The 116,346-nt window shown below is 38.2% G+C and overlaps 1 protein-coding gene across 1 annotated transcript; it reads right to left on the bottom strand.

Moving 5' to 3' along the window:
- Window positions 1-51,880: 51,880 nt before the first annotated feature.
- TRAT1 (T cell receptor associated transmembrane adaptor 1) lies at window positions 51,881-109,529 on the bottom strand. Its single transcript, XM_066241643.1, has 6 exons — window positions 109,340-109,529; window positions 89,111-89,221; window positions 71,140-71,176; window positions 65,599-65,660; window positions 63,449-63,537; window positions 51,881-56,149 (listed from the first exon to the last, which is right to left on the bottom strand). The coding sequence occupies exons 1-6, from the start codon at window positions 109,344-109,346 to the stop codon at window positions 55,892-55,894; spliced, it is 564 nt and encodes a 187-aa protein (XP_066097740.1). The 5' UTR covers window positions 109,347-109,529; the 3' UTR covers window positions 51,881-55,891.
- Window positions 109,530-116,346: the final 6,817 nt, after the last annotated feature.

Below are 116,346 nucleotides of genomic sequence, written 5' to 3'. Positions count from 1 at the left end.
TCCGAGTTTCCTAGAATCAAAGATTTCTAGCTCACCAGTCTCATTCACCTCTGTTCCCCATCTCCCAGCCTACGGTCCTGGCCTCTTCCACGTGGCCTTTCTCTGCTCTCTGCTCTCTGCTGTCTCCTCTAATGTTAATCTCAGGAACCAAGAGAGCAAGCTCCCGTTCTGCCCCTATTTTATAGTGTAGAAATCAAAACCTTTAATCCAATATACAAAACAGGGAAGTCTCTAATACAAAGTCACTTATCTGGGGCATAATGGGATTCACCACCCCACATCAAAAAGGGTGGGAAAGGCTTAATCCCAAAACCAAGTCCCAGGCTACAAGGATTCTGCCTGCCCACAGCCCACCCCCAACACACATTAATATCACCTGGGCGACGGTCTCCTCGTGGGCAGTGCCATCTTTAACAAAGTGAGCATAATATATTTTATCTGCCCAACAGTCTCCTACTGTTGTAAGGTATCAAAAGCTGAAAACTGATATTGATATTCTGGGAGGAAAGGTCAGGCTTTCTTCTCAGGCTTTCCTGTCCTGTCCCTTCTTTAGGGAGGGGAGGGAGAAGAATGTAGAAGTTTCTGGCTTGTAAGAACAATGGGTCATTCAGTTTCAAATCTAAAATAAAGGTTAACCTAGAAACTTCTTCTCTTTCAATAGGACGCAAAATTTACATACCACCTTGCATTGATTGTAGTTCCTCCCCCTTCCTGGAACCTTGAGGATAAAACACTTCTAGTGAGGGAAGAGAAACCCTGAAAGATTTGTAAACATCTTTGATTGTGTTACCTTAAAAGTTTTAATGTCTTTGTGTATCCCGTTGCCAGCGAGTAGCATGATGTCACGCTCTCCCCTGCCCATGTGTGATCAAGGGTATATAAACAGCCCCTAAACTATTTTTGGCACTGCACGATTTGGGTTTGCAGATGCCCTGTGTCAGCCATATGTGGCTGGCATATTAAAATTTCCTCCTCTAATAAAACTCTTCAAAATTCATCTGGACTGGGTGTCTCTACATGAACTCGATGAAATGAGGTACAGTGCCTTTCAAAATCTGGGGCGCGGTACTTTATCACATCAACACTACTAGCGGATGAGCCAGCAGGCCAGGAAGACTGCTTCCCTGTCATTCAGAGCTCCCAAAGCCCTGACACATTCTCTGGTTTCACAACCGGGGAAATTTCCAGTTCTTCCTGGAATCACAGGCCTCCACCAGCCTCAGCGGAATTCCCAAAGCCCCTCAGCTCCAGTTCCACATCTGCATTCCTTCTTCTCTTGCAAAACCTAGGCTGGGGAGGATACCCCTTCTCCAGCAAACATTAGCAATGCAGTGGCCCCTTCCAAGCAATTTGCAATCTGCTGCCCTGAGGACAAGCACTGCAGCCTTTCACAGACTACAGACATGAAACTGCCCAGGCCAATGCAAAATATAAGCCAGCAAACCTAAGAACACATTTTACAAACTTATTTGCCCAGCAACACCCTTGTTAGCTTCTTAGGAAAACTGGTTGTTGAGTACAAAGAATGTAAAAATACTAGTTGTCGTAAGAAAACAGATCATAAAATAATATCTACTCCCTAGCTTCACTAAGAGTGGTGCTAAAAAGGAGTTGAGTTTGAAATTTAGGTAAAAAGTAATTTAGAGTAATTCATGGTTAGGTAAAGTAGAAAATAAAAAGGCTGGAAAAGAAAACCACATTCTTTTCCTTAAGTCTTCAGCTTTTAAGGTCATATCTCCCTGAATTCAAGCTTCTTCTCTGTGCTTTCCTTTGCAAATTAGCATCATGAACTCAGTCCAAGGAAACGGTCCTTGTCTATATATGAAGTCATGTAACTTTAATGAACTGGATATTTAAGTGTAAGGCCAGGAGCCGCCATTGTGGTTATTCACATGCAGGTTCCCATTGGATTCAGACAGACGGTAAAGAAATGGTGGAGTTGGAGGATGGTGGGCCATTCTGTTTATTGGTGTCTCACTAAGACAGGCAAACCACAAGAGAAGACAAGGAAAGAGCAGAAAACCTCCTTTTCCCATGAAGGGCAAGGGATTAGGGAGGCCCCTGCAATGGTGATAGCAGGAACCAAGAGAGAGCAAGCTCCCGGTCTGCCCCACTTTATAGTGCAGAAATCAAAACCTTTAATCCAATATACAAAATAGGGAAGTCTCTAATACAAAGTCACTTATCTAAGGCATGATGAAATTGCACCACCCCACATCAAGAGAGGTGGGAAAGGCTTAGTCCTAAAACCAAGCCCCAGGCTACAAGGATCCTGCCTGCCCACACCCTGCCCCCAACACACATAAGTATCACCTGGGTGATGGCCTTCCATGTGGGCAGCACCATCTTTAACAAAGTGAGCATAATATATTTCATCTGCCCAACAATCCACCCCTATGCTCACTTTACTACCCACAATCTACATCACCTGCATCCTTGTGCAAGGAAATTAAGCACATTACACAAATCACAGCAACATGGCAAATCATACAATTTCAACAATTACAAAGGTACAAATCACCAGTCTCTGAGCACTTTGCCAAAAGCGTAAAATGTCCTTGGCCTTCTTTCTAGCCATGGGAAAAGCTTCCCGGGACAGGGCAAGGGCCTCCAGCAAAGCCGCCCCCCACCCCTATCAGGGCATTTCACATTGTCCAAAATCCATAAGTCCGTCCCACAAAGGAGCCAGTGCCCACTCTGGTTGTAGTTCAGGAATCAGTCCATGCACATGGGGCCTCAGCCTCCCCCCTCATCCCTGCCATACTGGCAGGTCTTACACTGTCCCAACGAGGAGCACGTGGCAATGGCAGTCAGCATTTCCATCTCCGCTCTGAAGAGCATGATGGCTTCCACCCCTATGTCCCAAAATCTCAGACCTACCAGGGACATAGCAAGTACTCCTTGCTGCTGGGCTCTCATCTTCTGGAGACTGCATTTGCAACTCCAGCCTGATTCTCCTCATTCTCTGAAGAGGAACTGAAAACACCAGCTCCCGCTGCCAGGCTTGAGCCCCGGGCTGCCGCTGCCTTCTGCTCCGCAGACCTTGCACTCAGGCCCCAGCCTCCTGCCGCTGCTGGCTCTCCACAACGTCCAGGCCAAGCTGCAACTCACGAACCTGTGATTCCTCCTCGAGCAGCCGCTGTATTTCCAAGCGAATCTCATGAACCTGGCTGGCCTCCTTCTCTCGTGCTTGCTCCAGCTCCAGGGCCAGCATCTCTTTCTCCCACATTTGCTCCAACTCCTTCCACTGCTCAGTTTTCAGGTCCCGGGAAGCTCTTGGTTTCCTCACATATGGTTGTAAAAGTCAGCCAGTCTACGGCCCCCCAAAGGACAGCCATTTGGAACCATAACAGCAGCCAGTTCTCTACTCCACTGCTCAAAGGTGGTGGTGGCCCATGCTGATCTGTATCAAAATCTGCCCACTATGCCAGTTGTAAGGCCAGGAGCCACCATCATAGCCATGCACATGCAGGTTCCCATTGCATTTGGGCAGATGGTAAAGAAATGGCGGAGTCAGAGGATGGTGGGCCATTCTGTTTATTGGTGTCTCATCAAGACAGGCAAGCCACAAGAGAAGACAAGGGAAGAGCATAAAACCAGTTTTTCCCATTAAGGGAGGCCCCTGCAATGGTGATAGCAGGAACCGAGAGAGAGCAAGCTCCCGGTCTGCCCTACTTTATAGTATCGAAATCAAAACCTTTTAATCCAATATACAAACAAGGAAGCCTCTGATACAAAGTCACTTATCTGAGGCATAATGGGATTCATCATGAGAGTGCACCACCCCACATCATGCAACAGTCAAGGGTGTGGGGAAAAGCGTAGTCCTAAAAGTAAGACTCAGGCTATAACGACCCAGCCTGCTTATAGCCTGTCCCCCACACACAATGCAAACTATAAGCGAGCAAACATATACATCAGTTTACAAACTTATTTGACCAACATTCCATCCCTTTTGCTTGCTTCACAATCTGAACCACAGGTATCTTCCATGATGGTCACTGTGCGAGGAGTGGGATACATTGCATAAACAGAAACAGTACCAACTACAGCAGCAGGATTAACAGATCAAAAACTATGGGTGAAATGAGAGAGCTGAGAGCAGAACCAAGAAAGACAAATCTTTTCCCTCTGGCAGAATACAGGCCAGAGTTTTGTCGGCAGACAGCACCATATCTGGTACCAGAGGCCGCCCTGAGCAGGCATACCAAACCTTATTGGCCAATACACCAGCGTCTGCCAGTTCTATGTGTAGCAAAATAGGAGAACTCATTATTGGCCATAATGAAATTACAAAGGTGCCCTTCAGAATGCTGTCCCCCTGAACACTCAAGGGATAATACACTTCTACCTTAGGTGGCCAGGTGCTGGTTGCCCAAGGAGTTAACTGGAGGTCCACTTCTAGCACTTTTCCCTATGGTGCCAACAAGGGTGCCCAGTTCAGATGGGGGGCCTGTACAGTCCAGGGCCAAGTCCATTGAAGCCAATGGCCTTTAAGAAGGGCTGTTGGAGCAGGTAAGAGCACGTTGCCCTGCTGTCTGAAACCTGGCTTGAGTAAAATGTCCTTGGCTCATATCTGCAACTGAATAGGGGCAGCTGTCCGATGCAGGAGGGCCTCTACTGGAGCTGGGCTCCCCCGTCGAGGTCGCTCATTCAAAATCTGAAGTACTGTCCATAAGCGGCGTGTCCATCTAGTAAGAGAGCCGGTGCCCCCCTCCTGTCGCAGTCCCTGCTTTAAGAGTCCATTATAACGCTCAGTGATACCAGCAGCCTGGGGTTAGTAGGGGACATGATACTTCCAGTCCACCTCCAGCTCTTGAGCCCATTGCCTCACCATTGAACCAGTGAAGTGGGTACCATTGTTGCTTTCAAGGACCAGCGGTCGCCCGTATGCAGCACTCAGGCGGTCCAGAGCCTGTATGACTGCCCTCTGGTCAGGGTTACGAGCAGGGTAAGCAGCAAGCAGCCCGGTGGCAGTATCTACACAAGTGACTGCATACTGGTACCCTTCTGACTTTGGTAAGGGGCCAATGATGTCTATCTGCCATCGTGTCAGTGGAACATGACCCCTCTGGATCTGTCCAGGTGACACCAGTGGTCTCCGAGGGTGCTCCTTGGAACATACTGCACATTGCTCACAGGCTGCAAGTACCTCTGCATAGGACACAGGCAAGTTCCAAGCCTTAACCGTAGCCCACATAGTTTTCTGTCCCGCATGGAGCAGGCGCCGGTGGAGCCACTGCGCCACATCACCTGCAGGTGCAGTCTCCAACCATCACACCTTTGCCAACGTATCTGCCTCATCATTGCCAGGATGGGCTAGAGCAGTGGTCGGCAAACTCATCAGTCAACAGAGCCAAATATCAACAGTACAACGATTGAATATTTTTTTGAGAGCCAAATTTTTTAATCTTAAACTATATAGGTAGGTACACTCCTTATCGAGGTAGCGCCCGCATGTGTTACAGTGGTACTTTCAGATCCGAGCAGACCAACCAATACATTTTTAAAGATACGAACTGTGACTTGTTCTGTATTTCTGCTCGATATCCGAGTGAAATTCCAAGATACTAGTTGTGATTCAGGAAACTGCTACTAGTTGGCGCATTGGCGCATGGGTCCCGTATCAGCAGCACAACACCAGCATCTCATTCTTTCTCACATGTTACCCATAGAATCAAGTCGAATCTTGTGTGCTGTACTCATTCTTGCATCATTTTTGCATTTTTTACTAACATTTTTTTGTGTGCTATCATGGGGCTGAAGAAAGTGAGTGTAAAGGACAGTGGTGAGAAGAAGAAGAGAATGATGTCGATAGAAGTAAAGCAAGAAATAATAGAAAAAAATGAGCATTGTGTACAAGTGATTGAACTGGCAAGGCTGTACAGCTGCAATACATCTATAATTTGTACAATCCTTAAATGAAAGGATGCCATCAAATGTGCAAATCCAGTGAAAAGAATTACAAGTCTGTCCCAATTAAGGACAAATATCCATGAAGAAATGGAGAAGCTTCTGCTGGTGTGGGTGAAAGAGAAAGAGCTGGCAGGAGATACAGTGATGGAGACTGTAATATGCCAAAAAGGCACGTATTATTTATGGCGACTTAAAGAAGAAAGAACCATCAAGCTCAAAAGAGGCAGCAGAAGATACGTTTAAGGCAAGTCACAGCTGGTTTGAAAATTTCAAGAAGAGATCTGGTATCCACTCGGTGGTGAGGCATGGTGAAGCTGCAAGTGCTGACGTTAAGGCAGCTGAGGAGTACATCACACGTTTTGCTGTGCTTATTGCAAAGGAAGGCTACATCCCCCAACAAGTGTTCAACTGTGACGAAACAGGATTGTTTTGGGAAAAAATGCCCCAGAGGACTTTTATCACCGAAGAGGAGAAGAAGCTGCCAGGCCATAAACCCATGAAGGACCATCTGACCCTTGCATTGTGTGCAAATGCTAGTGGTGACTGTAAAGTAAAGCCACTGCTAGTGTATCATTCCGAAAATCCTCGAGCCTTTAAGACTCACAAGATTCTTTTTTTTTTTTTTTACAGGGACAGACAGGAACGAGAGAGATGAGAAACATTAATTATCAGTTTTTCGTTTTGACACCTTAGTTGTTCATTGATTGCCTTCTCATATGTGCCTTGACCGCGAGCCTTCAGCAGACTGAGTAACCCCTTGCTCGAGGCAGCAATCTTGGGTCCAAGCTGGCGAGCTTTTGCTCAAACCAGATGAGCCCATGCTCAAGCTGGCAACCTTGGGGTCTCAAACCTGGGTCCTCCACATCCCAATCTGATGTTCTATCCACTGCACCACCACCTGGTCAGGCAAGACTCACAAGATTCTTAAAGAAAAACTGCAGGTTATGTGGCACGCCAATGCTAGGGCATGGGTAAATGAATGGGTAAATCTTGTCTTTGGTCCTTCAGTGAAGAAATATATTCAAGAAAATAAACTCCCGATGAAAGCATTACTAATCCTTGATAATGCTCTAGCCCACCCACCTGGTCTTGAAGATGACATTCTCAGTGAGTTCAAATTTGTTCAAGTCCTCTACCTCCCACCCAACACGACTTCAATCTTGCAACCTATGGATCAGCAGGTCATTTCCAACTTTAAAAAGCTTTACACAAAGCACTTGTTTTGCCACTGCTTTGAGGTGACTGAGAATACAATTCTAACCCTTCGAGAGTTTTGGAAAGATCACTACAACATCATGATATGTTTACACATTATTGACTTGGCATGGCAAGAGGTTACAAGAACCTTGAACTCGGCATGGAAAAAGTTATGGCCTGATGTTGTTGCAGACAGGGACTTCAAAGGATTCAAACCAGAGACCGAGACCGAGGTAGAAGCGTTGGAGGAGATTGTGTCCCTCAGAAAGTCGATGGGTCTGGAGGTAGATGAGAGTGACGTAAACAAGTTCGTCAACGAACATGAGGAGGAACTCTCAACTGAGGAGTTGAAGGAGCTACAGATGATGCAACATACAGAGCTTCTGCAAGAGATTAGTAGTGAGGAGGAGGTAGAGTCAGAGGAAGTGATTTCTACAAGTGAAATTAAAGACATGCTGGCAATGTGGGAGAAGCTTTCAAGTTTCACTGAAAAGAAACACCCAGAAAAAGTTTCAACTGGTCATGCTTCAGCACTTTTTAATGACACTTGTTTGTCACATTTCTGTAACATTTTAAAAGGCAGGCAAAAGCAAACCTCTTTGGATAGATTTTTATTCAAAAGTCCTGCAAGTGAAAGTGCTGAAAGTGCAGCCAAAAAGGCAAAAACAGGTGATGATTAAATGAAAAACAGTGTTAAGCTGATTTTAAGTTTAAAGTTAAGAAAGAGCATTTTTTTTTACCAATAAGTTTTTGTGGTTTCATTTTAAGTAAAGAAAGTGCAGTTTTAGTTTTGTTTAAGGTAAAGAAAATGCAGTTTTAGTTTACATTTAGTGTTAAGAAAGTGCAGTTTTAGTTTACGTGTCTACAGTGCCTGCATCCCTTCCTCCCTCCCTCCTCCTCTGCCATTCACCTCCATTAGCCGCACTCGTCTGTCTCCAACATAAGAATACAGTACTAAATAACACTTTTTCTTTTTTTTTTATATATTTTGTTATGCAAATAACACACATGGTAAGTATACATGTGTGTTTCTTAATTAAAAACATGTCTTTTTTCATAATTTAGGATGGTTTGGGGATGTTTCACAGGGCTGGAACGGATTAAATCTATTTCAGTTATTTTAAACAGGAGAAATTTGTTTGATATACAGGTTGACAGACAAGCTCGGTTGCAGAATGAATTAAACTCGTATCTCAGGGTACCACTATATTGGCTTCACTCAAACAATTTGGCCCCCATAACTGTCAATGGCCACTGGGGTCTCAGTGGGGAGGAGGGAACATTCTGCACCTGTATCCACCAAGGCCAACACCTGTTGTACATTGGAAGGGGACTAGTGGATAGCCAGTTCCATGTGTGACCTCCAGTCCCTACCCATCCCTGTTACAGTGGTACCTTGAGATATGAACATACCAACATACAAATTTTTTAAGATATGAGCTGCAACTCAGTCCATATTTTTGTTTGAGATCTGAGCAAAATTCCGAGATACGAGTCATGATTCGGAAGCTGCCGCTAGTTGGGGCATCGTCGCATGGGTCCAGTATTGGCAGTTTGACATACGAGTTGACTGACTTATGAGCTCGGTTACAGAATAAATTAAACCCGTATCTCAAGGTACCACTGTAGCCGGGTCCCTCAACCCTTTTCCTATTCAAACTGGTACAATGGGTCTTGGGAGTTCTCCTCTCCCTCGGCCGTCTCTATCATGTAATCTTTTAACTGAGCTGCCCACGCACCAAACGTTTTATTGGTAGCTGTTTGGGCCTTTTGTCTCAGTGGCTGGAACTTTTGTTCTGGTTTAAGCTGTCACGAAAACTCCAAAAGAATTTTATTAGACTGGCCATCCAATTTCCCCTTATCTGCTCCAGCCACAATCAAATCTACCTACATCTGTGTTCGGGTAACCTTTATAGTCCCATTTCCCTTGTTAGTTGAGGGGGGGCAGCATAGGCAGCAGCCCTCACTGCTTTATGATCCCGAGCGGCTTCCAGCTCTCCCAAATCTGCTACCATCTGTGTAACCGCACTGATGGGCTGCCCCACATAGGGGCCCAAGATAGCCAGAAGTGACCCAAAAAGGGCTGACGGGGTGCTAGCAAGGATAAAGTCCCTCATTTTTGCCATAAACACTTCCTTGTCTGGCCCACAGGACCACAGGTTGAAAGCAGCATTCTTCATACCTAGTTCCCAAAGGACCTTTACTAACTCACTGTAGCACCGCCATTGACTCACTGTCCCCAGCAATTCTCCAGCATACTGCCAGACCAAATGAATGGTGGCCATCACCCATTTTAATAGGTTATGATCTCCTGGGATGCCATGGCAGTTCTGAAGACGCTGCCTCAAGAAAAAGTACGTGGTGCCTGACCTGTGGTGGCGCAGTGGATAAAGCTTTGACCTGGAAATGCTGAGGTCGCCAGTTCGAAACCCTGGGCTTGCCTGGTCAAGGCACATATGGGAGTTGATGCTTCCTGCTCCTCCCCCCTTCTCTCTCTCTGTCTCTCCTCTCTCTCCCTCTCTGTCTCTCTCTCCTCTCTAAAAATAAATAAATAAAATTTAAAAAAAAAAGAAAAAAAGAAAAAGTACGTGGTAATGGCAGCCAATTTCTCCATCTCTGTTCCAGAGAGCATGATGCCATCCACCCCTATGTTCCATAATCGTAGTAACCAGGCTACCAGGGATTCAGTAGGTTTCTGCCTAAATTGTGCCCCTAATTCCACCAGCTCTGCCTGGGTATAGGGCTGGACCACAGAGTGTTCCATTACCTGGACAGGAGGCTGTGGCTGCTCCTGAGGACTCTTCGCTGCTGGGTTTTTACCTTCTTGACGACCACTAGTCGGGCTCTAAGTGTGCGTATGGCAGCTTCAGCCTGAGCCTTCTCATCCTCAGAAGAGGAGCTGGAAGCACCTATTCCCGCTGACTCAAAGCCAATCCACCGGCACGAATGCTGCTGCTCTTTTGGCGACCGTTTAGGCTTCTGTGGCCTCTGGCCTCTGGCCTCTGGCCAGAAGCTGAGACCTGAGCTCTTGAATCTGCAGTTTTTTTCTCCAACAACGGCCGGTGTAAATGTTCAGCTTCTGGGGCATACTGCAACTTGCGAACCCGTCATTTCTTCTCCAGTGCTCGCTCTAATTCCAGCCTTTTCTGCTGTTTGATTTGCAATTCATTTTGGAGCTTTTGACCTCGGGCAGTTTCTCGTACAGAACTCCTGCTTTCCCCTTGAGTAAAAAGCACCTAGCCCATAGTCCCTAAAAGGACAGCCATGGGGAGCCAGAATAGCAACCAGTCCTCTACCATGCACCTCAAGGGTGGCGGCTCCATACCGATCTGATCTGAATCCTGCTGACTACACCAATTGTCTGGCCAGGGGCGCCATTGTGGCCATTCACATGCTGGTTCGCATTGAAATCAGGCAGATGGTAAAGAAATGGTGGAGTCGGAGGATGGAAGGCCATTATGTTTATTGGTGTCTCACCAAGACGAGCCAGCCACAAGAAAAGCCAAAGGAAAAGCCTGCTTTTCCCATGGCAGGCCATGGATCTGGGAGGCCTCTGCAATGCTGATGGCAGGAATCGAGAAAGAGAGCCTCTGGTCTGCTTCATTTTATAGTGTAGAAAATTAAAGCTTTTAAGCCAATACACAAATAGGGAAATCTCTGATACAAAGCCACTTATCTGAGGCATAAATGGGATTACTCATAAGAATGCATCACTCCCTATCATGCAACAGTCAAGGGTGTGTGGAAAAGCTTAGTTTTGAGAAGTTCTTAGTATTAGAAAGGAGGAAAAGGCTTTGTCTTAAAACTAAACCTTAGGCTATAATGACTTTGCCAGCTTACAGACTGTCTCTCACACCCAAAGCGAGCAAACATATACAGATTTACCATATACATATTTACAAATGTATTTGACCAACAGCATTTTTTGTGTGTGTTTAACAAGAATGCCATGTGTTCCCCCTTAATGGTTTTACAGTAATTTTTTGAGTAAGGGATTCCATAACAAGTAAAGTCTAATGTGTGAAGAGCCTCAAACACTTTAATTAATTTCTGAGACTGTCATTATCATTTACCAAAGGGCAGTGACCTGACCAGAATTATGATCATTTAATTAGAACCTAGATCAGAGGTCCCCAAACTTTTTACACAGGGGGCCAGTTCACTGTCCCTCAGACCATTGGAGGGCCAGACTATAAAAAAATCCATGAACAAATCCCTATGCACACTGCTCATATCTTATTTTAAAGTAAAAAAACAAAACTGGAACAAATACAATATTTAAAATAAAAAAACAAGTAAATTTAAATCAAGAAACTGACCAGTATTTCAATGGGAACTATGGGCCTACTTTTGGCTAATGAGATGGTCAATGTGCTCCTCTCACTGACCACCAATGAAAGAGGTGCCCCTTCCGGAAGTGCTGCGAAGGCCAGATGAATGGCCTCAGGGGGCTGCATGAGGCCCGCGGGCCGTAGTTTGGGGACCCCTGACCTAGATGTTCCAATATATTTTTCTTTTTGTCCCCCTAGAGTTATTTGATGCTTTGATGGAAAAACACTATTTTATTTCATTTTTTCATTATCTATCTATCTATACATCTATCTACTTATTTTGAGAGAGGCAGGAAGAGAGAGAGACAGGAACATTGAGCTGCTCCTGTATGTGCCCTGATGGAGGAATCGAACCGGCAACCTCCGTGCTCTGGGACAACACACCAACCAACTGAGCTATCTAGCCAAGGCTTGGAAAACACTGTTTTAAAAAGAAATATGAAAGGAAAGATATTAAAGGGTGTAATAATTTTTTAAAAAGATTCTATTTGTTGATTTTACGACGGAGGGGGGCAAGAAGTATCAATTCATAGTTGTTTCACTTGAGTTGTTACTGGTTGCTTCTCATATGTGCCTCGACCAATCAAGCCCAAGGTTTCAAACCAGAGACTTCACAATTCCAGGTTGACACTTTAACCACTGCACCACCACACATCAGGCAGGTCTAGTGGTTTTTACCTTATAAGAATGACCTTCTCCCCTTGAAAAAGACTAAAACCATTATTACTTAAACCTTTCTACAGAGTTAAGGATGTACTATGCCAATGGTGTGACTCTTTGGTTCCAAATATCAAGAAAGAAAATAAAAATGAGGAAAGAGACAAATGGTAGCTGGTTCACAAAGAGAACAAGTTCTAATATGGTCTTTTTTCTTTTTCCTCGGTAAGTAGCAGGTGATCAGCTGCTTCTTCAATTAAGCCTTGGTTCTTTCTGGCCCAGACAAACAACGTTCCACCCAGCGAAGTGTTTACTGAGAGAACTGCTGTAAAGCAGAACCCTAGGCTGTGAGGACAGGAGAATGGATTGGATGGGGCAAACTTTTCCTTCATATTTCTTTCCAAAATGTATTGGCATACATATGATGGAGAAAAAAAATGAGAAATATGATTTGTTTTAAATTAAATATATGGTTGAAAGCTAATGAAGAGGGCTAAAGGAAGAGTTAGTGTATTAAAGAAACGATGTGAGTGCTAGAGTGAGCCTGCATGTTTAATTCCCACTACCTTGCTCCTGTTTATATTAGGATAACCTTTAAAAAATGAAAATGAAATACAGAAAAGTCCTGACATTTAAAAAGAACCTAAGGTCTTGCTGAAGAAATCCAAGTCATTAAAACTGTGTGGACAGAGAACGGCTTTTTTTAATGCTCAGAATTTGTTTCTGGGGACAGCTGTAGGTATGCAAAATTAGACGTTCAGATTAAACCCAGGGAATACAAAGTTTTTTCAGATGGCTGACAACACTGAGGTAAATATTTAGGGAGGCAGAATTACTTGGTGAAAAGAACACTGAACTAAGACCCAGAGCTGAATTCTTGTGAGCTTTGATAAGCCACCTTATTATCCCTTTGAGTCTTGGTTCTCAAGGAAGTGGGGAAATCTCTGAGGTTTCTTCCAGTTCAAGTTACTCTGTGATGCCATGAGACCTTCACAATGGAGGGAATGACACCTCTGTCTCTCAAAAAAGTTGCTTAGAAACAAAATTTTAGAAAAATTATGACACCAATTGCAAGAAGTCCAGATTATTTTAGACTCTGTGGCCGATGGGTTTCAGGTTGCTACCTATGAGCTCTATGTCTTCCACTGCTACTGTTTTCCCCGACCTCTCATTCTGAGTTGCTCTGCATCATGTATAGAAAGGTAGGTCAGTGACAGGCTGCCTATGAGATCTTAATGCCTGGCCAGGCGTAGCAACCACAGCTGTTTATGTGGATCCTTCCCAGTGGTTGCCTTGATGAAGGCCGGAATCCATCCACCCTTTATCGGCCAGCACTGACCTTTTAAGTTTCTTGGAACCATGGAGTCCTGCATACTTTATTTGTAAGATACAGCAAAAAGGTAAGGGATCTTCTTGCATGCAGATTAATTTAAATTCTGCCTCCAAAACTCACTATTACTCTTGGTAAGTCATTTTTCCTTAATCAGTCTGAATTTCCACACCCGTGAAAGAGTTTAAAAATACCTCATAGAGTAAAACAGAATGGAGATTCTTCAAAAAATAAAAAATAGAACTACCATATGACCCAGAAATTCTACTTCTGGGTATTTATCTGAGGAAATCTAAAACATTACCTTGAAGAGTTATATGCATCCCTATGTTAACTGCACCATGGTTTATAATAGCCAAAATATAGAACCAACCCAAGTGTCCATCAATATATGATTGGATAGAAAAAGATTTGGTACATATATACAATGGAACATTATTCGGACATAAAAAGAGTGAAATCTTGACATTTGTGACAATATGGATAGGTCTAAAAGGTATTATGCTAAGTGAAATAAGTCAGTCAGAGAAAGACAAATACCATATGATTTCACTTAAATGTGAAATCTAAAAAAAAAAAAAATGAACAAACAAAACAGAAAGAAACTCACAGATACAGAGAACAAATTGTAGTCTCCTGATTGGAAAGGGTTTGGGGGGGATGGGTGAAAAAGGTGAAGGAATTAAGAAGTACAAATTGGTAGTTACAAAATAGTCATGGCGTTGTAAAGTACAGCATAGAGCAGGGGTCCCCAAACTACGGCCCGAGGGCCACATGGGGCCCCCTGAGGCCATTTATCTGGCCCCCGCCGCACTTCTGGAAGGGGCACCTCTTTCATAGGTGGTCAGTGGAGGAGCATAGTTCCCATTGAAATACTGGTCAGTTTGTTGATTTAAATTTACTTGTTTGTTATTTTAAATATTGTATTTCTTCCCGTTTTATTTTTTTTACTTTAAAATAAGATATGTGCAGTGTGCATAGAGCTTTGTTCATAGTTTTTTTTTTGTAGTCCGTCCCTCCAACGGTCTGAGGGACAGTGAACTGACCCCCTGTGTAAAAAGTTTGGGGACCCCTGGCATAGAGGATAGTCAATAATACTGTAATAACTATGTGTGGTGTCAGCTGAATACTAGACTTCTCAGGATAATCACTTCCTAAGATATTTGTACACCTGAAACTAATACAATATTTTACGTTAACTTTAATTGAAAAATTAAGTAAAATAATACAACCTGGCGTTGTTATGAAGACAACAAGAGATAACCTATGCCCACACCTAGCACAGTGCCTGGCATATTATTTTCTTAGTACACGTTCGTTCCTTAAACATTTAGAATTTTTAGGACCTCAGATGTATGGAGCTAAAGTTACTTCTTAAGCAATAATACCCATTCTGGCTTAGAGGAAGGCTATATCTTTGTCCCAGACATTTTAATTTCTTGGTTCTCAAGCCACATTTAATTGGGCCTTCTAATGAGGTCTGAGGATACAATCATCTATAAACTATTATCCCTGATTGGGCAAAACTTTTAAATGCCAGCAGGAAATGAGCCCTGAAACTGTCTTTTATACAGACCTTTAAGATTTTTTTCATGCTCTTAAAATGACAATGAGTCCTCATTGATTTTCAGGCAAAAAATTTATAATTAGACTGCTCTCGTGGTCTCTGCTCCAGCATGTATGTTCACTCCTTATCACAAATTTTATATTTTAATAACATTTTACACTTTTTTTACATTTTACACTTTTAATAAAGACATTATGAAATATAATATTAAAAACTAACAGCAATCCATTAAGATAGATATTATGACCATCATTTAACATACATTATTTAGATCAATATATGTTAGAATATTAAGTAAAAATATATCCAGAACTTGATCCCTTTCTTTATCAAGTTCCAACCTCCCACACTACCAGCCTTTTCTTGATTGTCATTATCTGTCACCGGGATTATTATAGCAACATCCTAACTAATTTCACTGCTTCTAGCCTTGTCCTCCACAATCCGTTCTCAATAGAGCAACCAAAGTGATTGATCTAAAGGACAAGGCAGATCATATCATTCCAGACTCTCATGTGGCTTCCATATACTCTCTCTCAAGATAAAAGCAAAGTTCTCAGAGTGGCCTTCAGGCCTTTACATATGTGGGCCTCATCTCTCTTCTTGTCCCTGTCACCTGGTCTGCTGCTACTCTCCTCCTATTCACATCACTGTAGTCACTTTTTCTAAAACATACCAGGTGCAGCCCTCCTCCAAGACTTCCTCCTTGTTCTTCTCTCCACCTGGATGCTTCTCCCCAGAGATCACGGCTTTTTCTCCATCTTCTTCAAGATTTTACTTAATTGTCACCTAAGCAAGGTCTTCCCTGACCACCTATTTAAAATTGCAAATGTCCCTTCCCATCACCTCACACTCTCTACATCCCTTGTCTACTTAAGTTTATTCCATAATGCTAGCTATCTTCTAAACTACTAGGTCATTGCTTATTTTCTTTATTCTTTACTTCTCCCCTATTTTTTTTTTTTTTTTTGTATTTTTCTGAAGCTGGAAACGGGGAGAGACAGTCAGACAGACTCCCGCATGCGCCCAACCGGGATCCACCCGGCACGCCCACCAGGGGCGATGCTCTGCCCACCAGGGGGCGATGCTCTGCCCCTCCGAGGGTCACTCTGCCAAGACCAGAGCCACTCTAGTGCCTGGGGCAGAGGCCAAGGAGCCATCCCCAGCGCCCGGGCCATCTTTGCTCCAATGGAGCCTTGGCTGCGGGAGGGGAAGAGAGAGACAGAGAGGAAGGGGGGGGGGTGGAGAAGCAAATGGGTGCTTCTCCTATGTGCCCTGGCCGGGAATCGAACCCGGGTCCCCCACACGCCAGGCCGACCGGCCAGGACTACTTCTCCCCTATTAAAACACAAATTACACAAGTATTGGATCTCTGATACTACAACAGAGCCAGGTGCATAGTAAGCATTCAATAAATATTTGTTAAATAAATAAGGAATTACAAAACTTGCCAGTGATTATACATCTTAATAGCAACAGAGCTAACAGAGCTCTCTTTATTCTCTTTGCAGAATCTTTCTTCTATTCCATGTACCCTTTATTTTATCTCAAAAGTCATAACAGGGAAATTATTTTTTATTATTCTTTGAATTAGTTTCCATGAGAGTTTGTATACTCAACTGATGCTGCCATTTTAAAAATGCATTAGAAATTGGCTTTTAAGCCATTTCTTGATCACACAAGAAAATCATAATGTTATTATATTATCATTGCAGCTGGCTTGTGCTTTTGTTTTTTTGGTTTATCTGTTTTCTTACCAAAATGCTATTTGTTCATCTGTACTCTGGTTAGCTGACTTGACTCTGCATGGCTTCTGGCTCTTTTCAGAATTAAAATATATTCTTAAAGAGTAGAATGATATGCTACTGTTGAGAGCAAAGTTGTTCTCAAAATATGATTTTTAAAAACTTAAAAAAACTAATTCTTAAAAATCAAAACTATTGTATCAAGAATTAAAAGAAAAAATAATAAGTTGAATTCATTTGTAAAGTGTGACAACGAAAGAACACATCAAATATGTAAAAAGTGGCCCTGGCCTTTTAGCTCAGTCGGTTATGAGCGTCATCCAAAAATGATGCAGATTCGATCCTTGCTCAGGGAACACACGAGAAGCAATCAATGAGTGCAAAGTTGAGTGGAACAGCGAATGGGTGTACCCTTTACCTTCCCCTATCTCCAGCACCTTCTGCAGGTTCTCCGGCCTCTCCAGCTTCCTCCTCCCAATAGGTCACTCTCTCCCGCCTTGCAATACCCCTTCCAGTGTGCAAGCCCATCACAGAAATAAAGATAAGAAATTTTTTTTACACTTTTTTGTCAGTTTTTTCTGTTAGTACAGTACAATGCACTATAAAATATATTTATGTACTTTTTCTTAGTTGTATTTTTATGTTCTACATTATAATTTTACAACTGTGTTAGGATGAATGACTTAGGTTAGGGTATATTTTGACTTACACCAAAATTTGGGTTACGTCACTGACGTAAGGACAAAACTGTGTGATAACCCGAGGACCCCCTGTGCAAGATTGGGAAGAGGTACACGCAGTGGTGGGATTCAAATAACTTAACAGTCAGTTCTCCACCCTAATGACTGTTTTAAGTATAAAAATACGATATCCTGAAAAATAGTTTATTATTTCATGCATTTATACTTAAATAAGAACAATAAGAGGTACATAAAAGTAGATTATGTTACAAGAAAGTTTTAAAATATTAATGAAAAAACATTAAATAATACTGACAAAAAACAATAAAACTGTTATTTAAGATATTTCCATATTGCTTTTTGATTGGCATCCTCACTTGCAATTATTTTCACCTAAGGATGGAATAGACATGACTACGGGCACTTAGAATACACTGTTGCACAGATGAATGTTAAAAAAAGAGTAAGGAATGTTAATTTGTGATTTCCACATTGGACAGCTGCCCAGGTGCCCACCTTAGAGAGAACACTGATTACAAGTGCCATTTTAGGCCCTGGCTGGTTGGCTCAGTGGTAGAGCGTTGGCCTGGCGTGCGAAAGTCCTGGGTTCGATTCCTGGCCAGGGCACACAGGAGAGGCGCCTGTCTGCTTCTCCACTCCTCCCCCTCTCCTTCCTTTCTATCTCTCTTCTCCTCCCGCAACCGAGGATCCATTGGAGCAAAAGATGGCCCGGGTGCTGGGGATGGATCCATGGCCTCTGCCCCAGGCGCTAGAGTGGCTCTGGTCACAACAGAGTGATGCCTGGGATGGGCAGAGCATCGCCCCCTGGTGGGCAGAGCATCGCCCCCTGGTGGGCATGCCAGGTGGATCCCAGTAGGGTGCATGCGGGGGTCTGTCTGACTGCCTCCCCGTTTCCAGCTTCAGAAAAATACAAAAAAAAAAAAAAAAGTGCCATTTTAACAACCGGTGTGCCGAACTCAACGAAAAATTAGGTATTAGTTCTGCTAAACCAGCTGAATCCCACCACTGGGTAAGTTTGTCAGATTTTGAAGAAGGAGACAATATTTTCACATTATCTTTATTAAAAATTTTAAAGTATATCTATATGAAGGAGGAATACTGGGGGGAAGGGAAACTAAGTATATATAAGGATGTTATTTGGTACCAACTTTATCCCTGTAATTAAAATTGTTCTTCTTTGTCCATTTATTGTTATTTGTAGATTTGTTTACTTGTTTGCCATCAACTGAGTTAGTCTCACCTACTGTGTCATAGTCTCAGCTCTTTTGGTGAGAAGCTGTGTACTGGGCTGAGAACTCCATTCTACTGGGCTTCCCAAAGTTAATTCCGCATCTCACATTGCAGAACACAACTAAAGGCATAGTAGAAATAACCTTGATTTTAAATGGAAAGTCTTGGATTCTATTTCCAACTCTGCCTTCGACAATGTGTCCTCGAATGTGAAATCAATAAACAATATGAAATTAATGAAATTAATGAATGCAACTTTCAAGTCACCATCTGACCACCAACCAGCCTGTACTGAAATGTCAACTTCATCAGTATTTTTTTCATCTTAATGTCTTCAGTTCTTTTCCATTCTTTTTTCCTTAGCACTTAAGTGTAAGAAAATAAATATTGAAAACAGCAGAAATATGCACCAGGGACCAACCAGATGTGGACAGAGAGATGCGTATACCTGTTTTGCTGATGTGTTTCAGTGAAATGTTTCTGACAGTCAGACTCAGAGACAGGGACAGCTTGCCAATGTTTTTTTACTTAAAATGACTACAGTTTACGTTTTAAAGGGTCAAATTTAGGCTACTTTACTCTAGTGAGCAGTTCATTAGGTTTGAAATGCCTCTGAGAACTGGGCTATGACTTTGGTGAAAACTTTGTATAAAATAAACTTCTTGAAGATTCTTGACATCTACATGATCTTTACCAGGTAAATTCTAGAATTCTTATGTTGATTTGGCTAGTGTTTTTGTTGTCACTTCCTTCTGTATATTTATATTTTGAATTTCTTTTGCTCTCAGAGAAGTATTTCTCTCTCTCTTAGTGGGAAGGGATTTTTGTTTCAGATTATAGACAAAGTACTAATTTAGCCCTACCTGTCTCACATTGAGAAGTGTCACAAAAAGTGAATATACATGAAAAGCTACTATTTCATGTTACAAACTCTGGGTGGTGTGATGTGGTGTGTGTGTGAGTGTGTGCACACAAGTTGTGTGTATGACCCTTAGTCCACAAAGTCAGGTGATTAGGGAGTGCAGTGTTGTTTTTCTATAACTGAATTTAAATTAAATTTTGAGATTTCCATTCTTTTGGATAATGGAAATGCAATCTCAACTTAGAACTCTTTTCCATTCTTTCTTTCATCTGTGCAGGGAATTTATTAAATACCAGTGTAATGAGGGATGGGATCTGGTGTATATTATTATATATCCAGTTGACTTCTGATATCTCTAGTGATCAAGAATAATCATAAAATATATTTAAAATATCTAAAAATCAAAATGGCACAGGTAACTAATTGGTACAAGTGAATAATGACAATTTTCTAATCTTTTTTTTTTTTTTTTTTTTTTTTATAATTTTATTTTTTTAATGGGGTGACATCAATAAATCAGGATACATATATTCAAATATAACAAGTCCAGGTTATCTTGTCGTTCAATTATGTTGCATACCCACCACCCAAAGTCAGATTGTCCTCTGTCACCTTCTATCTTGTTTTCTTTGTGCCCCTCCCACCCCCTATCCCTCTCCCATTCCCCCCTCCCCCCCGTAACCACCACACTCTTATCAATGTCTCTTAGTTTCACTATTATGTCCCACCTACGTATGGAATAATACAGTTCCTGTTTTTTTCTGATTTACTTATTTCGCTTCGTATCATGTTATCAAGATCCCACCATTTTGCTATAAATGTTCCGATGTCATCATTTCTTATGGCTGAGTAGTATTCCATAGTGTATATGTGCCACATCTTCTTTATCCAGTCATCTATTGATGGGCTTTTTGGTTGTTTCCATGTCCTGGCCACTGTGAACAATGCTGCAATAAACATGGGGCTGCATGTGTCTTTACGTATCAATGTTTCTGAGTTTTGGGGATATATACCCAGTAGAGGGATTGCTGGGTCATAAGGTAGTTCTATTTTCAGTTTTTTGAGGAACCACCATACTTTCTTCCATAATGGTTGTACTACTTTACATTCCCACCAACAGTGTATGAGGGTTCCTTTTTCTCCACAGCCTCTCCAACATTTGCTATTACCTGACTTGCTAATAACAGCTAATCGAACAGGTGTGAGGTGGTATCTCATTGCCGTTTTGATTTGCATTTCTCTAATAGCTAAAGAAGATGAGCATCTTTTCATATATCTGTTGGCCATTTGTATTTCTTCCTGGGAGAAGTGTCTATTCATATCCTCTTCCCATTTTTTTATTGGATTGTTTGTTTGTTTGTTGTTGAGTTTTATGAGTTCTTTGTATATTTTGGATATTAGGCCCTTATCTGAGCTGTTGTTTGAAAATATCATTTCCCATTTAGTTGGCTTTCTGTTTATTTTGTTATCAGTTTCCCTTGCTGAGCAAAAACTTCTTAGTCTGATGTAGTCCCATTCATTAATTTTTGCCTTCACTTCTCTTGCCATTGGAGTCAAATTCATAAAATGCTCTTTAAAACCCAGGTCCATGAGTTGAGTACCTATGTCTTCTTCTATGTACTTAATTGTTTCAGGTCTTATGTTTAGATCTTTGATCCATTTTGAGTTAATTTTTGTACAGGGGGAGAGACTGTAGTCCAGTTTCATTCTTTTGCATGTGGCTTTCCAGTTTTCCCAGCACCATTTATTGAAGAGGCTTTCTTTTCTCCATTGTGTGTTGTTGGCCCCTTTATCAAAAATTATTTGACTATATATATGTGGTTTTATTTCTGGACTTTCTATTCTGTTCCATTGGTCTGAGTGTCTATTTTTCTGCCAATACCATGCAGTTTTGATTGTCGTGGCCTTATAATAGAGTTTGAAGTCAGGTATTGTTATGCCCCCAGCTTCATTCTTTTTCTTTAGGAGTGCTTTGGCTATTCGGGGTTTTTTATAGTTCCATATAAATCTGATGATTTTTTGCTCTATTTCTTTAAAAAATGTCATTGGAATTTTGATGGGAATTGCATTAAATTTGTATATTGCTTTGGGTAATATAGCCATCTTGATTATATTTATTCTTCCTAGCCAAGAACAAGGTATATTCTTCCATCTCATTATATCTTTTTCGATTTCCCTTAACAATGGTTTATAGTTTTCATTATATAAGTCCTTTACATTCTTTGTTATGTTTATTCCTAAGTATTTTATTTTTTTTGTTGCAATCGTGAAGGGGATTATTCTTTTGAGTTCCTTCTCAGTTGTTTCATTGTTGGCATATAGAAAGGCTATTGACTTCTGTATGTTAATTTTGTATCCTGCGACCTTACTGTATTGGCTTATTGTTTCTAGTAGTCTTTTTGTGGATTCTTTGGGGTTTTCGATGTATAGGATCATATCATCTGCAAAAAGTGATACTTTTACTTCTTCTTTTCCGATATGGATGCCTTTTATTTCTTTGTCTTGTCTGATTGCTCTGGCTAGAACCTCTAGTACCACATTAAATAAGAGTGGAGAGAGTGGACAACCCTGTCTTGTTCCTGATTTAAGGGGGAAAGCCTTCAGTTTAGTGCCATTTAATATGATGTTAGCTGATGGTTTATCATATATGGCCTTTATCATGTTGAGATATTTTCCTTCTATACCCATTTTGTTGAGAGTCTTAAACATAAAATTGTGTTGTATTTTATCGAAAGCCTTTTCTGCGTCTATTGATAAGATCATGTGGTTTTTGTTCTTTGTTTTGTTGATATGGTGTATTACATTAACCGTTTTATGTATGTTGAACCATCCTTGAGATTCTGGGATGAATCCCACTTGATCATGATGTATTATTTTTTTAATATGTTGTTGTATTCGATTTGCTAGTATTTTGTTTAGTATTTTAGCATCTGTATTCATTAGAGATATTGGTCTGTAGTTTTCTTTTTTTGTGCCATCCTTGCCTGGTTTTGGTATGAGGGTTATGTTGGCCTCATAAAATGTGTTTGGAAGTATTGCTTCTTCTTCAATTTTTTGGAAGACTTTGAGTAGAATAGGAACCAAGTCTTCTTTGAATGTTTGATAAAATTCGCTGGTATAGCCGTCAGGGCCTGGACTTTTATTTTTGGGGAGGTTTTTAATGGTTTTTTCTATTTCTTCTCTACTGATAGGTCTGTTTAGGCTTTCTGCTTCTTCTTGACTCAGTCTAGGAAGGTTGTATTGTTCTAGGAATTTATCCATTTCTTCTAGGTTGTTGAATTTAGTGGCATAAAGTTTTTCATAGTATTCTACAATAATTCTTTGTATATCTACGGTGTCCGTGGTGATTTCTCCTCTTTCATTTTGGATTTTGTTTATATGAGTTCTTTCTCTTTTTTCCTTGGTAAGTCTTGCCAAGGGTTTGTCAATTTTGTTGATCTTTTCAAAGAACCAGCTCCTTGTTCTATTAATTTTTTCTATAGTTTTTCTGTTCTCTAATTCATTTATTTCTGCTCTGATTTTTATTATCTCCTTTCTTCGGCTGGTTTTGGGTTGTCTTTGTTCTTCTTTTTCTAGTTCCTTAAGGTGGGAAGTTAAGTGGTTCACTTGGGCTCTCTCTTGTTTGTTCATATATGCCTGAAGCGATATGAACTTCCCTCTTATCACTGCTTTTGCTGCATCCCATAGATTCTGATATGTCGTATTGTCATTTTCATTAGTCTGTATATATCTTTTGATCTCTGCACTTATTTCTTCTTTGACCCATTCATTTTTTAAAAGTATGTTGTTTAGTTTCCACATTTTTGTGGGATTTTTTTCCTCTTTTTTGCAGTTGAATTCTAGTTTCAAGGCTTTATGATCAGAAAATATGCTTGGTACAACTTCAATTTTTCTGAATTTGCTGATATTGTTTTTGTGGCCCAACATATGGTCAATTCTTGAGAATGATCCATGTACACTGGAGAAAAATGTATACTCAGTCACTTTGGGATGAAATGTCCTGTAGATGTCTATCATATCCAGGTGCTCTAGTGTTTTGTTTAAGGCCACTATGTCTTTGTTGATTCTCTGTTTGGATGACCGATCTAGAGCCGTCAGCGGTGTATTGAGGTCTCCAAGTATGATTGTATTTTTGTCAGTTTTTGTTTTAAGATCAATAAGTAGCTGTCTTATATATTTTGGTGCTCCTTGGTTTGGTGCATATATATTAAGAATTGTTATGTCTTCTTGATTCAGTGTCCCCTTAGCCATTATGAAATGGCCATTTTTGTCTCTAAGTACTTTTCCTGTCTTGTAGTCAGCATTATCCGATATGAGTATTGCTACACCTGCTTTTTTTTGGATGTTATTTGCTTGGAGTATTGTTTTCCAGCCTTTCACTTTGAATTTGTTTTTATCCTTGTTACTTAGATGAGTTTCCTGTAGGCAGCATACAGTTGGATTTTTTTTTTAATCCATTCTGCTACTCTGTGCCTTTTTATTGGTGAGTTTAATCCATTTACATTTAGTGTAATTATTGATACTTGTGAGTTCCCTATTGCCATTTTATATCTTGCTTTCTGTTAGTTTTGTGTCTTGTTTGATCCTTCTCTTTCGTTTTTCTATCTTTTGTTTTTATTTGGTTGTATTCCATACATCTTTCCTCTGTTGCTATCTTTTTTATCTCATGTGCTTCTGTGGTGGTTTTTTCAATGGTGGTTACCTTTGAGTAATGAAAAGGGTCCCTACCCTGTTCATTGTAGCGAACTATTTTGTGAGTACTTTTGCACTCCATCGTCCTTTGCTACTGTTAATCTCCATCTTCTCCCCCTCTTTCTTTTTGTTGTTGTCACAGTTTAAATTTGGTTTTATTGTGTTCTTCTTGGAGCTTTTACTTGTGGCTCTGTTTTTTTTTGTTCTTTGTATCTGATTGGAGAACCCCCTTTAGTAATTCCTGGAGTGGGGGTTTTCTGATGATAAATTCCCTCATCTTTTCTGTATCTGTGAATGTTTTTATTTCTCCTTCGTATTTGAAGGATAGCTTTGATGGGTATAGTATTCGTGGCTGAAAGTTCCTCTCTTTCAGGACTTTAAATATTGGGGTCCACTCTCTTCTAGCTTGTAGAGTTTCTGCTGAGAAATCTGATGATAATCTAATGGGCCTTCCTTTATATGTTGTATTCTTCTTTTCCCTGGCTGCCTTGAGAATTTTTTCTTTGCTGTTGGTTTGTGTCAATTTCATTATGATATGCCTTGGAGTAGGTTTGTTGGGGTTAAGAAAACTTGGAGTTCTGTTTGCTTCTTGAACTTGAGGCTTTAGTTCTTTCCACAGGCTTGGGAAGTTCTCATCAATTATTTGTTTAAGTATGTTCTCCATTCCATTTTCTCTCTCTTCTCCCTCTGATATACCTATTATTCTTATGTTATTCTTTTTGATGGAGTCAGATAATTCGTGTAGGGCTATCTCATTTTTTTTAATTTTTGAGTCTCTTTCTTCTTCTCTCTGTTGTGCCTCAAGTTGCTTGTCTTCTATTTCACTAATCCTCTCTTCTATCTGACCTGTTCTATTAGCTAAGCTTGTTACTTCGTTTTTCAGCTCGTGAATTGAGTTTTTCATCTCTGTTTGATTTGTTTTTATAGTTTCAATTTCCTTGGACATATATTCTTTGTGTTCATGGAGTTGTTTTCTGATTTCCCTATATTGCCTTTCTGTGTTTTCTTGTATATCTCGGAGGATTTTTAGGATTTCTATCTTGAATTCTCTGTCATTTAGCTCCAAGGTTTCCAATATATTAAATTTTTTCTCCATAGATTTTTCCTCATCTAGCTGTGTTACCTCTTTCTTTTGTATCCATGATATTTGATTTTCTCTTCCTTAATGGCATCTGAGGGTGGTTTTGTTGATAGTATTAATGAGATTTAATAAAGAATAAAAAGTTAAAAAAAATAAAAAAATAACAAATCGAAAAGAGTTGTCTTTTTAAAAAAAAATTAATAATGAAATAAAGAAAAATAAAATAAAATAAAAATTTTTAAAAAAGGAAATTATTCCCCCCCTCTTTTTTTCCTCTCCTCTACTCCCCTCTTTCTTGAGAAAATCTTGTGGTGGACTGTGAGTTATAACAAACAATGCCTGTGATGGAGGGCCTGAATTGGGGAAAAGTAATAAAGGGGCAAAAAAGAGAGAAAGAAAAAAAAAAAAAAGGAAAGAAAAAAGAAAAAAAAAACGAGCGTATGGACCCACAAAAAGCAAATAAGGAAAAAATTTGGGTCAAGAATAAAATGATTTGCTTTTAGGTGTTGGTTTTCTAAGAGTTATTATGAGAGGAATAAGAGGAAAATGGAAAAATGGGGGGACAAATTAAAAACTTACTATTGTATTTAGTGGAACAAGAACTAGATAATATGGAGAGCCAGGGATGGGAGCACTGCTAGTGAGTTAAAAAGGTGAAGTAAAAACCCCCCAAAATGCCACAAACATAGGTTTGAGTCCCAGATAAGATAATTTGTTTGTTATTGAGGTTTGAATGAGAGGAGATGTAAAGGAGAAAGGAAGAAGCTAATATAGAGGGAGAAAAGAAAGAGAGAGAGAGAAAAAAAGAGGGAACCACTAAAAGAAGAAAAAAGAAAGGAGAGAGAGAGAGAGTTAAGGGTTTTGGAGTGCAACCCTCATAGAGAGAAAGGAAGAGAAGAGAAATGATAATGGGAGATGTAACACTTATGGGTAGTGTAGTTCAGGGAGAGGAGAGAGTAAGACGGTAGAGAGTTAATCGGCCAAATTGGAGGAGGAAAAAAAAGTCTCAAGAATGAAGATAAGAGAAACAAACGAACAAATATAATAAAATGGGATAGGTTATAAAGTCTGCAGATTATTCTTGATTTTGAGAGGTTATCTTCTTGCTTTTTCTTTTCTCTCCCTCTTCCTGGTCGGTGACTCTGTACCCCGGGTTCTGCCCCTTTGGCACGCTCAGGTAGAGGTTTGCAGTTGATAAGTCTCTATGGCAATGTCATGTATTGTGCTTTATTCTCGTTGGGAGTCGAGGCTCATTAGCATTTATAGGCTCCGACAGTGAGAGAGTCTGTGTTCCTGGAGCCTTTCTCCTAGTCTTTCCTTCCTCAATTAGTAGCCTGATAGTCCAGGTATGGGGTTGCTGCTGCCTCTGCCTGGATAGTAAGAGGTTCAAATTGCTGGCAACTCCCCACTCTATTTCCACTCAGCACAGGGCTCTGGGTAAGGCTCAGTCAGTCAGAGCTGCTAGCATAATCAGGCGGGCTTTCCGCCCACTCGAAGACCTCTGGCTCTGCCACTCTATCCGGTAACACAAGCGGGCGCCCACTTCCGGGGCGCTTGGAGGAAACTCTCACTCACTGTCTGCAACCAGGATATCCGGCCAGCAGTCTCACGCTCTGAGTGAAACCCCCAACCGCAGGGAAAAGTTGCAGCGTTGGAATTGAGTCTCGCTCCGTCCCCGTGTGCGGCTTTTGCAAGGCGCTGGGGCGGCCCGAGATTCCGCTTTGGCCCACACAAAGGCCCCTTACTCTGCCCCTCTCTGCGATAATACGGGCGCGCACTGCCGAGGCACTCGGAGGAATCGCTCACTCCTTATCTGCGCGCGCAAACCAGGATATGAGGCCGGCCGTGGTTCCCTCTGAGTGAAACAGCCTCCAGCACGGAAAATCTCCACCGTTGGGATTAGTTCTCACTCCCTCCCGTGTGTGGCTTTCCCAGGGCGCTGGGGCTGCCCAGAGACTCTGCCCTCAGCCCACAGAAAGGCCTCTGACCCTGCCTCACCGTGGGGCAACACGGGCACCCACTTCCGCGGCTTAGGAAGAAATCTCTCTTCCACTAACTGCGCACCGACCAGGAGACCGGGTAAAATGGCCGCTCCGCTTGTCTTTCTTTGTTTGGGTTTGGCACGAGTGTTAGCTTGTATTGCCCGGGTTGCCACAGGATCAGATTTTCCTCGGCTTGGATCTCTGAGCCACAGCCTGGTTCGGCCGTTTTTGCTGCGGGGGCCTGGATCTATTCACCCCCTTTGCCCGCCTCAGTTTCTATATTCACAGTTACCAGAGAAAGCCGCCCTGTTTAGGTTAGTGAGGAAGGCGGAGCATTTCTTACTCCCTATTTCCTTCGGGGTTTGGTTATATATTTAGCCAATTTTTCACTCAATCATACCTTTGGGTGTATTGCGAAGAATCTGGAAGCTCCAAGTATAGGTTTTTCTGTTTCTGGTTGAAGATCTTGTTGAGTTTTGGGGGAGATTTATCGGTATCGCTTCCTACTCCGCCATTACTCTGACGTCATCATTCAATTTTCTAATCTTTAAGTGTTGGTTCACCCAAGTCACAGCTACCTTCTTTTGTCCCCAAGCAACAGTGACTTTCAACCTTTTTCATCCCATGGCACACGTAAATTAATTACTACTAAAATTCTGTGGTACACTGAAAAAAAAAAAGGTTTTTTTTGCTGATCTGAAAAAAGAGGCATAATTTTGAATCATTCATATCAGATGGCTAATGTTATGTTGGCTGTTGTCATTTTTTTGTTTTTTTGTTTGTTTGTTTTTGTCTTTTTCCCAAGTTAGAAACGGGGAGGCAGTCAAACAGACTCCCACATGCACCCGACCAGGATTCACCTGGCATGCCCACTAGGGAGCGATGCTCTGCCCATCTGGGGTGTTGCTCTGTTGTGGCTGGAGCCATTCTAGCACCTGAGGTGGAGGCCATGGAGCCATCCCCAGTGCCCAGGCCAACTTTGCTCCAATGGAGCCTTGGCTGCGGGAGGGTAACAAAGAGATAGAGAGGAAGGAGAGGGGGAAGGGTGGAGAAGCAGATGGGTGCTTCTGCTGTGTGACTTGACCAGGAATCAAACCCAGGACTTCCACACACCGGGCCAATGCTTTACCGCTGAGCCAACTGGCCAGGGCCTGTTGTCATTTTTTAATTTTTTTAATTTAACACTCTAAGAAAAAAGAGTGCAGTGTCCCTGGATAAATAGTCAGGTATTGCATGTTTTAAAAATATTTGTGGCATAGTGGTTGGAAATTGCTACTGTAGTAAAACCTCTTCAAGTTTCTGGGCCATATCCAAGTGCTTTCAAAAAGCATTAAATACATTCTACTACCTCTATTCCACTTTGGCCTTGGAACCTGTGTCTTCTCTAATGTTCCTTTAGGCCATTGGGGAAATTCTGGGGCCTTGCATCTTCCTGGATTCTCTTCAACAACTGGAGGTGGTAAGACAGTGTCAGAATGTTATCTTACTCTCGGTTTCCCCTTCCCTATCAAGGTATGGGTTTGGACTAAGTTAGATGTAGGGATCAGGTACCTGAAGAGGTCAGAGCACAGATAATTTTCAGAAATCTTAACTTCTAAATTTATTATTTTACATTAAACTCTCCCTAAAGAATCTTTAATTAATAGGGGAACTGTTGCTGGTCTCTTCATATATGTTTCCAGATAGTCCCAAAATTTTGCTTAGGACACAGTTTTTATGGTTTGAGTCTTTCAAGGCTCTTTGCCTTGGCCTTTGGCAGTCAAGGATCATTTTTCTGTTTTTTTTGTTGTTGTTGGTTTTTTTTATACCCACTGAAGCAAGTAATGTTGCCAGAATAATGTTCACAGCATAATAAAAAATATCAAGAATGGCAAACTTACTGGCTACTGTATATTTAAGTATCAATCCATCATATCTGCTTCAGGCAGCTGGCTCATCTGCCAAGTATATACATAAACATGTCAAACACAGGAGCAGTCCTTTTTCTCAAAAGCCCACCCAGTCTTTGGGTCATTCTTTTAGGAATGACCATTCGTTATAATGGTCTGACATTTGTCTCTGTATAACTTTCCTTAAAATATGACGAAAAAGAGAACACAGCCAGTCACTCCTGTATTATCACTTCTCTCCAGACCTCCCTTCAGATACCCCGTTCTGTTCACAATTTGGGAATCCAAAAGCAGGACCGTACATGAGTACTAGAGTGGAAAGCTGACCCTTTGGAACCACAGCATTTTGTGTAGCTCTTCTGCCATCCAAATACCAACTCAAGACTTCTAATACCTGATTGGCAGTGTCAACAGCTACCTCTGGATCAGTGTGTCTTATCTTCCACCAAAAGGATTTCAAGCTCGGGGGCACATGATTGAGGGAGGTAATGTATTAATCGTTGGGATTCAAAACCCTCCCCAGGTCATTAACATGAGTCCGTATAAGGCTCAACATTGTCTGATTCTGTCTACCTCTCTGGCCTCAGCTCACGCTGTTTCTCTTGTGCTTTCTCCATACTGAGCATGTTGTCCTTCTTTCAGTTTCTCTTCAACCTTACTTCCTCTCAACCTAAGGCTCTTGCTCTGCTCTGCTTATTTCAGAAAAGACTTTTCTTTTCCAGTTTACCCAGTATTCCCCTCCTTCAGATTTTGGCTCAAATGATATGTCTTTGGGAAACTTCCCCAAGGTCTTTAACAAGATCCTTCATTTCTCTTTTTTAAGAATCACTGATTTACTTTTCTTTGTATGATTATTTATCTCACTCGTTCTATCCTTATGGTTATCATTAAACTGTCAATTAGTAGGCACTGCTTAGTAGTTTTTGAATGAATGAATGTAAAGATCCTACCTGTATGTAGAGCAAGACTCAAGCCTACTTGATAAGTATGTCTTGCTTTACTCTCTCCTACCTCTTAGTGTCTCTCTCTTCATGATCCCTCCTCTAACTGCAGTGCCTACCTACTTCCATCAAGCATTAGAATAAAATAGATGGATAAATGTGTGCAGTTTTTTTTTTTTACTTGAAGGTCAATTATAAGCTGTGGTGTTGATTACCCTATGCAGTCTTCAGACCTCATTTAATGAGCAACATGAATCTGCAGGAAAATATTATTTCCCTGGGTTTGAGTCAAAGATTGCCAAGGGAGGTTGACAAAATAAACAAAACAATGAAAACAAAAACCCCACTGGTAACAATTTTTTTCAAATGTCATTTATACTGCTTTGTAACATTTATAGTATATGTTGTCATTAATTCCACCAATTAATGGGGAAAATGGCAGAATGTTCTAAAAAAAGTTTATGATAAATTTTGCTCTTGTTTATATTTTTTACCTACAGTGTAGCACATCTTCATATTCAATGTTATTACAAACCCTTTAATTTACGACTTCTCTTCAGATGTAGCTGACTAAGCTACATAAAACATTACTGAAATCATCTTAATTTTTCATGGAAACCAAATGTTAATTTAATTCTCTAAGGTAGGCTTAAACAAATTGTTGATTAATTTTTCATGATTGATGATGTTTTCTCAGTATAAGTTCTTTTCAACAACACACTTAAAAACTCTACCAAGAGCTAATATTCAGGGAGTATTTATTCTGCCTAGTTGTCTTTTTAGAAAGGTATCATTTTACATTCTGTTGGTGCAATTTAACACAATAATTTTATCTTGGTAACAAAACAAACTTTAAATCTATCAAATGGTGGCAGTTTGAATAGAAACCGTTTACTGTCTAACCAATCCAAACTTTATTTCCTGCAGATATAATAATTACAGCTGGTAAAGTTAAGGAGTAATAGGTACATTATAAGCTGATAACTTAAAATAAGTAAAAAATAGCTTACTTGAAACTGAACAAAAGAATGAGGCAGATATTTTATTTATGATTCAGATATTTCGGTTATGATATCATAATCTTTATTACAAAAAACCTATATATGATATTGATATGGAAAACTGTATAAATAATCACAAAAAGTGAATTAAAAAGGTATAAAATTACCATCTGAAGAATTGGTCACTTTAATAATTTTTTCAATACTGTTCATTTGGAGGAAAGAATGTTTTGGTAGTTTATATTTTCATTAAGCAAAAAACATATGAAACATTATATCAATATAAAGTAGGTATGGCAATTTGTTCATTGATATTTTAAGAAGGATACTGTTGAAAGCAAAGCAATTTGACTTTGAAATACTATTTCTATTACTTGAATTTTTCCTGAAGTAATGTGCAAAGGTAGTTTCTGATCCAGCCATGAATTTTGATGGCCTAAGTGTTCACATCCTTTTGGTTTATTTTTTAAATCTATTCTCCAATTTATTAAGAGATGGGTTAGGACAGGTGATCAAGATTGAGAGCAGAAATAAGAGAATGGGTTTTGTAGGCATGGGACAGTGGGAAGGTTGGGAGGACACAGATACTCAAGGTAGTTATATAAAAAATGCAATTCTTTCTTTTAACTATAAAAGTCAGCCTTTTATTTTATATTTTTATTAATTTTATTGGGGTGACATTGGTTAATAAGATCATGTTAGTTTGAAGTGTACATTTCTATGATGCAATTCTTATATAAAAATAGGAAAAGTGCTTAAATTTCTGTTGTTTCTCCTTGTTGTTTGCTCCCAGATTTCTTGTTTGGAAAAAATGTAAAATTTGTGCATTAGTAGTGAATGCTCAACATAACATATAACAGATAGTTCAATGACCTCTGTGTAAAATAATTGGTGTCTGTACAAATAAAACTAAGTAGTTCTCTACACTGCCCTCTGTTCTGATTAAAGTTAGGAAATGTATTATTTTTTTCTACATAAGGCAAGACTGTTCATTAAAATACACATTCTGCTTGTTTTTTATTTTGAAAATTATTCAGTATTTTAAATTACGTTCTTTTAGGCAGAAATGCATTTCAACAAAGCTAGTGTGGTTGTAGCTATCATATGTTGTATACTGACTGAATAGCAATTTAAAATGCTAAAATCATAATCAAGTGAGAAAAAAAAATGTGTGACTTGTTTTGGATTATAAAACATTAAAATGTAGGCACAATAGTAGAAAATCAATTATTTTCTCTGTAATATGTTAGGCTAACCTTTTAACTAAAGAAGTCATAAGGAAAACCAGACTAATGGCCTTGTAGCTCAAAGAAAAAAAAGTTCCTAACCAAATCTAAATGACATGAACTAGGGTACAAAATTATTTTGCACAATTGCATTATTTCCAACTGAGTGGATACCAAGTTTTAAAATTAGTTTCATTTCTTAACCCCTCCTAACAGGAATAGGAGGCACTAACAGCAGCCATCACCCCAGGTGGGGCTACATACATCTTAAATTTATGAACTGAAATGAAGTGGAAAATCTGTATCTATATCTTTCTAACCATAGTTCCCTTGAGCTTGCTGTCCTCTGAAATATCTAAGCAGAAGGCTCAGTCTTGTAGGCTCTGTGCTGCTAGGATAGTGGAATTGATGAAGTGGTCAGAGACAGAAAGAGTCGTTCATTAATTTATTCTTCAATTTATAAAATATCTATTGTAAATCGATTATCTGCTAGACTCTATGAGATAGACACAGTTAATAAAAGCAGACATGGACCACGCCCTCTTGGAATTTATAGGCCAGTAGGAATTACTAACCAAGTAAATCACATTATGAGTATACAGCTGCAAATCTTAACACATGTTATGATAGGGAGCAAGACCAATTCAGTTCAGAATTTTACAAACGGGTAATTCAATGACTAGATCAGTGCCCATGAAGGACATTGGCAACTTTCAGAATACAGCTGGAAAGAGTATACATATTACTTTTACTAATTCCTGTGAAGGTTCTGGTTGAATTGCTGCAAAAGCACAAGGAGTTGGAATTATGTAGATTTGCTATTATCTGGAAGAAAATAAGAATTTTTTGAAAAAAGAATTAATTTAATTTTTAATTAATTACTGTTACCTATGAATGTTGGACACAGAGCAACTTTTCAAACCTTGGGATCAGATAGGATACCACCTCTTGGTTTCTCTTTCCATATCGATTTCCACATAGTACTTGCTTTTTGTTTAACTTTTTATTTGAAAAAACTGCAAATTTTCATGCATGTGTTAGAAAGATACAGAGAGATTCTGTGACCCTTTATCCATTTTCACTACAGGTGACATCTTTTCAAAACTATAGTGCGGTATATTACCGCAACCAGACTACGATATTGATCCAGTCAGGTTCCAGAACGTTCAGTCCACCGCAGGACCCCTCGCTGTGCATCTACTCCTGCCTACCCCCTGGCAACCGCTAATGTGCTCCTCATCGCTATAAATTTTACAATTTCAAGGCTATTGTATAACTAGGAGCATATAATATGTAATTTTGGGGACTAGTTTTTCAAACTCTGCAATTCTTTGGAGATTCATTCAGGTTATAGTGTGTTTCTTTTTTCTTTTTTTTTTAATTTTATTTTTTTTAATGGGGCGACATCAATAAATCAGGATACATATATTCAAAGATAACAAGTCCAGGTTATCTTGTCGTTCAATTATGCTGTATACCCATCACCCAAAGTCAGATTGTCCTCTGTCACCTTCTATCTAGTTTTCTTTGTGCCCCTTCCCCTCCCCCTTTCCTTTTCCCTTTCCCCCTTCCCCCCATAACCACTACACTCTTATCAATGTAGATAGGACATAAAAGTGTGTTTCAATAGTTGGTTCCTTTTTATCACTCGGCATTCCATTGTGTGGATGTACTGCAGTTTGCTTGCACATTCACCCATTGAAGGACAGGTGTGATGATTATGAATAAGATGTTAGCTCTAAACACTCCTTCACAGCCTGACCTGTGGTGGCGCAGTGGATAAAGCATCGACTCGGAAATGCTGATGTCGCTGGTTCGAAACCCTGGGCTTTCCTGGTCAAGGCACATATGGGAGTTGATGCTTCCAGCTCCTCCCCCTTCTCTCTCTCTTCTCTCTCCCTCTCTCTCTCTCCTCTCTAAAAATGAATAAATAAATTAAAAAATTAAAAAAATTAAACACTCCTTCACAGGTCTGGGATAAATGCCCAGGAGCAATTGCTGAGTTACATGGTAATTGCAGGTTTGATTTCTCAAGGAATCGCAGTGCTGTTTCCCAGAGTAGCCTTAACATTGACGTTCCCACTGACAGTGTGTGAGCGACCCATTTTCTCCACATCCTCAGCAGTACTTGGTGTTAGCACAATGTTTTATTTTAGCCATTTTGATAGGTATGCAGTGATGTTTTAAAATTGTGTTTCTTTTTCTTTTAAGTGAGAGGAGGGGAGATAGTGAGACAGAGTTCCGCACGGGCCCTGACCAGGATCAAGAGGAGTCAGCATGGTTGTAAAATGCCTGTCCACTTTTACACAGCCCGACACCAACATCTTCTGTGTGAACATGGCTTCCATACTCCCCCCATTAGGCAAAGGCTCTTTTGCAAACACTTTCTGTTTTCCCAATTGAGAGTGTTTCTATTCACCTGCAACGTGAAGGAGACCTTAAGTGAGTGGAAACGATGATCGTTTTTTTTTTTTTTTTTTTTTCTTTTTTTTTTTTTTTTTTTTTTTAGATGTGATTACTCTTTTTTTTTTTTTTTTTTTTCCCTTTATAATTTTATTTTAATGGGGTGACATCAATAAATCAGGATACATATATTCAAAGATGACAAGTCCAGGTTATCTTGTCGTTCAATTATGTTGCATACCCACCACCCAATGTCAGATTGTCCTCTGTCACCCTCTATCTTGTTTTCTTTGTGCCCCTCCCACCCCCTATCACTCTCCCATTCCCCCCTCCCCCCCGTAACCACCACACTCTTATCAATGTCTCTTAGCTTCACTATTATGTCCCACCTACGTATGGAATAATACAGTTCCTGTTTTTTTCTGATTTACTTATTTCGCTTCGTATCATGTTATCAAGATCCCACCATTTTGCTGTAAATGTTCCGATGTCATCATTTCTTATGGCTGAGTAGTATTCCATAGTGTATATGTGCCACATCTTCTTTATCCAGTCATCTATTGATGGGCTTTTTGGTTGTTTCCATGTCCTGGCCACTGTGAACAATGCTGCAATAAACATGGGGCTGCATGTGTCTTTACGTATCAATGTTTCTGAGTTTTGGGGATATATACCCAGTAGAGGGATTGCTGGGTCATAAGGTAGTTCTATTTTCAGTTTTTTGAGGAACCACCATACTTTCTTCCATAATGGTTGTACTACTTTACATTCCCACCAACAGTGTATGAGGGTTCCTTTTTCTCCACAACCTCTCCAACATTTGCTATTACCTGACTTGCTAATAACAGCTAATCGAACAGGTGTGAGGTGGTATCTCATTGCCGTTTTGATTTGCATTTCTCTAATAGCTAAAGAAGATGAGCATCTTTTCATATATCTGTTGGCCATTTGTATTTCTTCCTGGGAGAAGTGTCTATTCATATCCTCTTCCCATTTTTTTATTGGATTGTTTGTTTGTTTGTTGTTGAGTTTTATGAGTTCTTTGTATATTTTGGATATTAGGCCCTTATCTGAGCTGTTGTTTGAAAATATCATTTCCCATTTAGTTGGCTTTCTGTTTATTTTGTTATCAGTTTCCCTTGCTGAGCAAAAACTTCTTAGTCTGATGTAGTCCCATTCATTAATTTTTGCCTTCACTTCTCTTGCCATTGGAGTCAAATTCATAAAATGCTCTTTAAAACCCAGGTCCATGAGTTGAGTACCTATGTCTTCTTCTATGTACTTAATTGTTTCAGGTCTTATGTTTAGATCTTTGATCCATTTTGAGTTAATTTTTGTACAGGGGGAGAGACTGTAGTCCAGTTTCATTCTTTTGCATGTGGCTTTCCAGTTTTCCCAGCACCATTTATTGAAGAGGCTTTCTTTTCTCCATTGTGTGTTGTTGGCCCCTTTATCAAAAATTATTTGACTATATATATGTGGTTTTATTTCTGGACTTTCTATTCTGTTCCATTGGTCTGAGTGTCTATTTTTCTGCCAATACCATGCTGTTTTGATTGTCGTGGCCCTATAATAGAGTTTGAAGTCAGGTATTGTTATGCCCCCAGCTTCATTCTTTTTCTTTAGGATTGCTTTAGCTATTCGGGGTTTTTTATAGTTCCATATAAATCTGATGATTTTTTGCTCTATTTCTTTAAAAAATGTCATTGGAATTTTGATGGGAATTGCATTAAATTTGTATATTGCTTTGGGTAATATAGCCATCTTGATTATATTTATTCTTCCTAGCCAAGAACAAGGTATATTCTTCCATCTCATTATATCTTTTTCGATTTCCCTTAACAATGGTTTATAGTTTTCATTATATAAGTCCTTTACATTCTTTGTTATGTTTATTCCTAAGTATTTTATTTTTTTTGTTGCAATCGTGAAGGGGATTATTCTTTTGAGTTCCTTCTCAGTTGTTTCATTGTTGGCATATAGAAAGGCTATTGACTTCTGTATGATAATTTTGTATCCTGCGACCTTACTGTATTGGCTTATTGTTTCTAGTAGTCTTTTTGTGGATTCTTTGGGGTTTTCGATGTATAGGATCATATCATCTGCAAAAAGTGATACCTTTACTTCTTCTTTTCCGATATGGATGCCTTTTATTTCTTTGTCTTGTCTGATTGCTCTGGCTAGAACCTCTAGTACCACATTAAATAAGAGTGGAGAGAGTGGACAACCCTGTCTTGTTCCTGATTTAAGGGGGAAAGCCTTCAGTTTAGTGCCATTTAATATGATGTTAGCTGATGGTTTATCATATATGGCCTTTATCATGTTGAGATATTTTCCTTCTATACCCATTTTGTTGAGAGTCTTAAACATAAAATTGTGTTGTATTTTATCGAAAGCCTTTTCTGCGTCTATTGATAAGATCATGTGGTTTTTGTTCTTTGTTTTGTTGATATGGTGTATTACATTAACCGTTTTACGTATGTTGAACCATCCTTGAGATTCTGGGATGAATCCTACTTGATCATGATGTATTATTTTTTTAATATGTTGTTGTATTCGATTTGCTAGTATTTTGTTTAATATTTTAGCATCTGTATTCATTAGAGATATTGGTCTGTAGTTTTCTTTTTTTGTGCCATCCTTGCCTGGTTTTGGTATGAGGGTTATGTTGGCCTCATAAAATGTGTTTGGAAGTATTGCTTCTTCTTCAATTTTTTGGAAGACTTTTAGTAGAATAGGAATCAAGTCTTCTTTGAATGTTTGATAAAATTCGCTGGTATAGCCGTCAGGGCCTGGACTTTTATTTTTGGGGAGGTTTTTAATGGTTTTTTCTATTTCTTCTCTACTGATAGGTCTGTTTAGGCTTTCTGCTTCTTCTTGACTCAGTCTAGGAAGGTTGTATTGTTCTAGGAATTTATCCATTTCTTCTAGGTTGTTGAATTTAGTGGCATAAAGTTTTTCATAGTATTCTACAATAATTCTTTGTATATCTACAGTGTCCGTGGTGATTTCTCCTCTTTCATTTTGGATTTTGTTTATATGAGTTCTTTCTCTTTTTTCCTTGGTAAGTCTTGCCAAGGGTTTGTCAATTTTATTGATCTTTTCAAAGAACCAGCTCCTTGTTCTATTAATTTTTTCTATAGTTTTTCTGTTCTCTAATTCATTTATTTCTGCTCTGATTTTTATTATCTCCTTTCTTCGGCTGGTTTTGGGTTGTCTTTGTTCTTCTTTTTCTAGTTCCTTAAGGTGGGAAGTTAAGTGGTTCACTTGGGCTCTCTCTTGTTTGTTCATATATGCCTGAAGCGATATGAACTTCCCTCTTATCACTGCTTTTGCTGCATCCCATAGATTCTGATATGTCGTATTGTCATTTTCATTAGTCTGTATATATCTTTTGATCTCTGCACTTATTTCTTCTTTGACCCATTCATTTTTTAAAAGTATGTTGTTTAGTTTCCACATTTTTGTGGGATTTTTTTCCTCTTTTTTGCAGTTGAATTCTAGTTTCAAGGCTTTATGATCAGAAAATATGCTTGGTACAACTTCAATTTTTCTGAATTTGCTGATATTGTTTTTGTGGCCCAACATATGGTCAATTCTTGAGAATGATCCATGTACACTGGAGAAAAATGTATACTCAGTCACTTTGGGATGAAATGTCCTGTAGATGTCTATCATATCCAGGTGCTCTAGTGTTTTGTTTAAGGCCACTATGTCTTTGTTGATTCTCTGTTTGGATGACCGATCTAGAGCCGTCAGCGGTGTATTGAGGTCTCCAAGTATGATTGTATTTTTGTCAGTTTTTGTTTTAAGATCAATAAGTAGCTGTCTTATATATTTTGGTGCTCCTTGGTTTGGTGCATATATATTAAGAATTGTTATGTCTTCTTGATTCAGTGTCCCCTTAGCCATTATGAAATGGCCATTTTTGTCTCTAAGTACTTTTCCTGTCTTGTAGTCAGCATTATCCAATATGAGTATTGCTACACCTGCTTTTTTTTGGATGTTATTTGCTTGGAGTATTGTTTTCCAGCCTTTCACTTTGAATTTGTTTTTATCCTTGTTATTTAGATGAGTTTCCTGTAGGCAGCATACAGTTGGATTTTCTTTTTTAATCCATTCTGCTACTCTGTGCCTTTTTATTGGTGAGTTTAATCCATTTACATTTAGTGTAATTATTGATACTTGTGAGTTCCCTATTGCCATTTTATATCTTGCTTTCTGTTAGTTTTGTGTCTTGTTTGATCCTTCTCTTTCGTTTTTCTATCTTTTGTTTTTATTTGGTTGTATTCCATACATCTTTCCTCTGTTGCTGTCTTTTTTATCTCATGTGCTTCTGTGGTGGTTTTTTCAATGGTGGTTACCTTTGAGTAATGAAAAGGGTCCCTACCCTGTTCATTGTAGCGAACTATTTTGTGAGTACTTTTGCACTCCATCGTCCTTTGCTACTGTTAATCTCCGTCTTCTCCCCCTCTTTCTTTTTGTTGTTGTCACAGTTTAAATTTGGTTTTATTGTGTTCTTCTTGGAGCTTTTACTTGTGGCTCTGTTTTTTTTTTGTTCTTTGTATCTGATTGGAGAACCCCCTTTAGTAATTCCTGGAGTGGGGGTTTTCTGATGATAAATTCCCTCATCTTTTCTGTATCTGTGAATGTTTTTATTTCTCCTTCATATTTGAAGGATAGCTTTGATGGGTATAGTATTCGTGGCTGAAAGTTCCTCTCTTTCAGGACTTTAAATATTGGGGTCCACTCTCTTCTAGCTTGTAGAGTTTCTGCTGAGAAATCTGATGATAATCTAATGGGCCTTCCTTTATATGTTGTATTCTTCTTTTCCCTGGCTGCCTTGAGAATTTTTTCTTTGCTGTTGGTTTGTGTCAATTTCATTATGATATGCCTTGGAGTAGGTTTGTTGGGGTTAAGAAAACTTGGAGTTCTGTTTGCTCCTTGAACTTGAGGCTTTAGTTCTTTCCACAGGCTTGGGAAGTTCTCATCAATTATTTGTTTAAGTATGTTCTCCATTCCATTTTCTCTCTCTTCTCCCTCTGATATACCTATTATTCTTATGTTATTCTTTTTGATGGAGTCAGATAATTCTTGTAGGGCTATCTCATTTTTTTTAATTTTTGAGTCTCTTTCTTCTTCTCTCTGTTGTGCCTCAAGTTGCTTGTCTTCTATTTCACTAATCCTCTCTTCTATCTGACCTGTTCTATTAGCTAAGCTTGTTACTTCGTTTTTCAGCTCGTGAATTGAGTTTTTCATCTCTGTTTGATTTGTTTTTATAGTTTCAATTTCCTTGGACATATATTCTTTGTGTTCATGGAGTTGTTTTCTGAGCTCCCTATATTGCCTTTCTGTGTTTTCTTGTATATCTCGGAGGATTTTTAGGATTTCTATCTTGAATTCTCTGTCACTTAGCTCCAAGGTTTCCAATATATTAAATTTTTTCTCCATAGATTTTTCCTCATCTAGCTGTGTTACCTCTCTTTCTTTTGTATCCATGATATTCGATTTTCTCTTCCTTAATGGCATCTGAGGGTGGTTTTGTTGATAGTATTAATGAGATTTAATAAAGAATAAAAAGTTAAAAAAAATAAAAAATAACAAATCGAAAATAGTTGTTTTTTTTAAAAAAAAAATTAATAATGAAATAAAGAAAAATAAAATAAAATAAAAGTTTTTTAAAAAAGGAAATTATTCCCCCCCTCTTTTTTTCCTCTCCTCTCCTCTCCCCTCTTTCTTGAGAAAATCTTGTGGTGGACTGTGAGTTATAACAAACAATGCCTGTGATGGAGGGCCTGAATTGGGGAAAAGTAATAAAGGGGCAAAAAAGAGAGAAAGAAAAAAAAAAAAAAAGGAAAGAAAAAAGAAAAAAAAAAACGAGCGTATGGACCCACAAAAAGCAAATAAGGAAAAAATTTGGGTCAAGAATAAAATGATTTGCTTTTAGGTGTTGGTTTTCTAAGAGTTATGATGAGAGGAATAAGAGGAAAATGGAAAAATGGGGGGACAAATTAAAAACTTACTATTGTATTTAGTGGAACAAGAACTAGATAATATGGAGAGCCAGGGATGGGAGCACTGCTAGTGAGTTAAAAAGGTGAAGTAAAAACCCCCCAAAATGCCACAAACATAGGTTTGAGTCCCAGATAAGATAATTTGTTTGTTATTGAGGTTTGAATGAGAGGAGATGTAAAGGAGAAAGGAAGAAGCTAATATAGAGGGAGAAAAGAAAGAGAGAGAGAGAAAAAAAGAGGGAACCACTAAAAGAAGAAAAAAGAAAGGAGAGAGAGAGAGAGTTAAGGGTTTTGGAGTGCAACCCTCATAGAGAGAAAGGAAGAGAAGAGAAATGATAATGGGAGATGTAACACTTATGGGTAGTGTAGTTCAGGGAGAGGAGAGAGTAAGACCGGTAGAGAGTTAATCGGCCAAATTGGAGGAGGAAAAAAAAGTCTCAAGAATGAAGATAAGAGAAACAAACGAACAAATATAATAAAATGGGATAGGTTATAAAGTCTGCAGATTATTCTTGATTTTGAGAGGTTATCTTCTTGCTTTTTCTTTTCTCTCCCTCTTCCTGGTCGGTGACTCTGTACCCCGGGTTCTGCCCCTTTGGCACGCTCAGGTAGAGGTTTGCAGTTGATAAGTCTCTATGGCAATGTCATGTATTGTGCTTTATTCTCGTTGGGAGTCGAGGCTTATTAGCATTTATAGGCTCCGACAGTGAGAGAGTCCGTGTTCCTGGAGCCTTTCTCCTAGTCTTTCCTTCCTCAATTAGTAGCCTGATAGTCCAGGTATGGGGTTGCTGCTGCCTCTGCCTGGATAGTAAGAGGCTCAAATTGCTGGCAACTCCCCACTCTATTTCCACTCAGCACAGGGCTCTGGGTAAGGCTCAGTCAGTCAGAGCTGCTAGCATAATCAGGCGGGCTTTCCGCCCACTCGAACACCTCTGGCTCTGCCACTCTATCCGGTAACACAAGCGGGCGCCCACTTCCGGGGCGCTTGGAGGAAACTCTCACTCACTGTCTGCAACCAGGATATCCGGCCAGCGGTCTCACGCTCTGAGTGAAACCCCCAACCGCAGGGAAAAGTTGCAGCGTTGGAATTGAGTCTCGCTCCGTCCCCGTGCGCGGCTTTTGCAAGGCGCTGGGGTGGCTCGAGATCCCGCTTGGCCCACACAAAGGCCCCTGACTCTGCCCCTCTGTGCGATAACACGGGCGCGCACTGCCGAGGCACTCGGAGGAATCGCTCACTCCTTATCTGCGCGCGCAAACCAGGATATGAGGCTGGCTGCGGTTCCCTCTGAGTGAAACAGCCTCCAGCACGGAAAATCTCCACCGTTGGGATTAGTTCTCACTCCCTCCCATGCGTGGCTTTCCCAGGGCGCTGGGGCTGCCCAGAGACTCTGCCCTCAGCCCACAGAAAGGCCTCTGACCCTGCCTCTCCGTGGGGCAACACGGGCACCCACTTCCGCGGCTTAGGAAGAAATCTCTCTTCCACTAACTGTGCACCGACCAGGAGACCGGGTAAAATGGCCTCTCCGCTTGTCTTTCTTTGTTTGGGTTTGGCGCGAGTGTTAGCTTGTATTGCCCGGGTTGCCACAGGATCAGATTTTCCTCGGCTTGGATCTCTGAGCCACAGCCTGGTTCGGCCGTTTTTGCTGCGGCGGCCTGGATCTATTCACCCCCTTTGCCCGCCTCAGTTTCTATATTCACAGTTACCAGAAAAAGCCGCCCTGTTTAGGTTAGTGAGGAAGGCGGAACATTTCTTACTCCCTATTTCCTTCGGGGTTTGGTTATATATTTAGCCAATTTTTCACTCAATCATACCTTTGGGTGTATTGCGAAGAATCTGGAAGCTCCAAGTATAGGTTTTTCTGTTTCTGGTTGAAGATCTTGTTGAGTTTTGGGGGAGATTTATCGGTATCGCTTCCTACTCCGCCATTACTCTGACGTCATTCGGAAACGATGATCTTTAGAGAGATACGTCATAAAAAAAGAAGACATACAGAGAATGATGTTAATACATTTTCTGAATAAGCTTTGAAATCAAGAGTCACATATTAAAATGTAGTAAATTAACAACTTAGAAACAATTTAGTTGTCTCAGTGTTACAGAGACGTGGTAAGATTTTGCGAAAGTAGAGCGAGGAGAGGAAGGAACAAGAGCCTTCAGTGAATGTGATGAGCACTCTAGAATAAAATAAGAATGAGACTCGGGATGTGTAGGGGTGGGGCCGTTTCCCCATCCTCATGCCAGTCTGAAAATGTGCCTTGGAAAACTAATGTGTCCTCCATGAATTGACACCTCTCTCTGGACACCAAATAAAAGAATTTGTATACGGCAATTCAGGCACTCAAATGCTAGAGGACATGGTCTGTTTCATTTGTACATGAAATACTATTTTATTTATTTTTTATTTTATTCTTGTTTTTAAAAAATTAATTTTAAGGACAGAGGAAGAGGAGGAGAGAAGCATCTCTATGCTGTTCCACTCATCCATGAACTCATCATCAGTTAATTCCTGTATGTGCCCTGACCAGGGATCAAACCCACAACCTTAGTGCATTAAAACAATGTTCCAACCAACTGAGCTACCAGGCCAGGACTTAAAAACTATTTTAAGGAAATTAATGTGAAAGTAGAAAAGGGATGCTTCAACCATACTTGGACTACCTTCAGAGTGCTTGATCAAGAAAAATACTGGACTGAAAATAGAACTACCTTATGACCCAGCAATCCCTCTACTGGGTATATACCCCAAAAACTCAGAAACATTGATACGTAAAGACACATGCAGCCCCATGTTCATTGCAGCATTGTTCTCAGTGGCCAGGACATGGAAGCAACCAAAAAGCCCATCAATAGATGACTGGATAAAGAAGATGTGGCACATATACACTATGGAATACTACTCAGCCATAAGAAATGATGACATCTGATCATTTACAACAAAATGGTGGGATCTTGATAACATGATACGAAGTGAAATAAGTAAATCAGAAAAAAACAGGAATTGCATTATTCCATACATAGGTGGGACATAAAAGTGAGACTAAGAGACATTGATAAGAGTGTGGTGGTTACAGGGGGAGGGGGGAGAGGGAAAGGGAAAAGGGGAGGGGGAGGGGCACAAAGAAAACTAGATAGAAGGTGACAGAGGACAATCTGACTTTGGGTGATGGGTATGCAACATAATTGAACAACAAGATAACCTGGACATGTTATCTTTGAATATATGTATCCTGATTTATTGATGTCGCCCCATTAAAAAAATAAAATTAAAAAAAAAATACTGGAGTAATTTAGAAATACAAACACGACAGAGGCGCTACAGGCAGGAGGTTGGAGAGGGGCTCCAGACCCTTCTCCTTTCTCCCCAAGTAGCTTGGAGAGCCCATTTAAAAACCCGCTGATCCAAACCAAAGGAAACCACTCCAACTGTCCCAACCCTTTGTTAGTCTGCATTCCTTCTTTTGCAGATAAGCAATCTGGGGCCGGGTGGGGGAAGTACAAGGTATACAGATGTCGTGTGACCTCAGAAAGCCTCAGAAAGTGAGTCCTTGGCTTAATACACAATCAGATTTAAATTGTTTCCATTTTAAACCTATGTAAATACAAGAACAAGTGGTAGGTCTTACCGAAATATGGTCATGAAGTTGACCATGGACCAGCCCAAGACAAAGGAGCTCTTGGCGTCTGTGTTGGCTCCCCCCACCTGGTCTGTGCAGTTGGCAATCCATATGGTACTCAGTGGAATTGTATTTTTTATCTTAAAGACTTTTTTATACCTAGAATGATAAGCAAGAAAGGCCTCTGTTAGCTCCTTAAAATGTTATGGGAGCAACTGCATTCTTGGTGAGGTGCCAGTTCTCACTGCTCCAGGGAACCATGCCTCCTTCACCTGTGTCCCCCTCTCTGCACAGCGCAGTGATTGATGACATGGGTGGGCCTCAAGCACGTGTGCTGAGTGAAGCCTGCTCAGCAAGACCCTGAACACACTTCACTGATGGCAGCAAAAGGCATTTTTCTGAATGTTGAATATGGGTATGGACCATAACCTATATGTTAGACCTTTTTGAGATAACCAGTCATTAATTTATTCTTTATTAATTATAGGTATATTTGTCTTTTATTATGTATTCTATTATGATAATATCCTCACATTTATTATTTTCAGTTTATTATTTATACAAGCCTTGCTTATTTCAAAAGGTAGCCGAGTGGCTGAACAAAGATACAATGTAGGAAGTATTATATACCCTTTTCTTTTTTCTTTTCTTTTTTTCTTTATTCAGTGAGAAAAGAGGAGGCAGAGACAGACTCCCACATGCACCCTGACTGAGATCCACTGGCTAGCCTACTAGGGGGCAATGCTCTATCCATCTGGGGTGTTGCTCCAGTGCTCAGCAACTGAGCTCGTCTTAGCACCTGAGGTGGAGGCCATGGAGCCATCCTCAGCTCCCAGGGCCAACTCACTCCAATTGAGCCACAACTGCAGGAGGGGAAGGAAGAGAGAGAGACAGAGAGGAAGGAGAGGGGGAGGGGTGGAGAAGCAGATGGGTGCCTCTCCTGTGTGCCCTGGCCGGGAATCAAATCCAGGACTTCCACACGCCGAGGCCGATGCTCTGCCACTGAGCCAACCAGCCAGGGCCTATACACCCTTTTCTTAACACAAACTAAAAAAACAATAATAATACTGGTTAGATTGGAGGGATCTTCAAATACATTTTCAACCTTAACTTGTAAAAAGATTTTCTAGGTTTTAAGGCATAGGTAATTTTCTTTTTAAAGATTTTGTCCAGGGCATTTTCTATTAGATTCTGGCTAAAACTGAAAAATTGTTATCCTACAGACTGAACTCAGCTTAAAAATCAATCAGTCAATCAATTTCAGGCCAGTAGCCAGGAGGAATTATATGTAAGTGATGGACGCACTTCTCAGTTATTTCTGTAGATTCAGAAGTTGATCAATATTGTCAACAGTGAAATTGCTTTCTGACCATTTCTGCCTACTCTGCCTTTGACCTCTGAGCTGAAAACCACCATACCGCTTGGTTAATAAACAATTTTAATACTCAGGCGGGCCTGAGGTGAAATAGTCACAGGTCCCATGGAGGATGCCCGGGCAACTTGGGAACATTCTCTGGAACTATTTGAAAACCATTTGTGGCAACATCAAAGGTTAAAGGAGATGAAAGAAGCCCATGTACAAAACTCCCTATGACTCCACTGGTTCAGGGGACGTGTACAGCTAAAAATCTAATGGGGTTCATGAATGAATTAATTTTTTTTTTTTTTTACAGTGAGGGTTAGAGAAAATGCAATTGTATGGTGATTGGCAGAGTGTGTAGTGTAGACATACAGGGGATCAGCTATAAGCAACAAATCGCTGAACAAGAAGAGGTGCCGCCTCTGTCTCCTCCCATCTCCTTTGAGCTCCACGGGGCTGTGGATCAGCAGGGTGTAACTGGCATCATCAGATGGTGTAGTGTTTGATATCGGTGTCCACCTCAGCAGAAGGGCTTCTGCTACATCACAATCCACAGAAGTCAGGTAATCTTAAACCACTGTATTTGCTAGGTTGCCTTACCCAAAGGAAAAACCACCTTTTTCCTATCTTCCTGACAAGAAGTAGATTTACAGCTTGGAGCAAGGTACCCACTGAAGTTAGGCTTCCAACTTCCTAAGGAGACAGAGAAATAGTCGCACAATCTGCTCTTGATGTTTACATTTTAAAGATAGTTTCCAGGTCCAGGAGAAGGACATTCTGAAGTCATCAAACTGCCAAGAGGCTTTCAAGGAAATTTATATACATTTCAAAAATGACTAAAGAACTAATTAACAATTACATGTATTTTAAGTAAATATTCCAGGAAAAAGGAGGTTAGAGACCTCTAGTCAAAAAGAAATCTGGCCCTGGCCAGTTGGCTCAGCGGTAGAGCGTCGGCCCGGCGTGCAGGAGTCCCGGGTTCGATTCCTGGCCAGGGCACACAGGAGAGGAGCCCATTTGCTTCTCCACCTCTCCTTCCTCTCTGTCTCTCTTCCCTTCCCGCAGCAAGGCTCCATTGGAGCAAAGATGGCCCAGGCGCTGGGGATGGCTCTGTGGCCTCTGCCTCAGGCGCTGGAGTGGCTCTGGTCTCGGCAGAGCGATGCCCCGGAGGGGCAAGGCATCGCCCCCTGGTGGGCAGAGCGTTGCCCTTGGTGGGCGTGCCAGGTGGATCCCGGTCCCGCGCGTGCGGGAGTCTGTCTGACTGCCTCCCCGTTTCCAGCTTCGGAAAAATGAAAAAAAAGAAAAAAGAAAAAAAGAAATCTGTCTAAAGTTTGCCAAGCTGGTAGCATTAAGACCCTGTGGTAGAGGCAAATTAAGGTTGGTTGAGGCCTGGGTGCAGAGGGAAATATTGGGCCCCTTACATTAGAAAAAAGTGTAAGGTTGGGGTTTTGCGGAGCCCTTCAGAAGTCTGGGCCCAGGGCTCACTCCTGGTGCGCCCACTGCTAAATCTGCCTCTGCCCTGTGGTCACCAGTTAAAAACCAGGATCCCTTACCGAGGAAGAATGGGAGAATAAAAATTGGAGGACAACTGGCAAATTACCTCAGTTAGCTTAATAACTTCTTTCCTCTCTCAGTCCTTGAAGAAAGACTAATGAAACTGAGTATTAATTCAAAAAGTGATCTTTCTGTACATAGAATCTCAGTATCACTAGTGCTTGTGTAGTAAAGATTCTGTGGTGTGGGAGACACACCCAGTGTTCTAAATATTTAGTCTGTAAAGCTGACTTGGATTTGTAAAGTAGAAGATTTGTTAAGTGATCTCCATTTGTCATTGTTATGATAGTCATCCTCTTGGGCTGGTTAATTATGCAGTCTTGAACTCCATTTTCTACCATGTTTTTGCTTACTCTTAAGCTTCTTCCCTTGTAATTGTGTGCCTTGCTTCCAAAGGCCTTGATTCTATCTTGGGTCTCCTTTTGGCTCTGTCCTCACTGGTCACTGTTCAATCCCTTATATACAGATTGCTTCAGAAGATGAATTGACTATCTTGAGTCAGGTACCCACTTCCGAACTAGCCAGCCATGACTTCTTAGGTATCAGGGCTGCAAGTGGATGAGGGGTTTTCTCTCAGGACAGGTTAAAAGAATGACAAACAGCATTAGGAGTGCACATCTTTTGAATATGTGCTTACTTGTTCCCTTGTCTAAATTTTTCTTTTATGTTTTTAATGTCTAAATATAAATTGTCTGTTCTGTTCATCAAGTGAAGGCAGAACCTCAGAGACAGCTTTAATGTATATTTCAAACTAATCACCCTGCCTTTACTGTGCCAGGAATAAAGTCTTTACACCAAAGGGGAATGAGGTATTGCTCCTATTCTTAAGATTGGAATTGAACTTTGGGGGATCTTGACATTTTCAGTGAAAATCTCAAGGCTTTAAGTGTATTTGTTTTCTAGTCAAAAATTGCTCTTTATTACCATCTTTACATTATTGTTCTGTTGAAATGTAAAGCTGAAAATGATACCCATCTGGAACATAAGCTCTGAAATAATACCATAGGTGAAGTATGTATATATATATATATATATATATATATATATATATATATTTCTTAATAATTGCATAATGATCAGTAAGTAATAGCTTATTAACTAACATTTCTTTTTCTTTCTTTTTTTTTTTTAGATGCAGAGACAGACTCTTGCATGTACTGTGATCCACTCTGCAACACCAATCTGGGGCCAACACTCTGCCTATCTGGGGCCACTGGCAACCAGGCTATTTTTAGCATCTAAAGCCAGAAGCTCCGTGGAGCCATTCTCAGTGCTCAGGGCTGATGTACTTAAACCAATCAAGCCATGGCTTCAGGAGGGGGTAGAGAGAAAAAAAGAAGGGGAAGGGGGAGGGGGAAAGAAGCAGATGGTTGCTTCTCCTGTGTGCCCTGACTGGGAATTGAACTCAGGACATCCACACGCCAGGCTGATGCTCTACCACCACTGAGCCAACTGGCCAAGGCCTTAACTAACATTTCAAAGAGAACTGGTCAGCTCACAGAATTACACTAAATTATACTAAAATATACTGTAGAATCATACTAAGTTGTATGAGGGGCTCGGAGTTCTGCTTCTGGTCAAGATGAAATAATGTCTTGAATTTACCCTCTCACTTGGATATATTATATATATCTTCCACCTTAAACAACTAAAATCAGACAAAAATACAAGAAGCAATGGCACCCAAGACATTAAACTTCAGGCAATTAAGGACATTGATCCTTGAAAGATGGGAAACAAATGAGATGAACCTTACTGTTGCCCTATCTTATTGCCTGGAGAAAGTTTTCAGGTTCTAGAGTAGGTAAAAGGAGGGTAGGTATTGCCCACTGGTTTTCTGAACTAAGCTGAAGCTGTGGGTCAAGAGAAGCCAAGAAGGCAGAGTACTGGAAAGGAAAGAGCTGTATATAGAGGAAATCTGGGAAACTATGAAAAGTCTCCTTTGAGTGTTTAGCCAAATACTGACCGTGCATGCATGTGAGAAAACTAACAAAGCTTACAGAAGGTCCTATTTGCATAAAAATTATAGAAAACAGTACCTGTGGTTCACACAAGGATGGCTCCATGGAGCCTCTGGCCTCAGGCACTAAAAATAGCTTGGCTGCTAGCACCGCAGGTAGGCAGAGCATGGGCCCCAAATGGGGCTGTCAGGTGGATCCTAATTGGGATGCATATGGTAGTTTGTCTCTCTCCCCTCCTCTCACTTAAAAAAAAAGAAAGAAAAGAACAAAAAAATAAGACTCTATCAGATCAAACGGTGTCCAACTGTATGCTGCCAACATCAAAAAGTACATTTTAATTATAAAGATGTAAATAAGTTTTAAAAAGAAAAATATATTCCATCCAAACATTAATCAAAAGAGAGCTGGAGCCTGACCAGGCAGTGGCGCAGTGGATAGAGCATCGGACTGGGATGCAGAGGACCAAGGTTCGAGACCTCGAGGTCGCCAGCTTGACCGCGGGCTCATCTGGTTTGAGCAAAAGCTCACCAGCTTGGACCCGAGGTCGCTGGCTCGAGCAAGAGATTACTCGGTCTGCTGAAAGCCTGCGGTCAAGGCACATATGAAAAAGCAATCAATGAACAACTAAGGTGTTGCAATGCACAATGAAAAACTAATGATTGATGCTTCTGATCTCTCCATTCCTGTCTGTCTGTCCCTCCCTCTGACTCTATCTGTCTCTGTAAAAAACCAAAAAAATAAATAAAAGAGCTGGAGTGATAATATTAATATTAGACAAAGTAGATTTTATAGAGACTAATACTACCAAAGATAAGGATCATTTTATAATGATAAAGGTTTTAACTGATAAAAAACCCCACATAATGTTTCTAAATATTTACACACCTAATAATAGAGCTTCCAAGAAAAACTGATAGAATGGCATAAAGAAATAGAACAATGTATATTTAGACAATTATAGTCAGAGGTTTCAACATTTCCCTCTTAATAATGTCTCTCTTACTAAACTGATTAAATAGGCAAAATCAATGAGTCTATAGAAGATTTGAAAAGCCCTATCCACCAAATTAAGCTAATTGAAATTTATAGAACACTTTACCCAACAACAATAAAATATGCACTTTTTTAAGTGCATACCTTTATCCACCAAGATAAACCATATTTGGGCAATAAAGAAAGACTCAATAGCTTGTCCAGACAGTGGCACAGTGGATAAAGCATCGAACTGGTATACAGAGGACCCAGGTTGGAAACCCTGAGATCTCTGGATTGAGTGTGGAGTCAACTGGCTTGAGTGTGGTATCATAGACATGACCCCATGGTCACTGGCTTGGGCCCAAAGGTCACTGGCTTGAAGCCCAAGGTTGCTGGCTTAAGCCCAAGGTTGCTGGCTTGGGCAAGGGGTCACTCACTCTGCTGTACCCCTCACCCCTGGTCAAGATACATATGAGAAAGCAATCAATGAACAACTAAGATGCTGCAATGAAGAACTGATGCTTCTCATCTCTCCCCCTTCCTGTCAGTCTGTCTGTCTGTCTGTCTCTCTCTCTCTGTCACAAAAAAATAAAATAAAAAAGGCTCAATAAATTTAAAAAGGACTGAAAGGTTTTGGAATTTTAAAAGAGAGTTGATCAGATCATAGTCAAAGAAAAAAAAAAGGACTTATATCATGTTTTATGACCACAATGGAATTAAATTAGAAACCAATAAAGAAAAAAATCCAAAATATCCTCAAATATTTAAAAACTAAGGAACATACTTTTAAAGAGCCCATAGGCCAAAGAAGAAATCAAAAGGGAAACTGAAAGTATAGAAATAAATAAAAATGCAAACAATATATCAGTTGTGGATGCAGCTAAAGCAAAACAGTATTTTTAAAAGGGCAATTTATGAAGCAAAATGACTATTTTAGACAAGAAGAAAAGTCTCACATTAATTACCTCAGCTTCCATGTTTAAAATCTAAAAAATAAAGAACAAATGAAACACACAATAAGCAGAAAAATACATATTATATTCATCAGAGGACAAACCACTGAAACAAAAAGATAAAAACAATAGAATAATTATTTGAACTATAACTGGTTTTTTGAGGAAATCAACACAATTGATAAAACTGGATAGATCAGGAAAAATAGAAGCAACTGGCTAGTATCAAAGACAGTTGAAATCACTACAGATTCTACAGATTTTCAAAGGATAATTTGGAAATATTTTGAAGAACTTTATGCCAATAAATTTGACAACTTAGATGAGAGGGACATAAATTTGGAAAACACAAACTACTGAAGTTTACAAGGAATAGATAACTTGAATAGCCTTATATCTATTAAAAATTTCTAATTTATAGTTAAAAACCTTCCCAATTATCAGTCATCAGTTAATATTTGATGCATGAAATTCCATATGTTATTGTGTGAAATTCAGATAGTATAAACTAAGAGCAAAAAATTTAAATACCTTTGGGCATTAGATAATGCTAATAAGTAAACGATATCAAATAGTTATAGAAAAAAATAACTGACAAAAATATAATCAAATTTTATTTTCACTGAACCATAACACAGTATATATAGAAATGTAACATAATATAAACATATATAACAAATGTTGTAAGGTACCAAAAGTTATAGAATTAATATTAATATTTTAGGAAACTTAAAGAACATTTTATTAATTTGGGCTAGGTGTGCAGAGAGATTTTGAAAATGATCTTTGTCCTTGTGTGATTAGCATTAAAACCAGGATGGCCGATGGCATTGTATTGTAAATGCAGAGGGGAAGGGGAGTTGGATTCTCTGTCCTCCTCTCCTGCCTATAAGGAAGCGAGTGAATAGCTAGCCAGGTGCAGGAAGAGAAAGATTAAATCAAACCTTTTCTTATATTGATGGCCATTTACAGGCATTTGTCCCCAATGAAACTACCTCTCCCCTCCTGAGAGTGTGTAGTTAATGTATATATCTCTAAACAAAGGAATGGCAGGTGAACACTAGAAAATATAGGAATATCTTTTAATATGTAGAGTGACATTTTTACTATTGTGTTACCTTGTAAGTTTTAATGTGTAGAAACATTTTTTATGAATCCTATAGACAAATGTTATAAACTTGCTAATGAATTGTGTCCCATCTCCCCTTCATCCTTTTCCCAAACCTGTATAGGTGAAAACAAAGGTTATAAGCTCATGCCGTGATGTCAGGCTTTTTCCCGCCCATGTATAATTAAGGGTACAAAGTCAGCCCCTAGAATATTAATGACACACACAATTTGAGACCGCTGCCCTGTGTAAGATATATGTGGCTGGCATATTAAATAAATTTCCTCCTTTAATAAAACTTTTCCAAATTCATCTGGACTGGGTGTCTCTATGTGAACTCAATGCAATGAGGTACAGTGCCTTTCGGAATCTGGGATGCAGTACTTTATAACACAAAGATTTTGTTTTAAACTGAAAATAAAACTTAAAGTCAATATGTAATTACTATTATTATTATTATTTTAAGTGATAAGAAGAGAGATAGACTCCAGCATGCAGGCCGACTAGAATCCACCCAGCAACCTCCATCTGGGGCTGATGCTCAAATCAACCAAGCTATCCTCAGTGCACACATGGGTCGATGCTCAAACTAAACAAACCACTGTGAGAGGGAAGAGAGAGTGAGGGGGGGAGAGGGAGGGAAGAGGAACAGATGGTTGCTCCTCTTGTATGCCCTGACCAGGAATTGAACTCAGGACATCCACATGTAGGGCCAACATTCTATCTACTGAGCAGCTGTCTGGGGCCTAATATGTAATTGTTAATTATTAACTTTATTTCCTGTATGGTTTTAGCTGTTTTCTGGAACTGGAAACCTGATTCCTCTTCTTTGCCCTTAGATAGTACTACATTTTGTGTTTCCTATGACATCATGGACTTCAAATATTTTACTTTAAATTATTGGCATTTATTTTGTACAAGTTCATAATGAGAAATAATTAGTGACAGAATTAGGTACATCCAAATATGGGTAAAATTCTTACATAAAAACACACTCTTCCTATCTCGATCTTTACATTGGCGACTCCTCATTCCTCAGTTCTCAGAATTAAAATTTCCTCTTCAGGGGTGATGTTTTTCTATTATTATTTCTCATTCTTTTGTTTCCTTAATAGTATTTTTCACTACTACCAGCTATACTTTTGTTGTTGTTATTATTGTTAACCTGATTCTCATATTTTCTGCTAACCTGTTAGTTCCACGGGGCAGGGTCTGTCTTTTCCCTTCATCCTTATATACCAGTATCCAACTTCACAGCTAAACTACAGTGAAAGCTCAATAAAGAACTGACAAAAGAATAAATTAAATCCACTAGGCTATGGTCAGAGGACAGACAGTACTGATGGCTGCCCTGTACAGTTTTCTTGGTCAGTGATGCTTTGAGACCCAAGTAAGTTCTTATTTCAATGGAGAAAGATAAGACAATTTTTTTTTTAAATAACACTTTGGAGGGATATTTCAGAGAATTTATCAGAATTTAAATTGCACTGATATTTTGACCAAATTGTTAACTTTTTAGAAATATACTTTATAGAAATTCACAATATACACACCTTTTAAAGCAGCAATTCCTTTTTTGCATAAGAAGCCAGACCAATAACCAAACGTGTATGGAGACACACTCTCATTACAATGTTATTGGTAAAAGCCAAAAAAAAAAAATGTTGGAATGGAAATTAGCTAAATGTACATCAGAATTATTTAAATAAATTTAAAGTAGTCATCAGTGAGATGCTATGTAAGCATTAAAATTATAATATATTACCATATTTAGTTATAGTGAAAAATTACAGTGAAAATAAATTCACAATATATTAAGGGAAAAAGTTTAAATAACATGTATACAGTAATCATTCCTTCTTTAAGTTTTAAAAAAAAAGTTGATGTATGTACATTGGTATACCTAGAAAAATATATAGGGAGTTGCTCACAGTGATTATTTCTGGCTAGTGGAATTTCTGATTTCTTTTTGATACTTTTTTATTGTTACAAGAAGCATGCATTAATTTTATAATAAATTTTTAAAAAACTAATAAATATATTTCTATTGGAAAAAATACTTAAGAAGATTATCCCACTTCTGTTAGGAATATATTTGAATGTCTCCTATGCCTTTTTATCAGAAATTTCTTCCATCCCATGACCCAACAATTCCACTTCTGGGAATATATCCGAAATAACCCAAAATGCTAATTTGAAAGAATATATGCACCCCTGTGTTCACTGCACCGCTATTTACAATAGACAAGATTTAGAAGCAGCCCAAGTGCCCATAAGTAGATGAGTGGATAAAAAGTTGTGATATAGTTAGACAATGGAGTACTTCTCAGTTGTAAAAAAGAAGGAAATCTTACCCTTTTTGACAGCATGGAATGACCTGGAGAATATTATGCTATGTGTAATAAGCCAGTCAGAGAAAGACAAGTACCATATGATTTCACTTACATATAGAATCTAATGAAGAAAACAAACGAAGAAGCAAAATAGAAATAGACTCATAGACACAGAAAGCATACTGACAGCTGTCAGAGGGGATGGTGGTTGGTGGGCAGGAAGAAAAAAACGAAGGGATTAAACAAAGAAGCCTCATAGACATAGACAAAAGAATAATATGGTGATTACCAGAGGGAAAGGTGGGTGGGGGAGATAGAAGAGAGCAAAGGAGGAATAAATGGTGACCTGACTTAGAGTGGTAATCATATAATACAGTATACAAATCATGTATTATAGTATAAAACTGCAACCTGAAACCTATATAATTTTATTAACCAATGTCGCCCCAATAATTTTTTTTCTTCTTTTTCAAATGAGAGGAAGGGAGATAGAGAGAGAGACTCCCACATACGTCCCAACCAGGATCCACCTGGCAACCCCATCTGAGGCCTATGCTTTCCCTATCTGAGGTCATGTTTGCAACAAAGCTATTTTTAGCACCTGAGGTAGAGGCTCCATGGAGCCATCCTCAGTGCACAGGGTAATATGCTTGAACCAATAGAGCTATGGCTGTGGAAAGAGAAGGGAGAAAGAGAGAAGGGGGAGGAAGAGGGATGGAGAAGCAGATGGTCACTTCTCCTGTGTGCCCTGACCAAGAATCGAACCTGGGAGATCCTCATGTCGGGCTGACGCTCTACCCCTGAGCCAACCAGCCAGGGCCATAAATTTTATATCAATTAAAAGAACTTAAAAAAAATTTTTCTTCCAATTATACAGTGTTTCACCTCAGTTAGAAAAGGAGATATTATTTTAAATTGACTTTTATTCTTCCAATGTGTTCTAGAATACACTTAATGCTTAAAAATACTTTTTGGTTTTATTTCATTGACTACTAAGTATTGTTGGTGAAGTTGTGACATTGTCATCAGGCTCAATGTGCAAATTTTACATTATTTTACATGTTGCTCTTAGACATTTTAAAAGTGAAGTCATATAACTAATTGAAATAACTAATTTTCATGACCTTTTAGCATGTATGAATGTAAGCTCTGGATTAGAGGTAAGCCATAAATGATCAGATCATCAACCTGCCAAATCATGCTGAGTCACAGAAGAACCTGGATTTCTTTCACAGTCTTCTTCAGTACGAGCTGAATCACAGACCAGCTAATTTGTAGGTTCTTTCTTGGCACGAATCAATCCAAACAGTCTAACTGGATCATCATGAATGCTTTCCTCTATCTCCTGGTTCTCGGGTGGGACACTTTCTACCAGGGTCGTCGTGGAAAGGCTGGCGTTCATTCCCTGTACCGGCTCCTCTTCACTCTTGTCTGACAGGTAAATGTTCTGTTTCCTGGGTTTTCTGCGCTTCCCCTCACAGTTGTGGTTCAGTGAGGCATAAAACATCTGTGTTTCATCAATGGCCTGCAAAGAAAGGCTTGTTAATTTTTCATTGTTAGCTCATTCTTTTACTTCGATGACTTCTGAGAATTTCCAAGACCTATGAAAAACAAGAAGCTGATTTTTGGGGCTTCAGCTACCTGATTTTGCCAAATTTGTCAGAATGATGATAAGAAAACAACAGTGAATTTAAGATTATTTAGTGGGAAAACAGAGCTTACATAAATGTGTTATGTGTGTAGTTTTATTTTTTTTTATACTCAAAATATAATATGGATGTACATTTTAGATGGACTCGTACCTGCCTCTCCTCAAGGAATTTAACAAGTCACATCTACTTTACATGTTTAATAATTACTCATGTAACAGTATCCACAGAAGTCACCAATTTTTCTGTTTTTGAGATGCAGAAGAATAAAAACAATAGCGTTCATTTATATAACTGGTATTTGTTAAGAATTACATTTCCCATCTTTTTCTACCATTTTCTTCTTGCCTGCACATTACCCTCATTTTAGGCTGGCCTTGGAGATATTCACCTGCATCTAAGAGGGTCTGGTAGTTCCCTCTGGCCTAGAAAATAGGAAGAACCCATGACTAAGGAAACTTGGGGGAGCAACAGGCTTAAAAGGCAGACCTTAAATTTGGTGTTGGAAAACCTGGCAAGGATGGCACAAAGAAAGAAAACTACAGACCAATATCTCTAATGAATACAGATGCTAAAATACTAAACAAAATACTGGCAAACCAAATACAACAACATATTAAAAAAATAATACATCATGATCAAGTGGGGTTCATCCCAGAATCTCAAGGATGGTTCAACATACGCAAAACGGTTAACGTAATACACCATATCAACAAAACAAAGAACAAAAACCACATGATCTTATCAATAGATGCAGAAAAGGCTTTTGATAAAATACAACACAACTTTATGTTTAAGACTCTCAACAAAATGGGTATAGAAGGAAAATATCTCAACATGATAAAGGCCATATATGATAAACCATCAGCCAACATCATATTAAATGGCATAAAACTGAGGACTTTCTACCTTAAATCAGGAACAAGACAGGGTTGTCCACTCTCTCCACTCTTATTTAACGTGGTGCTAGAAGTTCTGGCCAGAGCAATCAGACAAGACAAAGAAATAAAAGGCATCCATATCGGAAAAGAAGAAGTAAAGGTATCACTTTTTGCTGATGATATGATCCTATACATCGAAAACCCGAAGGACTCCACAAAAAGATTATTAGAAACAATAAACCCATACAGTAAGGTCGCAGGATACAAAATTAACATACAAAAGTCAATAGCCTTTCTATATGCCAACAATGAAATATTAGAAAACGAACTCAAAAAAATAATCCCCTTCACGATTGCAACAAAAAAAATAAAATACCTAGGAATAAACATAACAAAGAATGTAAAGGACCTATATAATGAAAATTACAAAGCATTGTTAAGGGAAATCGAAAAAGATACAATGAGATGGAAAAATATTCCTTGTTCTTGGATAGGAAGAATAAATATAATCAAAATGGCCATATTACCCAAAGCAATATATAAATTTAATGCAATTCCCATCAAAATCCCTATGAGATTTTTTAAAGAAATGGAACAAAAAATCATCAGATTTATATGGAACTATAAAAAACCCCGAATAGCCAAAACAATCCTAAGGAAAAAGAATGAAGCTGGGGGCATTACAATTCCTGACTTTAAACTATATTATAGGGCCACGATAATCAAAACAGCATGGTATTGGCAGAAAAATAGACACTCAGACCAATGGAACAGAATAGAAAGCCCAGAAATAAAACCACATATATATGGTCAAATAATCTTTGATAAAGGGGCCAACAACATACAATGGAGAAAAGAAAGCCTCTTCAACAAATGGTGTTGGGAAAACTGGAAAGCCACATGCAAAAGAATGAAACTCGACTACAGCCTGTCCCCGTGTACTAAAATTAATTCAAAATGGATCAAAGACCTAAATATAAGACCTGAAACAATAAAGTACATAGAAGAAGATATAGGTACTAAAATCATGGACCTGGGTTTTAAAGAACATTTTATGAACTTGACTCCAATGGCAAGAGAAGTGAAGGCAAAGATAAATGAATGGGACTACATCAGAATAAAAAGTTTTTGCTCAGCAAGAGAAACTGATATCAAAATAAACAGACAGCCAACTAAATGGGAAATGATATTTACAAACAACAGCTCAGATAAGGGCCTAATATCCAAAATTTACAAAGAACTCATAAAACTCAACAACAAACAAACAAACAATCCCATAAAAAAATGGGAAGAGGACATGAACAGACACTTCTCCCAGGAAGAAATACAAATGGCCAACAGATATATGAAAAGATGCTCAGCTTCATTATTTATTAGAGAAATGCAAATCAAAACTACAATGAGATACCACCTCACCCCTGTTAGATTAGCTATTATCAACAAGACAGGTAATAGCAAATGTTGGAGAGGCTGTGGAGAAAAAGGAACCCTCATTCACTGTTGGTGGGACTGTAAAGTAGTACAACCATTATGGAGGAAAGTATGGTGGTTCCTCAAAAAACTGCAAATAGAACTACCTTATGACCCAGCAATCCCTCTACTGGGTATATACCCCAAAACCTCAGAAACATTGATACGTGAAGACACATGTAGCCCCATGTTCATTGCAGCACTGTTCACAGTGGCCAAGACATGGAAACAACCAAAAAGCCCTTCAATAGAAGACTGGATAAAGAAGATGTGGCACATATACACTATGGAATACTACTCAGCCATAAGAAATGATGACATCAGATCATTTACAGCAAAATGGTGGGATCTTGATAGCATTATAAGGAGTGAAATAAGTAAATCAGAAAAAAACAAGAACTACATGATTCCATACATTGGTGGAACATAAAAAATGAGACTAAGAGACATGGACAAGAGTGTGGTGGTTACCAGGGGTGGGGGGAGGGAGGACATGGGAGGGAGGGAGGGAGAGAGTTAGGGGGAGGGGGAGGGGCACAGAGAACTAGATAGAGGGTGGCGGAGGACAATCTGACTTTGGGCGAGGGGTACGCAACATAATTTAATGACAAAATAACCTAGACATGTTTTCTTTGAATATATGTACCCTGATTTATTAATGTCATCCCATTACCATTAATAAAAATGTATTAAAAAAAATTTGGTGTTGGAAAGCTGAGGATTGAATTCTGGCTCTGGAATGGGCTACTCATGGACCTTCGGTGGTTTCAAAAAACTATTCAGAGTCTCAGTTTTCTTGCTTATAAAATGACAGTACCTAATTACAGTGTTATGAGTAAATAGAAATAATATATATGGTAGCTATAACCACTGTCCAAAAATAAGGTGTAGGATTATAATTATAGGAACATATAGGCTAAAACTTTAGGACAGCCATTGAATAAAGCAAAAATTTCTGTATTAAAGATTTACCTTTACGTGTAGGCCAAAACTATATCAATTTGTGAGGGCAGGGGTAAGGAAACAACATCTGGATTAAATAAACTCCTAACGAGTCAGTAAGCAACTCCTTGCAGCACTCATTTCCGTGATGAGAGTTAGATATATTGTATTTGCTACCAGGTAGAAGAGATGGTTCTATTTACAACCTGTATGATATTTTTGTCTGACTTTTTATTCCCTAAAATTATCATTTTTGGAAAATTACAATAGTTGTTTAACGGGTATCCTTTTCTAGTTCTTCTCTCTGCTACTTAGCTTGTATACCATACTGAAATTATCTTTCTAAGGCACAGCTTTTATATTTTTACCATCTTGTTTCCAAAATTTTAGCCTATACTCTGAGGTCTGAATTTCACGTCCTGACATTCAAGGTTTTCTATGCATGATACTACTCCACCTTTTAAGTTTTGATTCTTGCTATTCCTCTACACAAACTCTGTATTTCAGGCAAATTGGACCATTCACTGCTCCCTGCACACACCTTGTGCACTTACCTGCTTTGCCTTTGCCCAGAGAGATAGAGAAGGAGATGTCACTGATGTTCAAAAAGAACCAGGGCACTCAGTATTCCCAAGGGATAGATACCTTTCTACTTTTTTTGGTGGGGGGATACATCCTCCATTTTCCCTTAGAAAATTCCTCTCCATTATCTGGTCCTGGATTACAGTGCTGTACCCCCCGCCCAGCATGTAACCTTAGGCTGGAACCAATCACACCATCCATCCTCCAGGCAACAGAAGTTGGCCCAAGAATAGATGACAAATGGTTTCAGCAGAGCCAATTATATGGCATGTTTGAGATTGATGTACAGATGCAGGAATAGAAAATGTGTTGTTTCCTGGCGTTGGAAGGAAGAAAATCTGGGTCTTCCAGTGCCTTGCATAGCTTCAATGAAAGAGTGTGGTAACGGAAGAAAATAAAGTCAGTAACAGAAGGAAGCAGAGAGGGAGGAGAAATGAAGAGAGCCTGTATAATCAGTCCTCTAAAGAACGAAGTACACCCTTACAGCTCCTTGTCATGTGAGCCAGTAATTTTGCTCTTAAGCTAAAGTGGTTTTGAATTGGGTTTCTGCTTATACTTTAAAGCAAGGATTTTTCAACCTTTTAAATTTTATGGCACACATAAACTAATTACTAAAATTCTGTGGCACGCCAAAAACTATAATTTTTGCTAATCAGACAGAAAAGTATGATTTTGATTCATTCACACTGGACAGCTATTGTATTAGCTGTTGTCAAGTATTTATTTGACACTCTAAGGGGAAAAAAGTCAATGCCCTGGACAAAATAGTCAGCTATGAAATGTTTTAAAAAGTCTTGCAGCACACCATTTGAAAATCACTGACTGACAGCATTCCCAATAATATATGTCTGGTCAACAGTTGGTCAACTTTATCATGTGCCACAGAGTTCAAAATTGTGATCCTGAGAAACCACCACAAATTGTACATGGGATGATCATATTGACTTGCAGAATATGATGTTAGTTGAAAATATAAAGTCCACATAGGTGGAAATACACAGTCAGTGATTAAAAAAAGATGTGTACATATGGAAAGAAATGGAAACAGTAGAGGAAAGTAAGAATCAGGTTAGGAATTAGAGAGATAAAGAAGTTCTAGTCAAGTTTTGCTGTTTTGTTTTTTTTTTTTAAATATTAGGGTGGTTTGTGCATATTGGTAAGTAAATAATAATAATATTTAGTTTTTAAAAGGTAAAAAATGGAGACATAATTTAACATGGAAGATCTTGAAAGAAATAAAGAGAAATGGTCAAGAGCATAAGTAGTAGGCTTGTCTTTGGAAAGGAAAGAGGGTACTCTGACACAGGAGAGAAGGACAGATTGATGAGACGTTGTAACAGGAAGATAGAGAAGAGGAGGTAGCTCGGATTTGTGTCCCTCAAAACTTCTAGGATATGAGAATTCTTTGGGACTCATATTATTATTAGGTTTCCTGATAAACTGTTCCTACTTAATAGAAGATTGTGTTGCTAAAATGATAAGTTCTGGACTGTATACATAATTTTCAAAAGGAAAGGAACTTATTTCCATTTTCCAACAAACACTCCATCCATCAAGCTTTATGCATAATATTGTAGATTCCCTATGCTTTGTAATTGACTATTGTAACAAAGTAAGTATTATAGCAGCAAACCAGGCAGTGTGTTTTATGATAATGATCATTCTACTGAAATGGAATTGAACAAATATAAAGAAATTACTTCTAATTTGTGAAAATAAATTTGTGACAAGCGTGGAATAGAATAAAGAATAATCTTCTCAGAATATCTTTAATTATATACATTCTAATTAGCAGACATTTAAAGACATTTTAAGGCGTTGCACAGTTTCCGCTTTAGAAAATCCAGATGCAGCTCAAATAATATGCTGGCCTGTTGAATTCACCTGTGTTAAACAGCAGCTTCTGCTCCAAATCCCAGTTCTTTTACAGTGAAGGTGCTATGAATCTCTACATTTCAGGTGGTGTGGTTATATTTTAACCTTCTTTTAGAGGTTTTCTTTATTGTCATGGATTTAACAGATCATATTATAACGTGAAGTTTCTCATAGCAGCTATCTAAAAATAGATTTTACAATTGCTTGAACATCAGATGACAGATTTGCCCATCAGAAGGCAATTTTACATTTACTTAATCCTCACCATCTTCTGGTTTCTTAATCAAAATTTCAGGAATTTTGATTGTGTAGGGAATTCATATAAAGGCAATAGAAAAATTCTGCTTTATTGAGAAGTTTCCATGATGTAACTCATCTTAGGGAGGAGAATAGTCTCTTTCAGACAGGACTAGATTTGGATTCTGTCTCCCCACCTGGTGTGCTCTAGGGCAAGTGTTTCATACTTTCAAGACCGTCACTTGGGAATAATAATGCTGCCTCCCTCATAGGAATCTAAGAAGATAACATGTATAAAGCCCTTAATACCAGGCCTGACACACAACAACTGCACAGGAAATACTAGCACTGTGGTGGTTTCTCGACAACAGCAAGAGTGTACATCATTGAAAGGACAAGACCTGGAAGGAGAAGAAATAACTATTTTACCTGAAATGTACACTTCAGCGGCCTGTAGCCTAATTTGTGAGTGGTTCTTGATGAAGTCAGTGCTATGTCTGAGGATGTTGAGCTGAATGTTGTAGGAAAAGGAGAAACTATCTATTCCTTCTTGGGTTTTATATGTTTTGCTAAAGTGATCGCCCTGCCTATCCCCACTTAAGCTGTGTGTAAATCTCTTGCTATAATACCAAAGCCATAGGACTTGTATTAAAACTTGTATTCCATTTGCCTTGTAAAACAGAAATATGGTCTTTTATATCCAGCTAATTTACATTTTAACTAAAGGCCTCTCTCTCTCTCTCTTCTCTCTCTCTCTTTCAACTCCCACACAATATAATTTTCCTCCCCATAAACTCATAATATCTAGGTCTTGTGAGCATTATACATGTGTCAGCTTTTATATTTATCTCTGTGACACACAACTGAATTTCTTTTATGTAGAAAGAAAAGGCTTACTTGATTATTTAGGAAGAGAATCCACTTCTCCATTCAAATCTATTGTCTTTTTATTGTATGCAGGCAGTTCTTGTACACAACTTTGACTCTTTGAATGTGGGTCGGTAGTGTTTATTTGCCTTTGAATTTCCCTTTAGAGCTCAGGTCTTAGAACTTGACACGTTTGGACTGAAAATTTCTAACAGCTTCCATAGTTGGGCATCAGAATGCCATCCTTTTCTGCTCTGGAAACCTGCAGCTGTGCTGTGATCTCGACTGAACTGGACCCTTGATACAGAAAACAAAGCTCACCTGTGCAGGCGGGGAAGCGTCCTGGGGTGCATTCACAGATATCTCCGGTCGGGCTTTCATTTGTTCATAGCAGTTTTCATCCATTGGTTCTGGGGAGTTGAAAAGATTATGAATCACATTAGAAAAACCAAATATACTGGCACAAGTAAAAATACACGACCCAAACAACGTTTGGCTGTAAATGTAAAATCTTCAAGAATCGTTTAGCTCGTCTTTTTCGTGAAGACTCAGAGAGGTAAGAAAGCACTAACTGTTCTCTTCAGGTCAGATGGTGAAGGGTTTGCCCCACAGCGTTAACAATGAGACAAAAGGAGGTCGCTTGGGATGAGGACTATATCAAAGTCACTTTTTTAAATACCATTGTTTGCCATGACAGTGTCAAACTATCATTTAGATGTAATGGATATCCCGTGAGTTACATTTTTGTGGGTGTTCCCTTCTACTCAAGTAGAAGGGAACACCCCTTTGATCGCAAGTCATGCATGGTGGCGTAAGGCACAGTGCGCCCACGCTGGCGACTACAACTTGGTCATCTTTCCCATGAGTAGGAAGATTTACTCAGAGGCATTCTAAACCCTACATCTTATTTTTGAAAAATAAGATGTAGATGATGATTTTTGTTTGCTAAACCAGTGATAGGACAGTTCGGCCAGGCTGTCCTGAAGGTGGGCGGTCTAACGATGATTCTAAGTACTGGGGATTGCTGTGCAGTGTCCACCGGCCAGCTGACCCGCACTCATTTCACCGTGTGGGGAATATGGAATTATTTAGGTCTTGCTTACTCCCGTTACACCTACTTCAAAGGGGGAGAAAAGACAGTTAATGACTTGGTAGGATGGCCAGTAACCTGGCAGAAATGTGGGCTACCCTAATTTGACCCCACAGGAAAAAAAATATTTACTGTAATACAACGTAACTCATAATTATTTAACCCTTCCTGAAAGCCACACAAAAGAAAGAGTCCATGTAGTGATATTTCTTAAAACACAGTCCATGGAAAGCATGCATTAGAATCACCTGGAAGGTTTGTTTAAAAGCAGATTCCCAGGTCCTATCCTGGACCCACTATATCAGAACCTGTGGGAGCGATCCCTGCGCTCACTTAGACATGATCTGGGCTTCAAGCCACCAGAGTGCATAAAAACTGAAGCCCTCAAGCATTAGAGGTGAGCACCATGATTCTACCAGCTGAAATAGGAGGGTAAATTCATTTTAACAGTTCATTCCTAAAAAAAAAAAAACACACAAAGAACAGTTTTCGATTCCTCAGATTACAAAGATTAGAGGGCACTTTACAACGACAAAAATTATATAAATTCTTAAATCCTAGAAAATTCACATTCTTAATGTTCAGAGAATTCCACACTGCTTTGCTATGTTGAGATTCAGACTGATTTAGTCCATTTCTGGAAATCTCTAGGTTTGAGACCCGGAGATCCACAGGAGTTAAGCTCCACTTCTGCTGTGAATCAAGTGAAATGCTTGCAGGACAAGCGTGGCTTAAACGCTAACTAGCATCACCCTCCCCGCTTCATTCTTCACAGCTCTGGGATCAGTCACAGTTGTCTGTTTTGAGGAATTTGGGGTATTTCGGTTTTGGATGGTTGAAATGTTTCAAGTAATAATGGGTGCTGAGAATTGATGAGTATTTGTTACACAAGAAAAAAAATAACAGATAACCCACTCAGTGCTGATTTAGCTTTTTTCTTTCCCCATTTGCCATCAAAATAGCCCCATGTTCTCTACTCACACAGAATGAGTTAAAACAAGGGAAACCAGAAAACGTATTTATCGTTCCAGATATTTCACTGTAGATTTGCTTTTGTATACGGTGCATAAAGCACTGTGTCCCAGGGTGGGCCATTTTATGTTCTAGAAATAGCTTTATTTCATAGAATTCTCTGTGTGTCAAAATTCATAGTAATAGAGTCTTCCTGTCTTCTCATTACTACCAGAGTAAAATGAAGAGCATCTAAAAAACAGGATGTTAATTTATACCTAATATTGTGATATAATTCATAATGTGTGGTTTTGGAAATACATACTAAATAATATGCTAAAAGAAAACCCATCTCAAATTCTTTGTAGAACTAAGTAGGGGGGATATATTAATTTATAAGTAAACTAATTTCTGGAAAAATAAAACTTACCTGGGACCACGTTATCTAAGTTACCATAAATTGGCATGTCTTCAATATAATACTCATCTTCCCTATAATAAGGAAAAATAGTTTATTAGAATCTAGTTTAGACATAATTCTTAACTAATTTCTCAGTTAAATTCTTTTATTTTCTTTTTTAATGAAAGCAAGGGAGATAGTGAGACAGACTCCCTCATGTGTCCTGACTGGGATCCACTTGGCAATATCTGTCTGGGGCCAATACACAGACCAACAGAGCTATCCTTAGTGCCCAGGGCGAATGCTTGAACCAGTTGAGCCACTGGCCATGAGAGGAGAAGAGAGAGAGAAAGGGGAAAGGGAGGGGATAGTCATTTCTCATGTGTGCCCTGACTAGGGATCAAACCTGGGATATTCGTATACTGGGTCCACACTGTATCCACTGAGCTAACTGGCCAGGGGCATCAGTTAAATTCATTATTGGGTAAACTATTGTTCTTGTTCAGCCTTGGCCATCCAAGGTAGATATGTTTATGTGTGAGTGAGTGAATGTGTGCAAGCATGCCTGCATCCATGTGTGTGTATAAATTTGAAAAGTTATTTTTGGACCTTTTTTTCTGGGAATAATTATAGCAAGTACTTACTTGGCACTATTTTTCAGATGCTATTTGAAGTGCATTTTATATATTCATTTATTTAATTCTTAAAACAATTTGACCAAATAGGCCCTATAGCATTCCTATTTTATTTTATTTTATTTATTTATTTTTTTGTATTTTTCTGAAGTTGGAAACAGGGAGGCAGTCAGACAGACTCCTTCATGCGCCCGACCGAAATCCACCTGGCATGCCCACCAGGGGGCGATGCTCTGCCCATCTGGGGCATTGCTCTGTCGCAACCAGAGCCATTCTAGTGCCTGAGGCAGAGGCCATGGAGCCACCCTCAGTGCCCGGGCCAACTTTGCTCCAATGGAGCCTTGGCTGTGGGAGGGGAAGAGAGAGACAGAGAGGAAGGAGAGGGGGAGGGGTGGAGAAACAGATGGGCACTTCTCCTGTGTGCCCTGGCCAGGAATCGAACCCAGGCCTCCTGCACGCCAGGCTGACACTCTACCACTGAGCCAACCAGCTAGGGCCAACATTCCTATTTTAAAGATAAGAAATCTAAGGCACAGAGAGGTCATGTATTTGCTGAAGGTTATAAGAGTTGTAAGTGGCAGAGCTGAGATTAGAACCCAGGTTATCTTTATAGCCTGCTAATTGGTCCACACTTTCATGACAAACAATTCCTTAAAACTCTGCTTCCTAGGTAAATATTAATCGACAGGGATGTTTAAAAAATAAAAAGCCAAAGAAATATGGGCAGATGTGATAAAATGGTTGATTGCCTGTTACATCCAGATGCTGTGCTTTTACATTATATCAAAGACCTAGAGAAATTCTGCCAAATATTATTATCATTCTCCACTGAATGGATGAGAAGTCTGAGACTCAGATAGATTCACAAATTTCCCCTAACCTTATGTGCAATATCAGCCATAACTAGCAATTAGGAAAGTTTCTCTTTATGCCAGCGCTCATTCAACCTTCAGATGGATTTTGTTTTTATCCCCACTGTACATCTGAGCAATGTGCAGCTTACAGAGAAAAACTGTCCGGAGACACACAGACAACAGCTGGCAGGGCCAGGGTTGTGATGCGAGTGTGGTCCGAAAGCCCTGAATCCTACTTGCTCTTGATGTTTGCTCAAGTTTCCTTACAGCCTCATCTGAGGAATCCTATTAGGATTAGAGCAGATATCCCACCATTGTCAACAGACAGTAAAGATGGCCCCTGGTGACCAGCGTTCACAATAGCAGTCTGGGAACAGAGACCTATCAGGCTGCGAGAGTGACATTTCATAAAATAGTAGCAACTGCTTTAACTTGGAGATTACACATCACTGAGAGCTGAATGGAATTGCATCCAAAGAAAAAAGAACTCTTATCTCAAGGCATAACACCTATATTACTTGCCATGCTTCTGAAAGAAGACACCTGTAAAGGTAGATAGCTAGTAGATATCCTTAACAAAAATTACAGATCAAATGAGACTTGGATAAAATGGTTTGAAAAGTCCAGATGCTGGCATGTATTTTGCTTATCTTATAACAGAAGAACTCCTTCGAAACCTTTCCTTCCATTGGTAATTCAATACAGCTTAATATCGGGATACATACAGAAGAGAGCCTGCTCCTGGTTTTCCTCTAGCTATACAGAGAACACAACAGCAAAAGGTGAAGAATATTTAATAAGCCAATCCATCTATTTGCCTAACCTACACAGATAACAGTTACAATCTGAAAATGATAAATCATGTCCAGAAAATGAACATCATTTTATTCCTTATGAATGAAAATAAGATGTGATTTATAATGCAGTGCCCTGTATCTGCGGACAGATCTCAAATGATTAATCATTTCAAATAAAATATTGTTAAGAAGCAGTTCCTTAACTTACAAATCAAAAAATATATAGCTAGGTATTTTACTTATCAATGACAAATAGCTTTAGCCTATTGCACATAACTAACAAACGTCAAGCACAAATGTTTGCCAGTGTTTTATGTAGAAGATTCATTACTATTAAACATAAATCAGCATATAAGCTTATATTCCAGAGGCCAGTGCACCTTTAAGTTTGGGGCTCGATCTGATTCTTCATTGCTCAGAACAGTCTGAAATTGTCCTCTAACCAACAAGCACATTTAATGAAAATCCAAAATTCAAAATAATATTGTCTTTTTCTAGGGTCCAAATTTTCTACTTTTACATATATTTTATCTAGTTTACATTTTAAAGTTGTAATTTATATTTTACTATTATTTTATTGTGAAGTCTTTTTTTAGAAAAATGTCTCAATACTTTATTATCTAAGTAGATTAAATAGTTAAATTCATTTTTTAAAAAATCATTATTCCTGCCTGAGTGACCTTGGACATTCTCTGAGTTACAATTTCCTTATTTATAAATCAACAAGATTAAACTATTTAATCCCTATTGTTGTTTTCAGCTCCCAAATTCTATGATAAGGTTCCAATATCCAAATAAAAATGAAATATTTCTATAAAACTAAATAAAGCAATTTCAAGGGGGTGGTGAATTGTCAGATTGAGGAAAGAGCAAATTTAAGGGCCTATCAGAAGTTGGTTTTGGTAAATGTTAACTTGATTTTCTTAATAGATGTTTCTTTGAATAAGCAAATATATGTTTGTGTTCCATGAGTGTATAAATATTATTATTATTATTATTATTTTAAGTGAGAGAAGGGGAGATAATGAGACAGACTCCCATATGTGCCTGGACCAGGATCCTCTCAGCAACACCTGTCTGAGACCAATGCTCAAATCAACTGAGATATTTTTAGCACCTGAGGCTGGCATTCTTGGATCAACCAAGCTATCCTCAACGCCTGGGGCCAATGCTTGAACCAATTGAGCCACTGTCTGTGGAGGAGAGGAAGAGTTAGAGAAGGAGAAGAGGGAAGGGAGGAGAAGCAAATGATCTCTTCTCCTATGAGCCCTGACCAGGAATTGAACCCAAAATGTTCATATTCCAGGCTGATGCTCCATCCACTAAGCCAGCCAGCCAGGGAGTATAAATGTTATGTTATTTAAAGCCATGGGTAAATTTGGCTTCTAAAATATATAATCAGAAATAGAAAAATTATGAAATATATACAGAAATATATGAATTAACATGCCAACTAATTTTTTAGTAAAAATCTGCATTATATAATTGTGCCTAAACAAAGATTCATTACAATAAATTGCTTATTAAATCTTTGGGGGAATCTGCATTTTTCCATCTTAATATGTCCATTTTCTAGCACAGTCTTATTTATTGAATATTATTAAATAAATAAATGTTATAAAGAACTGGCCTTTTCCCTGTATTTGCCTTGCAGCTAAGAGCCTGCTTGTTTTGAGATGAATAGTTTACCAATTTTCCCTTCTGACTCTAACCATCCTCATCTCCAACTTCCAACCAGGTCTTTAGCAAAATTAGTTAATCAAATAACAAGACTTTCTATCATATTGTATCTTAATTGCCCTTCAAATAACAAGTCAGATTAACTTATACACAGCTAGGTAGAATTTCCTTTGTTACATTGTTATAATAAAGCCAGCAAATTACTCTTGATTTGAGCTAATCACTTGAAAATTATCTCATTATAAAATCCAAAGTTAAGAGTACTCATTAAAATGAGTGTGTGTGTGTGTGTGTGTGTGTGTAAACCTGCTTGCAGCCTAGATTCTAAACCTGCCAGAGACATTTTCATACAGAGAAGTAAGAAAGACCTTTTAGAGGTCAACAAAAAAAGCTTATAATTTTATCCTACCCAGTGAGAAAGCTGCGTGTTTTTAAAAGACCTTTCAGACTTTCAGCCTACCATTTCAGAAAGGTCTTGAAGAGTCCTCAAGAAAATTTTCTATATTTTGATTTTTTAATCCCATAAAAAAGAGGCTTCAATCTAATGACATATTTGGGTCAGAATATACTGTCTAAGAAAATGAAACTTCTTTATTATGTCTCATACCATAAACCTTTTGTAAAAAAAAAAAAAAAAGTATCATAGTATATAATTTCTCTGCAACTAACTCAATAAGTATTAAAGAGAGTAAGTTATATCCATAACTGCAAATCACTTCAGAGATATGTCACACTTCTCTAGCAATAAACATTACTCTTAAAAACAGCATACCACAAAGCATCCTAGTCAATGTATGTATGTAAACATATCTTAAATTTTATTAGGTATTGACAGATTTCTTCTCATCTTGGATTCTTTTTTTTCCCCTTTAATTAAGTGAAAGTAGGGTAGGCAGAGAGACAGACTGCCGCATGTGCCCCTATGGGGATCCACCCGCTATGGGGTAGGCGATGCTCTGCCTATTTGGGGTGTTGTTCTGTTACTTAACAACTGAGCTATTTTTAGCAACTGAGGCAGAGGCCTGGGAGCCATCCTCAGCACCCATGGCCACCTCACTGGAGCCAATCCAGCCATGGCTGGGAGAGGGAGGAGAGAGAAAGTAAGAGAGAGAAAGAGGGAAGGAGGGTTGGAGAAGCAGATGGTCATTTCTCCTATGTGCCCTGGCCCTGACCAGGAATTGAACCCAGGACATTAACACATCCAGTGGAGGCTCTACCATTGAACCAACCTGTCAGGGCCACACCCTGGGTTCTTAACAGCCACACCATTTAATGTATAATTAGACTGCATCCCTACAATCTGATCCAAATCATAATCTAGGCTGTTTCCTTTTGAAATTGATGATAATTCTATAGATAACAGGTTAAAGTCCCATTCTGTTCTCCACCCAGCTCTCTCATTGATTCAGGCTGAGTAGGTAACTAGGGAAGATAATAATGCTATAGTTTTTAATTTTCAGATGGAATAAAAGTAATTAAAACTCACCTTTCATTTTATTTTTAACTCAAATACAATATCTCTGAGACAAACCTATAAGCAATATACCATTTGTTACTTTGCCTTATTAATTGGAAATCATAATACACAATTCATTTTCTACATACCTGGGAATGTAGTCATCAGAGTACTTGTATATTTTACCTGAAAGATATTCAAAATAGATAAATTAAAATAAATTTTGACATACTTTTGTTAAACCTTCTAGAGAGGGTTGTGAGGGGAGTTTAGCCTCACTGTTGGTTAACATTATTATTCAAGGCACTTGGCCAGTACTGTTTGAACCAGAGATGAAGATTGTCAATCATGGTCCATATTTTCTCTTGGTAACTTGGGATGAAAACAGCACAGGAGAAAAAGGGAAATAATTAAAGTTAGAACGGAACTGAATGAAATCGAGAACAAAAAGACTATATAAAGAGTTAATACAGGCCCTGGAAGAGCCTCAGTGGTACAGTGTCAGCCCAGGTTGTGGCTGTCCCAGGTTTAATTCCAATCAGGATACACAGGAGGAGTGACTATTTGCTTCTCCACCCCTCTCCCTTCCTTTCTCTCTCTCACTCTCTCTTCTCCTCCCACAGTCATGGCTCAAGTTTTGAGTACATCGGCCCAAGAGTTCCTGCCTCCATGGAGCTTCTGCCTCAGGTGATAAAAATAGCAAGGTTGTGAGTATGGCCCCAGTTGGGCAAAGCATCTGCCCCAGATGGGGATTGTAGGTGGATTGCAGTTGTGACATATGCAGGAGTCAGTCTCTCTATCTCCCCTCTTCTCACTTGAAAAAAAAATTAATAAAACAAAGAGCTAGTTCATTTGAGAAATAGAGAAGACATATAAATGAAATCAGAAATGAAAGCAGAAAAATTACCATAGACATCACAGATATACAAAGGATCCTACTAGAATACTATGAAAGACTATATGCCACTAAAGTCAATAACCTAGAAGAAATGGGTGAGTGCCTAGAAATAATAGTCTTCCTAGACTGAATCATGAAGAATTGGAAAATCTAAATGAAACAATCAACAGTAAGGAAATTAAAACAACTATCAAAACCTCCCCAAAAATAAATATTTAGGACCAAGGACCAGATCACTTCACTAGTTAATTCTACTAAACATTCAAAGATTTGACATTTATCCTTCTCAACCTCTTCAAAAAGTTGAATAAGAATCAATACTTCCTAACACATTTTATGAGGCCAACACAATCCTGATACTAAACCCCAAAAAGTATAGCACAAAAAAGAAAACTATAGACCAATACCTTTGATGAATACAGATGAAAAAATCCTAAATGCAATACTATCAAATCAAATACAATACATTTAAAAAATAATAAATTACCATTTAGTGGGGTTTATTCCAGAGGCACAAGGATGGTTCAACATACACAAATCAATGAATATAATATACCACATTAACAAAACAAAGGATGAAAATCATATGATCTTATCAATAGATGCTGAAAAAGCATTTGCAAAGATACAACATCCAATTATAATAAAACACTCAATAAAATGAGTATAGAAGGAAAGTACCTCAACATAATTAAGTCCATCTATGACAAACCCTCAGTCAATATCATACTCAATGGGAAAAAACTGAAAGCTTTTCCTCAAAGATTAGGAACAAGGCAAGGATGCCCACTCTCTCCACTCTTATTTAACATAGTTCTGGGAATCCTAGACAGAGGAATCAGACAAGATAAAGAAATAAAAGGCATCTATATTGGGAATGAAGAAGTGAAAGTGTCATTTTTTTGCAAATGACAGTTCTGTATATAGAAAATCCTAAAGACTCCACCAAAAAACTATTAGAAACAATAAACAAATACAGTAAAGTCACAGCTACAAAATCAAATGCAAAAAACCTACTTCTTTCTTTCTTTCTTTCTTTCTTTCTTTCTTTCTTTCTTTCTTTCTTTCTTTCTTTCTTTCTTTGTATTTTTCTGAAGCTGGAAATGGGGAGAGACAGTCAGACAGACTCCCGCATGCGCCCGACCGGGATCCACCCAGCACGCCCACCAGGGGGCGATGCTCTGCCCCTTTGGGGCGTCACTCTGTTGCGACCAGAGCCACTCTAGCGCCTGGGGCAGAGGCCAAGGAGCCATCCCCAGCGCCCAGGCCATCTCTGCTCCAATGGAGCCTTGCTGCGGGAGGGGAAGAGAGAGACAGAGAGGAAGGAGAGGGGGAAAGGTGGAGAAGCAGATGGGTGCTTCTCCTGTGCGCCCTGGCTGGGAATCAAACCCGGGACTTCTGCACGCCAGGCCGACGCTCTACCACTGAGCCAACTGGCCAGGGCGGCATACTGCTTTCTTATACGTTAACAATAAAACTTCAGAAACAAAATGAAAGAACAATTTTGCAATTGCAACAAAAAGAATGAAATATCTAAGAATAAACTTAACAAAGAGTAGGTAGAAAAACAGACACACAGACTAATGTGATAAAATTGAAAGCCCATAAATAAAACCACATGTCTATGGGCAAATAATTTTTGACAGAGAATCCAAAAACACACAATATAGAAAAAAACCCTCTTTAATAAATGGTGCTAGGAAATTCGAAAACCACATGCAAAAGAATGAAACTAAATTAGTTTGTCCCCATGTACAAAAATTAATTCAAAATGAATTAACACCTAAATATAAGGTCAGAACCAATAAATTCTATTGAAGAAAACATCATAGATACTAAACTTATGAACCTTCTTGGTCTTAGAGAACATTTTATAAATTTGACCCCAAAAGCAAAGGAAATAAAGGCAAAAATAAATCAATGAAACTATATCAAACTAAAAAGTTTCTGCACAGCCTGACTAATGGTGGTACAGCACATTGAGCATCAATCCAGAGCATTGAGGGCCTTGGTTTGAAGCCACAAGGTTGGTGGCTAGAGTACAGGTTCCTTAGTTTGAGCAAGAGCTTGCGAACTTGAATGCAGGGTCACTGGCTTGAGCATGGGATCATTGACATGATGCCAAGGTTGCTGGCTTGAGAAAAAGGAGTCACTGGCTCATCTAGAACCTCCCTCCAGTCATGGAACATATGAGAATCAATAAACAACTAAAGTGAAGCAACTAGGAGTTGATGCTTCTCATTTCTTTCCTTTTCTTTTCTCTCTCCCTTTCTGTCTCCTTCTCTCTCTTGAAAAAAATAAAAATAAAAAAATAAAAAGCTTCTGCACAGCAAAAGAAACTACCAACAAAAGTGCAACCAACTGAATAGAAGATGATCTTTTGCAAACAACAGCTCAGACAAGAGGTTAATATCCTAAATATATATAAACCTCATACAACTCAACGCTAAACACACAGACCAATTAAAACATAGACAGAAAACCTGAACAGACACCTCTCCCAGAAAGATCTACAAATGGCCAACATGTATATGAAAAGATACTTGACTTCACTAGCTATTAAGGAAATGTAAATGAAAACTACAATGAGACCCACCTCACACCTGTTAGAATGAGTATTATTAACAAGACGGGTAATAATAAATAGTGGAGAGATTGTGAAGAAAAAGGCACTTTCATTCACTGCTGGTGAGAAGGTAAGCTGGTACACACACCATGGAAGAAAGTATAGTGGTATTATACTTTCCTCCCCCTCTGCCAGCATCTTCACCTGACCTTGAAGGTAAATACACTTCATAAACCAGTTTATTTCTTTACATTCTCTCTTATTATGTGTGTATATATAATGTATTATATATATAATATATATATATAGTATTTGTTATTTATAAAGTACATTATATTCTTAATTTAAAAAAATTAAGAATGGAGTTGCTATATGTCCCAGAAACCCCTCTACTGGGTATCTACCAAAAAAAAATTTAGAAACATTTATTTGCAGAGACATTATATGTACCCTTATATTCATTCCAGCATTATTCATGATGGTAAAGACATGGAGTGTCCTTCGATAGAAAATTGGATAAAGAAGGTGTGGTACATATATACAGTGGAATACTACTCAGCCATAAGAAATGATGACATACTGCCATTTGTAACAACATGAATGGACCTTGAGAATATTATATTAAGCAAATAAGTTAGGAAAAGCTAAGAACCATATGTTTTCATTCATATACAGTGCTACCTTGACACACAAGTTTAATTTGTTTCATGGCCAAGCTTGTGACTCAATTTGCTTGTGTGGCAAATCGAATTTCCCCATTTAAATTAATGGGAATGCAATTAATCCATTCCAGCTTCCCAAAACCACACAATTTTTTGTTTTATATGCTTTTAAATAAGAAAATGTACTTTATAAATAACAAATATTATATATATATACATAATAAGAGAGAATGTAAAGAAATAAACTGGTTTATGAAGTGTATTTACCTTCAAGGTCAGGCGAAGATGCTGGCGGAAGGGGAGGAGACTGGCAGAGGAAGTTTTTCATTTCATGCGCTATCGCTTAACATAACTTACTCTCTACACACTTAACACTACATTTAATTGCAAAATTTAACTTACATACTACGTATGATAGGTCACTTATTGCTAAACTTAGTTGCTATTTTTTTACTTTGCTTAATCCTCATTTTCTTCCCTGACTTTTGGCTTTTTCACCACACTTTCCTCGCTTTCACTTAGAGGCCGTTTCAACAAAAACCTTTCCATGGAAGTTTGTTTCTTCCTCCCTTTCAGAATGTTTGGCAGGCCATCTAGTGGGAGGGTGGTGGAAGCTTGTAATTCAAATATCTGCTCTTGACTTAAAGCAAAAAATCCCACAAGTGACGGCTCGTCTCTCAAATTGCTCATGATTTAAAGTGTTTGTGTGTCAAGATACCACTGTATAAGATATAAAACTGAAACTCATACAAAACACAACAGTATGGTGATTACCAGAGAGAAGGGGGTGGGGAGTTAGCAAAGGGTAAAGAGGGCCAAATATATGGTGATCGAAGATGATTTGACTTTGGGCGGTAGGTACACATGCAATATACAAAGGTTGTATCATAGAAATGTACACTTGAAACCTATGTGATCTTATTAACCAATGTCACCCCAATAAATTTAATTTAAAAAAACCCCAAAAAATGGATTTTAAAAGAAATAGTACACTAGTCTGCAGTAATAAGACTGATCAGAAATCTGATGTAGGTGGTAAAACCTTGAAAAACTTATGTGACAATTCTCAGTAAGTAAACCACTGTTGAACCTTTAGGATAGTGATTCAAAAACAAATAAAAAGAAGCATTTTTATTTCAAATTAAATATATGTATTCAAAATTGGAAAAATTGTTTCAAGAAATTTTTTCAGTGAAAGGCAATAAATTTATAATGAATTATTGAAAGATAGTAAGGCAAATTCAGAGCATGTTTTAATAATTAAGATCAATATTATGGCTTGACCAGGAGGTGGTGCAGTGGATAGAGCATCAGACTGGGACACAGCGAACCCAGTTCAAAACCCCGAGGTTGCCGGCTTGAGAGTGGGCTCATCCAGCTTGAGTGCAGGGTCTCTGGCTTTAGTTTGGAATCATAGACATGACCCTATCGTCGCTGGCTTGAGCCCAAAAGTAGCTGGCTTAAGCAAGGGATCACTCTCTCCACTGTAGCTCCCTGGTCAAGGCACATATGAGAAAGCAATCAATGAACAACTAAGGTGCCACAATGAAGAATTGATGCTTCTCATCTCTCTTCTTCCTATCTGTCTGTCTCTATCTGTCCCTCTCTCTGTTGCTTTCTCTTTGTCTCTGTCACAAAAAGAAAAGATCATATTATGAAGAAGTGTATATGTTGAATTAGATGGAAGTATATATTTATTATATTTTTGTTATATATTATTTAACCTGGCCTTAAAAAAAAGCCAAAATCATGCAGAAGTTATTCCTGTAGACATGAAGCCAGTATTATCTAAGTCTCTGCCAATGACTCAGACACAATAGTAACCGAATATGATCTTGCAGTTTTAACATATGCAAAACACTGTGCATTGGTAAGGAACTAACACAAACATCTCCAAATAATTGAAACAATCACCAAACAACTACAACAATTTTTAAAGGTATATTTATATGCAATAAAGTTATTTTCCAGAGATGTTATTAACTATTAGAGAAACTTTGAAACAACTTATTAAAACCATCAATGAGCCTGACAAGGCGATGGCGCAGTAGATAGAGCGCTGGACTGGGATGGGGAGAACCCAGGTTTGAGACCCTGAGGTCGCCAGCTTGAGTGCGGGCTCATCTGGTTTGAGCAAGGCTCAACAGCTTGAGCCCAAGGTCACTGACTCGAGCAAGGGGTCACTCGCTCTGCTGTAGCCTCCCTGGTCAAGGCACATATGAGAAATCAATCAATGAACAACTAAGGAACTGCAACGAAGAATTGATGTTTCTTATCTCTCTCCCTTCCTGTCTGTCTCTCCCTATCTGTCCCTCTCTCTGACTCTCTCTGTCTCTGCCACAAAAAACAAACAAACAAACAAAACACCCATCAATGATGAAATGGACATGTCACATGTCAATAAGTTTGGAACAATTCTGTGAAGGACCAAATGTGGGAAGTTTTTGCAAAGCATATACAGCAAGCAGCTATAGGACCAAATATGATTAATGTAATCCATTAGTTATACATCCAAAATACTCTTCTTCTAGACCACAGGAAATGGCCCACCATGAGCTGCATATACAAGATGTAGTTGTTTTCAGCTACCTTCAGTTTAGTCTTGTGAATATGAAAGCACATAGATGTAAGGAAAAGCACAAAGATGTCTGCTGTTGCACAAAACCACAAGTTAATGAAAGCCCAACCAAATTAGAAACCTTGAGAAATGTAAACAATATCAATAAACATAAGAATAAAAATTAGTTAATATAGACCAGAAAATTTTAGACTGAAAAATAAACTATGTGTTGATTTTTATTTAACATGCCAGAAATGTTCATACTCAGGTTATCAGTAATGTTGGGCAGATAAAATATATTATGCTCACTTTGTTAAAGATGGCTCTGCCCATGTGGAAGCCTGTCACCCAGGTGATAATATTAGTTGCCCTTCTTGCTTGTGATGGGTGTGATAATGTTAATATGTGTTGGAGGAGGACTTTCGCGCCAAAAGGTTTTAAAAGGAAGAGAGATCATGTTGTTTGGGGAGAAGAGTGATTACGTTCTAGGAGGAGCCCATGCTAGAGGAGAACGGAGAAAGGCCGTGTGGAGGAGAGGAGAGGCAGCCAAGATGGCAGAGTGCTGAAGGAGAAGCCAGTGTGTGCAGAGTTTATGTAGAGAAAAGGAGATGGGGAATAGAGGTGAAAAAGGCTAGTGAGCTAGAAACCTTTGATTCTAGGAAACTCAGATAAGTCAGTAGCTTTGTGAGCACTGAATGAGTGGGTTTTGGAGCCCATGTGTGTTTTTACTTGTCCACCTTGTGCAAGCTAGGATTAAAGGTAATAGCCCACCAGTTCTTGGCTCCATTGTTTTATTACCGTCTGTTCAAATCGAATGCGAACCTGCATGGGCCAGGCAGCTGTGATGGTGGCCGTGGCTACTGGCTTTACAAGTAATTATTCAGATTTGCCTGGAATTAAAGTTCATATACAAGAATAGTCTGATGTATCACGGAACAAATTCAAGCTGGGAAATCAGAAGACATTGGATTCAGGTAGTAGTTCTTTGATGCATTTGCCATGCGATAACATGCAAATCACTTTAAAACTCTGATTCTCAGTTTACCCATAAATAAAGATAATAATGCCTATATCAGGAAAGGAGATTTATAAGATAAATGAAATAATTTCTGTAAAAACATCATAGAAACTGACAGTTGATTTTCTTTTTCTTTTATTTTTTTAAATGAGAGTGGGGGAGATACAGAGACAGACTCCTGTATGCACCCCAGTCGGGATCCACATGGCAACCCTCATCTGGGGCCAATGTTCTACCCATCTTGGACATGCTCACAACTGAGCTATTTTTTAGAACCTGAGGCAGAGGCTCCATGGAGCCATCCTCAGTTTTGGGGGCTGACTTGCTGAATCAATAGAGCCATAGCTGCAGGAAGGGAAGAGAGAGAGAGAAAGGAAGGGGAGTGGGAAAGGTGGAGAAGCAGATGGTCACCTGCCTCTCCTGTGTGCCCTGACTGGGAATGGAACTCAGGACATCCACATGCTGGCCCAACACTTGAATTGGGAAGTTTTGTCATTAACTAGTGCTGGGCAGATAAAATATATTATGCTCACTTTGTTAAAGATGGTGCCGCCCACGTGGAAGCTCTTGTCTCCCAGGTGATGATATTAGTTGCCCTTCCTGCTTGGGATAGGCGTGATTATATTAATGTGTATTGGGGCGGGCTGTGGGCAGGCAGGATCCTTGTAGCCTGGGGCTTGGTTTTAGGACTAAACCTTTCCCACCCTTTTTGATGTAGGGTGGTACACTCTCAGGAGGAATCCCATTATGCCTCAGATAAGTGACTTATATCAGAGACTTCCTTGTTTGTATATTGGATTAAAGGTTTTGATTACTACACTATTAAGTGGGGTAGACCGGGAGCTTGCTTTCTCAGTTCCTGAGATTAGCATTAGAGAGGAGAGCAGAGGAAGGTCACATGGAGGAGGGCAGGAGAAGCAGCCAAGATGGTGGAGTGCTGAAGGAGAAGCCAGTTTGTGCAGAGTTTGTGCAGGGAGAAGGAAGGAGATGGGGAACAGAGGTGAATAAGTCTGGTGAGCTACAAACCTTTGATTCTAGGAAACTCGGATAAGTCAGTGGCTTTGTGAGCACTGAATGAGTGGGTTTTGGAGCCCAGTGTGTGTTTTTACTTGTGCGCCAGGTGTAAGCTAGGATTAAAGATGATGGCCCACCAGTTCTTGGCTCCATTATTTCATTACCGTCTGTCTGAATCCAATGCGAACCTGCATGGGCCAGGCTGCTGTGACGGTGGCCCTGGCTACTGGCTTTACAACTGGATTAGCTGAAAACTACTGATATATGTAATAGAGATGCTATTTTAACAGTAAAATATTTATAAATAAAGCTTAATTTAGAATGAAGTGTTCAAATCTCACCTTTGGCAAAGAGATTATCACCAAATGAATGTTAAATGGAAAGAAAAGATTAAAAAGTAAAGAATGTGAAAGCAAAAATAAAGAGTGATAGTACTTAAATATGATACATAAGAAAAAGTAGATATGGAGTAAAAATATTTCTCCAAACAAACTAAGATTCTTAAAAAAGATACTGTGTGTTTTCCAGAGGTGGTCAGAGTATGAATGTTGGTACTTGGAAAGTACATTAATGTAGTGTGTAAAAGAACAGCACTATAGAAAGAAAATGTAGTTGGATGTATTATTACCAGAGAAAAGCAAAAAAGAGTTTTTGATCAAACACCTTTGTGGAAAAAAAGGAAGTAGAAGCAATTAGATAAAGGATGCAATATAATAATAAGATGTTCAGATAAAAGGAAAGAGAACTAAAACAATGTGAAGAAAAAATAAGTAACAGGTAAAAAAAAATATTAAATTGCAAGAGCAAGTGTGTTGAAGAAGAAAAGTTCAAGGACACCACCACATTACACATTACTTCCGATGCTATGGGCAATCTGGAGCTGGCCTTTCAGGACTTGTGTGGTTTTAGTTTTAAAACATTTACTTTAAGAAGGGTGATAAAATATGATCTCCTTAAAGAGGAGAGTCATAATGGAAAGTCAAGAGGTCACACCTAAGAAGAAAGGTCAGCAAGCTCCGGCTCCTGAAAAGGGCTTGGTCTGTCAGGAAGGCTTAGAAGTGAGAGTTGGAGAAGTTTCTTTACAAATAACTAGAATGATTTAAAAGCTACCTAATCTTTTCAGTGATACTGGGTAAAGCAAAAAGCAGTCTTTCTTTTGTTATAAAGCAGTTAAACATTTGCAAGACTCTGAGTAGAGCAGGGTGAGTTTCCATAATCCTTTCCTGTGATTCAGATTCAAACAATTTGTTTGTTCTGGGTTTATGGTTGAGAAGGTGTGAGCAGACATTTATTTGCTTTTATATTTTCCCTTTATAGTGCTCACCCTTCCATGTGCAATATATAACAAGAAACCATTGCACATGGCTGAAACTCCATAATAAAAACATTTTGGGTATATTTTTAATGTGAAAAATGTGACATAGTTTTCTAGTGAGTAGGAGACGTACTGATACTGATAAGACTTTGATGTATGAGCAAAGTTTAGGCTTGTTTATCCTCAAAACAGAAGAAAGGCTGGATAAAAAAATTTTTTTTTCTTTTGCTTTAAAAGACGAAGAAGTAAATGCAATCTTATCAGAAAAAATAGAAATAAACATAATCCTCCCAAAGAAGATTTGGACAAAATATCACATAAAAATGAAAGATTTATTTTTGGGGAAAGGAAGAACTCCATTTCAAAGCTTCTACTCAGCACTGCTACAGAAAACATCAAAGAGAGGCTTATCTTGTCTATCTGATTGAATGTGTAGATATTATATTGTTGCTAAAATAGAGATTGTCTTTTGTAAGCTACGTAATACATCATTAGTACTTACTCACTGTTTGCCAAGGTGGAGTCATATCTTGCAAGTTTCTTAGCCACAAAGAATAACATAAAGATGCAAAACTAAAAAGTTACATGAGGTGAGATATAGGGATACTGTATTCCCAAACCAAGCGGCAGGAAAGCTGGCTAACAGGATGGAATCTCTTCAAGTTTGCCCGTCTAGCAGAAACAGAGCAGGGAGGAGCCTTCGAAAGGACTGGAAAGGAATTAGTTTGCAGAGCTAATCCCTAATCCACCTGGAATCTCTGGGTGAGAAAGAATGCTATTTGCTCATAGGCAATAGAAAGGAAGGCAGTTAATACTAATACTTGGGGAAAGATGTGAGGAGAATCTGGGGAGGTTAGGAAGGGACAACAGACAGAAAAAGAAGAGGAGATGAAAAGGAAAGGCATTCTTTCAGAATAAATAAATATTGCTCCACAATTGTAAAGCCAGTAGCCACTGCCACCATCACAGCCACCTGGCCAGCGCAGGTTCACCTTAGATTCGGATGGTAATGAAACAATGGAGCCAAGAACAGGCGGGCCATTACCCATTCAACAGTCAACAGGTTAGCCTGATCTGTAGTGGCGCAGTGGATAACACCTCGACCTGGAAATGCTAAGGTCGCCAGTTCGAAACCCTGGGCTTGCCTGGTCAAGGCACATATGGGAGTTGATGCTTCCAGCTCCTCCCCCCTTCTCTCTCTCTCTGTCTCTCTCTCTCCCTCTCTCTCTCCTCTCTAAAAATGAATAAAGAAAAAAAAAAAAAGGTTTGCATGCTAATAAAGTGCAAGTCCCAGGGTTGTGTGCGTCACCTAAGGAGGACACATTGCATATCAAATAAAATAATTTGTAGTAGGCTATAATGTTTAGAACCAATTCCATGAAAGTGTACAGAAAGCTCTCTAAAGTGAACCTGTATGTGACTTAAACGAGCCCTACAGTTATTGCTAAAATGCAGGTTATTGCGCAGATGTGTTAAATAAAATAGAGATGGGGACAGGAAGTGAGATGAGATCAGAGAAGAGGCCAGAGGAACTAATGTTCACTGAACATTAGGTGTTCAGATAAAATAACAGACAATAAATAAAATTTAATGGGATGATCTGTAGTCATAGTAAATCCTTTACAAATGTTCATGAAATAAGGGAAGGAAGTACCAGAGCTACCAAGAATGGTGATATGGGCTGCACCCTGTCCAGGACTGACCTCCTAAGTCTCTAGTACTGTGCTGAGGTAAGTAGTCCCCTCTTATCTGTGGTTTCAGATACTCATGGTCAACCATGGTTCAGAAATATTAAATAGGCCCTGGCATTGATGACTCAGTGGACAGAGCATCAGCTCAGGGTGTGGACATCTTCGGTTCGATCCCTGGTCAAGGCACACAGGAGAAGTGACCATCTACTTCTCTTTCCCTCCCTCTCCCCCTTGTCTCTCTCTTTCATTCTCGCAGCTAGTGGTTTGACTGCTCTGAGGGTTGACCTCAGGTGCTAAGGATAGCTCAGTTGATTCAAGCATCGGCCCCAGAGGGGGATTGCCAGGTGAATTCCAGTTGGGGTGCATGAGGGAGTCTATCTCCCCTACTCTTACCTAAAAAAAATTAGATAGAGAACTCCAGAAATAAATAATTCATCGGTTTTAAATTGCATGCTATTCTAAGTTGCATGTTTAAATCTTGAGCTGTCCGTCTATGTCCCACCGGGGAAGTGAAACATGCCTTTGTTCAGCCTCTCGGCACAGCATACATTCCCTGCCCATCAGTCACTTAGTAACCCTTCTGGTTATCAGATCGATTGTCATGGTATCACAATGTTTGTGTTAAAGTAATACTTATTTTATTGTAATTCTTCTATTTTATTATTAGTTATTGTTGTTAATCTCTTACTATGCTTAATATAAAAACTGAAGTTTATCATAGATACATTATACATATAAGAAAAAAACATAGCATATATAGGTTTAGTACTATCCACAGTTTTGGATATCCACTGGGCATCTCAGAACGTATCCTTCCTGGATCAGAGGGACTACTGTATCTATATAATTCTCTCGAGAATTTTATACTCTAGATGATATTAACAACATTTTGTAGATAAAGAAACTAAAATTCAGAGAACTTATACTACTTGTACAAGATCACCCAGGTAAATATTAAAAGCAGAGTTTTATTTTTTTTTATTTTTTTTTAATTTTATTTTTTTATTTATTCATTTTAGAGAGGAGAGGGAGAGACAGAGAGAGGAGAGATAGAGATAGAGAAGGGGGGAGGAGCTGGAAGCATCAACTCCCACATGTGCCTTGACCAGGCAAGCCCAGGGTTTCGAACTGTCGATCTCAGCACTTCCAGGTCGATGCTCTATCCCCCTGCACCACCACAGGTCAGGCTAAAAGCAGAGTTTTAATTCAATGTCAGATGACTTCAAAAGCCATGATGATAAAAAACAATGAGTGAAACTGAAATTGATTTTCTAAAATACAGCAATGAATGTAATTTATTTCCTGTTTCTAAAAAATTTTATTTCCCTCTATACTGCTTTTAGGCACTAGATTGATTTATAGTGTGCCAGAGGCAGTAAGGGTTTGTACAACTAATAAGAAAAACCGTAAGCCTTTTTTTTAAAATTTAAAGCCTGCTACTGTCTTTTAGCAGTGATCTACCTATCATTACAAGCAAACAATTCCACAAAGGAGCTTGCATGGTGGCAAAATGGTCTGGATATTGATAAATAAATTTCCAGTGAGAATTAGCAAATCCACTTGTTCCCTGGCCCCACGCAAATCGCCAGATTATTATCACTGGAATCAATGGAAGAATAAAGTACTAGTTCAGATGCTTATTGTTGTCCTGGTTTTCACCTTGAATCATTTCACCTCTATCATTCCCAAGTCACCTTTTAAATCCAGGTGAAAATACAATCTGCATTCATAAAATATTTTAATAAAATTTAAAATCCATTTCTTTTGAGCTATTGTAAAAAGTAACATGCTACTCTTTGCTCTTTTTTTTGTTTCCCCCTATAAAAGAAGGAAACTTTTAAAAAAGAAGATGTCTGATGATGGGTCATTTGTGCATCTGATACAAACTTTGTTTGAAAAAATATTTGAATTTAAAAGTAATTACTGAAATCATTGTTAATGAAAAACTGTTGCTTGCTTGGAACTTCATCTTACAATAGAGACCCTAAAAGAATGATGGGTTTTGGAGACATTTGGTCAACAATGCAAATGCAGCTCGTGCTAATGGAAACCATTGTGGACAGAGAATTAAGAAAAACTGAACACATATCCTTGATTTTGCTATTATATAGCCGTGTGACCTCTGTTATGCCAGTTCATTTTCTAGTGCCTCTCATATTATTTTGCAAACCCCCATGACAATGAGGCCTTCCTCTTCATATTTTACATTAACATTATCAGCACCGAAGAAAACACTCGGCCCTGGCCGGTTGGCTCAGTGGTAGAGCGTCAGCCTGGCGTGCAGGAGTCCCGGGTTTGATTCCCGGCCAGGGCACACAGGAGAAGCGCCCATCTGCTTCTCCACCCTCCCCCCTCTCCTTCCTCTCTGTCTCTCTCTTCTCCTCCCGCAGCGAGGCTCCATTGGAGCAAAGATGGCCCGGGCGCTGGGGATGGCTCCTTGGACTCTGCCCCAGGCGCTAGAGTGGCTCCAATTGCGGCAGAGCGATGCCCCAGATGGGCAGAGCATTGTCCCCTGGTGGGAGTGCCGGGTGGATCCTGGTCGGGCACATGCAGGAGTCTGTCTGACTGTCTCCCCGTTTCCAGCTTCAGAAAAATACAAAAAAATAAAAATAAAAGAAAAAAAATAAAACACTCCTTAAGAGAATCAAGGCCTTGTCCAGTGTAAAGCCAGTACCCAAGGCTACCATCACAGCTGCCTGGTCCATGCAGGTTCTCATTTGATTTGGACAGACGGTAATGAAACAACGGAGCCAAGACCTGGTGGGCCATTTTTAATCCTAGCTTGTACCTGATGGGCAAGAAATACACACAGTGGAAAAACATTTCCCTTTCCATTCAGGGCTCCCAAAGCCACTGACTTATCTGAGTTTCCTAGAATCAAGGGTTTTTAGCTCACCAGCCTTATTCACCTCTGTTCCCCACCTCCTTCTCTCTGCACAAACTCTGCACAAACTGGCTTCTCCTTCAGCACTCAGCCATTTTGGCTGTTTCTCCTCTCTTCCACGTGGCCTTTCTCTGCTCTCCTCTCACATGGGCTCCTCTGCCTCATTTTATAGTGCAGAAATCAAAACCTTTAATCCAATATACAAACAAGGAAGTCTCTGATACAAAGTCACTTAGGGTGGGAAAGGCTTAATCTTAAATCTAAGCCTTAGGTCAGGGGTAGTCAACCTTTTTATACCTACCACCTACTTTTGTATCTCTGTTAGTAGTAAAATTTTCTAACCGCCCACCGGTTCCACAGTAATGGTGATTTATAATGTAGGGAAATAACTTTATAAAATTTATAAAGCACAGTTACAGCAAATAAAAGCATATAATAATAATTACCAAGTACTTTATGTCAGATTTTCGCTAAATTTGGCAGAATAAATCTTTATAAAACAACTTACTATAGTTAAATCTATCTGTTTATTTATACTTTGGTTGCTTCACTACCACCCACCATAAAAACTGGAATGCCCACTAGTGGGCGGTAGGGACCAGGTGGACTAACACTGCCTTAGGCTATAACGACCCTGCCTGCTTACAGCCTGTCTCCCACACCCAATGCAAACTATAAGCGAGCAAACATATACATCATATTTACAAACTTATTTGACCAACACCCAGAATCTGACCATTGTTTCTAAATTAGCTTCATGCAGTTTTTCTTGGTCACATGTGCCTAATTTAGAAAATGTATTTATCTTTTCTATTTATTTATTACTGTGGTAAGGTGCCAGAGAACTGTAAAACTTAGTATTGGCAACGCCATTTTAAAGAGGAAAAAGTCAGGCTTTCTGTTCCATCCTTTCTTTGGAAAATGGAGGGAAAAGAATATGAAAGTCTCCTGACTTACAAGGACAACTGGCTCATTTAGTTTTAGTTCTCTGAAAGGATTAAGGTTATCTAAAAAACTTTCTTTCCCTTTCAATAAGAGACAAAATTTCCATACCAAAATTTCATACCAATAAGAGACAAGTGTTTCATACCGACACTGATTTTGGCTCTCCTTTCCTTCCTGAAATCCTGAGATTAACGTGTACCTCTAGGCCAGGGGTCCCCAAACTTTTTACACAGGGGGCCAGTTCACTGTCCCTCAGACTGTTGGAGGGCCAGACTATAAAAAAAAACTATGAACAAATCCCTATGCACACTGCACATATCTTATTTTAAAGTAAAAAAAAAAAACGGGAACAAATACAATATTTAAAATAAAGAACGAGTAAATTTAAATCAACAAACTGGCAAATATTTCAATGGGAACTATGGGCCTGCTTTTGGCTAATGAGCTGGTCAATGTCGGGTTCCGTATTTGTCACTGCTAGCCCTAACAAGTGATATGACGCGCTTCTGGAGCCGTGAGGTGTGCGTCCCGCGTCACCAGAAGTAGTACTGTACGTGAGCGACGTCGCGCTTTGCGGTGGTCTCACTGACCACCAATGAAAGAGGTGCCCCTTCTGGAATGCGGCGGGGGCTGGATAAATGGCCTCAGGGGGTCGCATGTGGCCCGCGGGCTGTAGTTTGGGGACCCCTAACTAGGCAAAGGAGGGGAGATAAATACTAAAAGATTTGTGAATGTCTTTGATTGTATTTTCCGTAGACAAATGTTATAAGCTTGTTAATGATTGTGTCATGCTGTCATGCTTCCCTAACCTGTATGTGGTCAAAAGGCATATAACCAGCCTCTGAGATATATTTGGGGCTGCGCAATTTGGGTCAGATATGCCCCATGTCAGTCATATGCACTGAGCATATTAATAAATCTCCTTTTTTTAATAAAACCCTTCAAAATTCATCTGGACTTGGTGTCTCTATGTAAACCCACGGAAGTGAGGTACAGTACTTTACAACATTACAACTTAAATGCTCTCACCCTAGTAGTTTACTGGTTCTAGAAAATTAAGACTGACTGTCCTCTTCCCGAAAACGGGCCTAGGTGACCTCTCAAAATGGTTCGCTACTCACTTGACCCAGAAAACCCCACAAAATCATGCAAGTCAAGAGGGTCAAACCTTCGAGTTCACTTTAAGAATACGCATGAAACTGCCCAGGCCATCAAGGGTGTGCATATTCAAAAAGCTACCAAGTACCTGAAGGATGTCACTTTACAGAAGCAGTGTGTGCCATTCCGTCGTTACAATGGTGGAGTTGGTAGGTGTGCCCAGGCCAAACAGTGGGGCTGGACACAGGGTCGCTGGCCTAAAAAGAGTGCTGAATTTTTGCTCCACATGCTTAAAAATGCAGAGAGTAATGCTGAACTTAAGAGGTTAGACGTAGATTCTCTGGTCATTGAGCACATCCAGGTGAACAAGGCCCCCAAAATGCGAAGGAGAATTTACAGAGCTCATGGGCGGATTAACCCTTACATGAGCTCTCCCTGCCACATTGAGATGATCCTTACTGAAAAAGAGCAGATTGTTCCTAAACCAGAAGAGGAAGTTACACAGAAGAAAAAGATATCCCAGAAGAAACTGAAGAAACAAAAACTTATGGCCCGGGAGTAAATTTAACATAAATATTAATAGTGATAAAACTAAAAGCCAAGGATAACTTGCAGTGTGGCCTAGATGGGATAAGTTTGCGGTTCTATCCATGTAATTAGGTGAACCAAAGGATTCAATGTGTGTCTCTCCCTTCCTCTATCTAAAAAAAAAAAAACAATTAAAAAAAAGTAAAAGCAGAAAATTAAGACTGTCCCCCAAATAGTTGAATTTTCATTTATCTATCCCACTCACCCATCCAATCCATTCATTTATTCATTGTACATATATTGAATGCCTACAATGTGCAAAAATTGTACCAATTGCTAAGCAGTACATTATTTCAATAATGAACATGAGGGTGAAATTCATATTGTTAAAACTGCTGCCCAGCTTGTTGAAAAGCCGGCAGCGACAGATCCCCTTGACTTGCCCTCCTAGACCCTGGGAGTGTTTACAAACAAGCCCATGGTTCAGTCTATTGCTTTTTCAGTTCCTTTCTGATCCCAAAAGAAGTCTGCACTTTAAAGGGCCTGACTGATGCTGAGAAGTTTCAGTAGGCTTGAGTGGAAACTTAAAGAGTTAGTCTTCAATTTTCTCATCATGCATCAGAAAGAATTTATGGCTCTTCCAAAATAGACTAATTTTATAAGTTGTTCAGAAATGTTTCTGGAGGAGGAAAAGTAAATTGTATCAGGACATCTCTTCTTACTTTATATCTTCAGGCACAGATAAAGTTAAGACTAGGAGTTTTTTACATTCCTAACATGATTTCACTCTTAAATTAAGAAAACCCTTAGGGCGAAAACATATCAAATAGATTTTCTACAGATAAAAATATTCTGTTGGACAAAATGTTATAAAGTTATTTTCCACTGAATCAGTGTCAATTCACACAGACCCCATGTGGCCATTTCTCAAAACGTCTTACCTTGTCGCTGCTTTTCCACATAGTGAAAAACATTGAAGATCACCGATATAATCAGAGCTAAAACTAAGGCAGCTAGAATTGCCCAGACATAAAACTGGCATTCAGAGTTTCCTGTAAAACAAAGCGAACATACCCTTAATACAAGTACTGTACCTCTGATACCTCTTAAACTCATATAAAATAATACTGAATGTCAACATTCAATAAAATTGAATGTAACTGAAAAATAAAAAATGAAAAAATAAGTTGTTCTGTCAAATCAAAAAACAACAACAAAAAAACAGATACAGTAGCTGCTTACCTATTTTTTTTTTAAGTGAAAAGAAAGGAGATAGAGACAGACTCCTGCATGTACCCCAACCGGGATTCACCAGGTAACCCCTGTCTGTGGCTGATGTTTAAATTAACTGAGTTATCCTTAGTGCCCAGGGCCAACGCTCAAACAGATCAAGCCACTGGTTGTGAAAGGGGAAGAGGGAGAGAAGCAGATGGTTGCTTCTCACGTCTGCCCTGACTGGGGAACGAACCCAGTACATCGGCACACCGGTCCAACACTTTATCCACTGAGCAACTGGCCAAGGATGTATTTGTTTAGAACCAGGTAGTTTCACAATTAAAATGTTTGTATTTATTCATGACAAAAGACAAATCCTCTGACAAGAAAGTAACATTGAAAGCCAAAGGCTTCTTTCAGATTTCAAAATGGATATTGGTGAAGGTTCCTGAATTCAGCATGGGAAAAAGAAAGACTTCTTAGTATTATTGACATGAAGGACATTTTTAGTCTTGTTACTAAAATTTGTTAACTAGTGATTGATTATAATCTTTGGTTCAAAATCAAGAATATCAAAAGTACCTGGAATTATAATCTGCTATACAGTACTTTTGCCCTTTTATCCTCAGACGATAATCATACTCTTATTCTTAGTAGTATAAAATACTATGTATTGGGATAAAACAATAATTTTGAAATCACAGTACCTAATTTTGTCAATACTGGCCATAGAAACTTTTTTTTATTTAGATGCCTATGAATAAATAATAAAGAGTTGATTATGGTTCTCTTTCTCTTCTGTGAAGTCTTTTTTTATTCCTGAGCCATAGTGGTTCTGTGGGATATTGCTGATGATCAGTTGGCCTGCCCTTGATTATTTATGGCAATCTTTACACATATACGAGTGACTACTAAGATCAATAGCTTGATTTTATATGTATAATATACATAAATTATACAACTTATATATAAAATTATTTTTATCAACATAGAGTATTCAAATATATATAGGATATATTAACCTAATATATATAAGCCTAATTATTATAATCAGCCTTTTTATTATAACATACAAAAGTATATAATTAGGCAAATTATTTTAGTAGTCAAATACCCATGTTAATGCTGACCCCAGAAAAATAACTTGTGATTTTACAATACTGTATATTATGTATTCAACCAAAATTAATTACACATTTTTTTCTGTTCCAGGAGCTATACCCTAAATTAGGGAATCAAAGGTAAAGAAACAGCATCTTGCCCTCAAGAAACTTTCTGTTAAATTGAGGGCAGGGCATGAAAGTGTAAATACTTAATTAGCAATTCAAAAAATGTAGTGTGTTAATAGCTACAACAGAGATTATGTTCCTTCCAGTCCCAGCTCTCTGTGACTACCCAGAATAAAAAATCACTTTTGGCCTTTTCAAAGAAATCCAAATACTGATGTCAAAACAAACAGAACAAGAAAACCCTTAATAGGATGAAAATTAGTTTCATCCTATTAGCTTCCCTAATCTGCCTTTAAACCATTCAATAAAGAGTACCTAAACCCAAATATTCTTTTTGCTGCTCTATTTTACTTATTATCTTTATCTTAAGTTTGAGATTTGAATTGCTAATTGTTTTATTTAAATACTTGTTGACATTGTGGGGTTGTATAATTGCCTTCGGTGGTCCTGTGTATTTAGTTGGCTTTGTTTATTTATTGCCATCATTTATTTTTAACTAAAGATAAACATATAGATGATTAAATAGATATAATGTATATAGATGTATTTATGATATAGATGATCATAAATAATGCATTAATTTGCATATCAGTTATTAATGTAAAACTGCTTTTGTTTGAACTAGTCTGTGGCTCTTTTAATAACAGCAAATCTATCTGCTAATGTTTGCTACATCCTCTTTAAATTTTTTTTTTTTTATTAAGAGAGAGAGGGAGCAAGAGAACAAAAAAGGACAGACAGGAAGGGAGAGAGATGAGAAGCATCAACTTGTCACGGCACTTTAGTTGTTCATTGATTGCTTTTCATATGTGCCTTAACCAGGGACTCCAGCTGAACCAGTGACCCCTTGCTCAAGCCAATGGCCTTGGGCTCAAGCCAGCAACCTTTGGACTCAAGCCAGCAACCATGGGGTCATGTCTATGATCCCACACTCAAGCCAGCCAACCCACGCTCAAGCTGGTGAGCACATACTCAAGCTGGCAACCTTGGGGTTTTGAACCTGGGTCCTCAGCATCCCAGGTCAAGGCTCTATCCACTGTGTGCCACCAGCTGGTCAGCCTCCTCTTTAATTTTGTACCATGTTAGTAAGATGTTCAAAATATTGTAAATTCCACAAAGAACAGGATTCCATCTGCAATGCCAGACACAGAGTATAGGATTTATAAAAGTTTTTCAAGAATTAATTGATAAATGGGAAAAGTTAAACTGATAATGGTAGAAAAATGTGTTGTTTTCTTTAAGGAAATTTTTTTATTTCATAAAGTATAAGAAAATTGAGAAGAATTGAATAATCTTTTATTTTTTAATTTATTTGAGAGAGAGAGAGAAAGGAAAGTAACGAGAGAGAAGGGGAGGAGAGAGATGAGAGACATCACCTTGTCACGGCACTTTAGTCGTTCATTGATTATTTCTCATACGTGTTATGACTGGTGGGCTCAAGCTGAGCCAGTGACTCCTTGCTCAAAACAGTGACCTTGGACTAAAGCCAACAACTTTGAGATCATGTGTTTGAACCAGTAACCTCAACGTCCAGGGTCAAAGTTTTATCTACTGTGCAGGCTTGAATTGTCTTTTATCTTCTGCATCTGACCTACCAATTAGTTTGGTTAAAAACACTAAGGTTTGGAAGGAGCTAATATATTCCTCAAGAATATAATCCCAAAACTATTTATGAGAATTCTGCAACATAATATTTATCAACTACTTTAAATATACTAATAATCTAGGTATTTTATTGTACTGCATATATTCCTCAAATTATTTATTTGTTATTTATGTTTAGTTATATATTTTAAAAGCCACAAGTGCCTGTTGAGTATATATTTTAAAAATTCTAGAAATACTAAAATATAAAATAGCATGTAAATTCTTGTATTATCACACAAATGGGACACTAATTGGCATTTTTTTAAAAACTTGCCAGTATGCTTGGAGGATTTTTACCATGCTACTGTATTAATTTTAGTGGTTATATAGAATTTCACACTATTTGCTGTAATATAATTCACCTACCCATTTCTCTAAGATGGACATTCTGATGTTTAAAAATGTTTTTCTCCCATAAACAAAATGGAAGAAACTTTATTGGACTGACATTTTGTGCATATGTGGGCTATTTGTAGAAGAGATTCCTGAGACTAGAATTGCTGTGTCAAAGGGAAATTTTAAAGTACCCTTTGAGGGAGAGATTGACCCCCACTTCTGATGGGTTTCAGTTGCCTTCTTTGCTGTCACAATACAGCAATTTTACAGAAATACTAATTTCTGATTTCCATTATTAAATTAATAATTTTTATTATTAAAGAATTTTTGTCTTGTGTATGTCACTTAAGGACACACAGTCAAGATACAGTTCTAAGTTCATTTCACATTTTAAAGCAATTTAAGGGCACACATATTTTCTATTGAGCTATATCACAATTATCATTTCATGTTATTCAGGCAGGAAAAGTAGACTGTAATTACTGTCCCTCTATAGACAGTGTATTGGTGACATTTGAATAAATGAATTTTAATTGTTACTAAAAAGCCAGACTTATTATATATATTATCCATATTCAATGTTAAAAAACAATTAGTAAACTCAGATAAGCAGAAACAAAAACATAAGAATCAATCACAATCTTATTATCAAGAGCTATCACTGTGAACACTTTCCTTAATATACTTCCAAACTTATTCTCTGTGTCAAAATTGCAACAGATGGAGACAAAAGATTCAGTTACAGTGACTATACTGTTATTTAATTTTCTCCCCAATAATTTCATACTGTAATTCTTTTTCTATAAACAAAATATGCTTTCATTTCTTTTAGCTACCCTATATTCCATTATACAATTTCTTTTTTTAAATTTTTATTTAGAAAATTAAATTTAACAGCGTGGCATTGATCAATAAGAGTATATAGGTTTCAGGTAAACATTTTTATAGCATTTGAACTGTTGATTACGTTGTATACCCATCACCTAAAGTCAAATCATTTTCTGTCACCATATATTTGTCCCTCTTTACTCCCCTCTCCTCCCCACCTCCCATATCCCTCTCCTTCTGGCGCTCACTTCACTTTTATCTATGTCCATGAGTCTCAGTTTTATATCCTACCAATGTGTGAAATCATACAGTTCTTAGATTGTTGTGATTTACTTATTTTACTCAGTATACTGTTCTCAAAGCCCATCCATGTTGTAAATGGCAATGTGTCATTATTTCTTATGGCTGAGTAGTATTCCATTGTGTATATGTACAACATATTTTAACCCAATCTTCTATTGAAGGACACTTTGGCTGTTTCCATGTCTTGGCCACTGTGAATAATGCTGCAATGAACATGGGGGAGCATGTGTCTTTATGTACCAATGTTTTTGAGTTTTGAGGGTAGATATTCAGTAGAGGGATTGCTGGGTCATATGGTAATTCTAGTCTTAATTTTTTGAGGAACCACAATACTTTCTTCCATAATGTTTGTTCTAATTTATATTCCCACCAGCAGTGAATGAGGGTTCTTTTTTCTCCACAGCCTCTCCAACATTTGTTACCTGTCTTGTTGATAATAGCTAATCTAACAGGTATGAGGTGGTATCTCATTGTAGTTTTGAGTTGTATTTCTCAAATAGCTAGTGAAAATTAGCATATTTTCATATATCTGTTATCCATTTGTATGTCCTCTTGGGAGAAATGTCTGTTCAGGCCTCTCCCCATTTTTTTTTTTTTTTTGCTTCTCCCCATATTTTAATTGGGTCGTTTGCTTGTTTGTTGCTGAGCTTTGGGAGTTCTTTATATATTTTGGATGTTAACCCCTTATCGGAACTGTTGTTTGCAAATATCATCTCCCATTTAGTTGGCTATTTGTTTTGTTGTCAGTTTCTTTTGCTGTGCAGAAGCTTTTTAATTTGATATAGTCCCATTTATTTATTTTTGCCTTTATTTCCCTTGCCTTGGGGGGTCATGTTCAAAAATTGTTCTCTACGGCCAAGGCCCATTAACTTAGTACCTATATTTTCTTCTAAGTAATTTATTATTCAGATCTTATATTTAGGTCTTTAATCCATTTTGAATTAATTTTTTGTGCAAGGGGACAATCTCTAGTCAAGTTTCATTCTTTTGCATGGGGCTTTCCAATTTCCCGGCACCATTTATTGAAGAGGCTTTATTTTCATTATTGTGTGTTTTTGGATCCTTTGTCACAGATTATTTGTCCATCTTTATGTGATTTTATTTCTGGGCTCTCGATTCAGTTCCATTGGTCTGTATGTCTGTTTTTCTACCAAACCATGCTGTTTTGATTATTGTCACTCTATAGAGTATAATTTGAAGTCATGTAATGTGATACCTCCAGTTTTATTCTTTTTCCTCAGTATTATTTTGGCTATTTGAGACTTTTCATGGTTCTATACAAACCTGGTGATTTTTTGTTCTATATCTTTAAAAAAAAATGACATGAGATTAAAATGGGGATTGCATTCAATTTGTATATTGCTTTAGGTAATATGGCCATTTTAACTATTAATTCTTCCAGTTCATGAACATGTAATATTTTTTTATTTCATTATGTCTTTTTCAATTTCTTTCAATAACGCTTTGTAGTTTTTAGTATATAGGTCCTTCACATTCTTTATTAAGTTTATTCTAGATATTTTATTTTTTTGTTGCAATTGTAAAAGGAATTTTTTTTAAGTTCATTTTTCAAAATTTCATTGTTGGCATATAGGAAAGCAATAGACTTTTGTACATTAATTTTGTATCTGTGACTTTACTATATTGGGTTATTGTTTCTAATAGATTTCTGATGGAGTCATTGGGGTTTTTTATATACAGGATCATGTCATCTGCAAAAAGTGATACCTTTACTTCTTCTTTCCTGATATGGATGCCTTTTATTTCTTCTTCGTCTTATTGCTCTGGCTAGAACTTCCAGAACTATGTTGAATGAGAATGGGAAGAATGGGCAGCTTTGTCTTTTTCCTGATTTTAGAGGAAAAGTCTTTATTTTTTCACCATTTAGTATGATATTAGCTGATGATTTGTCATATATGGCCTTTATGGTGTTGAGGTACTTTCTTTCTATTTTTATTCTTTTGAGTATTTTAAACATAGAGGGATGTTGTATCTTATTGAATGCTTTTTCTGCATTTATTGATAAGATTATATGATTTTTGTTCTTTGCTTTGTTGATGTGGTGTATTATGTTGTTTGATTTTCATATGTTGAACCATACTGTGCTCCTAGAATGAATCCCACTTGATCATGATATATTATTTTTTAATGCATTATTGTATTCAATTTGCTAGTATTTGGTTTAGGAATTCTTGCATCTGTATTCATTAGCAATATTGGTCTGTAGTTTTCTTTTTTGTATTGTCCTTGCCTGGTTTTGGTATCAGGGTTATGTTGGCCTCATAAAATGTGTTAGGGAATATTTGTTCTTCTGGTGTTTGAAAGACTTTGAGAAGGGTAGGTACCAAATCTTCTTTGAATGTTTGGTAAAATTCACTAGTGTAGACATCTGGTCCTGGACTTTTATTTTTTGAAGGCTATTTGATAGGTGTTTCTATTTCCTCCCTGCTTATGAGTCTATTTAGGTTTTTCACTTCTTCGTGACTCAGTCTAGGAAGATTGTATAGTTCTAGGAATTTATCCATTTCCTCTAGGTTGTTGAATTTGGTTGCATATAATCATTCATAGTATTCTACTGTGATCCTTTGTATATCTATGATGTCTATAATTTCTCCTCTTTCATTTTGGATTTTGTTTATGAGTCTTTTCTCTTTTTTCCTTAGTGAGTATAGCCAGGGGTTTGTCAATTTTATTGATCTTTTTGAAGAACCAGTTCTTTGTTGTATTAACTTTTTTGTACAGTTTTTCTATTCTCGATTTTATTTAGTTCTGCTCTAATTTTTACTATTTCCTTTCTTCTGCTGACTTTGGGTTGCCTTTGTTCTTCTTTTCCTAGTTCCTTATGTGTGATGTTAGCTTGTATATTTGGGATCTCTCTTGACTTGTTTTCCTTTTTCTTCTTTTTTTTTGGTGAGAAGAGAAGAGATAGAAAGACTCCCACATGCTCCCCAACTGGGATTCACCTGGCAACCTCCGTGTGGGGACAATGCTCTGACTAACGAGGGCCATACTCACAACTGAGCTATTTTTCAAGCCTAAGACAGAGGCTCCATGGATCCTGGGGCCAATGTGCTCAAATCAATTGAGGCATATCCATGGGAGAAGAAGAGAGAGAGAGAGAGAGAGAGAGAGAGAATGCGGTGGAGAAATAGATAGTCACTTCTCCTGTGTGTCCTGACCAGAAATCAAATCTGGGACACCTACATACAGGGTTGATGCTCTTCCACTGAGCCAAATGGCCAGGGGATCTTATTTCTTGATATAAACCTGTAATGATATAAACTTGCCTCTTATTACTGCTGTCACTGCATCCCAGAAATTTTGGTATGTCGTGCTGTCCTTTTCATTTGTCTGTAAATATCTTTGTTCTCAGCTTTTATTTCTTTGATTCAGTCAGTCATTTTTTAGATGTATGTTGTTTAATTTCCACATTTTTGTGGGTTTCTTTACTTCCTTTGTGGAGCTGAATTCTAATTTCAAGGCCTTGTGGCCAGAAAATATGCTTGGTATAATTTCAATCTTCCTGAATTTGTTGATTTTTTTTTGTGGCCCAACATATGTTCTATCCTTGAGAATGTTCCATGCACACTGGAGAAGAATGTATAATCTGATGTTTTGGTATGAAATGTCCTTTAAATGTCTATTATGTCCATTTGGTCTAGTATGTCATTAAGGCTGACACTTCTTTAGTGATTTTTTTGCTTGGATGATTTATCTAAAGGCATCAGTGCTGTGTTGAGATCTCCAAGTATGATTCTGTTTAGTCCACTTCTATTTTTAGATCAGTTAGTAGATGTCTTATATGTTTTGGTGCTCCTTAGTTCAGTGCATATATATTAAGAAATGCTATGTCTTCTTAATACAGTATCCTCTTTACAATTATGAAATGTCCATTTTTGTCTCTGGTTAAGGTCTTAAAGTCAGCATTGTCAAATATGAGTATGGCTATACCTGCTTTTCTTTGGATATTATTAGCTTGGAAAATCATTTTTCAACCTTTCACTTTGAGTCTACTTTTGTACTTGCAGCTTAGATATGTCTCTTGAAGGCAGCATATGGTTGGGTTTTGCTTTTTGATCCAGTCTGCTACTCCATGTCTCTTTATTGGTGAGTTCAGTCCATTTACATCTAGGGTAATTATTGACACTTGAGGATTTTCTATAGCCATTTTATGTTGTTTTCTGGTGGCTCTGTGTCTTGTTTGGTTCTTCTCTTTTGTGTTTCTGTCAGTTGTTTTTGTTCAGTTGTATTCCATACTTTTTGTCCTGTTTCTTTTTTTTTTTTTAACTGTGTATTTCAGTAGTGGCTTTTTCGTGGGCGATTACCATTAGGTTACTAAAAGAAAAATGTTTATCTGTACTCCATTCTCCTTTGCTCCTGCAAACCTTTATCCTCTCCCCTTTTATGTTATCTTTGTCACAGATTATCTTTGTTTTTATTATTACTTTGTTGGAACTTTCACTTGTAGTTTTGATTTGTTTTGTTCTTTGTGTCTGGTCCAATAACTTCCTGCAGGGTGGGGTTTTCTGGTGTTAAATTCCCTCAGCTTCTGTACGTCTGCAAAAGTTTTAATTTTTTCTTTATATTTGAAGAGTAACTTTAATGGGTATAATATTCTTGGCTGGCAATTTTTCTCTTTCATTACTTTGAATGTTTGGATTGTAGACTTTCTGCTGAGAAGTCTGATGATAACCTAATGGGCTTTCCTTTATATGGCATGTTCTTCTTTTCTCTATCTGCCTTGAGGATTCTTTCTTTGTCATTGTTTTTTTGACAATTTTATTACTATGTGTCTTGGAGTAGGTCTGTTTGGGTTGAGGTAACTTGATGTTCTATTTGCTTCTTGGATTTGAGACTCTTTTGATAGGCTTGGCAAGTTCTCATCAATTATTTGTTTGAATAGGCTCTCCATTTCCTTCTCTCTCTCTTCTTTTTCTCATATACCCATTATTCTTATATTGCTCTTTCTGATGAAGTCAGACAATTCTTGTGTAGAGCTCTCATTTCTTTTTTAAATTTGTGAGTCTCTCTCCTCTTCTCTCTGTAACATCTCTACTTGCCTAACTTCAATGTCACTGGTTTTTTTCCCCTCTATCTGGCTTTTTCTATTAGCTAAACTTGCTACCTCAGTTCTCTATTCATGTATTGAGTTCTTCATCTCTGTTTTTAAAGTTTCTGTCTCCTTGGTGAGCTCATTAAATTGCCTATTGGTGTTTTCTTGCATCTTGTTGAATATTTTTAAAACTTCAGTTTTGAATTCTCTATCATTTACCTCCAAGTTTTCTCTGTGATTAATATTTTTTTCTGGATATTTTTTAATTTCTTTCTGAACTATGTCTCTGTCTTGTGTAGCTATGGAATTTTATTTCTTCTTCCTTGATTGCACTTGAGAGTGGTGTTGTTATGACCTCTAACAAAAAGCAACTAAAAAAATGAAAAATTAAAATTAAAAAAATACAAAAAGTTTTTAAAATAATGAGAAGTAAAAAAGAAAAACCACAAAAAAATAAAGATTGAAAACCAAAAATTAAAATCTAAAACAAAAAAAAATCCACAAAAAATAAGAATAAAAATATAAATATTAAAGAAAATAAAATTCAAAAGAGAAAGAAAGAACAAGATGAAAAAAAGAAAATCAGAAGAAATAAATTTCAATTTTGAGAGGATACTGTTTTTTTCCTGTAGGTGTTTCTGCTTTACAAGTTGTAGCTCTATGAAATTTCTGGTTTGTCCTCTGCCCAGATGTTGCTTTTGCAATGATGTAGACAGAGATGCAGTCACATTTGCAGGTAAGGCGTGTTGTGAGGGCTTTATGGCTTCAGCTTTCCAACTTTATAGCTTAGCAATGGTTATCTCAGACCTCTGGGTGCTCCTTCCCATGTCTCAACAGACCAAGGGACCCGACGTGGAGTACCTCTGTTGTTCAGGATATAGAGTGGCTCTGGAGAGCTATCTGTGGGGTTTGTTTCTGCAACTCTCCACTCCTGTGAGGTGAGGGATGTGGTGTCTGGGAGGCGGGGTGGGTTCACTTACTTTTCTTTCTCTCTGCCAAGTGCAGGCTGCAAGCAGACTGTGAGAACACTGACCATGACACCACCGCTTTGGCTTAGTATCTGCCTCTATCTCACTGCTCCTCCTGGCAGAAGGAGACTCGCTCACTCCGGGTTTCCCTCTCCACATTCCTCAGACAAAACCCAGACAACCTGAGCTTTTCTCCTCTCCATGATCCAGCAGAGAAAAAGAGAAAACCCCAATCACTCTGGGTTTGTCTCCTCTCCAGAGCCAACCATGAATGTGTTTTATCTTCTGCTCCCCTTTTCAGCTCATCTCACCTTTAATGCATGCAGTGTGTGGATCTTTCAGGCATGCCTGTGAGCCTAGGTAGAGTTCCTGTGCTGCGTTATAATTGTTCAGTTTGTTGAAATTTCAAAGGAAGAGATCAAGATTATCTCTCATGCTGCCATTACTCTGACATCATCTTCCACTGTATGCACTTTCCATAAATTATATAAACAATCCCTTACTGTAAGATATTTAAGTTGCTTCTATATTATTTATTTATAGAGGCAATAGTGTGGTGAATATCTTTAGCTTAAACTATGTACTCACCTTACTTTCTTTTTAAGTAAAAATTTATAAAGATAAACTCCTGGATGAAAGAATATACACATCCTAAAGGATTTTGATATTTGATGTCCAAGGTTTTAAAACACAATACTATGCAAACCACACTCAGGTTGGTCTGTCTGCCCTTTTTCCTATTAGTTCAACTGGCTCTGACATTATGTTTATAGCTCTTTTGGTTAATCCATAGTACCTCAACTACCACTCATGATCTAGCTCTACAGTTCCACACACTGTCCTCATATATTCCCTCCTCCATGATTTCTGGAGAAAGATATCTCTTTGTCTTCTTTCTGGAGTCTATCACATAGGTCCTACAAAAGAAGGTACCTGTTTTTATTTTTGCCCTAAATATACAGGACATCAAACTTTTCTTCCTATACCACAAACTATTTCTTCAGAATGTTATTTTAGGTTTCTTGTATATTTTAGAATATATCTTTATGCCCACCTTATAATACAGCATTTTCTACATGTAATTTTCAAAAGATATTATACTTATCATTTTGTGTCTTTATGTCTCTGTATATATGCCCCATTGCCTGAAATACCTTTCCCCATACCCATCTGATAAATTCCTTTTCGTTTTTCTTTTTTTTTTAATTTATTTATTCATTTAGAGAGTGAGAGAGAGAGAGAGAGAGAGAGAGAGAGAAGGAGCAGAAAGCATCAACTCCCATATGTGCCTTGACCAGGCAAGCCCATGGTTTTGAACTGGTGACCTCAGCATTCCAGGTTGACACTTTACCCACTGCACCACCACAGGTCAGGCCTATTCATCTTTCAAGATTACCTTCTCGGCCCTGGCCGGTTGGCTCAGCGGTAGAGTGTCGGCCTGGCGTGCGGGGGACCCGGGTTCGATTCCCGGCCAGGGCACATAGGAGAAGCGCTCATTTGCTTCTCCACCCCCCCTCCTTCCTCTCTGTCTCTCTCTTCCCCTCCCGCAGCCAAGGCTCCATTGGAGCAAAGAAGGCCCGGGCGCTGGGGATGGCTCCTTGGCCTCTGCCCCAGGCGCTAGAGTGGCTCTGGTTGCGGCAAAGCGACACCCCAGATGGGCAGAGCATCGCTCCCTGGTGGGCAGAGCATCGCCCCTGGTGGGCGTGCCGGGTGGATCCCGGTCGGGCGCATGCGAGAGTCTGTCTGACTGTCTCTCCCCGTTTCCAGCTTCAGAAAAATACAACAACAACAAAAAAAACCCACAAAAACCCAAGATTACCTTCTCTTTGAAGTGTTCACTCAATGATTTCTGTACCTTGCCAAATGATATCCTACATGTCCTTCTACATTTCAATAAGTATTGATGTAATCATTTATATATAAACATCTCTCCCCAAAGGATTAATGTTTCTCACTAATATTTAGTGCTCAGTAAATATTAGCTATTGTTCTTTTTGTATTACCTTACTACTAGTAAGACTCCTACTATCATTTATGAAACCTATTCAGCACAAAGTAGATGCTCATTAAATATGTGTCAACTGACTAAATAAGTGAAAAGTGGACTAAAGAAAGATAATATAATGACCAGAGCCAACAGAAAGGTTAAAACCATGTATGAGGTCTAGAAACAGTCACAATCCAAGAAAGACAAGTTGAAGATTCTATTACATTTGTCTCCAGCACTGTGGCTTTGGTGTAATTCTCATCAATAAATCTTAATTCTTTCTGACCTGAATCTGTATTTACCAAAAAAACCCTACAGAGAATTAGTTTTTTGTTTCCCAGGAAGCATAATACAAGAAAGTTGGTGCTAACAACTGAGATTTATGGGAGTAGTCACCATTATAAATAAAAGATTTTATTTTCTTATTTATAAATCATTGGAGAGTTTGATTAGAGTCAGTATAATCTCTGGGGAAGAAATTTAGGAAATAAATTCTTGGTTTGAGCATTGGCCCTGGGCACTGAGGATAGCTTGGGTAGTCTAACAGTAGGCCTCAGGTGCTGAGGATAGCTTGGTTGATTTGAGCACTGGCCCCAGACGAGGATTGCTGGGTGAATCCTGGCCAGAGTGCATGCGGGAGTCTGTCTCTCTATCTTCCCTCCTCTCACTTGAAAAGAAAAAAGAAAAGAAATAGTTGTTCAGTCTTGCTATTATTAAAGAAAGAATGGCTGAAGAATAATTAAAGTTCAAATGATTGTTTTTGATAACTGTCCATTTTCTTTCAGTTTAGTAATTATATATTATATCATAGTTTAGTATAAATTACCTAAAAACATTTCACAGATAACTTATTAATACAGAGTTAACCAGAAAGTTGCATTGCTTAAAAATAAGCATTTAATGATGTATAATTATATTAATAGTTTACCTTTGGCAAAATTGGGTGACTTGTAACCTTGTTTTAGAAATAGTCCAGTCTAGTACTATTGTAACAGATTTCCATGACATATTATTTGGGACTTTGATCATTTCCTCATTCATATGCTAAACGAATGCAAATCTACTTTTGGGATGAAATTTTGACCCTGCCTATAGCTTCTCTTTGGATCTACTGCTGAATGGAGTGAGAGTGGGCTTCCGTGACTTTCTGTACTAGAACAGATCTCAGTTATGTTCCCAGGATTTCTTAAGAGAATATCAAACCTGCTTCCATCTCAGCTGACCATAGGCCCTAAAATGGCCGTAGAGAATGGAACTTCAGGTTGTGGTCAGAAAATAAAAATTAAAACTCTCTGTTTTTCTTCTTGTTCTCTTTCATTTTCTACACTAACTTTGTTATCAGGGGAAAATAAATCCCATTTTAAGAAAGAAATGAACTATATAAAATCTGTCATTACTTCATTAATTATATGGGGGCTATTAACTAGAAAAAATTATTTAATACATCATTGGATATCTCAGATGTAAGAACCTGGGGATCTTCTCAAAATATGAAGCATTTTTACTCTTCTAGTTCATGTGAATATTGTCACTGGTCAGGTGTCTGTATTTGTGTATCATTTGACACAATCTACTGTAAGTCTCTAGGATTACATGATACATTTTTTTTTTCCATTTTTCCGAAGCTGGAAATGGGGAGGCAGTCAGACAGACTCCCGCATGCGCCCGACCAGGATCCACCCTGCACGCCCACCAGGGGGCGATGCTCTGCCCATCTGGGGTGTCGCTCTGTTGCATCCAGAGCCATTCTAGTGCCTGAGGCAGAGGCCACAGAGCCATCCCCAGCGCCCGGGGCCTTCTTTGCTCCAATGGAGCCTTGGCTGCGGGAGGGGAAGAGAGAGACAGAGAGGAAGGAGGGGGGGGTGGAGAAGCAGATGGGCGCTTCTCCTGTGTGCCCTGGCCAGGAATCAAACCCGGGACTTCCGCACGCCAGGCTGACGCTCTACCACTGAGCCAACCGGCCAGGGCCACATGATACACTTTTTTGTAAATGAATTATATCCCTTGCTCCTTAGTTTCCCTTTGTCATGATTTATTTGTTTTGGTTATTGTTTCCTTTTTCATTTAGAAATTAAATTTAGTGGGGTGACATTTATTAATAATAATATTTGGTTATCTTCTATACTGTTCTCTGTATTTCTAACACCTCTTTTTCTGGGGGAGGAGTAAGAGATTAAATAAATACATAGAAAATAATAACAAATCTCTAAAACTTATTAGTTGAAAGAACTAATAAAATCATACTTCTTTCTACTTAGCGTTTTTTCCCCTCCATTTCTCACATCTAGTGTTTAGTGTATACTTAATAAAGAGTGGTGGTTTGGGTAAATACATTACATCACAGTATTAAATAAACATACTTTAAGCCAGTAATCAGAAAGCCCTAATCCTATTTTAAAAATACACTGATTTTTTAGCTATAAATGATCCTATTATTTGCACAAAATTATATTTCAGTTGAAGTCCTTTTTCATCTTTATTTAAAGGAAGTTTTATTAGACTTTTAGTGGGTCCAAAAAAACGATTTTCCTCTCAGCTACAAACAAATAGCTGAATCAGTATCACAAGCCTACATTTTATATAAAAGCTTTAAGGAAAGTCTTAATACATTTCATGAAATATCAGCAACATTAAGGCAAGAACTTGGACCACACTATACATTTATTCCTCTAGAGCTAGGTTTTATCATTTACTTACTGTAACTATAAATTTGTTCACAGGACCAATTAGAGGCCTTTCAAAACACAGGCTAAATTCTAATGTATAACGTTGGTTTAGCAAAGTTTCCAATTTTCCTCTGATGTCAGGAGTCTATATTCCTATCAAACCCTTTTGTTTTCTAAGATTTTTTTTTGTAATGTGATATGAGTTTTACATAAGAAGATATTCACTTGGAAGCTTTGTACTGCATGACATTCTTGAAAACTTTCATAATCTTTGATTGCCAACAATAAATACCCCCATATTGAAAAATAAAATAAAACATGCACAGATGGGAAGATACTGAGTAGCTAAATGGTGAAGATTTTCCACTTGAATGGAAGATCTGTATAAATGTTTACACACACGCAAACACACATATACCAGACACTTAATCCATCTCTTACCCATTATTTTCCATATGCAGTATGAATATTCCCAGATCTAGGTGGGTGTCTATCCAGTAGAGACAGTGACTCTTATCATGTTGAATGCACAAAACGCTCAAAAATGTTTGCTTAACAAATGCAATCTTTAATATCATTATTCATTCATTGCAATTACCCTCATTTGCATAGCTTTGTATCAATTTTAAAAGAACTTCCATATAATTTGCATTCAGTTATTTACACTGTTAAAAACCAAAGGCTTCAAGAAGTTGTTAGTGAGACAATGACAACAACTAGGGAAAATCATAATTATATTTCTGTCTGGCTTTCCTCCACTGGAAGCTGATAGAGATCGGTTTAGTTATGAGAACTCCGACTCTCTTAAAGTCAATAGCACTTGGCAGGCACTGCATTTAAAATTCACAATTACATGTGCTTTGGAAGGAAATTCAGGTAAGCAAATGCAATGTCTTTCTGCTTGCAAGTTTGATTCTCACAGGCACTTTTACTTTAAAAAGTAACAATAGAAAAGCAATAAATACAATGCCTTAATTGGTTCTCCTTCAGGGGCTCTATAATTGACACAAGTATATGAGTTTATCGTATGTAGGATATGTCTTCTCCTGATGGTTTCTCTCTTTGGCTTGTAAACTATGTCAGAGCAATGACTATCTCTTCCTTGCATTCCATGAATGTGTATATTTATCTTAGGCACTTCAGAAAGTTCAAAGAAAAAGTTCTAATATAACAATCCATAGATGGTACTCATGAATTTTTCTCACTGTACTGATGGTTTGTTGCTGAACTAGGCACATTCTTGACTCTTTGAATGTGTCTCGTTGTCACATAGCCCCCACCACCACTACCACCACTACTCATCCTATGACCCATCACTGGGGTCATTAGAGTGATAATTAGGACTACTGGCAGGGGTTCTTAAATCCAGTCCCAGGCTTTTAAGTAAATAAGATAATTTTTAATGCAAAATTTAAAACTTATTAACCTTAAATGCCTGTTCTAAGAAAAGGGCTATTTGAGAAGTGGAAGGCATATGTCCGAGAGAGGCCACAAAGGAGAGAGGGACCATAGTAATGAAGCACACTGGAATGCCTGTCTGGAAAACTGTGGAACTGGTGAAGGAGTGCAGTCACAGACTAGCTGTGTGACTTTCTGCAAATCACTGAACCTCATTCCTTAAGCCACTTGTAAAATAGGAGTTTAGTTCCACATCTCTGCAACATCAAGGGTCCCTCTTTTTAATATATATGAATGTTCTTAAGCAATACTTACTAAATTTAATTGAGGAAAGCATACATATGGGAATGAGGTGGAAGGTAGATTTAAAGACAAAATGCTGTAATTCTTGCAGCTGCTTTTATAAACTTTAATTGTTATTGAAAAACTTCAGACATCCGACTGGGATTGAAGTAATGCCCAAATCCTTGCTTTAGATGAATCTCTTATCATCTATATTTAACTATCCATTTTATATATGCAATTACTGTTTCCTGTTGAAGACACATCTTGGTAAGACCCTCTGAAGATGGCAAGGGCACATGGAAACTTTCATCCAATAAAATGCTTTAACATCTCTATTTTTAAAAATGTTTTAGGAAGATATGTTGATTTTTTCCTGTCTTATTTTTAATTCAGCAACGCTGAGAAAATTAAATAAAATTTAAAATGCCCAGAAAAGTGATCAATACCATTTATTATTAACTAGCAATTTGTGGACATTTATTTCCCAGCTGCGACCTTTAAGTGACAATTTTTTCCTGGATTGGTGTTCCTTAAAATCACTGCCAAACTATCTAAATGAAATGATGAAACATGATCTGTAACCTACCTCTAATTTAAAAACCATCTGAGTTTAAGAGATAATTCATAAGTCAGTTCTTCTTACCTAGTTTCTATAAGAAGGGCTTTCATTGCCATCAAAAAGGTAATTGAGGTTCAAAGGAAAAGAAAACTGAATAAAGACAATAAAAATAGTTATTTTAGAAAAACAACAATGTAAATCCATTGTGAATCATTGTTTGAACTAATTAATGGTGGCCCAAAGAGTTGTTTTTGCCATTTGACTCAGTTAATTTTGATTTTGTGTGAGTGCAGAAATGTAGTAGGAATTATGGTACCAGCACATTTACTGATTCAGACATATAGCTAGAAGAAAAAGAAAGGTTTGAATTTTTCTTCTCATACATTGTTTTAATTAACTAAGAATTTCACTTTTTTGTTGTGTTCAAACAATTTCTTTTTTACATTACCAATTTCAGCATAAAAATTATTATCACCTGATGTTGGTCTTATTTCACATTAAAGTTTTTGTTTTAATAGCCATGAGGCTTTCATGACGAATACTTTATATTTTTGTCCCTTCTATGGAATTGTAGAAGGTCTTAACTGACAATGGAGGAGCTCCTGTATTACACCTAAAGGGAAAATCTAAATTACAAAATGCTATGGAGGAAATTTTACCATATCACTTATAAAATTAGAATTAATACTGAAAACAATTGAATGTCATTTTGACTGACTTTGGCCTTCCTGAACTCCCCATTACCATCAGCTCATGGCAGTTGTTCATAATATTGCTGTGTTCATTTTTTGCAGGATACTAGCAAACCTGGAACAATTGTTTTTGTTCTTCGCTAATCTATGAACCCTGGAAAAGGAAAAGCATGAAACCATAATTGTCAGCTTATACTTCCTTGTGAGATTAATCCTATCAATTGATTTTAAAATCCAGCAAACAACACTGGAAACAAATGCACTGGGCTCTGGCCGGTTGGCTCAGTGGTAGAGCGTCGGCCTGGCGTGCGGAAGTCCCGGGTTTGATTCCTGGCCAGGGCACACAGGAGAAGCACCCATCTGCTTCTCCACCCTTTCCCCTCTCCTTCCTCTCTGTCTCTCTCTTCCCCTTCCGCAGCCAAGGCTCCATTGGAACAAAGTTGGCCTGGACACTGGGGATGGCTCCGTGGCCTCTGCCTCAGGCGCTAGAATGGCTCTGGTCGCAACAGAGTGATGCTCCGGATGGGCAGAGCATTGCCCCCTGGTGGGCGTGCAGGATGAATCCCAGTTGGGTGCATATGGGAGTCTGTCTGACTGCCTCCTGGTTTCCAGCTTCATAAAAATCCAAAAAAAAGAGAAAAAAAACAAAAAACAAATGCACTGAAATAGTAAGATGTATTTATCAATATCACATATACATTAACATTAAAAGTACTATAAACACAACAATTAGGCAAAAGATATAATCAGACAATTTACAAATAATAGAATTATAAAAAGTTTAAAAACCCATGCAAAAATGTTCAACTTCATTGTAATCAAAGTAATGCATATTAAACAATATATTAACATGTTGTGTTTTTTATTAGTAAAGATTTTTTAAAATTATATCAGCCTGTTAAGAAGAAACACTGCTAAGAGGAGAGTGAACTGGCATCATTCTTGGAAAAACAATTTGGTAATAATGAGACTTAAAATGGTCATAGCCACTTAGTAATTCCCATTCTAGAAATATTTCTTAAAATAATTCTTGATACAGAAAAAGCTATAGAGATGCTCATCTTTCTGTCATTCACAATATAAAAAAAACCTAGATACAACATATGCCCAATAATAAACAATAACCATGTAAACTACAATTAATCTAATAGATGTTATTTTGTGCATTCATGTGATACAATTAGGCAAAAGTTATTACAAAAAGGAAAATAGTTATGTTGCAGTGTTTGTTAGAACTCTGGATTATATTTTATGTGCATCAGTATTTCAGTTATGAAAAACAAACCATATTGTATGTATATAAATAAAAATTAGAAGGAAAGACAATGTACTATCTTGAGTTTTTTTAAGGAGATGGAAACTATGTAAATTTTTTCTTTTTCATATATATTTTTCACAGTTCTCACCCTTAATAAATATGCATATTTTCTCTTATTCCAAAAAATGTTTATTAAAGAAATAAGTACATAAAAGAATAGGAGAAGAATGGACCATCAACATGGAAGAGACAGAGTTAATCAATGTGGATTGTACTCTCAAAGACCATTCTACAAGTGATGGAATTCCCACTGATCTTTGCAAAATTGTCATCTCTCTGAATGCTAACTATTTGGATTGATTTCTGAGCAGTTAATATAGTGCTTAACCTCTGAAGAATTATTATGCTGTTACTCTTAACCTGCTTTATAACAACTAAACTGAAGAGGAATGTTTATGGTCAATGCAAGTTTCTTTAAAAATAACAAATTCTTTAAGTGTCATAATTATAAAAATAAACACTTACCGAACAGCTACAACTAGCTTTATATTATAAAACACATTCAACTTTTTTCTTTGAAAAGAAAATAGTTATTTATACTTAATAGATTTCAAAGTATGTTCTAATTATACTAAAGGTTATCTCACATCTTTCCAAATCTTAAGTGTCTTTGTTGGAGACTTGAACATCATTAAGTGAAATTTTACGCATGAGAATGAAACAAAGGAATTTAAAATGCTACTTACCTGACATGCTTCTTTTCTCAGAGAAATCCTTATGTAGCCATAAGGCAAATGTATGGATTAAAAATGCTCCCACAAACTTTTGTTTCCAAGTAACGTTAGAAGAGGTGTGGCAGAAACGTTGTCTTTATCTCTACCTCAGTATTTTTTTCTCTCTCTCTTCTGTTTCTTAAAATCTTTTGTGTGTACTTTGTTCAGTTACAAACAGGAAATGTGGTGATGGAGGCTTCTAGACTTCTGATCTGAAACTAGTAGGCTCTTAAGTTTTTGTGTAACGTGAGAAAAATCCCACGATGCTCTGTACTCTGCTATTTGAATTTTTATCAATAGCTAAACCTAATTTTAAAATGAGCAATGAAATCAAGTTGTCAATTAGAGTAAGAGGGATCTCCAAGTCTTCTGGAAAGAACCCAGAGATCTTCTCACTCATGTGTTTACACGGCAATAACATAAACTATACAAAGCTGGGAGGGAGCTGGGAGAAGCTCCCCAGGTGTACTAAGCTGTTGGTTGTATTTTGTTTTGTTTTTTTGAGGCTTGACAGAAGACAGAGAAGAACACTTTTTGAATACTACTGTGTATCAAGTACTTTCTTCACATTATCCCACTAGGAGAAGGATTGCCTGCCTTCTTCCCTGCCGGTCCTCACCTCAGCCTATGTGAGTCCCTCGGATTACTCTGGGCCCACTTGGTAACACCTTCCAGCTCTCAGTTCCCACTCCAGAGCTTCAATAATCAGAGTTCGTAAATGTCAGTGAGCATAACTATGTTATGTGGTGCTAATTTTAACAGGCATATTCCTGAGACCCTCTAAATGAGAATATTTAAAGCAGAGCCCAGGAACCTGTATTTCACAAGCAACTCTCCTGGTTATTTTAATAATAAGCAACCCCTGGTGTTCTGAACAATGTTCGGAGAAACTCCTGCATATATCAATGGTAGCATTTCATTTTTAACATTAGTCAGATAAAGACTGTCTCAGTGGTGTCTACGTATAAGGTTCATATGTGTTTCTGTGTGTGTGTAGATCTGCAGCATGTTGCCTGTGTGTGTTTGCTTATGTAGTCCATCAATTTTCTTTAATTACAGAGGAATAACAAACCTGAATCCTGTTTATTACAAAAGGAGAGGCACTGAAACATCTTAAGAACTTAAACTTTAAGGGAAATTAAAAATGAGACTTGATCGATAGGCTCAGAGCAAAGTTATTAGATGGCTTGTAGGATATTTTACTCTAGCTAATTTCTCTAAGATTTTTGAGGTCAGGGAGAGTATTGATCTTATGCATTATTAAAATTCCAGCCTCCAGAATAATGTCTGGCTCATTGTAGTTCTCAATAAATATTCTCACAATGATTGAAGAAAAAAAAAATGAATGTTAGTCTTCTGCCTTGTCCTTGCTTCATGACAGAAAACGGCTCCTTAGTAACTGAAACACAGGGCTTCTTGGGACAGAGTTGACTAAACAACTAACAGATTTCTCTACTTCAATCACTTTCTTCAAAAATATGTCTTGTGACTCATCGAATCAGAAGCTGTAAAACTGAAAGAGACCATGGAGATTCCTTCATCTAATCTTATTTTAAAAATTTATTTTTCAAAATATGTTCTATATTGCACTAGCCTTGCAAAAACCTTTTGGAAAATAAATGGTCCTTCAACAAATATATTTAGAAAAACTATTATTTTCACCTTTGTGAATACAAGCATATGAAAGGCTTGGTGGGTTCTATAAAAAGGAAAACCTGGATAACCTTTTGAACAGAGCTAGAGAAGTTTTTTTTAGATGCCATCTATTAGCAGGGTGACAAGTTGTATGAAGCAGGCCTGGATTCCATAGACCAAAAGCTCAAGGGAATAGAAGTCTCGGGTTCATGTGCAGGGTGACAAGTTGTGTGAAGTAGGCCTGGATGCCACAGACCAAGAGCTCAAGGGAACGGAAATCTCAGGTTCATGTAAGAACCAAAGGGCAACAAAGAAACAGAAGTATCTATGCAAGATTAGATAGAATACAACAATAGAGACCACTGGAAAACTGAACCCAGACTTAAGGTAGTTTTGTACACCTGAGACATCAGTTTAAGAGGAGAGGGCCCAGCTGGGGGCAGCCTTGGGGGATTGAGCTTTGATCTAGAAATAGGGTAGCAGGCAACGAGAATAAGAGCCCCAAATTCAGAAGGGAACTGTAGAGCTTCCCTAAACAGGATGTTGAGATATGGGTAAAGTAGGTGCCCATTTATACCAAACTGGGACATAGAGAAGACATGCATGGGAGAGAGAAGGGGTCTCAAGACTGGAAATTTAGGTGCAGGCACCCCCTTTGTTAGACAAGAGCAGTGCAGAAGATGAAAACTGAAGGAACAAAGATACCTTCATCCTAGTTATTTCAGAAAGCACAAATCCAGAAACAATAAGGGTATTAAGTAGTTGTTTTTGGCTGCAAAGAAGGTCAGACTCGGTAAAAATGATTCAGGTCAAAATGCAGGAATTTTGTAGTAAGCTCAGAAAGTAGGTGTTACCTCTCATGACAGTCCAACAGGGAGAGGGTCTCGAACTAAACTCACTGGTTGGAATAGTGACTAAAGCTGACGAAGGGCTTTCCTGCTTCGAGTGTGTGAGATCTGGGGCAAAGGCAGAAGAGATGGGCAGAGACTGAGAAAGGGTACACTCCCCCTCTTCAAGTCAAGAAGGCAGTCTGTGGTACACGCTGATTGATGGCTTAAAAGAGTTCACAAACAGACACTTGATTGGTAACTCCAAAATAGTATAACTTAGGCTGCTAAATCCCAACCATTTCACAATTTCCGATTATTCTATTTTTGAAAATTGATCTCTAGTATAAATCCTCCATTCCATAGCTTGATGTAATCAGGAGATTGAGCAAGATTGTTCAAGGTCACACAGAAAGTTTGTGTTTATGCATTAAATAGCTCCACAGATGTTTGAAATTTGCCAGAGGGGGGGGGGGAATGAAAGCTTTTCATTAAATATAGATGGCTGAACACATGAAGACATTATCAGAATATAAAAAATCCCATGGATATATGTGTGTTATGAAATATATTAGTGAGTACATTCACAGATGTGAATAATAGCTTCATGAGCCATGTTCAAATAATACATAAACATAAGGCTTTTGTAGTACTTTTTAACGAGATGGGTTATCAAAAAGAAGTTTATAAGATAACTAGACTAAGCAGACTGTCCCACGAAGCTAACAAGCCTGAAGCAGTTAGAAACGCTGTAGGAAATTTTGGGAAAAGGTAGATGGTTTTGATGGGCACCTGTCAAGAAATGAGAATTTTAAGGCCAACAAAATTGAAGGTTTGTTGTCTCCACCCAAAAAATGAAAAATGAAAAACATATCAGAATGGCAGCTGTCAGTGAGAGCTTCCACACTCAAAAAAACTGGGTCAAGAGTATAAAAAGAGGCCCAGTTTTCCAATCTTGTTCTATGACTATCTATTATTTTTGTAATTAATCTTTATCGCTATAGTATATTTATTTACTATCTGAGTGGGTATTATACATACACACACAATCAGAGATTATATTATACACACACTCATATATATTTTTCTTTTTAAAAAATGCAAAGGGTTTCAAACTACAAAGAGTAGTTATTAGCAAGGGTTACCTGGGACTTTGACTTTACATTTTATACATTTCTCTAGTATTAAAATTATTTACAACAACATGAACAAATTTTATAGTTGTGATAAAGGATGCTTCCTTATTTTAAAGACTCTTTAGAATAATTTTTTGTTATAGAAACAAAACAGAATTTATTTCTCTGTGTGATTTTTCTTTATTCTGGTGAATCATTCTTTAGTAAGACTGAAACTAATAGAAAAGAAACAACTTTAAATAGTAAGGGAGAGGCCCCCGTGCTTCCAATTATGCTGTTTTAAAATGTGGAATTATTTAAAATTAATTATGGAATTGCAATTGCACCAGATTAGACTATATTGATGATTCATATTTTCATTGTGTTTATATTACAAGATCTTCCAGAAAACATAATAATTATTAGATGGAATAAAAAACAAGTCAAAAACAATAGTACAATGCAGATATTTGGCAAAAGATACTCAGATCTTTTTATCACACTTACTCTAACCTTACTGAACCAGAATTCTTGTTGTTGTCACAGTTTAAATTTGGTTTTATTGTGTTCTTCTTGGAGCTTTTACTTGTGGCTTTGGTTTTTTTTGTTCTTTGTATCTGATTGGAGAACCCCCTTTAGTAATTCCTGGAGTGGGGGTTTTCTGATGATAAATTCCCTCATCTTTTCTGTATCTGTGAATGTTTTTATTTCTCCTTCATATTTGAAGGATAGCTTTGATGGGTATAGTATTCGTGGCTGAAAGTTCCTCTCTTTCAGGACTTTAAATATTGGGGTCCACTCTCTTCTAGCTTGTAGAGTTTCTATTGAGAAATCGGATGATAATCTAATGGGCCTTCCTTTATATGTTGTATTCTTCTTTTCCCTGGCTGCCTTGAGAATTTTTTCTTTGCCGTTGGTTTGTGCCAATTTCATTATGATGTGCCTTGGAGTAGGTTTGTTGGGGTTAAGAAAACTCAGAGTTCTGTTTGCTTCTTGAATTTGAGGCTTTAGTTCTTTCCACAGGCTTGGGAAGTTCTCATCTATTGTTTGTTTGAGTATGTTCTCCATTCCATTTTCTCTCTCTTCTCCCTCTGATATACCTATTATTCTTATGTTATTCTTTTTGATGGAGTCAGATAATTCCTGTAGGGCTATCTCATTTTTTTTTTAATTTTTGAGTCTCTTTCTTCTTTTCTCTGTTGTGCCTCAAGTTGCTTGTCTTCTATTTCACTAATCCTACCTTCTATCTGGCCTGTTCTATTAGCTAAGCTTGTTACCTCGTTTTTTAGCTCGTGAATTGAGTTTTTCACCTCTGTTTGATTTGTTTTTATAGTTTTAATTTCCTTGGAAATATATTCTTTGTGTTCATTGAGTTGTTTTCTGAACTCCCTAAATTGCCTTTCTGTGTTTTCTTGTATATCTCTGAGTATTTTTAGGATTTCTATTTTAAATTCTCTGTCATTTAACTCCAAGTTTTCCAATATATTAAATTTTTCTCCATAGATTTTTCCTCATCTAGCTATGTTACCTCTCTTTCTTTTGTAACTGAACCAGAATTCTTAAGAAACTAAACATTAAAATAATAGAATACATAATAAAAATTGAGAAACAAGAAAGAGAAATGGCTAATAGCAGGTACAGTCTATTTTCTTACATGGGAAAAGTTTAAGTATCCATATTTTCTAAAAGAAGACAATTGGCCTCATTACACTGATTTTTATGTGATGTCTTAAAGGAAGTGCTATTAATAAAGTCAAAGCATTCTGAGAAATATTGTTTGACATACAACTGACTCAACAAATTAATATCAGTATATTTACTGTAGGACTTTTCATGGCTTTAATGAGCCAAGATGCAATTTCTCTTCTCAAGAGAAGGATGTATTCTGCAGTATTTCCAAAAATTATTGCACAAAAGGAAGCATTTTGCAGCACGCTGGATCTAGCAATGTAATCTTCCTGTTGAACTGGCTCTTACCTTCTGGTTTCCTTCCTCATTCAGGACCTGATTTTACTAGAAAAACACCAAAAATAATATGAACTTTACCAACTATATATGAATTTCCATCTCTAGAGATGTTTTATTTGAACTTATACAGAAATAAGCTCTTAAATTCAAATGCTAAAGACACCATCTTCAGAATAACTTCCACAGTGAAACTAGTTTGAGTCCCTAAGGATCAGAAACATACACAAATGAAAGTAGTTTAAGTATCCATATTTTCTAGAAGAAGACAATTGGCCTCATTACACTGATTTTTATGTGATGTTTTAAAGGAAGTGCTATTAATAAAGTCAAAGCATTCTGAGAAATATTGTTTGACACACAACTGACTCAACAAATTAAAATTTGTTGATACCAGAAAGTAATGCACCATCAAGGTCCTGACTAGAAACAAAATCAACAGTTAAAAGGGATAGTTGAATGTAGGAACTAGTTTCAGAGGTGCAGGCAAAGCTAATGAGAAGAACAAGAAAATAGTGAGGCACTCTCAGATTAATAACAGCAAAAGCCCATGACTACTCCTTGGTTTGAAAGTACCAGAGGAATATCTCATTACTGGAAACCGGTGAGATATATAGCTGTAAGAAGGGGTTACCTGACAAGAACTGTGACTCTCAGTTAAAAACACCACCACCACCCATAGCCACTGTCAGTTATGATCAGAGAAGGAGAAAGTTGTGAGCAAATTTCCCAATTTTGTTTTTCTTTGTTCTTCAATCTTTCATTCATTTTCATCATTGGTCAAACCCAGTGACATCAGAGGGAAAGGCAGCTCTCATAAGGCACTTCGTAGAAGTCAGCCTCTCCTGTGTCAATGAAGAGTGAAAAGCAGAAAGTGGATCCAGAGTGATAAATATTCACATAAGTAATGCTGAGAATGAACTTAGCTTTAATAGGTACTATCTGTCCTGCCAGACGTGGACTTCATAATTTTTTAAGTATACTTATTCTTCAGAACACAGAAGACTAAATAAGATCAATTAATTTTGAGAAATTTAACTAGATTCATCCGGGCAATTTTACTGACCCTAAAATAATATCTGAAATGTCCTGAATAAGATTAAGTTGGTTCTGCCAGAATAAAACAAAACAAAATAGTATTTATCCAGAGATGTTATCAAAATGATGGAATGGAGAATATAATAAAGAAAACTATATGTGAAAATCTCCTAGCATTTAATGAAGATAATGAATCTTTAAAGTGAAAAAACTTAGAGAAAGAGAGGTAAAGCCAATGTGGCAGATGGTTAATAGATTTAAAACTCCAAATGAAAAAGTACACGAGATTACTTTGAACCATGCTGGCTGTTGTTTTGTCAAGTCTGAAGTGATGACAAATGTAAATGTTGATAAATATATGCAAATTACAGCAGTATTTGCTACATGTGACATGCTCAGT

This window comes from Saccopteryx bilineata, chromosome 8, assembly GCF_036850765.1.
Source record: "Saccopteryx bilineata isolate mSacBil1 chromosome 8, mSacBil1_pri_phased_curated, whole genome shotgun sequence".
Taxonomy (NCBI): Eukaryota; Metazoa; Chordata; class Mammalia; order Chiroptera; family Emballonuridae; genus Saccopteryx; species Saccopteryx bilineata.
Note: the sequence above shows the minus strand (reverse complement) of the source record. Positions and strands in the feature narration are given on the sequence as shown.

Coding starts and splice junctions, on each gene's coding strand:
- TRAT1 (XM_066241643.1), bottom strand. Junction 65,661..71,139: donor TCTGATGACTACATTCCCAG/GTATGTAGAAAA, acceptor TCCTTATTATAG/GGAAGATGAGTATTATATTG. Junction 56,150..63,448: donor ACGCTTCCCCGCCTGCACAG/GTGAGCTTTGTT, acceptor CTTTCTTTGCAG/GCCATTGATGAAACACAGAT.